Source organism: Theobroma cacao, chromosome 4 (assembly GCF_053813885.1).
Source record: "Theobroma cacao isolate CCN51 chromosome 4, ASM5381388v1, whole genome shotgun sequence".
NCBI lineage: Eukaryota > Viridiplantae > Streptophyta > Magnoliopsida > Malvales > Malvaceae > Theobroma > Theobroma cacao.
In genome coordinates this window covers 38,679,364-38,792,260 of record NC_142642.1, presented here as the reverse complement: position 1 = coordinate 38,792,260, position 112,897 = coordinate 38,679,364, and the positions used below count along the sequence as shown (strand labels likewise).

At 34.0% G+C, this 112,897-nt stretch overlaps 17 protein-coding genes across 21 annotated transcripts; 8 read left to right on the top strand and 9 right to left on the bottom strand.

The window, feature by feature from the left end:
* The first annotated feature begins 2,335 nt into the window (after positions 1 to 2,335).
* On the top strand, positions 2,336 to 6,274 carry LOC18603298 (uncharacterized). Its single transcript, XM_007035183.3, has 5 exons — positions 2,336 to 2,377; positions 3,931 to 4,716; positions 5,238 to 5,426; positions 5,536 to 5,661; positions 5,742 to 6,274. Exons 1-5 carry the CDS (start codon positions 2,336 to 2,338, stop codon positions 5,847 to 5,849), a joined length of 1,251 nt encoding a protein of 416 aa, XP_007035245.1. The 3' UTR covers positions 5,850 to 6,274.
* Positions 6,275 to 10,086: 3,812 nt separating this feature from the next.
* On the top strand, positions 10,087 to 14,129 carry LOC18603297 (cadherin EGF LAG seven-pass G-type receptor, putative (DUF3527)). The gene is made up of 3 exons (XM_018119948.2): positions 10,087 to 10,584; positions 11,603 to 13,479; positions 13,704 to 14,129. Exons 2-3 carry the CDS (start codon positions 11,749 to 11,751, stop codon positions 13,872 to 13,874), a joined length of 1,902 nt encoding a protein of 633 aa, XP_017975437.2. The 5' UTR covers positions 10,087 to 10,584; positions 11,603 to 11,748; the 3' UTR covers positions 13,875 to 14,129.
* Positions 14,130 to 17,546: 3,417 nt separating this feature from the next.
* Positions 17,547 to 19,809, top strand: LOC18603296 (Ribosomal protein L14p/L23e family protein). Its single transcript, XM_007035179.3, has 4 exons — positions 17,547 to 17,655; positions 18,020 to 18,304; positions 19,385 to 19,426; positions 19,535 to 19,809. Exons 1-4 carry the CDS (start codon positions 17,643 to 17,645, stop codon positions 19,615 to 19,617), a joined length of 423 nt encoding a protein of 140 aa, XP_007035241.1. The 5' UTR covers positions 17,547 to 17,642; the 3' UTR covers positions 19,618 to 19,809.
* A 352-nt stretch (positions 19,810 to 20,161) lies between these two features.
* On the bottom strand, positions 20,162 to 22,086 carry LOC18603294 (putative peroxygenase 3). Its single transcript, XM_018120103.2, has 7 exons — positions 21,948 to 22,086; positions 21,639 to 21,765; positions 21,267 to 21,416; positions 21,076 to 21,161; positions 20,864 to 20,958; positions 20,662 to 20,787; positions 20,162 to 20,561 (listed from the first exon to the last, which is right to left on the bottom strand). The coding sequence occupies exons 2-7, from the start codon at positions 21,730 to 21,732 to the stop codon at positions 20,399 to 20,401; spliced, it is 714 nt and encodes a 237-aa protein (XP_017975592.2). The 5' UTR covers positions 21,733 to 21,765; positions 21,948 to 22,086; the 3' UTR covers positions 20,162 to 20,398.
* A 4,742-nt stretch (positions 22,087 to 26,828) lies between these two features.
* Positions 26,829 to 31,054, top strand: LOC18603295 (uncharacterized). The gene is made up of 15 exons (XM_088805623.1): positions 26,829 to 26,918; positions 27,015 to 27,151; positions 27,353 to 27,455; positions 27,569 to 27,664; positions 27,744 to 27,799; positions 27,882 to 28,005; positions 28,316 to 28,378; positions 28,499 to 28,558; positions 28,642 to 28,803; positions 28,930 to 29,003; positions 29,087 to 29,180; positions 29,657 to 29,793; positions 29,883 to 29,963; positions 30,118 to 30,223; positions 30,556 to 31,054. Exons 2-15 carry the CDS (start codon positions 27,069 to 27,071, stop codon positions 30,631 to 30,633), a joined length of 1,317 nt encoding a protein of 438 aa, XP_088661749.1. The 5' UTR covers positions 26,829 to 26,918; positions 27,015 to 27,068; the 3' UTR covers positions 30,634 to 31,054.
* A 1,938-nt stretch (positions 31,055 to 32,992) lies between these two features.
* On the bottom strand, positions 32,993 to 35,119 carry LOC108661797 (putative peroxygenase 3). The gene is made up of 6 exons (XM_018119953.2): positions 34,887 to 35,119; positions 34,487 to 34,636; positions 34,294 to 34,379; positions 34,118 to 34,212; positions 33,908 to 34,033; positions 32,993 to 33,805 (listed from the first exon to the last, which is right to left on the bottom strand). The coding sequence occupies exons 1-6, from the start codon at positions 34,981 to 34,983 to the stop codon at positions 33,652 to 33,654; spliced, it is 708 nt and encodes a 235-aa protein (XP_017975442.2). The 5' UTR covers positions 34,984 to 35,119; the 3' UTR covers positions 32,993 to 33,651.
* Positions 35,120 to 38,776: 3,657 nt separating this feature from the next.
* On the bottom strand, positions 38,777 to 40,877 carry LOC18603291 (peroxygenase-like). The gene is made up of 6 exons (XM_007035173.3): positions 40,693 to 40,877; positions 40,332 to 40,481; positions 40,164 to 40,249; positions 39,581 to 39,675; positions 39,238 to 39,363; positions 38,777 to 39,140 (listed from the first exon to the last, which is right to left on the bottom strand). The coding sequence occupies exons 1-6, from the start codon at positions 40,799 to 40,801 to the stop codon at positions 38,987 to 38,989; spliced, it is 720 nt and encodes a 239-aa protein (XP_007035235.3). The 5' UTR covers positions 40,802 to 40,877; the 3' UTR covers positions 38,777 to 38,986.
* A 1,052-nt stretch (positions 40,878 to 41,929) lies between these two features.
* LSP1 (Eukaryotic initiation factor 4E protein) lies at positions 41,930 to 44,302 on the top strand. Its single transcript, XM_007035172.3, has 5 exons — positions 41,930 to 42,212; positions 42,733 to 42,901; positions 43,000 to 43,125; positions 43,875 to 43,940; positions 44,018 to 44,302. Exons 1-5 carry the CDS (start codon positions 42,001 to 42,003, stop codon positions 44,063 to 44,065), a joined length of 621 nt encoding a protein of 206 aa, XP_007035234.1. The 5' UTR covers positions 41,930 to 42,000; the 3' UTR covers positions 44,066 to 44,302.
* Positions 44,303 to 44,787: 485 nt separating this feature from the next.
* On the bottom strand, positions 44,788 to 45,735 carry PGR5 (proton gradient regulation 5). Its single transcript, XM_007035171.3, has 2 exons — positions 45,328 to 45,735; positions 44,788 to 45,057 (listed from the first exon to the last, which is right to left on the bottom strand). Exons 1-2 carry the CDS (start codon positions 45,604 to 45,606, stop codon positions 44,953 to 44,955), a joined length of 384 nt encoding a protein of 127 aa, XP_007035233.2. The 5' UTR covers positions 45,607 to 45,735; the 3' UTR covers positions 44,788 to 44,952.
* A 1,510-nt stretch (positions 45,736 to 47,245) lies between these two features.
* LOC18603288 (uncharacterized) lies at positions 47,246 to 48,512 on the top strand. Its single transcript, XM_088805924.1, has one exon. The coding sequence runs from the start codon at positions 47,468 to 47,470 to the stop codon at positions 48,332 to 48,334; it is 867 nt and encodes a 288-aa protein (XP_088662050.1). The 5' UTR covers positions 47,246 to 47,467; the 3' UTR covers positions 48,335 to 48,512.
* Positions 48,513 to 48,867: 355 nt separating this feature from the next.
* Positions 48,868 to 52,362, bottom strand: ARPC2B (actin-related protein C2B). Its single transcript, XM_018119890.2, has 10 exons — positions 52,210 to 52,362; positions 51,842 to 51,908; positions 51,213 to 51,420; positions 50,715 to 50,881; positions 50,457 to 50,534; positions 50,219 to 50,351; positions 49,810 to 49,901; positions 49,601 to 49,657; positions 49,332 to 49,383; positions 48,868 to 49,180 (listed from the first exon to the last, which is right to left on the bottom strand). Exons 1-10 carry the CDS (start codon positions 52,266 to 52,268, stop codon positions 48,987 to 48,989), a joined length of 1,107 nt encoding a protein of 368 aa, XP_017975379.2. The 5' UTR covers positions 52,269 to 52,362; the 3' UTR covers positions 48,868 to 48,986.
* Positions 52,363 to 53,884: 1,522 nt separating this feature from the next.
* LOC18603285 (uncharacterized) lies at positions 53,885 to 56,728 on the top strand. Its single transcript, XM_007035167.3, has 2 exons — positions 53,885 to 54,778; positions 56,254 to 56,728. The coding sequence occupies exons 1-2, from the start codon at positions 54,540 to 54,542 to the stop codon at positions 56,309 to 56,311; spliced, it is 297 nt and encodes a 98-aa protein (XP_007035229.1). The 5' UTR covers positions 53,885 to 54,539; the 3' UTR covers positions 56,312 to 56,728.
* A 709-nt stretch (positions 56,729 to 57,437) lies between these two features.
* LOC18603284 (FK506-binding nuclear-like protein) lies at positions 57,438 to 59,272 on the bottom strand. 2 transcript variants are annotated; one of them, XM_007035165.3, is made up of 3 exons: positions 59,024 to 59,272; positions 58,834 to 58,925; positions 57,438 to 58,733 (listed from the first exon to the last, which is right to left on the bottom strand). In XM_007035165.3, the coding sequence occupies exons 1-3, from the start codon at positions 59,105 to 59,107 to the stop codon at positions 57,785 to 57,787; spliced, it is 1,125 nt and encodes a 374-aa protein (XP_007035227.3). In that variant the 5' UTR covers positions 59,108 to 59,272; the 3' UTR covers positions 57,438 to 57,784. The 2 variants fall into 2 exon arrangements, with proteins under 2 accessions (XP_007035227.3, XP_007035226.3); XM_007035164.3 differs by having other exon boundaries at positions 58,834 to 58,922.
* Positions 59,273 to 63,097: 3,825 nt separating this feature from the next.
* Positions 63,098 to 66,470, top strand: LOC18603282 (RNA-binding (RRM/RBD/RNP motifs) family protein). Of its 2 annotated transcripts, XR_001927529.2 has the most exons (3): positions 63,098 to 63,555; positions 64,248 to 65,554; positions 66,010 to 66,470. XR_001927529.2 is itself a non-coding variant. In XM_007035162.3 (2 exons), the coding sequence occupies exons 1-2, from the start codon at positions 63,334 to 63,336 to the stop codon at positions 65,415 to 65,417; spliced, it is 1,392 nt and encodes a 463-aa protein (XP_007035224.3). In that variant the 5' UTR covers positions 63,098 to 63,333; the 3' UTR covers positions 65,418 to 65,772. The 2 variants fall into 2 exon arrangements, 1 of the variants encoding a protein (XP_007035224.3); XM_007035162.3 differs by lacking the exon at positions 66,010 to 66,470 and having other exon boundaries at positions 64,248 to 65,772.
* A 320-nt stretch (positions 66,471 to 66,790) lies between these two features.
* LOC18603281 (uncharacterized) lies at positions 66,791 to 74,439 on the bottom strand. The gene is made up of 24 exons (XM_007035159.3): positions 74,249 to 74,439; positions 72,604 to 72,821; positions 72,327 to 72,432; positions 72,124 to 72,225; positions 71,938 to 71,994; positions 71,773 to 71,851; positions 71,280 to 71,427; positions 70,730 to 70,853; positions 70,380 to 70,548; positions 70,174 to 70,202; positions 69,778 to 69,926; positions 69,306 to 69,408; positions 69,086 to 69,181; positions 68,949 to 69,004; positions 68,729 to 68,852; positions 68,463 to 68,525; positions 68,299 to 68,358; positions 68,050 to 68,211; positions 67,859 to 67,932; positions 67,685 to 67,778; positions 67,458 to 67,594; positions 67,295 to 67,375; positions 67,122 to 67,227; positions 66,791 to 67,048 (listed from the first exon to the last, which is right to left on the bottom strand). The coding sequence occupies exons 1-24, from the start codon at positions 74,414 to 74,416 to the stop codon at positions 66,977 to 66,979; spliced, it is 2,577 nt and encodes an 858-aa protein (XP_007035221.3). The 5' UTR covers positions 74,417 to 74,439; the 3' UTR covers positions 66,791 to 66,976.
* Positions 74,440 to 84,052: 9,613 nt separating this feature from the next.
* Positions 84,053 to 88,953, bottom strand: LOC148763385 (uncharacterized). Of its 2 annotated transcripts, XM_088805577.1 has the most exons (15): positions 88,844 to 88,953; positions 88,619 to 88,761; positions 88,302 to 88,404; positions 88,097 to 88,192; positions 87,961 to 88,016; positions 87,744 to 87,867; positions 87,370 to 87,432; positions 87,196 to 87,255; positions 86,949 to 87,110; positions 86,749 to 86,822; positions 86,572 to 86,665; positions 86,253 to 86,389; positions 86,084 to 86,164; positions 85,823 to 85,928; positions 84,053 to 84,280 (listed from the first exon to the last, which is right to left on the bottom strand). In XM_088805577.1, exons 2-15 carry the CDS (start codon positions 88,699 to 88,701, stop codon positions 84,203 to 84,205), a joined length of 1,317 nt encoding a protein of 438 aa, XP_088661703.1. In that variant the 5' UTR covers positions 88,702 to 88,761; positions 88,844 to 88,953; the 3' UTR covers positions 84,053 to 84,202. The 2 variants fall into 2 exon arrangements, with proteins under 2 accessions (XP_088661703.1, XP_088661704.1); XM_088805578.1 differs by lacking the exon at positions 88,844 to 88,953 and having other exon boundaries at positions 88,619 to 88,828.
* Positions 88,954 to 102,777: 13,824 nt separating this feature from the next.
* LOC108661752 (Cyclopropane-fatty-acyl-phospholipid synthase) lies at positions 102,778 to 109,674 on the bottom strand. Of its 2 annotated transcripts, XM_088805575.1 has the most exons (15): positions 109,592 to 109,674; positions 109,367 to 109,509; positions 109,049 to 109,151; positions 108,844 to 108,939; positions 108,713 to 108,768; positions 108,496 to 108,619; positions 108,122 to 108,184; positions 107,961 to 108,020; positions 107,714 to 107,875; positions 107,514 to 107,587; positions 107,337 to 107,430; positions 107,018 to 107,154; positions 106,847 to 106,927; positions 106,586 to 106,691; positions 102,778 to 103,054 (listed from the first exon to the last, which is right to left on the bottom strand). In XM_088805575.1, the coding sequence occupies exons 2-15, from the start codon at positions 109,447 to 109,449 to the stop codon at positions 102,977 to 102,979; spliced, it is 1,317 nt and encodes a 438-aa protein (XP_088661701.1). In that variant the 5' UTR covers positions 109,450 to 109,509; positions 109,592 to 109,674; the 3' UTR covers positions 102,778 to 102,976. The 2 variants fall into 2 exon arrangements, with proteins under 2 accessions (XP_088661701.1, XP_088661702.1); XM_088805576.1 differs by having other exon boundaries at positions 109,367 to 109,615.
* Positions 109,675 to 112,897: the final 3,223 nt, after the last annotated feature.

Sequence of the window (112,897 nt, the reverse complement as noted above, 5' to 3'; positions counted from 1 at the left end):
AAAAGCTTGAATTTCCTTTCCTTGTTTCCAACTTGAAAAAATCTCAAGAAAATGGCTGTATAATCTTCTTGTTTCATTCAACGTTGTTATTTAAATGAAAACACGAAAAGTATACAAATTTAAAACTTCATCGACGATATATAAAACAATCATCTTAAAACATATTTATCATTTGAAGTTTACCGAGACAATGAGATTCTTCCTATCAATGTCAATTTATATAAAAATGCCAACTTGTGAAGAAGGGTACCATACAAACTCCTTCATGAGCATGGATCACGGAAAGCCAGGGGGGCACATGGAGGGTTATGAAAAACCTAGTATACCTAACTCATTAAGTTGGAACCTGAATGGGGTTTGATTTTGGTCTATAAGGGTGTATATAGACAACAATTATACCTATACAAGGCTGAGAGAGATGTTTGGTTAAGCATGCATTTGAATAACATTTTCCATTGCCTTACAAACATACAAGAATTAGAAAAGTAAAAAAAAAGAAGAAGAAGATTTCATAGTTTCATTCTTAGAAGCTTTGCCTAAATTAAATCTAGTTAATTATGCTGAGTTTTCTTGCTTTCACCCATTTTTATTTTTTTTTAACTTTTACATGCGGGTATTGTATTCGATATTAATATATATATATGTATATTCATATTTAAAGAATCAAGTCCGAATCTCTAATCTCCGATAACAAAATTTTCTCTTCTTCTTACATTTTCTTTTCGTAAAAGCATTTATTTTATACATTTATGAATGTGAATGTCCCCAACTTGAGGGAAATCTTTTTTTTTTTTCAATAATTGAAAGCATTTGGCTTTATTCCCAACAAATACTCATTATTCTAATTAATACATCTTCTTACTTTTATTGTTGAAAAGCTATTCTACACGGATCTATAGTGGGGGAAAAAGTGATCCCAAAGTGCATGGAAACACAAGTTTTAGCTTATCAAGGAAACTTTGGAATTTGGCAGTCCCTTTATAAAGCATTTGGTAAACCGTTTAATACTTAAAATGAAACCCCTCCCCACCTTCATTTTGTGGCAACTTTTAATCTCTTTTCTGGGCTACATCTGCACCCTGTTTAAAACTTTGATACAACCAAGACATAAAGCTATATGCACCAATCAATTTCAACACCTATGGCTAATGAAAAGCAAATTCGTTCACTCTATAATATAAAATCGAAAAAACGAAACGAATATATTACATAAATAATTTAATTTTATCGTTATGATTTACATTGATAAAACACTTAAAATGCACATGGTAAGATTTATTTTTTTTTTTTTCAGGAGTGTTAGCCATGAAAAGACCCGAAGAACAAGAAAAGGACATTAAGCAGGTGATGGGTACATTGCTCTATACTTCTTCTTCAACACAGCCTGCCAAAATCTATTACCTGGACAAGACATTTCTATGTTAAATCATTATCATGTGGCTTTAAGGGTTGAGCTAAATTGGAATCAGGTGACATTTGCTTCATCTATATCCTTTGTTGACAAAACCCAACATCATCAAAAAAATTCCTATGCCATATTTATTCCAAGGTGCTATACATTCAGCCATTGTCGTGTAAAAGTGATAAAATCCCCGTGACCAGCACTGTTGTTTTGTAGTGACTGTGTGGAATTGTATTAACAAGCGGGTTATCGGGGGAAATTTTCAGTTAAGAAAAGAAAGTTGTTGGATTCCAAAGAAACAAACAGCCGAAAGAATGGGGTAAGGGCTTGGTCAACTTGATTTCGCCTAGACAAAAAAAAAAAAAATCGAAGAAGTCGATGCCACGTCAACCGACAGAGCCACTTGTCACATATTCCATGTGTCGCCATGGTAAAATGCCACGATGGCAGGGAGTAAACTCTTGGTCCATCGTAATTCTCGTGTTGACACAGAAGAGTAAGCCAGGGTGGCAAGCCACTTTCGGACAGCGCAAAGAAACATTTGCCTTAGAGTTTTTCCCCCTCTCTCTCTCTATATATAACTAACTTTTGACACCCCATACCTTCCATTTTCTTAGCTAACTCACAACGTTTTTCTTCTCAAACTTACACCCCAAAAACTAAAAATCTGGTTTTTTTTTTCTTCCCTCTTTCTTTCTCTCCATAAACCGAAAAAAACCAAACAAAACTTTTTCTTGTTTCGTTTCTTTCGTCTTATAATATCTTCGTTTTTCTTGTTCAAATGGGTTTGTCTCTATCCTCCACCTTAGCTTATTACATTTTAAGAATAAGGGTGTAATTCAGTAGCAAGATATATATTTGCTGGTTTTTATCATTCTTAAGGCAGCTTGATTCATCAGGTTCATTGAGAAAAAGGGAAAAAAAAAAAAAACCATGTTGCAAGACGTGATTCATCCACCGGAGCAGCTTCCCATTGTAATTCTCCGAATTCTTTGAACCATTTTTCTTCTTCATGTCATTTGCATTATATTAGAAATATCATTTGGTTTTGTTTTTCGTTTGAATATGTCTGCAAAAATTATAGTGCCAACTAATTAGGAACAAAGATTCTTTTCGTTAATGGGATTGGTTTCTTGCATCTTTACAAAGGGTTACGTGAGCTTATGTCTAATACTTTGATTGGGATGATATAATTCTAAAGCTGTATTCACTTGATTTACATTATCTTTTTGGTTCCTTGTTGCGTTCTCCCTAATGTTTTTTGCCTTTTTTCTTTTCATGTCATTTTCGGCTCCTATCATTTTCATGCCTCTTTTGTTTCCTTGTTCCACCTTTCATTATAAATATGTATTCGTTCAAAGTGAAATACAAGATAGGTGGCTCTGACCAAAATAATGGCACTGCGTCAGTTTTAGGCTTTGTTTCATTTCTTTTCATTGATTGAAAGAGTCATAGTTTGCCACGAGATTGTCTCTGGGGATATCATTTCGATCTTCTGAGAAATAACCATTTACCCTCATGTCAAAGCTGTTATTATCTTAGGAGGAGCAGCATCTCCTAATCTAATCCTGTTGTTTTCCTGATCGTTGTTTCAACTTTTCTTTTGATCACTATGGAATAAGTAACTTTTCATGCTTCTTGTTTAAGCTTTTCTAATTGTGATTCTCCCTCCTCCTCTTCTTTTTTTTTTTTTTCCTTTTAGTGAGATTGGGTGAAAGACTCTTAAGGACAGCATCTCACATGGATAACATAAATGGGTTCTTGTAGTGTTCTTTCAATTCCGATTGTTTGTTTAAAGTTGGCTCTTTTTTCTATAAACTGAACAAAAATTAACATAGCATTAACTTCCCTCTTTGTTAAATGCTTCTGATTTTTTGCAAACACTGGGGTACTTTGAGTTCATACATGTCACATGGAGCACAGATACACAAATCTTTTTCTTCTTTGTACGAAATATCCACTATCAGGTTATCCTCCTTGTGAGATTGATCTTATATGTTTCTGATCAAAAATGGAAACCAGATTGCTGCATAGCAACCACACCCATGAACTTGGTAGATGTCAATCATCGGTCCATCAAATTCCCTTCCTGCATCCAGAGAAAAAAAAAAGAGTTCTATTCTGAAACAAAAAAAGGGTAATACTAAAAAATTATTCAATGAAAAATGTAGTTAAACAATAGGCAGCTCATGGCATAGCCTAGTTGATAACCTCATCTCTACTCAGACTTGGAAGTTCCAAGTAGCTCGCCCTTGTTGACCCGAGTGCTGAAAATTCAGGTTCTTTAGAGAGCATTGAGTTTAAAGTGTAACAGTTTCTTTCTCAAACTGTGTCTGATTAGACAGATCTTGTTGATCGGTAAATTAGAATTAGATTTCAAACCCCATCTGATGAAAATATGAAGAATCACGATGGTTGTATGGCTAAAGAAAAGGTTATTGAGCTTTGCATATGTTGCAGTACTGCTGTAATAGTTAATTATGTAACTTTTTTTGATCTATCTAAACATTGTTTTCACTGTTTTACAGGATGATATACCAAGCCCGATTAGTGGTCCAATTTTCGATTTTTCTGATCCTGATCTTTTCTCAGAAGCCCTGCAAAACTCTGAGGTCACTTCGTCTAATTATTGCTATGAAGAGAACTCCTCCTATGGCAATAATCTTACCATACCACCAGACATTGAAAAACTCAATGGCTACCAAGATAACAATGGAAATACTAACTCAGCGACCCCCACTGCCACCAGCACTACCACCACCACTACAAGCACCAACACAACCGCCACAGCAGCCACTAACCATAACAATAGCAATCTGTCCATAATCTTTGATTCCCCAGATGAGATCGACAACGACATTTCTGCTTCTATTGACTTCTCTCAATCCCCTTCTTTTTCTGTGCCTCCATTTCTAACTCAACAAGACCAATTTGACCTATCTTTAGTGCAATCTCAAATCCAATTAGCTGATGTTGCAGCTGATGGGCTCTCACAGTACACTGCTGACCCTGTTGCCCCTCTTATGGGGCTTCCGTTACCATCTGTTTTCGATGAAGATTGCTTGTCTTCTGTGCCTTCTTATGTACCTTTAAACCCATCATCTCCTTCTTGCTGTTTTCTTAGTCCTGCCATGGCTACTTTCATGCCTGCTGGGGCTATGACTACTGCATTGTCTGCTGACAGTTCTGGGATTTTCGCTGGGAGCATTCTCATGGGTTCTGAACTGCAACCACAAGAGTTGGAGTATCAGGGTGATAATGGAATTTTCTGTCCAGATTCAGTGCAGCGCGTTTTTAACCCTGGAGACTTGCAGGTACTTGTTTAGTTTCAACATTTGATAATAAATCGGAGCAGTTCCTTAAGATTGCAGTTTGCAGAACTTCCTCAAGTAGTTTTTGTCCATAGTTTTTCACTCAACTAGTTTTTGTCCTCATAATGATTGACAGTTTTTCACTCAACTAGTTTTTGTCCTCATAATGATTGACTACAAGTTGAAAACCATTACTAATAGATGGTCCTTACATGGAACTGCTTGGCATGGAAGGTAACTGCCAAACATTGAATTTAAGAATCAGGGGATATTTAGGGAGGCTTCTGGTCCCCCTTCCATTTGACCAAGCTTAAATTCCTGATGAATTTTCATTCACCTGCATTCATAGGAGCATGATTTTGGACTAAACCAAAGAGAACCACGTACTTTCTTTGAGAATTCATCCCCAACATGTCATCCCAAAAAGAGGGTGGAAAAAGACCCAACCTGTTGCATTTTAGGATTAAAAAAAGCAACTACAATTCATTTAACTTTGCAATCTTTCTATGTGATTGTTCCAAAAGGCCCTCAGCAGTGAGAGTCAACAACTGGTGGGAGCGGCTGCCAGCTCTACTCCTTTAGCATCAGAGATCTCGAGTTTGGAAGATTCAACTTTCAACAAAGTAGGGAAACTTTCTGTTGAACAAAGGAAGGAGAAGATCCATAGGTACATGAAGAAAAGGAACGAGAGGAACTTCAGCAAGAAAATCAAGGTCCCTTCTCTCTACGCTCTAATTTCAACATCTATATGCATGCAATTTACTATATTAATTATTTAATATCTCTTTCTTCTCACCTAAATTTTTACAACCAAATCTGCAGTATGCCTGCCGCAAGACGCTAGCGGACAGCCGACCTCGAGTTAGAGGACGATTTGCAAAGAATGATGACTTTGGAGAGACCCCTAGGCAAGCCTGTAGCAATCATGAAGAAGATGATGATGATGAAGTAAGTTTGTTTTCCTTGAATTGCACTGCCTAATTATTCTTTCTGATACTTACTGATACTTTGCTTTCATTTCCCAACAGGTTGTTGTGAAAGAAGAGGAAGACATGGTTGATTCCTCAGATATCTTTGCTCATATTAGTGGTGTCAACTCCTTCAAATGCAATTACCCTATCCAGTCCTGGATTTGAATAGTTTTTCATTAACAACAAGTCTACTAAAATTTTGCAGGACCCCTGTTTCAGACAGGATTTCTTCATCCGGGTTTGGTTTTAAAAAAAAATCAACAAAAAGGGAAAAAAAAAAAAAAGAAATAATTGGGTCCTATGGTATACAAATAATCAAGTCAGGATACCATAGACAGTGAATAAAAAATTTGTAACTTTTTGTAGATATGTATATCAGCCCCACCTGTATCAAGTTCAATGTCTGTAATCTGCACAATTAACAATCCTAAGGCATTCTACTTGCCAGAAATCACTAGCTGAAGAGATTAATTTATGTTAGAGTGTGAGTTCAAACAAACACTTTCTATTGTTGGAATTGCTTGACTCATCTAGTACTACATTAATTTCTTCGAAGTGAAAACATTGGATGTTGCTTGTTGATGCCTTCATCTCAGTTCATGTACACATTTTTGTAGTCTAATCTACCTTTTTTTGGATTGGCAAATGGCAATGCATTTTTTTTTATTTTATTGCTTTTTTTAGGCATATTCTCAGTGTGAAAATGGCTACTTGGATTCAATCTTGCATATGACTAGTGGGCTTTATCAAGCGTAGGCCTACAACTGGTCATGCATCAACCAAACCCAAGTCTTGCTCGAGAAATGCTGAGCCCAAGCCTTACCAACAATGTTTTCTTCCTTTAGAAAATGAAAGCTGTTTTCCATTTGCATGTCTCCTATATTGTTGTGTTCATTGCTCCAAGTGAAATGAAATACATGTTACTCACTCAATTAAAGTCAAAAACAGAGACTGACCTATAAATTCAAGGGTACAAAAAGGTATTATTTGACCTTTCTTATTCTCCACTCCTCAAATCCCTTCCATCTTCAATGAATGTGAGTTTTACACCTTTGACCCAAACTAATTGCATGGTTCCCATGAAATATTTCATTAGTTACATTGATTTAATCCTATAAATTTGTGGGTATTGCCTTTTTAGATGTTGAAAAATTAATGGGAATCGCATGGTATTTGTTCTCCCTCAAGGTTTATATATGTTCTAGCTAAGTTCAAAAAGTCTAACAAAGTAACATCTACAACCCAAAGTTGAATATTAATAATGGTCTACAATGCTTTATATCTTCAAGTACAAACTTACTATGATGCCATTGCCATTGAGGACCGAATGGAGTTGGTATACATCCCATGAAACAACTGTTGTCCATCATGCTGACTATCATAGTATTTTTTTTTTGGTTTAATTATCTCTAATTAGCATAATTATTGTAATCAGATTCAATGAAAGTGTAGGCAATAGGGGTCATGATCAAACCCTGGAAATTTAAGCCCCTGAATACAATAATTGGACTCTAATGGGGTTTGACAAAAGGGAAACATAGGGGAGAGTTAGGTATACATGAGCAAGACAACAAAAAGGGGGTATTCATGTATTTGTCAAAAGAGGTTGTTGGGTAGGCGGTTCCTAAGAAGATCGAAAGGGTTTGTTCAATTTAAAACTAGATAGCTTGATTTTTGATTTAGTCAATAATTGTCTAATATATGATCTTGTTGGACCCACTTTTCTTTTTAAATTTTTATTTTGAATATTCAAATTGCCGGGAATTTGGGGGATTAGACGATTGAAAATATATGCACCACTAACCATTGTGTTTTTTTTTTTTTTTTGGCGGGCTTAAAGTACTCCCAATGTATAGTCAAAATGAAAAATCAAATCATGTAAATTTTTTTTTTTAAAAAAAAATGAAATGCCGGGAAATATTTTCAATTTATTTTTCATTGTCTTGTATTTTAATTTTCAAAATTTTTTAATATTTATTTCGATAAGTTAATGACATAGTTTGAAATGATTGGAGATTCTTTGTCTTCTTAAGTTACAACTATATATATTAGCTTTAAGTTTTAAAAAACTCTTGTATTATGGCCCTTTCTTCAATTAAGTTTTTCATTTTTTTATTATATTTAAATGAATTCTTAAATTTTGAGTTAGGTTTAAATAAGTGTTTAATCATCATCAGACCTAATGCCGATTAATTTCTTTTATTCATGTGGCATATGCTTTTTTTAGAGAAGAGGAATTCGAACTTATTTTTTTTAAGTAGGGAGATCATGCATTAATTAATAAACCAAATGCTCAAAGATATATAACTTGACGAGTTAACAAGACAAAAATAGATTTTATGTATTTAACTCTGTTATCATTACATGATCATATTAACTTGTCAAGTCATATGTTACCTAATAAAAAAAAACCAAAACCAACTGATATTGGTGTGATACCTTACGTTTCACATCAATATAAATGTGATTGTTAAGAATTATGTAATAATTTAATTCCATCGCTACTAACAACTTGAGTTTAAATTTTTGAAGATTATGTGATTTAGACTAAAAAATTGTTAGACTAGTGTTTAGGCTTGGATCGTTAATGATTATTAATTTTTCAATAAAGCTCGTTTGGATTTAAATCAAATTTTAAAGACTTGTTTAAATGAAATAAAAAATTTGAATAAAGAACCATAATACAAGAGTTTGTTTTAGATGTAATTTTCCAAGTAGGAAACAATGCCATGAAAATTCCTCATTCTCACATCACATCTAAGGCAAAATGGATTTTCCGATGAAACTTCACTTTCATATCGAATGAATTGATGTAAAAGAGAGCCATGGAAAACTTCCATGGGAGCGTATAGTCTCAGGCTACATTAGTCTAAACTACACTGAAAGGATAGAAGAATAGCTCTGAGGTTGTCTGATGTGGTAGTTAAATATCAAATCCTACATGCAATTTCTCAAGCCTTTCTTTATCACATTTGATGCAAATGAAGACCAAAAATCCCATGCATAACATGGCAGGTCGAACACTGTTGGACCTAATGAAATAATGGGGTTTTGAAATTTTGTTTTGATTTGAACAGGAGACACAATTTTGGATGCGCCAATGGGAAGGTTTTTGGTTTTCCATGTCATGGCACCATAGTTCCTAGTTAGTGGAGGAACCATTTCACATGTTCTTGACTTATTGCCCCATGATTGCCACTCAACGGAATCAGAGCACAGAGACCATCAGCCACTTTCTTATTGCATCACACTTGTAATGGACACATTCAAATTTATGAGAGGGAAAAATTAAAAAAAAAAAAAAGAAACCCATGAAATTTGATTAAAATGGGGGTTATTTGAGTCAAATTAATAGTAATATAATGAAATTTTGGATGAAATAATTTACTTATAATTTTCTAAAGTTATGTGCCCAAAAGAGTTAGAAAAGGATTTGATATTTGGAAAGTAATCAAACCAAATTTGCTTTCCTTATACTTTCAACTACATAGTTGATTTACTTTCCTTAAATTCCCCATAAAATACATTTAGAAATGTGATTTACTTTCCTTTTGCTTTCAACTACCTAATAAATGAGTTAATTTCCTTACTTGCTTCATAAAATACAATAAAGAAAGGTGATTTGCTTTCCTTATGCTTTCAACAACAGTTAAAGGAAGAGACTAAGAATGTGGAATATTCTACTACAAGCAAATTTACAATAAGGATTCATCTTTCATCATGAAGTGATATTACATTATATATTTTTTAGGGGAAAAAAATACTAATAAACAGTTTAATTTTAATGTAATAGTCCAATTATTAATGGTGCTTTATGCAATGATGAATTGGTGATGTACTGAATGTGATAAATTAGTACAAGTAGGAAAAGAGAACATGAGAACATTAAAAGACCAACATGCAGCGGGTTGTAATAAATGAAATCATAGTAAAACATGACAAGAAACAGCAGGGATCATGTTGTTGTTTCTGTTAGAAGCTTTGAACAGAAAATTGTGCTACCAACTTGACCCATTCCCCCAAGTAATCAAGACCGATCTTCCTCTCTTGTCTCTCTTTCTCTCTCCTTCACATGTCTTAGGGAAAACCCTATTGTTTTTGAATAAAAAAATTCGAATAAAAAAAAAAAGAAAAACTATGGTAAGAAACTTAACTAAGGAAAGACATTGGAACAAGGAAGTCCATTTTCAGTTGATGTGCTCCCTCCCTATTTGGCAAGTGGCCCTCTCCCTTCCCCTCTCTCTCTCTTTTGGCCTTAGTGGACTTCTGTTTCACATCCTGCGTTCCAGCTCACCTCCTCTTTTCTCCGTATATTTTTCAATGGTTTCTTTATGAAGAATTTCCCTTCCTTATCTGTGTCTTTTTCATTTTATCTCTCTGTATTTTATTGGCCTAGAGGAAAAAAGATGGAAAATTGAAAGTGGGTCCTACATGAAACTATGTGGAAGAACATGAAACCAAAATTCCACGACTAAACGTGGCTTACAACGCCATTTTCGACTTCACGCCCCCCACTACTGTTGCTTCAGTTTTTGGGTGCTTTGCTTCGTTTTGCTCTCTTATCTCTCTAAAGAAAAAAAACCTTGATTAGTGTCTAAAACAGTTAACAGATTACTAACTTTTCCTCTTAACAAAGGAAAAAAAGAAAAGAAAAGGGAAAACAGTGCTTGGAACCTAGTATAGTTTGCTTCTTCCTTTTTCTCTTTCTCACAAGCACAAAGCTGTCTTTTTATTATCTTGATTGGGTGGTTATTCTTTGCTTGGAGTTTTTAGCTCTTGGTTAATGGGTGTTTAAGTTGTTACTTTATTGGGAATCAGCTGTTGCTTCTTATCTTTGCTGGTTTTGCTTGTCTATTGGATTGGGGTGGTTGATCTTTGTTCCTTGGATCCATTTTTTGAGGTAAGAGAAAAAAGTTTCTCTTTTTACTTATTCTATTCATAAAAGGTTGCAACTTTCTTCTTTGTTTTATTTTTCTTCTAATTTTGCTTTTGACTGTCTTTGTTTATTTCTGGTTTTTTGGTACTTCATGTTTCTTTTTTTCTTTTTCTCTGGTATTACTTAATAGCAAGTAGTTCCCAGTTTTTTCCTTGTAAAGTTGGTACAGAAGAGAAAGATTGAATTTTCTGGTTTAGTGTTTCATTTTCTTTCGATTCAAAAGTTTTGTATCTAGTGGAGTTGGTTGGATTGATGTAAGCTGGTTTATTGTTCATGTAGTTCTATGTTTGACAGTGTTCAACAACCCTATCAGTTTTCTTTAAGATGTATGTAATTTGTGTGATCTTCTGTTTTTCTTCTATCATATTTGGAGTATGCTTCGTTGAGTTTGATTAAGTTGGTAAGGTATTGATTTCTCAGATATAATGTTTCTAAATGTTTTTCTGCTGCATTTTTCCATGAATGCTTCTTTATTCGTTCCTTTTCATACTTATATAATCTTGGTGTTGATGTAATCAAGCTCTTTGTTTGTTTGATAAGATTTAATCAAGCTTTTATGGTTATTAAACATTAAAAAAAGAAAGAAAAGAAAAGAAGTTTTCTTTATCTTGATGTCGATTGGTAACTAATTTACTTTTAATTTACATATGCTCGTTTTTTATCTCCTCTAGATACAATGAAAATAAATGAAAAAAGACAAGGGGAAAGTAAAAGGGTATATGATCTTGTCTTTCTTGTTCATAACTTGACATGGTTACATTTATAAAAATCAAAGCTCCATCATTGCTTGATAAAGTTATTATTCGAGTCCACACATTTTGTTTTGTTTCTTATCATTGAAAATACCCTCTCCATTAAGATTTGTCTTAAATCTTATCCTTTCTAGTTAAGGATTGGTAGTGCACCAGTCATAGCTTTCTTTCCATTTGTATTTTCTTCTTTTTTGTACAATCTTGATGTTATTCTTCATCTTATTCTTTAGCTTTCTAGTGAAGTACAAATTGGAGCGTTAGAGGCGTATATAGTGTGGTTGCTGTCTGCTGTCATACTCACATCAACCGTTTCAAGGCAGAAAATGGAAATGAGACTTGCCCGTCATTAATGCAGTATATGAATTAGAGAAAGAAGATGGACAACCGATTTGTTAATGGTCAGAAAGATGACCAAGGGAAAGAAGATTCACTACAAAACTTGGAGAATAACAGGGATATATCAGGAGACAACGGAATGTGTTATTCTGAATTAAAATTGAAAAAGCTGGCAAGAAGGGTAAATCCACAGCACGCTTTGATATTAAATGTCAAAAGATTACAAGCTGGAAAAAGTCTTATTAAGGATTCATTCCTTCGGAGTATTTTTGGCATAGGCAATAAAGTTCCGAGGCATGTGGTTACTCTAGATGAGAAATATCTACGTTGTTGCCTGGAATTGATTCATATAAGTGCAGCAAAAGCAGCCCAATGCAACATCTCTGTGAACTTGAGCTCTGCAAAGATGGGCATTTTATCTGATGGCCTGAATTCAGCTAAAATCAGAGATGAAAATACATGTGATTTGGGCACGTTTGTTTTTGAATGTCCACTGGCAGTTGGGACTGGCAGTGTAGTCATTGGTCCTGCTGGACGGTGGGTTGTAGGTTCAATAATGGGCAGCAGAAGTATGGCAAATATATTGAAGAGTCCATTGTTACGGAAAATGGGTGCATTGGATGTTGATGCAAGTTTGAAGGATGTTAAAGGATCAATAAGTTATGATGTCATGAGCTCTCCTGGTGGTTTCAGTTATTATTCTGCACATAAGCTAGGAAGTCAAACGCCCATTTCAGAAAATCCTAAATATGGATCTGAGACTGTTCATAAAAGGCTTGTTTCTGTGTCAAGTACAAACTCAACATGCTCTGATCAGTCCATTTCTTCTACTTCTACAACAATATCTCAGGGAATGCTTCAATGCACATGGAAGGGTGGGATTCCACATTTTGTTTTCTCCCTGGATAATCAGAGGGAGATCTATGTAGCCAATTTGTCAAAGGAAGGATCAGCTCGCAATAAGGGTCTAGACTATACGTACTTGTTCCATTCAAGCAAGGGTAGCCATAAGGACCATGGGATTCATGATAATGAGTCTCACCTTGTTGGTAAGATGAAGGTATCTACTTCTTTCTCAATTGGCCCCCAAGATTCTAAAATCATGGAGACTGAGTTTGTTTTGTTTAGTGGTAATGAAACTTTTAGTGGGGAGATGCAAACTCCGAGCAGTAACCACAGGAAGAATAAGGGTCTATCTAAAAAGGTGGCAGAAGTATTCAAGAGCAGTCACCCATCCAAGCAGAGAACAGTGTCTAGATTTCTTCGACCACGTTCCATAATGGAAGATTCTTCTTGGGACCCATGCCAAGATACAGTCAACAATCCTGACGCACTAGGTGGGACAAATCTTTTAGAGGAACAGCTCCCACCAAATCTTGAATTGGCTGCCATTGTTGTGAGGGACCATTTCCCCGAGAATCCTCGGCAGGAAGTTGGAGGTTGGGGCTTAAAGTTTCTCAGGAAAGCTGGGGTTAAGCAAACCATTGACACTTTGGAAGCCCCAGTTCCTTCTGCTTGTGCTCGTGATACCGGTGATTGCTCAACAAGTATGGATATTCTAGTTCCAGCTGGTATTCATGGTGGTCCAAGAACCAGAAATGGTGGCCCCTCTAGTCTTATTGAAAGATGGGGATCTGGTGGACATTGTGACTGTGGTGGCTGGGACTTGGGCTGTCCGCTGACAGTACTTAAAGCCAGATCAAGTAAAGAAGGAGATTTACCTCCAACAGATATGTCTGAGACATGCAAGTTACTTGATTTTTTTGTTAAGGTATGGCAGTCTCTCTGTTTTCCTGTCTGTTATAATCTAAGATGGTTAATACTCTTAGGATTTAGCCTCACTGGCAATGTTAGAAGCACAATGGCAGATGATATTTATGTATTCACATCTTCTCCTTACAAGAACAGATTTGCTTTTTCATAATTAGCAATCAAATAACCTTATTATAACTGAATAAGCATTGTGATGACCATTGCTCCAACTTCAATTTTCAGGGTTCAGACCACGGTTCTCCAACCTTGAGGATAGCAAATGTTCATGATGGCCTGTATTTTATTCATTTTCAATCAACACTCTCAGCTCTGCAGTCTTTCTCAATTGCAGTTGCGTACATCCATACTCAAAGTCCCACTCTCCGACCTACAAATGTACAGCAGTTGAGGTAGCGAGATCTAGAATTGAAGTTTATTTAGTTGTAACCCTCTGTACAACAGCAGTGTGTAAGTTGAAATTTAGGTACTTATACATAAATTGAGATTGTTATTTTTATGTTTTCAGGTAGCTAGTTTGATTGGTTTCTTATAGAGGTTGTCTGTTATTGATTGGAAATTTTATCCTTGATTCTCAGAACAAAAGATCTTGTAATGTGCTCCTTTTTTATTGAACGTACAAGTTTTAGATGGAGTGAATTTTATACCAAATGTATTCTATGCTCTGTAGCCCTTAATATTCAGTAAAATTTGAAGTTATGTTTGAACAAACTAGAAGTGAAATTCAAGCATAAGAAAAACCAGCATCTGGCTTCGGAATTTCAAAATAAGGGATGAGGTTGCACTTTAAGTGTGATGACTTTCTTTTTCGAGTAACAGTCTTCAAATTATTTTTCTGTTAAGATGCTTTTGCACATACAGTTTTTATTCACTACCGCACTCCTGCTTTAAGCGAATTTTGTCTAGAATTGTCAGGTTAGCTACTAGAAAGTGGTGACAATGAATATTTTTTCTGTTTAAATAAATACTGCATTCATGGACAAAATGGCTTTCGAAACTTTTTGGCTTCAAATGTGCATTTCAAGTTGGTCAATTAGGAGGTAAATGCTATATAAGAGACCTTATAATCAATGTTCCATGGTACACAGTTCAGTGCATCATAATTTGAAACCCTAAAGCTTAGTACATTCTTCTAAATGAGAAAGCTTGGATCAGTTGTTGGCTTAAAGTCACCTGAGCGCTGCAGGGTTGTTCTATTTTGGATAGAGAGAGTGGAGAGGATAGGGAGGGGAGGCTGGTACTTGTGCTTCTACTACTTTGTTTGGTGTTACCGCATTCTCTTCAAGTCACATTAATTTTTTTGACTCTTAAATGTGTTATACTAGTTCACTCTCAGTTTTTCAACTTTCTCTCATCACTTATATTCATACGACTGTCTATCATTTTCTCTCCTGCAAAAGTAAGCATTCTTTTGTGCTCTCTCTTGAAAGAAATAAAATCTTATAACAAGCTCTTGGTCATAATAAGCTGATTTTTGTCTCATTAGTTTTCTGTTTTCTCTGCTATGTGTAAAATCATACAGAGATGTTTCTTTCCATAATATCACGAATGTGCATTGTGCAAATTGATCACAGATAAGACTAAGTCATTCGTTCCTCCATTGGGAATGGTTTGAACACATCGGCTAGAAATATGCCATTCTGCAAAAATATGAAAGACTTTAACTTGCTGCCAAGGTTTGGAGCCTTTGCCTTGGATCTGTATATCATGCTTCATGACATGGAGCCAGGTATCTCTCTTCTTTGACTAAAATGTAGGAAAGTTTTCACTTGCCTTCTATGTTCATGCTGAATTGATTAAAAAGTATATAGTCTACTATGTCGTAGAACATCTAGTGATTACTTCATTGTGAGTGATCGTGACTGTCATTTTTTTACCCACAGAAGTGCACAAAACATTTGGAATCCCATGCTATCTCCTTGCTTTGCTAGGTGACTATCACTGAGTATATTTTCTTTTGACTTTATAGCACCCATTAACTTCAGCTGATGGCAGGTAGTACCCAGAAGAAAAGATTGAGGCAGGTGGTGCCTGGTTAATATGGTCTTACTAACCCTGAAAGTGATAGGAGATCCTTTTCTCCCTTACAATGCAAACAGCTCAATCAGAAGCTCACAAGATGCTTCAATGTGTTTTTTGAAGCCATTCTATCATGAAGGCGATTCATGCACATAAATGCAGATGCACTTTTCCTTTCTCCGTCTCGTCTTTACTATGGAGTATGGAAATACTCAAAACACATTAATGAACTACTTCAGGAACATACCAACAATTCAACTTTTTTGAAAGTCCTTCCACTCAAGGGGTTACCAATTAACCATACCTACTCCCAAGCAGTGGTGAACTACTGAATGAACTTAGTGAGGCTGTTAACGAATTCCTTGAAAGCTTATCTTCTATTTATGCAAGACTATTTTTTGATCTGTTTCCCTTTCAATCCTGTTCACTATGAAATCAAACAGAATTCTTGTGTTGCTGATATTGTTGATGAAACACACAAGTTACTTGAGATTATAAACTGAAGCTGTCATCGTATATTTCTGATATGTGTTTTGCCCACTTATTCTGTTACAATATGTTTACATTATTATCATTTCAAGACAAGACAGGTTCATTCACGTCTAAATTTGTTTAAGTTTGCTTTTTCCTTTTTATAAAATGTTATTGCTTGTAAACCGTCACAATTGATTAAAACATTAGAAAACTTTCTAGAACCCCCAGGAGGTCTGATTTATATTCATCTTCCAAAGCCAGCTCCATCCTGAAATGCATTTTACGATGGAATTGCTATCCAAGAAACTAATCAGAACCAGTAAGCGTATTGTTCATATAGGATTTCACAACAGTCTTAGGCAGTCAAGTACCTGAAAAAAATTGGCCGGACATGTCAAAGATTGCTGGCCTCTTGCCATTTTGGCCTCAAAACTCCATGAAACCAGTCCAAGCTGAAAAGAAACTAGTTAAAACACAAATTCTATGAACTGTAAAACTGTGATAAACAATGGACAAAACCAAAGTAAGGCAAAAAACCATTTATTTAGAAAATCTAAAACAAAACGTTCAACCACATGGGCATACATTTCATTATACATATATTACTTTACATATCTATGCTCAAAGCAGGACATATTAGACGGTTTCTTTCAAAATTTTGAATCTGCTGAGTTTCTAAATGGCATTTGAAGCTTGATGGTTGATGTTTAGACTTATTGCATAAGAACCATTCTTGCCCCTCGATCCCTTTTCATGTTCTGTTTTGGGTTTGTTTCTGTTGGGTTGCAGAATGCGTTTGATCATGTTCCATGGATAAAAGTAACATTCATTTTTGGAAGAAGTTGTATTTTATTCTCTATATTCTTCCATGGAAACTGCGGGAAAGCTTACCACTCTTTCGGTTTCTTGTTGATTACTTTATGAAGAAAGACACTGATCATAACATGCTGGATAACCTTGATAGATGTAGGTAAAACAATCATGGAGCTGAAAACTTGCTGCCATTAGCTTTCCTGACGTTTCTGTAAAGCTTTCTATTGGTTCAATCCATAACTGTGCCATCAACATGTCACATAAGGTCACTGTATAAAGCTTGTTATGTTCGGGAAAGAGAAAGAAAGGATAAAGCTTGAGTTGGATAGAAAAGTTTTTCATCGTGTCAGCCGTACAATTGCAAGAAACCAAGGCCTGCAATGCAATGAAAGGTTAAAGCTCATGGAGTGCCCATACGTAAAAGCCAAGTCAAGCTCTAAAGGAACAATTCTCGAATTGCAATGGACATTGGGATCTGACTGAAGATGGAAAAACATAAAGTTGTAATCGGTTTTCTATAGACCAAGAACCAAGAGGAGGATATGGATTGGTGCATCTTCATGTTATTAAAAAATATTACCAGTTCTTATGTAAGAATAAATTTAAGTATTTTTCGTTCCACTACTAATAATTACTTAGTATAATCAATATTAAATATACGATACTAAAATGGATTATATTAACCAAACTTTTCAATATTGGGCCAAGGCCCAATTATAAGGTAGGGGTAAGACCAAGGGCCTGAGGCCCATTAGTAGTCAGTCAACACAAAGCAAAATCCAAAAAACCCTAATTTGCCGTCTATATAACGCTCAAAAACCCTAGTTCTTGTCCTCTGTTTCTCTTTAGCCGTCGAAAATGTCGAAGCGAGGTTAGTTTCCATTCTCTCTCTCTATGGACTCATTACTTGTTCATTTTGCTTTTCCGTTTGTTTCCAGAGAAGAAAAGAGCAAAACAATTGAAAAAAAAAGATCCAGCTTTTTATATTTGCTTGCATGATTCTAACTCTATAAGCAAAACCCAGTTCAGAAATACCCAGGAATGAAATCTAGCTCTTTTGTTTTGATTTATTACGTTAAAGAAATGCAAGCTTCGATAGCTTTTGACCTATTTAAGAGGCTGAGGGTTTATAAAACATTAAAAATATGAAAAATTTATATGTGGGTTCTTGTTTATTTTTCATCGTCTATTTGATAACTGAAAAAGGTTTGATTTATTTAATTATTTTTGATTAGGACGTGGAGGGTCAGCTGGTAACAAGTTTAGGATGTCACTGGGTCTGCCAGTGGCAGCCACAGTGAACTGTGCTGATAACACTGGTGCTAAGAACCTCTACATCATCTCGGTGAAGGGAATCAAGGGCCGCCTTAACCGCTTGCCATCTGCTTGTGTTGGAGATATGGTTATGGCTACTGTCAAGAAAGGGAAGCCCGATCTCAGGAAGAAGGTCTTGCCTGCCGTCATTGTGAGGCAGCGCAAGCCCTGGCGCAGAAAGGATGGAGTTTACATGTACTTTGAAGGTAATTTTTTTTTTCACCTTTGTGGTTTTTATGTTATGTAGATTTGTTGATTATGATTGTCTGTAGTTCCATAACATGGTAAATGGACTTGAAATTAGTGATTTTGGTGGTTATTTACTCTTTCTCCAAGTTTATGGTTTGTAAAAATGGTAGATCCTATCGATATGCTGCTGATAATTGGTGTTTAGACTGTTTGCCGAAGATAGAGGTTTGCTGGTTAAGCGGTGTCCTGATGCGTTCGTTAAAATGTGCGCACTATGATTAGATGCTTCCTGAGACCAGCAAAATTATCTTAGTTGTCGAATATTTTTATCGAGTGGGATCTCTTCCATTTGGGATCTCACTTTTCGCAATTCGATACATTCTTTCTTTTGTTTTTAGAATTCTCCTTGTAAATTATTATAACATTTTTATGTTGGGTTTTTTTCTTTTTGGTGGTTTGTCTGCTGGTGATGTGGTGTGGAGAATTTTTTCGATCAGGGTTTCTCTGCACCTCCCACACCCAGCTAAATTGATATACCAACCTTACCCCAATACCAGGTGGTAACCATTGTTATCATCCCTGTCCAGGTTGGGACACTGGATCTAAAATGTTTTATGGTGGGAGAATAACTGGCTAATGAGGTTACCTGATATTTAACAGAAAATTCTGTAAGTCTCAAAAACATTGTAGTTTTGGTAATTAGTTAAAATAATGTCATGTCACCAGACTTAAGTCAGGTATCTACGTTAATGTTCAATGGTTGATACAGTTACATGTCTGGAAAAGTGACTGTGTCCATCGTTGCAGATGCAATATGTTTTTGAAGCTTGCATGTGCTCCATTTGGTCGCTACATATTATCAAATGCTCACATTGAAATTTGTTCTCCATTGCACATTTTGATCACATCACTTGATAACAGTATGATATGGGCTGTTTAGGTGTTCATAAACATGCAGAATGTCTGATGGGAGACACTGCATTTGTTAAACTTTTTAAGTTTTTTTTTTTCAGTTTATCTTGATCTGTTTCCATAGATGCTGATCTCTGACATTCAACTGTTTTAAGTTGCTAATCCCAATCCTGTTTTCTTTGCAGATAATGCTGGAGTCATTGTGAATCCAAAGGGTGAAATGAAAGGTACATCTAATTAAAAAGCATTTCAATTATTTAGGACAACATCCAATTTTACAATGCCTGGATTAAATGATATTAATTGACATTTTCTTCTTGATGTTATTGTTCTAGGTTCTGCTATAACTGGTCCAATTGGGAAGGAGTGTGCCGATCTGTGGCCAAGGATTGCAAGTGCAGCCAATGCCATCGTTTAGGAGTTCAAATTTTAGATATTTTGTTTCTCTTCGGTGGACTAATTATAGTTTGCTTGATTAAGATTTTGTTACAAGTTTTGTTTGTTCAGAATATCAGTTGGATGATTTTGGTTTTGGTTTTGAATTTGAAGATGGAATGTAGTTTATGGAGAGCTTTACCTATGGTTGTTATGGATGTGGCCATTTTTTAAATCATGTTGGTGATATATTTACTTAATGTTTATGTTCTCTGTATCTATACGTTGGGTGGCAAACACCCCCATTGTGGCTCGTGAAATGAATAAGGACAAAGTCCAACTTGTCTGTGCCTCATAACACTTGGAAAAAGGCATTTCATGTACAAATATGAACCAATAAATGTTCCATCAACCCCAATTATTTGCTTGAGAAGAGCATATCTTCTGTTGAATTCTTCTTTTATCAAAATTTTCTTGCCCCTTATCAGCTAATCAACGAGTGTCACCCTGTCTAGTTCCAAGCAGGGGACCAATCTATGAGTTGCACTGCTTAATCATTTCTTCTAAAAGAAATCACCTACGTATGGTGGACGGCAATAAAAGATTAAAAAAATTATGGAATAATACGATTTACATGAATTTGATGAGAGTGAAAACCATAACAGTTGGTGTATTTGTTCTCCAACAAGCAGGATACTACTTGCTTGGTTTATTATTATTTCAGAAAAACAAAAAACAACGAGACTTATGACATCAGAACTAGGCTAACACTTAAATTTGCTTATAGAGTGATAGTTGCTGCTGGAACAGCAGCAAACACTGCTTTAATCAGCGGCTCTTCTCTTTCTATCACCACCCTTATTCATTTTGGCACAGTACTCGAACAAACTACCATCAAAACACCGCCTTACAGCTTCTTTATGCAGAAAACCATTCTGGTCCTTGGCAAGTCTATACAGAAGCAACCATTCTCCCTTGCTTATAACCCTGCAAAACCATGACAAAGCTTAGAAACAAAGGAATCATTCTGAAACAAGCATTTATTTAGTCACCATCCAAAATTCAACACAAGGGTCCTTTAACCAACCAGCCAGCGAAGTCAAATGCCAACCGATTTGCCTCAGTCATCCGCCAAAGCTCTTCGAAACTTAACTTGTCAGGTTCCGTGCGAGCATACTTGCTAAAAATGTTCTCAAGATTCACCGGCATAAACCTGCAACTCCCATGTTTAAAGAATTTCTAAGCTTCATGCTTTAACATATCATATTTATGAGAACGGATATGCTAACCTTCCTTCAGTGTCATATGTCGCTGAATCACTCCCATGCTTAGCTTTGTGTATATTATCTATGTAGATGGGAAACAACAGATTTGGCAGCCATCCCTGTAAGAAATCGTCAATGCAATATCAGTATTTTGGTGGGGTATATATATACATATATATATATATATATATTTTTTTTTTTACTGAAGAAAATACAAGCTAGCACAAATAACTTACAGGGAGAGTACGATGACTCAATGTTAAATTGATGAGAATTGCGATAAAAAATGAGGAGAATGGATTGAAACCAATATCTCGCATACCTTGTTCACACATAGTGAAAAGAGAAATAAAAGTGAAAGTAAATTAAAGAAAAGCAAAATACTCAAAAAGAGTGGATATGGATAGCTTGGAACATGGAAATTTACCTCTGTAAGTCTCCCAGGGATAAACAATTCCATTGTTGTCTTGGTCAAAGAAGGCAACATGTTGCTGAAGAACACTCATGCCATTATTCTCATGTTCTGATGTTCCATTCGGATGTTCCACATCAGGAGCTTCCAGTGCTCTAGCCAAATCTGATTGAATCAAAGAAAGAGAAACAGACACTTTAGATTGAGGTGTCAACATGTGATTCCACAAGATAGACTTGCTTAGAGTGGAAAGGACATTTCTGGTTTTCAATTAACTAAACCAATACTTGATCACAAGATATAAACTATGGGTTTCTTTCATAAGTAATCACAATTAAAAACAAAAGAAGAAAGAGAAGAAAAAAAAAAAAGAGAGTAAAATATTACAGGGCTTTGGTAAATTTTCTTCCAGGTCATCTCGAATCTTTCTTTCACCTGTCACTGGTGCCTTGGGTGCCTGAGTTGCAACAGCTTCCTCCATTTTCTTTTTCTCTTATCCCGGTTCCTCTTCTTTCTAATGATGTGAGCGTTATTATAAACAATGAAGCTCCTTTATAAAGACAACTTTATACAGCAAATGATAAAGATGACCACTTTAAATGATGGGAAATATTGCAATAAATTTCACCTTTTAGTTTCTTACGCAATCTTGTTAGTTTATCAATCAAAAACTGTTGCGTAATTTGGAAACAATACCTGTCGTATTTACCAATTTTGAAACCAACTGTTGACTTGTTCTGTTTGAAGTTGCCTTTTGGCCTTGCTACGTCTCTGTCATATTGGTATAGACAATTGATTGATGATCGCATGCAAATTTTTCTCTTGTTTTCTTGGGTTTTTTCTTCAATGGGGACAAAGAGTTTTGCTAACTTATATGACCCTTTACAGAAATTTTTTTCTTTTGTTATCAATGTTTCAGGTTTCTGTTAGAAAAACATTCATTCACTGAAAGAGAAGTGAACAACATGGAAAGTTTATGGCCACATATTGTTCCCTTTGATTAATGGAACTGAAGAGGGGATGGATGAAATCCTGCTGTCCACGTCTTTTGCTTAAATTTCTGCCTAAATAAGAAGAGGAAGTAGTTCATAAATCAGAGAAAAAGGAACACCTCCTTTTAATGGAAAGTAATCCTCTTGGTGTTGTTCTCAATTCAGACTTGCTATATGTATATATTTTTCGTATATACAATGCCACGCTATGATCAGATGATTTGTTCAGACGGAACAAAAATCTTTAACTCCTCTTTTCGTGTCTACTTAATGTTTGTAATGTAAAATATGTTAACCCCATACTCAAATACAGAGTAAAATTAAACTTTATTAATAAAAAAAATTTAAGACTCTTCATCAAATCGCTTATGATCTTTTTATTTTTTTCTTATTCAATTACTTGTGATCTTTCTCTCGTCTTCCATTCTCCATTCAAACTTAATGTGAACCACAAAATGCATCATTGGAATGGCAAATGAAGATGAAAAAACTGTTATTTTGTGAAACGGTCATAATCATTTAGTAGTAAACAAAATGCATCAGTGAAGGTGCAATAGATGAAGAGTTTTTAATTGTTTTTTCATTGATAGTGTTTAATTTTACGCTTGGTATAGTTACGGGGCTAACATATTTTACATTACAAGCAAAGTAGACACTAACAGAAATTTATTGATAGGGCAAGAAGGGAGACAGAAAGAGAGGGCAGAAGATTGCTAGTTACTTGCTTACTAAACATGCTTATATCTCCCTTCGCTATAAGTCACCATCATGTTGTGAATATATATAGAAATGTTAAGATAATTGTATAATTTATTTAGTTAGAGTTATTATATAATATTATTATCTATTCAATGAGATGTAAAATTTTACGGAAAGAAAACGAAACCAGAAAAATCTATGAATGATAACTTTAAAAAAAAAAAAAAAAATCCATGAATAACAATAATAACAAGAATCCGGTCACATTCACTTATGATATTTAGTCTATAAGCAATAATGAGCATGGTGCATGGTTTGAATTATTTCTGGATCAAAGCATCCGTCTTAACATCAACTGCTGCAGTTGCTTCACCAAGAACAAGAATCTTTGACCTTGGTGGCAGCAATGTTCGAGCAAGACATAATATAATTTGTCTCTGCCCAATACTGAAATAAACTCTAAACACTCCAAAACCTGAAAAAAGAACAGGTGATTGTGGTATAAATAATACTATTAACCTTTCCCAAATCTGTCCGTCCAAATCTTTAGAATTGAAAGCATCAAACGAACATAAACAAAAGAAAGATTCAGTTGAAAGCAACAAATCAGCCATCATGTGTTCCTCAAAGAGGAATGCATTTCTTGAGGGGGTGAAGGAAAAGATCAGCTCTGCTGAATATTTGGCTCTGTTGAAGTACCTTGGTGAATCACTATGATTTCTTTGAAGATGTTGGTGGAAGAATTGTTTCGAAAAGACCCTGGATTCTTTGATGAGTTTTTATATCGTTTCAACATGTGATGATTCAACTCGACCAACAGAATCAGCAGGGAGCAGCAGCAAAAGGAAGAAGCCTGGAGGTTTTGATCAGGGTGTTGGGGCAACCGATGGATGCCAAAATGTGATTCCGTAAAACAAAGTGTCGATTGCTAGAAGTAGAAATTAAAAGGTTCGAGTAAAATTTTGGATTTTAATTAATTAAATTTTATAATATTAAAAAAAATTTAAATTATTTAAAAAATTTAATTTTTTTATTATGTTAAATTTTATATTTTTATTTTTAAATTAAATAAATTCTTATGATTAATGATTAACTAATTACAATTAATCAAAATGCCACCACTTATGATACCTCATCTCATATTAGATATTAATATGATTATTAAGACTTACATAATAATATAACTTAATCACTACTGACAACTTGATATTGAAATTTTGAAAGTCACATGGTTAGATTTGAAAAGTTATTAGGTTAATTAGTGTTTGGACTTGGATTAGAAATGATATTAACCCGATATATTAGTAATTTCTTTTGATATAAAATAAAAACATAAAGATTTTATTAAATATAATAAAAAATAAAATTTTATTTTAATTTTTCTTGAATAGTTTAAAATCTTTTTTAAATGGTTTATTTCTTAATTACGAGATACAGATAGAAGTACTTTCCTTAAAGCAATGAAAATTAAATAACTGTATAATTTTTTTTTTTGGCTTGAGCTGCTATTTGATTTTTCAGTAGAAAGAGCAATGATGCAAATGTACGGGGCTTTGGTAATTTATCTTGAAGGTCATCTCGAATCTTTCTTTCACTAGTCACCGGTGCATTGGGTGCCTGAGTTGCTATATCTTCCTTCTCCATTGTTCTTCGCTTTCCCTGGTTCCGTTTCTTTCTGATGATGTGAGCTTTTGATAAACAATGAAGATGATGAAGATGGTAACCTTAAAATATCCGCAATGCAGAAGGATCTCAATGCTTGGTCTGCCAAATAATCGATTGACTTTCTTCTTTCTTTCTTTTTTAAAAGTTTGTCAATGCAATCTTGATAAGTTAAGCAATCCTGCTAAGTTATCAACCAAAAACTGTATTCAATATTTGTCTATATATATTTACCAAGATTGAAGCCAACCGTATTGACTTCAAGCATTTGAAGTTGCCCCTTTACCCAGTTTGCCTTTAGCCGCCTTCCAGCAAAGTCTCCGGCATATTGGTATCAATTTTTTTTTTTTCCCTGAAGGACGAATTTTATAAGAACAGCTGAATAATGATATACAAACTACCGTCGAGTCGGCTAACATTAAATAACATAAATTACTGGCGAATCTGCTAACATAAAATATCGACTCGAATCTGCTAACATAGTCTGCTAACTCTATCTGACCAAGTCTGCTAACATAAAGTCATAGTCTACTAACATCTCCTCGAGTCTGCTAGCATAAAATATCCGATTCCAGTCTGCTAACATCCATGTAGTCTGCTAACATTACTGACTTTAACTTAATAGTAGGAAACTAGAGTCTGCTAACATTAGACTTTAATATAAAATATAGTCTGCTAACATTATAGACTTTAACATCAAATATCCTGCTAACGTAAAATTTCGACTGCTAATAGTTGTTGAGTTTGCTAACATTAAATAGAGTCTGTAGGGCTTGCTTTTATTTTTTTAATTTTTGATTATCATTGCACGCGATCTATTAGTTTTAAAATTAATAGTCTATCTTAAAAAAATATTTTCATTGGATACATAAATTTTGTTGTTAGTAAACCGTCAATTTTATTGTTAGATTGATGACGTGGTAATATTTTTAAAATAATTTTATTTTTTATTAATTTTAAAAACTATTACTATATAAACTATATTTTTCATTTTAAAATTTTTTTCTCTTTTTTCAAAAAAAACTCTCAACTTGATCACTTTGTGGTTGACAGCACTCCCTTAGGGAGTACAAGCCCGAGACTTGAGGTGCAAGGCCAGATCTTGCGCTCCCTTGGCGAGATCTGATTGGATTTAGCATTCTAAGACCAGATTCAATTGCAAGGTGATTGGTCGGTGTAAAAGAGCGTTGCAGACTGACCAGAGAGGAAGAAAAAGAGTGAAAAATGAAAAATGTTATTTTAGATATTTCACATTTAGGTATTAATGCCGTTTACAGATTGTTCATTTTGAAAATTAATAAACTTGTATATAATTATGATCAAAAGTTGAAAGTGTCAGTGTATGTTACCCTATAATTAATTACATTAAAAATATATAAAACTTAAGATAATTAATAAAATATTTACCTATTCTCTCATGCCTAATAAATATTTATTTATTTTTTATTTCCACGTCCTTATTAATTCTCAACTATTTATCTTATTTTCTATTAAAAAATATAAAATTCAAGATAATTAATAAAATGCCATATTTTCAACTTCTTTAATTATGTGCCCAATTTCAATTTTTTATCACTTTTCAATTCTTACAATTATTAATTCTCAATTATTTATCCTATTTTCAATTTAACTAACGGTTATATATGTATTTAATAATCTCTAATAATTATTTTTTTCAACTATTTCTCTTATTTCCAGTCAACTAACTCTCTTATTTCTAATCAACTAAGGATATTTTTTGTTTCAATTTATAATATTCACTTTTTAATTCTTTTTCTTCCTTTGCTCTTTCTTCTTTGAACCTCAAATTTTAATAAAATTTTTTTCTTAATATCAATAAAAAAATCTCATTTCTATAGTTAGCTTGCTTTAAAGTTATTGAGGTTTCTTTTTCTAATTAAGCATGTTTTTCTAATTATTGTGTACACATGTTAATTACGTGAAATCCACTGAACATGCACAAGAAAAGGGCCATGCCAGATTTATTACAAGAACAAGTAGTAATTGAAAAGAAGGTTACACATGCTATCCAGATCAGAAAAAAAAAAAAAAACAAATATTCCAATTTTGATGTACAAAAAAGAAAGGAATTAAGCCACTTTGCTCCTTTTTTGAAACCTCTCTTTCACTTATCTCGTAGACAAATATATATATATATATATATTATCCTACCTAGCTTTATCCTATATATACCAGGAAATCCATGGTCCAAACTGTGAGTTGTATATTATCCTACCTAGCTTTATCCTATATATAGGATGCAATTGTCTTGTGTAAGGGCCAGTTTATGAAATGTTGAAGAGTTGAAGTGAAGGTGCCTGTAATCTGATTTTTGTTAGAGTAGTATCGTTTTTTCTGCAACAATTTTAATGTTATCCATTTTCCAAACTGACCTGCACTTTTCCTGCAGGCTGGTATATATCGAGGGAAAGATTATTTGTTCAAGTCTGACCCAAGGCACATTATGGCACTCTCTTTAATGGAAACCGTGGCCCGGCATATTGTGATTAAATTCTTTGAACGTTTTATATCAACAGGCTGCGTAATGTCAGTTCTTGGAAATAATTTTTTTCATCTTTCTTATACTTCAATTTCCTTTATTTATTCCAGGATTTTATTAAGTGATTTCTGGTCAAATCAGTTTCCCAAAAGATGATGCTTCCTTCTTTTGTTACTGTATTTTGTTAATTTATCTTTTGGACATGAATTCTGAGTTTGAAAAATTGTGGTGCAATTTGGCATCAACAGTTTATTAGAGAAGGAAGGCACAGTTCTTACTTTCACTGGAAGCATGGAAAAGTGTTCTCTTAAAGTAGTTCTGAAAGTGCACAATCCCCAGTTTTACTGGAAGGTAGACAGACACCCCTTAGTGTCGTAATTCTCTGAAATTTGACAATTGACATGGCCATGAACTGTATTTCCCACCAGTGCTGCTGACAAGCTTTTATATGTGTTTTTTGTCAGATTATGACAGAAGCTGATTTAGGCCTTGCAGATGCATATATCCATGGAGATTTTTCGTTCGAAGATAAAGAAGATGGTCTTCTGAATCTGATCCTGGTAGGATATGGTTTAGCCATATATATCTCAACTTGTGTTGGTACTTGCTTCATCAGAATCTTCTTTGATTTATTTGCAGATACTCATTGCCAACAGGGAGTCTAACTCTTCCGCCTCAGGACTGATTAAGAAAAGGTTTATAACCCTCTGATAGTGGCATGATCAATTAACAACATCTACTGGTTATTGAATATTGGCATTCAATTGATCTCTGTAGGGGCTGGTGGACACCTGCACTGTTCACAGCTAGTATATCATCTGCAAAGTATTTCCTTAAGCAAGTCTTGAGACAAAATACTCTTACTCAGGCTCGTAGAAATATTTCTCGTCATTATGACCAGGTACGTGATTACGACTCCTAAATTCATGGCATTAGAACAATATATTAACCCTCTTAAATGTTGTCATTAATTTCCATTTCGGTAATCTAAACTTTGTTCCGTAACTTTTCCAATAGGATTGATTCGATGGTCTAGCACAAATTTTAACTTTTTGATTGTGCTAATGAGGTTAGATGAATTTTGCTTAGAGGCTTTAGATTTCCTTGGTCGTAGGCATTTAGATCCTTCTCGTTCATACTTCATGATGTCGGTTTGTGACAGGATTTATCAAAAGAAAGAGCTTACCCTTTTTCTCAAATTGTATTTGCAGAGTAATGAACTTTTTGAGTCATTCATGGATGAAACAATGCAATACTCCGCAGCAATTTTTAAGGTCAAGACTCCAGCTTCTATGGTTTTGCTTGTGCAATGTATGAGAAAAAGGAATCTCTTCCATAATTTCTGGGACTTTAACTTCTAACATGGTCATGGTCATGATCATTCCAATTTGTAGGCGGAAGATGATGACCTGAAGGTTGCACAGCTAAGAAAAATCACTTCTCTGATCGATAAAGTGAGAATTTATAAGTCTCATGGAATTCTTCCACTCCTTGCCATGGTTATTTGTTTCATTGTTTTCCTTTCTGACACATTTAGGCAAGAATAGAGAAGTGGCATGAAGTTATTGAATTCGGAAGTGGTTGGGGATACTTTGCTATTGAAGTTGTCAAAAGAACCGGATGCAAATACACTGGCGTCACTCTATCAGAGGAACAACTGAAATATGCAGAAGCAAAAGTGAAGGAAGCCGGACTTCAGGTACACACTAGCTTGCAAGTATCTGTAAAAATTTTCTTGTTCTTCTATAGTGATCAACTAGGTGCACTTTGTTTCTCGGGTCTTTCACTTATATACCTGTTTAAACTCAACAAATTCTGCCATCAGGACAACATCAAGTTTCTTCTTTGTGACTATCGTCAGTTACCAAAGACATGCAAATATGACAGAATCATTTCTTGGTAAGTTCTTTACCCCATAAATTTATATCAAGTACTCACTTGGTTGACAAACAAATGCCAAGATTATCAAATGCCTTCTTCAGTGAGATGTCAGAACATGTTGGCAATGAATATATTGAGGAGTTTTTTAGATGCTGTGAGTCAATACTGGCAAAGGATGGGCTTTTTGTCCTTCAGGTAATGATAAAATGGCAACAACAGAAATGTTGCCTGCTCATATATTTATATTTAATATAAGCCAATATTTCATTAATTCTTGAAATTACATCAAGATTTCATTAGTCGTGGCCCCATCCAGCAAGTCACTGGAAGCCCATACCCATAACCCATCCCCCTCTCCATATTTACTAAAAATCCCATATTCCTGTACACTTAGTATGCCCTTTTTACCTATGGATCAGATTTACAAAAGTTCCAGAGCCTCAAACTCAAAATATTATTATATCTACACAGCTGTTGACAAAAAAATGGCCTGAGTCCAACAGCAAACCTTTTACGCCACATAACCGCAAAAGAAGTCAGAACCATTCCAACCTTTTGGTGCTGCATCACCAAAATTGTACAATATTGGGCCCAACCATGTTATAAAAGTTTGACCTTTCAAGACGCTGCTAATAGTCAAGAAGCTAAGATCAGTAGTCATTTTTCCTTAGTTCACATCGGTTACGGAGGGGCTTTACCATGAGTACCTGCGAAGTCCAGGCTTTGCGAAAGAATATATCTTCCCTGGTGCATGCTTGCTTTCACTGACTAGGATATTATCAGCCATGGCTACGGCGTCCAGACTCAGGTCAACTTTCTAGCTAGCTCAGCCTTACTTTCTCTCTGTTCTACCTCTTTTATTTTTTCTATAAATTAATTGGACGACTATGAATGCAGCGTGGAGCATGTGGAAAACATAGGATCTAATTATGTCCAAACACTTAAAGGTTGGAGAAAAAATTTCCTGAAAAACAAGAGGTGCATATCAAATTCTCTTGTACAGATGCCTAGTTTGATTAGCATGACGACAATTGTATATATAAAGTATCTGTTTCGGATTCTGTCTGGTTTTCCTACTAGGTTACCAAAGTAATATATTTTGATAGGGGATTATTAATTGTTTTTGTCTCAGCAAAATTCTGGCCTTGGGGTTCGATGAAAAATTCACGAGGACATGGGAATATTTTTTTGATTATGCTGCAGCTGGTTTTAAGTCACGTACGCTTGAAACTTACCAGGTAAATATGAAAACAGTGGAAAAATGAATTGCTATTTGGCTCCATCTCACTTGACTTTATCTACTTGAAATGTATTAATGGACCTGGACCTGTAGAAAAGGGAAAGTTATGGATGCCCCATTACGTTTAAATCTATGCTCTTGCACTCCTTAATCTGTTTGAGATTCCTTGGTACTAAATATGATATGATCATAGCTAATTAACTTCTACTTACATGTTATGTTGCAGAATATCATTCATGTTTTATGAAATTGTTCTGGTTGAAAGATCTGCAGATGGTCCAAGATCTTAATTTCGAGCTCAGATTTGAGTTAATTTCTTACATATTGTAGGTTGTTTTCTCACGCCCTGGCAACTTTGCTGCACTTGGCGATCCATACCAAGGTTTCCCTTCAGCATATTCATATTGATTCAACCAGGATCAAGCTGCTTCTACCGGCTGCTAGTTATGTCTGTGTCCCCACCTTTATTTATATGTTTTATTGGGAAAAAAAAAAGGAACCAATGAAGAAAATAATCTAGTGAAGCTGGAATGTATCTATGCAACAATGGAGAATGGTGTGAAATAATCTTTTAAATAGGAAGAAGATGAAGTCACATGGACTACCACGTGACTCTATCAAAGTATCTTTTATATTCTGCAGTGTGAATAGGCTTGTCCGCGTGCTTATTTTTGTTTTATTTTAGAAGGAAAACGCCAACCAGTAGTGTTGCGGGCCGCTGGTTTGTTATTTGTAGTGCTGGCATTTTCCTTTTTGCTCTCATGTGGTCATATGCTGATAAATGTTGAAATCGTGAAATGACAAGCTAAGCCTCTGTTTTACTTATTCATCTTATTTGCTGAGAATTTTCTTTACCTTTCTCAAAAGTTCAACATAATCTGCCTGTTCTTGGTAGACTAATTAATATGATGGAATATATATGAAGAAAATAATCATCATGATGATTGTAACATTATGGATTCCCTATATACTCTAAATAAATGACAAATGCAGGCATCCCTCTATACTCTCAAATTTACAAGTATAGTGATGTTTGGATTGAATTGGAGAAAAAAGAAGGAACAGGGAAGGAAAGGGAGAGGAAGGGTTCCAATATCTTTCTTCTTTGGAAAATTTTTAAAGAGAAGGGGAGGGATGAAATCACTACGGGTTTTTTGGGAAACCTTCCCCCAAAAACTACACCCCGATAAAGCTTTTGGCTCAGGAGGCGATTAAAGGTTTACAAGGGGTCTGGTTCTTTGATTGCAAGCTAGGAGTTTACCTAGCTAAACACAACTCCCGTCAAGCTTACCGGCTGCGGAGAGACAAATCACAAAGCTCAGGTACACAAGATGCTCAGACGGGACCACTCCTTACATTCTGCTAACATCTGATCGAGTCTGCTAACATAAAATGCCGACTTTAGCTTAAAGCAGGAAACTAGAGTCTGCTAACATTATAGACTTTAACATAATATATATATATATATATATATTCTGCTAGCTAACATTATAGACTTTTACCATAAAATTATATCCTGCTAACGTAAGATGCCGACTGCTAATATTAACTAGAGTCTGCTAACATTAGCTATCTGCAGCGCATTATAGCTTTACTTCAGATCATATGGGTATCAATAATTGATCATATCCAATTTTTCTCTGGTTTTCCAGTTTTTTCTTTAATTGGGACGAAGAGTTTTGCTAATTTATATTACCCTTTACAGATTTTTTGTTCTTTTTTTTTTTTTATCAATGGTTTAGGTTTCTGCTAGAAAAATAAGTTGAATGAAAGTTTGATGCATAATTCATTCACTGAAAAGAGAAGTGAACAACATAGAAATCCATGACCAAATATAACAGTTTCCTTAGACAGCATGCCCACCCCATCCCTTGCAAGGACATATAATAACCCCCACTCCAACTTACTAGCAATCCTGCATTTCCAAGCCATGATCAAATATTAGAAGAAGTGAACAACATAGAAATTCATGGCCAAATATTTTAATTGAAAACTGAAGTGGTATGGAAAAATCCCGGCTCCCCTGCTCTCCACGTCTTTCCTTAATTTCTCTCTTTGGAAGGAGACAAAGTGCCTCATAAATCAGAGAAAAAGAAAGACCTTTTTAATGGAAAGTAATCCTCTAGGTGTTTAATTTCTATTTGCTATATTGAGTATTAAATTGGACTGGAATTTGGTTAGCATTATGATCAGATGATTTGCATGGAAAACAAAACCACATTTACCAGACCAGTTAGACAATTACATGCCAAATCCATACCTCAACAAACCTGTCTGCATCCCTTTTGGCGTAATTGTCCTGAACTTAAGCAAATAAGAGTCTGCATAGGCAGTATATACAAGATAAAGACCAGGTGAAATTGAGACTAAAGAAGGAATTTCTGGTACAGAGAGGGAATGAATATCCTCATACTCTATAAGCTTCTGTTTACTTCTTGCTTGAGCGCAAATTCTTTGTGAATCAAGAGGCCACGTAATGCAAAAACTCCTCTGATAGCTTCAATCTTTGCTTTCTATTCATTTAATTGCATAATTTAGCTTCATAATTTACTATGAATTCCTTTATTTAATGATAAATAAATGGATGATAAAGACATGATAGGTAGATGCTTTGCAGTCCATAATTGCTTACAAAAGTAATATGCCTTTCATTTTCACATTACTTTTTGAAAAATATTCATGAAAAGTATAAAGAAAGTCTTGTTGGTCAAATTTTGGTCAAGAAAGGAGGCTCATTTCAAACCAGTAAAGAAACTTGCAAGGAAAATGAAGAAGGCTGCTTTTTGCATTCACACATTAAGTCCCATATCAACTAACAATATAAAAGTAATAGGTAAAATATTAAAATAAAGAAAAGCTGCTTAACACAAGGTGCAGCCACTAAAATTGTCAGTTGTCCTTTGCTGCAATTGTGCAAAAGCAAACACGTTGCTTGACTGAAAAAGCTAAATAGCAGAAAAAATTGAAGGAAAAGCTGCTTAACACAAGGTGCAGCCACTAAAATTGTCAGCTGTCCTTTGCTGCAATTGTGCACAAGCAAACACGTTGCTTGACCGAAAAAGCTAAATAGCAGAAAAAATTGAAACAACAAAAAAGTTAAATAGCTAAGTAAGTGGCTGATAAGGCCTTCTTTTTCAATACGACTTTGATATCTTCACTCCCAGCAGAGTATTGAAGCAGAGACTAACTTTCAACACTTTTCCACTTGCTTAGCATTTTTTTTTTCCTGCTAATAACCAATAATATGATGACAAGAATTTGATACAGATATGTTTGAAGAACCATAGCAGTTAGTGTTTTGATCTGCAACATGCAGTATACTATTTGCTTGGTTTAGTATTCTTTCAAAAACACTTACTACATCAGAACTGCAATAGCAATTAAATTTGCTGATAGCTCCTGCTCGAACAGCAGCAAACACTGCTTTCAGCGGCTCTTTCTATCACCACCCTTATTCATTTTGGCTATGTACTCAAACAAACTTCCATCAAAACACCGCCTTACAGCTTCTTTAGCCAGAAAACCATTCTGGTCCTTGGCAATTATATACAGAAACAACCATTCTGACTTGCTCATAATCCTGCAAAGCCATGACCAAACTTAGAAAAAGAGAAACATTCTGAAACGAGCATTTCCTTAATAAAAAAACCCCAAAGTATAACACAATGGTCCTTCAACCAACCAGCCATTGAAGTCATATACCACCCGATTTGCCTCAGTCATCCGCCAAACCTCTCCCAAAGTTAACTTGTCAGGTTCCGTGCGAGCATACTTGCTAAAAATGTTCTCAAGATTCACCGGCATAAACCTGCAACCCCCATTGCATAAGAATGGTTAAAGGAACTTCGAAGCCTCATGTTTTAACATTTCAAATTTATGAGAATATGCTAACCTTCCTTCAGTGTCAAATGTTGCTGAATCACTTCCATGCTTAGCTTTGTGTATATTATCTATGTAGACAGGAAGCAACGGATTTGGCAGCCATCCCTGTAAAAAATCGTCAATGAAATATCAGCATTTTGGTGGGGTATATATATTTTTATTGAAGAAAATACAACATTAACTTACAGGGAGAGTAGCATAACTCAATGATAAATTGATGAGAATTGCGATGAAAAAAGAGATAATTGGATTGAAACCAAGATCCCGTATACCTGGTTTTCACATAGTGAAAGAGTAAAAAAAAAAAATGAAATTAAATTGGAGAAAGGCAAAATAATCATAACAGTTGATATGAATAGCTTGGACTATGGAAATTTACCTCTGTAAGTCTCCCAGGGATAAATAATTCCATTGTTGTCTTGATCAAAAAAGGCAACATGTTGCTGAAGAACACTCATGCCATTATTCTCACGTCCTGCTGTTCCATTAGGATGTTCCACATCAGGAGCTTCCAGTGCTCTAGCCAAATCTGGTCTCATATTTTTGGCGAGTCCAAAAAAAGAAAAGAAAAACGGATACATTAGAATGAGATGCCAACATGTGATTCCATAAGAGGAAGTGCCAGATTTGCTACATTAGAAGGTTTGAGGACATTTCTGGGTTTTAATTAACTAAATCAATACTTGAGTTGATCACAAGATACAGATATGGGTACTATCATTAAGTAATGAAATTTAAAAACAAAAGCAGAAAGAGAAAGAAAGAGAGTAAAATGTTACAGGGCTTTGGTAATTTTTCTTCCAGGTCATCTCGAATCTTTCTTTCACCAGTCACTGGTGCCCTGGGTGCCTGAGTTGGAATAGCTGCCTTCTCCATTTTTCTTGTCTTCCCCTGGTTGCTTTTCTTTCTGATGATGTGGGCTTTTGGTAAGCAAGGAAGCTCCTTATATTCACAATTCTTTCAGAGGATGACAAACGCTGGTAGCCTTAAAATATCATAAATGCAAAAGTACCTCAACAATTGGTCTGCCAAATATTCAATTGATTCTCTTTTTAGTGTTTCGTGCAATCTCATTAATTTATCAATCAAGGCGGTATAAAATATTTGTCGTATTTACCAAGATTGAAGCCCACCTTTGACTTCAAACAATTTCAGTTTGCCTTTACCCAATTAGCCTTTAGCCGCCTTCCAGCTACTTCTCTGGCATATTCGTATTTTTATAAACAGATCTACATAATTATAAAGAATGCAGATTCGGTGTACCAGGTTGCAGACTTGAGTGGTACTGCCATGAACTTTTTTTTTTTAAAATATATTCATATAATTTCATTCCAGCTGTGAGGGGAAAGAACATTTTATAATGGTACGTTTAGTGGGTAAAATAAATAAAAATAAAATAAAATAATTATTATATAAAAATAAAAAAAGATGAAAATAAAATATAATAGTTATTGTTTAATTTGGTATGACCAAAAAAATATAACAGGAATAATTATTATAATTTATTGTAATATTTGATTAGTAATAATAATTTTGAAATAAAAAAAAAATAAAAAACACCATTTATTATTTATATGATATTTTATTTTTATTAGATTTTTTAAATATTAATAATTTAGAATTTAATTAAAATATTAATAATTAATAATTTAAATGTTAATATTTTATTTAATTTAAAATATTATTATGATTAATTTTTATTTATTTTATTTTAAAATATTAATAATTGATAATTTAAATATTAATATTTTATTTAATTTAAATATTATTATGATTAATTTTTATTTATTTTATTTTAAAATATTAATAATTGATAATTTAAATATTAATATTTTATTTAATTTAAATATTATTATGATTAATTTTTATTTATTTTATTTTAAAATATTAATAATTGATAATTTATTTAAAATATTAATAATTGATAATTTCAATATTAATATTTATTTATAATTTAATTATTTATATTTTAAAATATTAATATTTTATTTAATTTAAATATTATTATGATCAATTATTTTATTTTAAAAAATTAATAATCAATTATTTATTTAAAATATTAATAATAGATAATTTAAATATTAATATTTTATTTAATTAAAATATTATTATGATTAGTTTTTTATTTTATTTTATTTTTTAAATATTAATAATTGGTAATTTATTTAAAATATTAATAATTGATGATTTAATTATTAATATTGTTTATATAATTTAAATGATATTATGTTTATTTATTTTTAATTTATTTTGCTTTTAAATATGAATAATTTATAATTTATTTTATTAATAATTGATAATTTAAATATTAATATTTTTATTTTATAATTTAATATTAATATTTTAAAATTTTAATATTTTATTAAAAATTGGAATTAAGTGAGAGAAAGAGGAGAGAGAAAAAATATTTTATACAAATGAAGTTGTAATTTTTTAAACTTGTAAGAGGTATTTTTATCTTTATCAATTTTTGAATTTATTTCTCAACCATGGAATAGTTAATACTATGGGGAAGGTAGTATTAGTTATTCCGTGGTTTTAAAGGATTTTAGAAAATAGTCATTTCTAAATGACTATTCCTTGGATTATTTTTCAACCAAACAAAAGAATCAAAATTCTTTGAGAATAAAAGGGGGATGACTTAGCCATTCCCCCAACCAAACATGTTATAAAGGTGCAAACAGTGAAGAAAGCATAGCACTAAAAGCATAAAAATTGGTTGGTAACCCTTTGATTCCTATGGCATATCTTCCCAATATTTCCTCACATCGGTCCCTGCTCAGTACCCTAAAAAGAACAAAACCTACAGCTTTAGTGCTCAAGATTACATCAAAACCTAAGGTGCAGTGTGCGATTGACTTATACACTTAATAGCGTTTGAAGAGTCACTTTTTATCACTAGTTTTTGGTCGTTCCTCCATCTTTACGACGTGAAGATTATAAAAGCTTCCCCTATTACTAATATTTCAACTAAATTTGAATCAGCTGATCCTATGGATTTGGAAAATATGACTTTGACTTCTCCTTTGTGGTTTCGTAGTATACCATCAATTCTCGCAAGTCCCAGGCATCTTCGTGCCGTCCCATTGACGTTAAATTTCATTTGATCTTGTTGCGGCAGTTCCCATTCAACTCCCGTTCTTTCTTTAACTTTCTTTTTGGTCTGATTTGACGTTGGTATCTGTTTATACGTGTTTAAAACTGATGAGAATTCTTTCGGCCTTTTTGCATTCCTCCAAGTTGCTGCTCTCAACCTTGCTGAATCACAGCATTTCTCACTATCCCCCTCCCATCCTTCGAATACCACCTCAATCTTGCACTTCCAAATTGTCCACACAGTTGCGAAATATGCCATTTTCCACAACCTTCTATCTTTCATACCTACTTGGCAATCGTTCCAAGCTTCAAAGAATGTTCTTATGTCTTTTGGTGAACTCCATAAAACCTCCCATGCCTTGCATCAGTCCGTCCAAACTTTCCATGTTTCAAAACACTCAACGAACAAGTGTTGACTTGTTTCCCTTTCACTATTATACAGCACGCATTGCATTGCATTTCCCAGAGGCACGCCTCTCTTTGTTAGTTTATCTTTCACTGCAATCTTACCATGGAGGAGCTACCATACGAATGCCTCCACTCTATATGGTGTTAGGTTTGCCTATACTTATTTCCAAATACCATCCACATTTTCATTAGTGACCAGTGCATATTTACAAAAAGACTTGACAGCATAAATTTCATTTGCTTCTTTTTTCTATTCCAGCTCATCTGTTAATTCTTTGCCAATCTAAAACTCACGAAGGGCTTCCCTTAGATTCTCCCATTGCTCAATCTCCTATCCAAACAACTGTCTTCTAAGATGTATATTCCAAATCCAATTTCTCATTCTCATCTGTCAAATTCAGCGATTTTACCATTTTTATTTTGAACTAACGCAAAAATTCTGCAAAAGCATGGACCAGTATGATTCTCTCCATCCATTCATCATGTGAAAATTTTATATTTTCTCCATTGCCCACTGCAATATCAAGATTAGAGGAAACCTGTTGGCATAAACTAATCATAAACTATTCGGTGTACCCTCGGCTGCAGTTGAAGCTGCCTGGCTGCAGACCATTGTGCAGCTTCGGCTGCAGCCTGCAGTCTTAAGTCTGCTGCCATGAACTACTTGGCTGCAGACACAGTGTACCCGGCTGCGGATGAGGCTGCGGACTTAGTCGGGTCAGATTCGGTACGACATTATAGCTTTACCTCAGCTCATATTGGTATCAATAATTGATCACATGCAATTTTTCTCTTGTTTTCCTGTTTTTCTTTGATGGGGAAGAAGAGTTTTGCTACATTATACTACCCTTTACAGATTTTTTTTCTTTTGTTATCAGTGATGCTAGAACAATAAGTTCAATGAAAGTCTGATTAATAATTCATTCACTGAAAGAAAAGTGAACAACATAGAAATAGATGGCCAAATATTTTCCTTTAGTTGAAACTGATGAGCTATGGATGAAATCCGGCTCCCCTGCCCTCCAGGTCTCTACTTAATTTCTCTGTTTGGGAGAGGAGAAAGTAGTTCATAAATCAGAGAAAAAGAAAGACCTCTTTTTAATGGAAAGTAATCCTCTTGGTGCTTAATTTCTATGACTGGAATGTTAATAGCATTATGATCAGATTATTTGCATGGAAAACAAAACCACATTTACCAGACCAGTCAGACAATTACATGCCAAATCCGTACCTCAACAAACCTGTCTGCATCTCTTTTGGCGTAATGGTCCTTAAACTTAGGCTAAGAAGAGTCTGCATTGGCAGCATATACAAGACAAAGACCAGGTGCAAATAAAACTAGAGAAGAAAATTTACAGAGGGAACTAGCATAGGATTAACCCGTCTTCTCCTTGCCACCTGTGCGCCTTTGAGCACAGTACTCGAACAAGCTACCGTCAAAGCATCGTCTTACAGCTTCCTTAGACAGCATGCCCTCCTCATCCCTTGCAAGGACATATAGTAAACCCCACTCCAACTTACTAGCAATCCTGCATTTCCAAGCCATAATCAAATGTTAGAAGAAAGTTCTCCATGAGAAGGCTACTAATTTGAAACGGAAAAGAAATGGGCACTGAGGAAACAAACCAGCCAAAGAAGTCAAATGCCTGTCGGTTCCCCTCAGTCATGTTCCAGATCTCTCTGAGTGTGAACTTGTCCGGTACTGTACGAGCATATTTGCTAAACATGTTTTCAATGTACACTGGAGTAAACCTGCAATCCCGTTGCAAAATAAGAATGGTAGAACAAAGTTCATGCTCTATGAATTCAGTGATGAAGACATCATGGCGGATTAATTGTCATTGATTTCCTTAATTTCCTTTGTTACAGAAACAAAAAAGAGTGCACATGAACTTGACAACAAGACTTTTGTCAAATGTTGTTGCGGGAAAACAAAATAGTGTCTTGCTTAGTAGACACGCTTATTTACCTCCCTTCAGTGTCGTAAGTGCCTGAGTCACTTCCATGCTTCGCTCTGTGTATGTTGTGAATATAAACAGGGAAGAAAGGTGAAGGCAGCCACCCCTGGAAAACGAACATTGAATATTTTCATTATCATACTCTATAAGCTTCTATTTACTTCTTGCTCGAGCACACATTCTTTCTGAATTTAGATGCCGTGTAATGCAAAAACTCCTCAAACAGGTTCTGACTTTGTTATCTGTTCAGTTAATTGCATAATTTAGCTTCATAATGAAGTATAAATTACTTTATATAAAGCTAAATAGATGGGTGATAAAGACATAAATATGCTAGGCATATGCTTTGTGGTGCATAATTGTGTGTAAAAGTAGTATGCCTTTCCTTTTTACATTACTTTTCCACTTGCTTTAGCTTTTTTTTCCTCCTGATAACCAAGCAACAAATTTTTCCATTCAAATCAGGTAAGGAACAATGACATTGAAACTACTCAAATTTCCAATTCAAACATTTGAGTTACAATCTGGAAACCCAACATGGTAGAGAAACAAGTTCCCTAATCATCAGAGTAATAGTCAGCGAAGCAAACTTACTGGAAGTGTGACATAGCTCAATGCAACATTGATGACAGCCGCTATGACAAGAGAGGCAAGTGGATTGAAGCCCATGGCTCGCAGTCCTGTTTTAGAAATGAAATTATCATTCTAATTGGTCAGACAATATTAGGGAAATGAAATTCGAGCGGCAGTTAGGCTGTTCACCAGTGAAAGTCTCCCAAGGGTAAACGATTCCGTTGTCATCTTGGTCGAAAAATGCCACATGCTGCTGAAGGACACTCAATTGGTTATGCCTGTGGCCTGGTGTTCCATTTGGGTGTTCTGTATCCGAAGCCACCAAAGCTCTGGGCATATCTGAGTATAAATATACATACAAAACAGAGAAATTAGCTTAATTTCTTTCAATACCATCGTAGATCTTTTATGCAGATACAAACCTAGTGCATGGTGGACAGCAAAATTAAAATCCCACAAAAATAATCGACTGGGGTAATTTACAAACGAATAGCCTTTCCTGAAATAGGGGGTAGAGCTTAGAAAAAGTAATCTGATACCAAGAACTTACAAGGTTTTGGGAGTTTGTCTTCCAAGTCATTCCTGACTCTCCTCTCATAAGTCACAGGTGCAAAAGGAGCCTCAGTTGCCAGTGCCTCATTTTCCACCCCGGAAGCCATTTCTCTTAATTCTCACTGTTTTTTTTTTCCCCTTGTGATTCTTCTTCTGTGTGAAAGGGGTAGCTTAGCATCTGTTTATAGAGTGATTTCCCTGCGTGGCAGCCATGCAAGGAAGCTCCTTGGCCCACTGGCATGTGGCATAGACTTCTGCTATCCACGACAATTCCTCTTTTCAACCCCAACATCTGGCATCTTCAGACAAATGGGTCCAATGACGCTGTCAGCCATACATTCACCAAGCAATTGAATCGGCATCCGAATTTCCTTTTATTTATTTTATTGTTACACTTTTCTTGGAAATGTTGCAAATCTTAACTGGATTTTGTGCCCCTCTGGCTTATCAAGTAAGCAAGAAAGGACCAATTCCGAAGGTAATAGCACTAGTGACCACGGAACAAAATTGAGGCACGCAATCCAAATAAATTCAACAAGTCTTATCCAAATGAAATTACAAGACTTGAATTTTGCTCTTATTTATTAATAAATTAAATACTCAAATGTTTCATTTGAAAACTTTTAATTAAAATAGAAGTTTGATTTGATATAATGGAAGCTGGAATAGGAACTTGACTACGATATATCTTGCCTCAACCTTCAAGAGAAAATATAATATATGATACCTTAATTAACCATGTATAGAAATAATGCATTAATATGGTTCGAATATAAACTTTTAAATTGAAAGAGTATATAATATATTAATATTACATCAAATATAAATATATTTGTTTAAATTTTATGAAACTACGTTTCAAATATCCACTTTTTATTTTTTTTTGGAAACCATAAGGATTCGAGAACTTTGTATGAGAAACAAAAAAAAAATTTAATAATTGATATACTATATTTTACTTGAAAGTAATAGTATATCAAATATAAATTCATATATATTTATTATAATAAAAAATATTTTTAATTGATTAGTCATCAAATTTTGACTTGAGTTCTAAATGTATCCAAGGAAAAAAAAAAAGCAAGGATGAAACCACAAATGGGCCTTAAAGCCCATTAGCGAAAGCCCATTGAAAAAAACTCAACCTTGTGATAGTAATATTTTAAGCCCAAGCTCAGAGCCCATTAACAGCCCAAATCCCAAAAGTACAAAATAGAACCCAAATCTGAAATATCTCCCTCTTTGCTTTCCAGTTCCTCTTTGAAGAGACAAAAGGAAGTGAAGAAAAACACAAGAAGAAAAACGAATGGCAAGTGAGGCGGCGATGGAAGTTAGCGCCCCAGCGGCGGCGGCAGTGGAAGCAGAGGTAGCGGCAATAGGGGCAGAGAAGCAGCCACATAAGCTTGAGAGAAAGTGGACGTTTTGGTTTGATAACCAATCGAAGCCCAAACAAGGCGCCGCTTGGGGTACCTCTCTACGCAAAGTTTACACCTTTGACACCGTTGAAGAATTTTGGTGGTATTTTTATCAAAACCCCATTTCTCCATTTTGTCTATATTATTAAGATCTGTTAATTTTTTGCTGGTTTTGATTGATTATGATTGTATTTCTTGGCTCAGTGGATCGGTTTTGTTGTCGTTTGAAGAAGTTCTTTTCTATTTGGGTTTTCACTTTTCTTTGTTGGGTTGCTTTCTTTAGTTACTAATGTGCTTCTGTTGTTTTTTAGTTTTTTTTCTCTATGATTATTGATTTATTGGAGATTTTGTTTGTTTAAAAGAGGAAAGGGAATTTTGCTTTTTGTTTTGGTTCCTAAGAAATGGATTGCCATTGGAGGTTGTTGTTTTCTGGGATATGGTCATATCTGAATTGTTAGCATGACTTGAGTTCATTAAATTTGTCCATTTTTCTTATGATTTAGTTTATTGGTATCTCCCCTCTGTAGCTTCAAGGGAACTTGAGTTTGTTCCTGTTATTTGCCTTGTTATTTTCTTTGTTTAATTTGAAATGTGAAACTCAAAATACTTTTGTCATGCTGCAGTTTGTATGATCAAATATTCAAGCCCAGCAAGTTGCCTGGAAATGCTGATTTCCACTTGTTTAAGGCTGGAATTGAGCCCAAATGGGAAGATCCTGAGTGTGCTAATGGAGGAAAGTGGTCTGTCACTATCAACAGAAAGCCTATTCTTGATAACATGTGGCTTGAAACTGTAGGCTTCTTGAGTCCTGACTGTTATGTTTACAAATTTTCTCTTATCTATAGTAGATGGGTGGTAGTTTGGCTGACTGAGCAGTTTTTGTTGGGCAGATGATGGCATTGATTGGGGAGCAATTTGATGAAGCAGATGAGATTTGTGGCGTAGTTGCTAGTGTACGCCAAAGGCAGGACAAGCTTGCATTGTGGACTAAGACAGCTACAAATGAGGCTGCCCAGGTCTAGATCTTAGTATTTATTCATACTTTGAATCAGAATCTATTTTTTTGTTGAATTAGGAATTCTGTGCTGTTTCTGAATTAGTTTTATTGCTTGAGTTCTTATGGGTCATGAGCCTTTCTGCTATAATCTATCGTCAGTGATCACTCTAAGAAATTGCTTCAAGTTTATGTACATGGAATATTTGCTCATACTGTTAATGATGATTCTACTGCTCCAATAAGTCAATACCATGTTCAGTTCTATCTGATTGGTCAGTCAGTGCAGAAATTTTCTTTTAATATTTGTAATGGTCTAAGGCTTTTGTTGCAAAGATGGATTCATGCTTTCATTTATCATGTAGAAGAAATGCAACTATATATCTAGGGGTACCCCTTTCATTTCATCCTTGATTAGTTTATGAAGAATTAGGCAAATATAGCATGATGGCAATTGATGCCTTGTTGCAGTTGGGCATAGGGTTATCTTCTGGTGGTGATGTTTCCTCTCACATGTATAATATAGTTTCTGATCTCTTTATAGCTCATATTTTTGGCAAGTAAACTATGTTCATAATTTTTGTTTCTAAAAGAAAGAGTCTAGATCACATTACCATCTTCTGTTGTTGGAATGCATAAATTGCAGAAGCACACTGAAGCTCTGGTTACTTAGTGTCATTTAGCCCATGCTTATAATGATTGGTTGTGTTCGTTTGAAATTCTGTGAATGACATACTTATTGACGATGCTAATTGGAACCCTGTGATGTAGATGGGCATTGGGAGGAAGTGGAAGGAGATCATTGATTTCAATGATAAAATTACCTATAGCTTCCACGTAAGTGTAATTTGAATTGTACTTGTGATTTTGAGTGCATATTTTTTTACTGCAACTGACTGCTTAAAACATTGCAGGATGACTCTCGGAGGGAAAGATCAGCGAAAGGTCGATACAATGTGTGAACTCTTTGCTGATTTTTTTTGTGGGGCTTGTACTCTTCTACTGCCAAATTGTGGCCAGAAGTACTGTAATTTGTTGCTTATTTTTGTGCTCTGTGCGCCGAGACGACTAGGTAGTTGAAATATGTTGCATGTGAGTTTTTTTGAATGTAATACCATCAACAATCAAGTTCTATGTTCAGATATTTTTGATATTCTAACGACATATTGAAAAGTTTACCATATCACTTAAGGGTTTAATTTCCTGTCTCATGCTTCTGTTGATCTTCCTGAAATCTTCTGTTAAAGAATTCTTGTGATGGATTCCACTTTGCTGGCGGCCTTAAGGATCTGTTATTGGAATAAAACTGTGCTTTGCAATGTTTTTTTTTTTATTGCTACTTGGACCTCCCTAAACCAGATTAGGGAATTTTATCATGCTTAAAAGTTGAAGATTTAGTCTGATATTTATCACTCTGGTAGGTGGTGGTCTCTGGTTCAGACCTAAGCATCTTTCATCTGGTACCTTGCTACCTGCCTACTTCCCTTCCTTAACGCTCCATGATTATAATTAAAAAAAGCAAGACCTGATGGTAACTACCGATATGTTCCAACAGAAATTAAAGCTTTCAATTCTGAAACGTCAGATGGTTGATTCTAATCTAAATCGTTTTAAGTTGTTATGTTCATTGATGGTGGTCGTTTCTGAGTTTTATTTCAATGGTCTGTAAATTAAATAGTACAACTAAACTGAAGATTGAAAATACATATGAAGGAAAGGTATCTGGTTTACATTCTAATTCCCAAGGAAAACCCAGATGATGAATGTATTTACATCTGGACGCCCTTGGAATGAACTATAACTTGAACATGTCTAATAGTCAAGACAAAATACACGTGTGTGGTCATCATCATGCAAGGAATCCAAGCCTCTCCCCATTCTTCTTGGCCAGACGAATCAATCCTTGCCTTTGTTTAGAATCAGCCCCTATTGATTTGCAGAATTCAGTAATTACCTGAAAAAACATTTGAGAGAAATAGAGGAATTCAATAACATTATCAGAATAGTTGGGAACCTGGTTTGTTACTAGCTCTGAAAACTGTCTGGATTAAGCAAAATTATGCATCATCAGACAACAAAAATAAAGTTCCATTTTGAAATATAAGCAGCGAACCACAGAAACTTTTCCACAAGTTCTCAAATCTCAGTATTTCTCATCTGTTATCCAGGAAAGACTTGGTAATTCAACTAAGTTAAGTAAATAGGTAGGAGTAGTAAATGGTACCTGCGAGTGCAAGGCAATTGCTTTTCCTCTGAACTGATTGAACCTCTTCTTGCCAATAATTTGGCGTGTAACAACCACAATAGGAGCAAACAGACCTTTTCCTTCATTGACGTTCTTCATCATAGGCTGTGCTCTTACAGGCTTTGCAACTCGAACATGGTTGGGAACTGACTTGGCAAGCATGGCATAGTCTTCACCAACTATTGAAGTACCCCAACTTCCATAGAAGGAAGTTCCTAAACCTCCCTTAAACCCAGTTGCCGAAATCGAAGTAGCCATTCCTCCAGCTGCTATGGAAGAATAGATTGGTTTGTCTAAGTTGCTTAGAACTTGTGATGGGTAAAGATTTGATGGGGTTTTGCTCCCTTTGTACGTGAAGAGGGGATATTTTTTTGGCGTCAATTCGAGAGCCTTGGGTTTTTTATTGGAGCCTGGTGAGTGGAGAAGTCCATGAAGCATTAGGAGCCACACATACGGATGGCTTGGATTTTAGTTTTGGGAACACGTATATGAATTGCATTCTATTTGCAACTTATGGTCCCCAAATTTCCAGGAGAGCAAAATCTGGATCTGGAAATCTACTGGCTGTTTCCTTAGAGAATGGGGTCTTTTAGATCATTCATAGGACGATCCTGACCGTCGAATTTAGAATCTCTCCGGAGTTATATTTCGCGGTGGAAATAAAATCCCAGGACTTTGCTTGGTTTTTGACCCCAGAAGGCAAGAACTAATTGGAAAGAAAGTGCTTGATTCAAGATATTCCAGCTTGCATTCCAAGTCCCAGCTTCTTGGGTGCTACCACCTGTGCATGTGGACAACATTCCTTTTGGAAGGTTAACAACCAGAATAGTCGGCGAGGAATGAGCATGTGATGAGGAAAAAGAACTTTCAAAGTCATTAGAATGTTCTGAATCATTATAGCAAAAGCCAAATGCACTTTTTCTGTTCACCATGTGTATGTTTATACTGCTATTTTGTCTTAACAAGAGAAAATTAGAAGCAAAAACGAATTCGGAATGGACCAATAGAATGCATGCCTGTTAGATTGACCTACATCTACTTCAGGGCAAAATGATCTGCGCAAGTTAAATTCACGAGTTGGTTTCTGCAAGTTTTATTTAGAAATTCGTTCATGCTAGGCAAAATGGATATCCCATAGCAGAATCATCAAATCTCGCTAATGCATGCAACAGAAGGGAGAGCTGCTCTTCAGCGGCAGAAATTGGCGTCTACTCTTCAGGGCTGGCGCCCTGAGTTTTAGCATTCCTTCCTGGTTTTTAACTTCATTGCCCCGATTGTGCCGTGGTTTTGATGAAGAGCATACTAGTATGCGTGTAAGAAAGCATGTTATTGTCCTTGATCTAGACTCAAACATAAATCTTTTGTGTTAACAACAAATTGACTTCCACTTGTTAACGCAGTGATTTATGCTGCTACCTACCTGGCTGGATTCCAAAATGGAACCATCCTACCGGCCTGGCTAAGGCTGCAAAGAATTAAATATTTATTTTTACAATGAGAGTAAATTCAAAAAAGAAAAAGGAAAAATTTGTATAACATTACAGAGCTATAAAATTTGATGTGAAAGTTCATATGGCTTCCATACAAGTCTTATGTGAAAATTTCCATGTTATGAACGGTTGAGACTTGGGATTTAAGTACTGCAAAATCATAATGAATATAATTGCAGAAAGTATTAATTCAATGTGTTTTGAGGCAAAATACCTAATGTTATATTTGCAGTTGGTTCAGGGAAAGCGATTCCAGCAGAAGATCTCTGAACAAGAAAAGAAGAAGAAAGCAGGGAAGACAACCCAGTTTATGTTGACATCTGTTTCTTACAACAAGAAAAGAAAGAGAGAAAATATATAGAAATGAAAAAAATGACATATCCAGTGACCAATAATGTCACCTATTTCAATGTTTTTATATGGTCATTGTAGTAAAAGAAATAAAGTGAGGTTTTTTTAAAGCACTGAAAGTCAGCCCTCACGATGCGGCCAAAGAAATTGAGTTTGCGCTTTGCACATTAGTTGCTTGCTTTTCCTTGCTTCCCACCCGTCGAAGACCAAAAAACAGAGACACCAACAAACAGAGAGATCAAAAGATACACCGACAGGAAGGAACCCACACCATAAAAATGGCTTCTTTAGCAACCCATTTGTCAGCATGTCTCTTCTTTGTCCCTATAGGGATCCGACGCCTCCTTTGTTCCTCCTCTCTCTACCTCAAAAACCCATCTTTATTCAAATCAAAACCATGGTACTTCTCCAATCCCAAATGGAAAAACTTGGATCTTTACATCCTCTCAATTGCTCTCCCCATCGCTTCTTTCTGTCAAATTTTCTTTTTTCTCTCCATTTCAGGCCACCCCACTTACCGTTTCTCCTTTTTCCAACATTTTGCATCCCTTTGTCTCTTCTGGGTACTTACCATTTTCTTTGTTCTTTATGAAAATCTTGATCATTTTCTTTTCAATGAGAGTTTCATCTATATCTACGCTGCCATAGCCTTTCTTGTTGAGTATTCTGTTATTGGGGTTGGGATCACGGGTCTCGGGAGTGTTGTTTATGAACTGCTGGCTCAATTGACTCTTGTTTGTGCTGGTTCTTGCTTGGTTTTGTCCGTTAAACCAACCGCCTTCTTCGCCGAGTTTTTGTTGTCCACTGGATTGGTTTTTAAAGGGACTTGGTTGTTGCAAGCTGGTTTATGTTTGTATACTGATGCATTTGTTTTAAAAGGGTGTAATAAAATGGTGCTTTTGCCTGGTGGTTCAAATGCCGATGTTCATTGTGAGCTTGAAGAGGATGGTATGAGGGCTGTGGCTTTGGTAAATCTGTTGTTTGTTGTTCATGCAATTGGGGTTGTCATTGCTGGTTTTGTAGTTTTTGGACTTTTGTCAAGTTTTAGGAATCTGAGGTTTGGGGAGGCAAGTGGTCCATTGCTGGCTGAGCTTGAATCAGAAAGTATATTGATGCGTCCAAGTCATGAACATGAGATGGAATGATGTGTATTTTCTTTTTCCTTTTCTGTCTCAATTAGTCTAGCAGCAAATTTTTTTTTTTTTTTTTTGGTTTGAGAGGGATTACTGATTACTTTTCTCTATGTAGGCATTGATTTAGTATTATCCATTTTGGTTGTATACATACATTTTCTTACCTGTCAATCTTTTATCATTTCTTTTACTTGTGGAGTGCCTTTCATTTGGTTGATTGATATTGTTATTTGCAGTTAAAATTTCTGATTAGCACTGAGCACTGTTTCTAATTAATAATGTGGAACCAAGCATGTATGTTGTAATCAGGGGCTGTGTTTATGCAAGTTTTGTAAGAAAGTTAAGAACTAGAAAATCGGAGTCTGTTTCAATTGTTGGCTGGGTCATTGCCTGATCACTATCCTTGTGATCTTGGTCAAGTTTAAAAGTGAGTGTGGGTGTCAGGTGTGCATGCTTTGGTGTGTGTTGCAGTATTATTAGATTATTGCAGTAGCTGAACTTTTGTATATGAACTGATTGTTGGGTGATTATTAACAGCAGAACTCTTCTTTATTTCACCTCTTGTATCAATGTTAGATTTGTGAAGACACAAGGTGCTTGTTACAATCAAAAGTATAATGGAAGTCTATGATGAACAGGAAAATGTATAAATACAGAAAGAAAGTTATTCTAGTTTAGTATATCCTATTGAAGAAGAGAACTTTGGCATTGTCAACCATTTTCTACGAAAGCGCCCAAATCCATGGATTTTAATCCGGAAACGGATTCTCTTGATCTTCCCTGTGAAATCACCACATCTTCGTTTGAGAATTTTAGATTTTGATGGTAATGTGACCAGTTTTTTCATGTATCGCCATCCTGCATTTGCTTGAAGGCAAACAATTATAATGAGAAAAATGTCATTTCGAAAACATTTTATTTTGTTGAGTTTCCGTATATGTTGTCCCCACATGGCATGGACTAAATTCATCAGTTATGCTTAGTTATGTGCTAATTGCTGAATTCATACCTGTAACTTTTTTAATACGTCCATCTTCTTCTAAGCTTGAATTTTGCAGGACCTGTGGTAAAGAGCATTACTGGTTATTCCATGTTGAGGTATGCAGGTGATTTAACTTGATTCTGTTTGTTTTTGAAGTAATTGAGTCATTAATTCAGTATGGCAATACATTTGATGCGAGAACGAAGAACAGAAATGTTTTTCTTCTTTTTTTGTTGTAACTAGTGATAGACTGCAGACCCTGATTATGCATTGGATGCAAGGTTTCAGCTTAGTACCTCAACCAAGCTTTCCAACCGCTTTCTCATCCTTCTTTGTATGAAACCTCTGGTGCACTGTTGAACAGTATTGCCAGAAGAGGACATCAGAGCTCCAATTCTTACAATTCCAAATATGTAAAAATGGAAAAATTTGCCAGTGGAAATAAGATAGAAAAGGGGAGATGGAGGGGGTTTTGGTAAAGCTGAAAGCAAGATAGAAATACTACCTTTACATGATGTTTCACATAGGCATAGAAATTTAATAGACTCCAGACAGTCTTGTCCAGTCTTTTACCTTCAATGTGGCGTGATGATATATCTGTAAAAAAAAAGAAAAAAATCATGTGAATATGTCTTAGGCTAGAGAATCGATCTAATATAAACTGTCATGAATCTGTTGAAGAGCATCCTCAGCCTGGATTTCATGGTTTTCATTAAGCCTTGCTGAAGGTACCAATTTTTAACTATTAGAGGTGAATATCTACATTTTGAATATATTTGTTTTGGGTATTGAAACAAAGAGTTAAATCATGCAGCTGAGTTCTTTCTGTAACAGTATTTGCTAGATGATTAAAATGTGATTTACAGTTACTCTATTCGTGGTATAATGTTTAAGATTTGGACAATATGATGTACCAAAAGAGACAAATCCTCCATTAGTGCTCAAATCTTCGAAAGGTTCCCCTCTAAGTTCTGGAGGAGGAATTGGTGACCAGCTGCAAGGAGGTACTTTAGCCCATTTTTCTGAACTTCCCACATCCATGAGTTCCTGTCCAAATAAGTAATAAGCAGAATCCCCTTTTTTGCAGCTACAACAATAAGAGTTCAATTTTATGTTAGAAATCACAGAAAGTTTGTATTCTCCACCAGAAACCTGAAAGAAGGATGTTGCGATGATCACATCTGAATATTCTTTGAAGCGCATGGGGAATACTGCTATTATTTTTTGAGACTGCCAAACATGTTATCATTCATTTAGAAAAAGCTGGAGTCAAATTGGAAAATGTCATGATTTATGAATATATGACTTTCATGCAATAACATGGACATGGGTATCTGGGATTTAAGATCGAAAGAATCAAGATATGTAACCTGTTTGGTAGATGTTAATGATTTTGCGAATGGAAATTACCTGTCTGATGACATAGAAAGGTTCTCTTGGGTGATAAACAAGTTTGATTGGTTTGTACATCCCTTGAGATGTATCCCTGGAATTCACATTCCGCAGCATTTCTTTCAACTGAGAGCTTAGTATAACGGCTTGGACAGAGGAAACTTCTGTAATTACCTTCAGAGAGTCTGGACAAAATAATATGCATCTCTAAAGCTATAGTCTTAATAAGCATAGGCTTATACTGTATCTCTTACTGAGTTTGATGCTTAATAAATAGCTAATTCCCAAGCTTTCTTTACCTTTTTTGACATTGATTCCTATGTCTCTACTTTTTGCCTTTATCAGCATTGTTATTTTGTATAATCTACATTTTGACAGGACCAAGGAAATTATGAGCGGACAACAGAAAGGAGGGGTATTGGGGTTAGTATTCTGGCCTCTGCTAGGTTCTTTGAAACGGAATACTTCATACTAGGAGATAAATGTTTCAGTAAAATGTTGGCAGGGAGCACATACCTACGTCACGTGGAATCTTAGAAAAATCAAGTCTTAGAGTAAGTTGGTATCCTTCTTTTGCAGGTTCTACGATCTCCAGAAAATCAGCAGAGATTTCCCTTACCATTTGTGTGGTATATGGTGATAGCCCATATGAAAGCAAGACTCCTTGGGTCAGTAGTGGAGTTGATATTGACAAGTAGGTAAATTGTGGATCAGATGCTGAAGACTGTGTTATCATTTAAATAGGTTCAGTATACATTGAAAATGACTTCAATTCTGTCATACGTGCATGTGCATAAAACATTGAAAGAGACCTATCCATATATGCAAAGGCAATTAGGCCTGGATATAAACTTGCAGACATCCAGGGGCACACGTTATTCCAGATTGTTACGATGTAATTATGCTTCATTATATATCTGATGCTTTGCCTACTATTTTCTAGTTCCTGCATACTGAAATTGTGCTGTATAACTCCTATTTTCTGACTTTACTTCTAAGTTTCAGTTATGCTCAACATTTCTGCATCATATAGGTTTTGGAGCAACAATTGCCTGGTGCATTTGAAGAAAGGACACCAACAATGGCTAAGCCAGTAGAAATAAATATTGAACGCATGGAAGGATCAGAGCTTGTCTGAAAGTTACCTTAATGTGGTATTCAACGGAGCCAAATTCATACAAGTGATGATCGACCTCTATAGGCTTTTCTGCACTGTCATGAAAGGAATAACATTGATTGTTAGAGTGGTTTTGGTCGGCAAGAATGCAAATTTGATAACTAACTCTAAAATGCATCTTGTTGCCCATCAAAGTTGGTTGAGAGTTGTTTAGTGAGGAAAACTACCAAGTGTTTATACTTGAGACTTGACCTAAGGATTATTATTTCTTTGCAGAGGGGTTAAGACGAAGGGTTTACCTATCGGCCGTGCATGTGTTTTTTTCTCCTTTGTCTAATAAGAAAAGGCAAATGGCCTGTAAATGATATTGTTATTCCATCCATAAACCATAATTACCTGTATATTCTGAGCAGTATCTCCTTCAAAGCTGGTGATGCTCTCTCAAAGCTTGCCATTCTGGAAAAAAGAAAGATGTCCAGTTCTTCTCCCTGGACCGTATGCTCAACACCAACACCCCAATTGTGCAAAGCCTGAACACTGGCAGCAAAACCATAGTGCAGCCATAAAATAATGTTACTGAACAGTATGATTTCGTTGAGTGAAATGCAAGTTCAATGGTTGCAATCATAATTAGCAACCTCTGAAGCAATCACCAACTCTCTCTTTCTCTTTCTCTATCTATCTTTGCTTTATCATTAACTTATTTGTGGAGTAAGCCAAATTGATTATTTGTCAACATCTTCCTTTTCTGTAAATGTCGTTTCTGAGTTTCCATCATGAAAGGCAAATGCATGCCTTCCTTCATGGTCTTCTTGCAATCATATGATATTTGCATGATGGGAGTAATTAACTTCCTAATTCCATTGATGAACTTATCAAGTGAAGGTAGAATTTCACTTCAGATCCCCATAAATTATTTGGCATTTCCATATACTAAGCTATGCCATTATTTTCAGCCAAATCTTGGTTTGATAAGAATGCCACTTTTGCCTTCTTGTTATTTTCCACCTCCCAAGTTACTTACCAATAGGCCACTTTTTCACCTATTTTTACTCCCAAAAGTTGGTAAAACTGGCAAATCATTTGTATAAAGAAGAACACTACACAAACCCCTTCTCCTTTCTACTGTTAAACCACACAATTATAGTTGCCTTGTCCTTTTACCAGATTGTAATCTTCTATAAATATGTAGTAAGTATTTTAAGATATACAAATGATTTTTATCCCATTTTTAAAAATCTAACAAATTTAATAAAACTCGATCATTTATTAAAAAAATTTGAAAATTGGGTTTTACAAAAGATGTTTTTTTATTAATTTATCTCGGATAATGAAAATCAAATCAATTAATTATATTTTTTAAAGTATTGAGAATATCCACTAATAATATATAAATTATGAAAGATTGTGGGCGCAAACCATCAAACCAACTTGAGGAAAATACTTAGATACCGCTAATCATTATAGCTTTTAACATTTTAATAAATTCAATTATTTTTATTTTATAGATTAAAATAGCTTTAACATGTAAGAAATATTAAAGTAATGCTTCTTACCTTACTTCGTATGTCACCAACCCAACAGGCATCATCCAAATCTCCAATCAAATTCATTTTCTAACTATATAAAAAAAAAAAAACGTTTCTTTTGTAGACAATCGATATATAAATAAATTAAAAATAATAATTTTTTATTTTTAATTTTTAATAAGATAAGACATCATTTTCTTGGGAAAAAAAATATAATACAACGTGTTATATGGCATATAATAAAGACAAATACTCCTGAAGTTTTGACCTTTTTTTTATTTTTTTATTTCATAAAAATAAAATAAAATACTACAAATCAATGAACATCCCAAAAGGAATCCCCAGCAGTGTGACCAAAGTTCCATCACACTGTCCTCAAACGTTGACACCTCACCCAACAAGAATGGGTTACGTAAGGTAACTCGCATGCTCCCCAAAGAAAAATAACGACATTAACGACCGTACATCAGCATCCTGATATCATGGACCCCACCCCCATAAGTTAAAATCCTAGCCGTTGATCGAATGATTAAAGCAAAAAAAAAAAATAGAACCCAGAACGCGCTTCAATGTTTGCCGAATGATATTACTCTTTTCGTTTACGGCCATTTTAAATCCCTCAAATTGTGGGGGGTTTTTGAAAACTTTAAATTGTTTCAAAAAAAAAAAAATGAAATCTTGCTTCTTTGTGTCTTACCCTGATTTGAATTCTCAAGTTCGATGGTTTTCTAGTCTTCTTCTTGAAAATTGACTTGCATTTTTTATTGGTTTTGTTCATGTTGTCAAAGATAAAGGCGTTGACTTTCTTGTTGGGATTTAGCAGATGAAGGATTCCACTTTCTAGCCATTCAGGCCCAGAGAGAAATTTTGAATTTTGGGATTGGGTTTTGTTGATTTATCAGTTTTCGCTTTCTGGGTATATGGGATTTTTTGGAAAATCGCAATAGAACAGAGAGATCATCTTATCTGTTTCAAAGGTTTTTCTAACTTCTCTATGAACTTTGAGAGGTAAAGGTCTACGAAAGTCTTGATTTTTTTCACCTAGTTAGCCTGATGGGGTCTATGATTTGTGAAAAAAAATCAACTTTTTTTATTCCACGAATCAAATCTTAAGGCTCTTTTGTTCTAAGTTTTTTGAGTTATAGATTTAAGATTTTGAGTAGAATTGTGTTGTGAGGGGAGGTGTAATTGTCGTCGATGGATACGGTCCATAATGATGCTAAGGATGTTAATGGATATAACAATAAGATTTTAGGTGCCATAGATTCTCCAAAACTTGAAGATCATGCTGATGGAGAAGAGTACAGTGAGTCAAATTCTTTGTTGCCACCTAAGAAAGGTGGGATGTCAAGAAAACCTGAAAAGACGCGGCGGAAAGTCCAGTGGAATGATAAAAATGGGAATAAACTTGTGGAGGTTCTGGAATTTGAACCAAGGTAATTGGTTTTCTGGAGTTTTATCTGCTAACTATATGCAGTACTTTTGGCTGTTTTGGCTTGGTTTGTGCGTTATGTCATTTAGCTGATTTTGTCACTAGTGAACATTTTGTCTGAATTTATTGCGGATGCTGCATTGATGAAGTTATTAGCGTAGCTACTTTATCATTTAAGTATGCAACAAATGTGTTTACACCAGAATCCATCTTTGGGTAAAAGTAGTTTTTGTCATATATGTGTTTGTATCTGTTAATTCTTGTTTTCTATTGTCTTTTGAGTTTCTCATTAAACATGTTGTAATGTCATGCATTTATGAGGTGTTATTAATTTAGCTAAATGATGATTCTAAGAATAGAACAATTGAGTACAGAAGCACAAAGTTTATGTAGCGTACAAGCTTTTCACTTGAAGGGCAATGTAATGCCATTCTGGTTTTGTGTTCTCTAGATCTATGACTGCAGAGATGAATTGACTTAAAGCAACATTTCTTTTGTATGCAAATGACTATGAGGGTTTGCTATAGGGGATATTTGCTGTATTGATCATGTCAAATTTTCTGTTGTTTCCTATTCCAACAATGATCTGAACCGACAACTCAATTGTAGTTGATCCTTGCAATTTTGACCTCACAAATATCTTAGGAAAAAATTTTCATTTATTGTGCCAATTGGCTTTTATTGCAGCATGTGCTTTAGTTACTTTCTTGAAGCATTAGGATTTCTTTGAGCATTTCTTTAAAAGATTTGTTGACACAAGCTATGGACAATATCTGAAACTATAACTTGGTGAATTCCAGGGGTATCGTGTTTTTATGTTCAATTTCTTTTAGCACCTGATTTAAGCCTTGTAATGCATTCCAAGTATGTAGTATCGTACTAGCCATTGATTAGAGAATGCATCTAAGTAATGACTAGCTTAATTTTCTGTTACTGGTGTTTTTATGTAAAATATCAGGAACTTTGCTTTAAGTACAAAGGACCATCCTCTCATAAAATGAATTGAGTGGTCTTGGTGTATGAAATTGTACTGTATATTATGTGTCCATTCCATATATATACAATTTAGTTTTTTGGTTTCTGTGATTAATAAGAATAATAGCATTTGCATCTTCTTAGAAATGAGCACTTTATTGCATGCCAAAAGAGTCACTGATATGCATGACTGAATATGAACAACCATGCATAACTCCTCAATGTACTTTGATGCCTTTTAAACACTTTTTCTTGCTTCATATGTGATATGATAATATATGTTAGAAATTAATTGATAAGAGCTTTTGGTTTAACATGCACTTGCTCAGATAGATAGCATTAAGTTTCATACATTTGCAATATTAGGTCAAATTGCAAAAGAAAAGGATTGGTCGTGAGAATCATACTTGACCTTGCAATATGATTTACTTGGACTTGAGTAGTTGTATATTTCATTGATTCACCATTGTTTGTCACATCCTGATGCCCTAACTGTGCTTGCAGTGATGTGAGCGATTCTGATGATGAGGATTCAGATTCCTGCATCTGTATCATAATGTAGATATAATACAGGACACCATCGGGAATTACTGGAATAATCATTTTGGGCTTCACCTTCAACCTTGATTTTGATAAGTTTGCTACAAGATGGCCCTCGGTTCAACTTGCTGTTGGAAGGATAGATCAAAGGTCCAGAGGCTGAGCAAGGCAGTCTCTCGTATATTTGAGTTCTTTACCATTTCTAAGGTGGTTTGCCATATGTTTCGCTATGAACAGATGAGAATTGCATGGACCTTATCTCAGAAATGAAAGCAGATAGTCATGATGCTTGTCTTTCTTCCATGATGTATATTCATCAGTCATTATGATACTTTTTTTTCTTTCTTTTTTGCTTTTTCCTGTAATATTTACCAGTTGAACAACATTTAAGAGATCATATTCCTTCAAATCACATAAAATGGAACAGCCAATACTTAAATCCCTTTTGCATTTTATTTTGCCTGTGTTACTTTCTTCTGAATGTTAAAAATCTCCATCACGGCATTCTTGGTAGCAAGTTGTCATGCTGATGCAGAAGAAAATTATGTCCACAACAACCATGCTGATAAATTATGAGTTCCATTCATGACAAGGAGCAAGGCGGTTTTGGTATGCTGAGAACAGTTTGGTCGGGTATGTTTCGTAAGTTTCATGAGAACTGCAAATGAACCCAGGATATGTTGTAATTCAGGTTTCATAAATTTGAGCACCGAAAACTTTTGAACTGATACCACCATATTCTTATGTTGTGTGAGAATCATTGAAGAATACTTCTGATTGAAGTCAATTGGGTGCTATATTTAGAACAAATACTTCCATGGACCCTATTTGTTGGGGATCTTTTGTCACGATATGCTGTATGATTGGTCCATAGGAATATACGCTGAGACCTGCTACACCACTTGCTGCCAGGTTGCCAGTGCTACTCACTGGAAGCCCAGAATTAACTAGGAGAATCTGTTTATTTTTAAAGTTAGGAACCCTAACTCCAAACTTATCTCTAGAAAGTTGTACTTCAAAGCTTGTTGAATTTTACTGGTGTATTCTGTCTTGTGCAACCTCTACCTTCCTATTCGCCTTGCAATAGAATGCGAGAACGCGAGCAGATTTCTTCCTTGTTTATGTTAGAATAATGTTTTGAGAAGCCCTGAAATTAAATGGTTCAACTTCAACACAATGGTCAATCCTTATACAAACGGTACAGCATGAACAAATAGAGCCAAAGGCTACTGACATTAACAAATCTTATCAAGCAATCAGAAATGAATCAAAGAATCATAAACCGGCATACAAACAAACAACACCTCCAACTTTTGCACACCCTTGTATTATATAACTTGGAGTATGGGAGAAGCAACTTGCTGCTGCCTTTGCTTCTTCTTCTTCTTCTTCTTCTTCTTCTTCTTATCACACTCTTTGGGAATAGGCTGAAATTGAATTCATAGCTTGTTCCGTATACTTTCATTGTAACCTTGAAAGGACTGGAGCATGTGATTTATAAGGACTCCAAGTTGGTGATCTCTAAAATCACTCTATCTTCTCTACTTCTCCTAGAGAATGATCCGTCGCATATGCTTTTCTTTGATGACACGGTATCAAATGCAACGCTGCAACTTTTGGTGCTACCCGTGGCTTTGGACGCATCGGTATGTGGTGAAGTTAGCCAGTTTGAGAGGCTAGCATCAACTGCTATGTCTTGCAGTAGAGGCCTTGACTGATTACATTTTGGTGGGAGGTTGGAACTCAGCTTTGGACTAAACGGTGTTTGGGGTTCTTCTTCTAGCGCAATATTCTCCTCCCTCCACCAGTGCGTAGGTGGTGGTGCTGCTCTTGCTTTGATTTCTTTCCATTGGGTAGTATTTTCTACTGGATTCAATACAGAACATAGATATTGGCTTCTGATTCTTGCATTTCCACACCCAATTGACTTCGATTCTCCATCTGTTGAAGCACAAAGTGTCATTTTGTTCTTGGCCTTGTCCTCGTCCAAATGAACCAAAGAAGCTCCCTTTGCTGATTCCATGTTTACAGAGTCGAATTGATCCAAGAACTCTTCTTGTCTTTGTCTTTGATCATCAACATCTTTGTCAACATTATCACTATCATCTCCATCATAATAATAATAATAATCATCATCATCATCATAACAATCATCACCTTCTAGATCACTTTCCTCAAATGCCACTTCATCCTCTTCATCATAGCTTTCTCGACAGTTTTGGTATCTGTAGTTGGTAGGATAAGAACCCATCTGCAATGAATTTGAGAGCAAGCTACCTTTTCCTGCTTCTGCTCCATTCTTTTCACTTTCTTTCTCTTCAAAACTCTGTAAAAACTGATATGTAGTGGTTTCTTCAGCTGGAATCGGCTCATAGGTCTGAACATTCAAGTTGAAGCTCACTTTCTTCTTTACTTTGATGCTCAACCTCTCCTTAGGCTTATTACTGCAGTCAACAAGGGAATATGTGAGTGTTTTAAAGGTACTTATTACAGAAACCCTTTCATAAAAAGTACAAAATGTGAGACTATGTATCAGCAACTGACCACAGCTGAGGATTTGAGGCAATGGGTTCTTCTGGGATGTCAAGGTTTATCGAAACAGAGGAATCCAAGGGTTCATAGGTAACAAGTCTCTGCTAGAAAATCAGTAAAGCAGCAAAATCCAAACTACAAATAAATGAAAGTAAACGAAGCAATCCAGCTGAAACTTTCAAGAAAACACAAAAAAGCTTACTGAATCTCCAGGGAGAATCCGGTTGGCCGGTTTTCTACGCTTCCTCTTTGTAGAAATCCCAAAACAGCCAAGGAAACACCCCATCAGCAACTCTCTGGTGAAGTTTTCCACGCACAAACGAAGGAATGATGGGTTGAGTCAGGAAGGATCCATGCTGAGAGAAAATTCCCTTTCCTCAAGATATTACAAAAAGCTCAAAGCTCAAAGCTCAAAGAAAGAGAAACGAGATGTGGTTGATTTTTAAAACCCATTTGGCTCCAACGGATTTCGAAAAAATAAGAACGTTGGGACCTTTAATGATGATAGAGGGGACCAAGCTGTTGGTGGGCACACGAGAGTTCAGTAGTAATAAGAAAAAGGACAAACATGACTTTGTTCTTCTTTAGATCTGAAGTGCTAAAAAAGAAAATGCGGCTGTCAATTGACTCACTGTTTGCCCTGCTGCCATATTATCTTATGTTAATTTAGTTGTATGTTCCATTTCAGACATGGCACAAATACTTACTCTACCAAGTTGAGATTAACCTTGTCTGCTTGGTTTTTCCCTTTGTGGAACATGGCACAAAAACTTACTCTACCAAGCTGAGATTAACCTTGACTGCTTGGTTTTTCCTGCTGTACATTCCAGACAGGGCACAGAAACTTAATCTACCAAGTTGAGATTAACCTTGTCTGGTCGGTTTTTCCAGTTGTACATTTCAAACAATGCACAAAAACTTACTCTACCAAGTTGAGATTAACCTTGTCTGGTTGATTTTTCAGGTTGTACTAGAGTGAGAGAAAGATGGGTGTCTTCAGGGATTGGATTTTTGTGCTTGTAGTCTTGGCAGCTCGGGAAATTTTTTGTTTTTAGTGGTAATATAGGCGAGACAAGAGGTTAATAATGTGGTTACCAAGAAATGAAAGCAAAGTCACTATTCAGGCGTCAACATCAGACAGGTTACCTAATGCTTAAACTTAAAGGAAGATTGGAAACTCAGACAGGTTAAGGATCACCTTGGATAAAAGAAGAAAGTTATTAAGTTGATGGTAACAATTAGTAGTAAAGGTTTATATGAAATTTTGTCTATGTTTTGTATTGTTGTGTAGTAAAATAAGAATTATTTTTTATGAAGATAGTAAAATAAAGATGTAATATTTTAAAAAATTTTAAATTATTTAACAAAATTTAAATAAGTTTTTATTTTTCAATAGTGTTCAATTAAATTTTTATATATATATTTTTGTGTCTAATAAATTTTTATAAATAATAATTAATTAATTACTATTAATTAAAGCGTCACTTGTCATTCTATATTTATGTTGCTGATATAATATTAACATGACGTTCATGTCATCATAGCATATAAGCATGTCATGTTAACACTACTTAAAATGAGGTTTAACTAACGATAGTTAATCTAACATTAATGATAAAGATCTATTTAATAAATATAAAAATTTAATTAAATATAATAAAAAATAAGAATTTATTTAAATTTGTTCTAATATTTCAACTATTATTTTAGATATTGTGTCTTAAATAAAATAGAACTTTGTAAAGGTGAATATGTTTTTTATTTGAAATTTAAGATCAGGTGTGACCAAGTAAGAACATTTAAACTAAATTAATTATTAAAAACCTTATTCAAAACCCAATTTAATTATCTATTGTAAAATAAAATATGATGAAAGTTGATTTAAACTATGAAAAAGCATTTAAAAACTTAATTTAACTAGAAAAGTAAAACCATCAGAACGATTTCAACCCTTCCCCATGTCTACCACCTTCAAACGCCATTTTGATCAATAAATAAATAAACTCACAAGTACGTTTTCAGGTTGTCTGGGTTTTAGACTTTGATTTAAGGAAGAAGGAAGGGAGTAACAACTAAAGAAAGAAAAATGGGAAAAAGAGAGATGGATTCAGATCATATGCAGAAGCTGTTCGTTAGGTAGATTACAGAGGAGACAAACGAGGATAAGCTCGAGGAGTACTCCAGCCGATATGGTGACGTTTTGCAGACTATGCTGATCAGAGACAAGTTCAGTGCCAGGAGGCACAGAGTCTTTGGTTTCATTGTTTTTTCAGACCCTTTAATTCTTGATACTGTTCTCAAAGACAATCACACCATTGATGGTAGAACGTGAGACAGAGAACAAAAGTTGAGATTAAAAGGAAAAGGAAGGCTTTAATTTGATTTACGGATCGCTGTAACATATATATATATTAATAGTTTTTTGGTTGATGTGGTGAGGGTCAGGCCTCGAATCGAGCTGGAACAGTCTGACAGAGCTGGGAAACTCAGTCCCGGTAGAAATTCTGATTGAAGTATGAGGATCAAGAAGATATGTGTTTGCAGGTTTTCCTGATACCTTAATTACCAAATTAAGATGAATTTTGCCAATACTTTGAACCTTATGGTCATGTGACTTAATCCACAGATGATCATGTATGATCCATGATCAGAATAATAGACGGCCTCAGGGGTTTGGGTTTGTTTCCTTGGACTCGGAAGGTGCAGTTGAAAGGGCACCAGACATTTCGTGATTTGAATGGCAAGCAGGTTGGAAGTCAAGCTAGCTCTTCCCACCAATGACGACTCTTCTGGTGCTAGGCATTAACTTCCCCAGCCTCATTTTTAATCCATTTTCAAGATTGTGTTAGTACATTTAGAATATTTTGGTGAAGCTTATACAATTATTAAGCATACCATAAACACCTTTCATCTTTCTAGGCCAGTGATTACAATTTCAAAACTTGAATTGCGAAAGGAACTCCAAAGATTGTAAGAATGTCATCACTTAAACCTAGAGTTCTGTTCATATATGGCTTGTCAATTGCTACCAACGAATGGGAGTAACTGCAGTCCTGAACGTCTGATAGTTTGGTGCTGGTAGAGTTTTACCAGCGCAGCAGGCTCATGGTCTGGGATCAAGCAACTCTACTGCTGCTGCAATGTTAGTCCCAAAACTCCATTTCAACCATGTCCAGGAACAATCAAATCTATGTACTTCTCTTCAATATTATTTGAGAACAAGCTGAGTTTAACACAGCCTCGTCCCCTATAACCTCATAGCTAGCATTCCTGCGCAAATTATTTATCAGGCTGGAGATGCTGCAATTGTCTGATCGTAAAATGGTATTCAACAGCTTGCAACTTAACTTTAGAAAACTGAAAGGGTACTGTTTGTTCTTGCTCTAGAGGGACTATGGTTTGATTACTTGAACCCAAATTGATGCTAATCTCCCCGTTAGAACGTTGATGACGCTACAACCATGATGGTGACAAAGAGGTGGATGACATAAATTACCCCAATCAGGTTCATGTGGGGACATTTTGAATGGGGTATAATGGGTTATTGGCTCCAATGGGATTTCGAAAAATAAGAACGTTGGTTGGACCCTTGGAAAGTTCCGTAAAGAGAAAGGCTTTCTTTGATTTTCAGGATGTGTGAACACCAAAAAAGGAAGCACAACTCAGATTCCATGGGATGCCTAATGAGTGTTTGGATTCAATGATCCAAATTCAATTCAAAGATGGAACAAATATAGAAAATAAATGGCTAGAGAGATTTTGTCCTTTTTGGATAGACAGGGGAATAATTAACAAGAGAAAATAATAACAAGTAAAAGGGAAAAATATTGAAAATATGATACTCTTTTTCCCTTTTTTTAATACTTTCTAAACAAAAATTTTATTTGGAAATTTCGCATTTGAGCAATTAATTTGTGTTTGTTAAAAATTAAAAATAATTAAGTTCGAATATTTTGTTTCTTTTTCTCTTTTAAAAAGGAATTTGGATATGAACCCTCACATCTCCATTTCCCGTTTCTATTTATTTCGACTAGTATTTAACCATGCACAAAAAAAAAAAAAAAATGAAAAATCCCATAAAAAAAGTATTTATGACGTTCAGAAAAATATCAGAAGTTTGGATCACGTGCACATCACATGAGATATCAAACAAAAACAGCCAATATTCCAAAATCAGCCTAAAGGATGTTTCACTAGGAGACGACCCAAAGTTCCCCTTAAAATCAAATCGAAACCGTCCAGTCTAACATATCCCCCAATCTCCACCGTCCAATCCGCATACTTCCCCCATCCCTCACACCCCCCTTCCCTGCTTTATTCCTCCCCCACTCTTCACCCGCAATTTCTCTCTCAAACCCCAAATTCGCCCACGAACCCTTCTCTTCTTCTTCTTCCCCAAATCCCAAACCCCAAAAACCCTACCCAAAAAAAGATTTAAGATTCATTTGTTTTTTCAGATTTTGAAGAACAGAAGAGAGGAAAGAAGAAGAAGAAGAAGAGGTAAAGGGGGGGATGGATTCAGATCAGGGAAAGTTGTTTATTGGAGGGATATCATGGGAAACAAGCGAGGACAAGTTAGGGGAATACTTTGGCCAATATGGAAACGTTTTGCAGACCGTGGTTATGAGAGATAAGGTTACCGGAAGACCCCGGGGGTTTGGATTCGTTGTCTTCTCAGATCCGTCCGTTCTCGATACTGTTCTTCAAGAAAAACACACCATCGATGGTAGAACGGTGAGATTCTTTTGGGTTTCTTTTTTTTTTTTTTATGGGTATCTTTAGGGTTACTGTTTTCTGGATTTTTTCCTTTTAATGCTAATTTTAGGTGGAAAATAAATTTAGGTTTTTTGATGGGTATAGATGGATATATGATTTTTTGATTATTGAGTATTCTGTGATTTACCGTTTGATATTTGTTTTGTTCCATGTTCGGTGGTATTTTATTGTTAATTATAAAATTTATGAACTTTATGAGCTTTATGTTTTTACTTGGATTTTTATAATGCATGCTATATTCTTGTGTTACGAATTCTGTAGTTAAGGTCTTGTTTGGTTATCGTAGCAACTGTTTTTGCTTTTAAATTGTGGCTGAGGTGCACTGGTGAATTATTTGAGAGGAAACAAAGGCTAATGAGATATTAATTTCTGCATGGAATCTCAGGCTGCTTTCTTGCAGGAATAACTGAGTCTTGTATTAGTCCATATATTGCATGGTGAATTTCTTTTAAAAGCAAGTTTTTTGGATCAATTTAATGTTATGAATGATCCCCCTTGAATATGAAAACTTTAAATTATTTACTTGATATTGGTGATTTGCATGAATGCTACTGCATCCAAGTTTGTGATTTTATCTGCGTATCTTGTTGCACGTGCCTGCTGTTTAATGTCAGTCCCCATTATAATCATACATGATAATTGTTTCCCAGGTTGAGGCAAAGAGGGCGTTATCAAGAGAGGAGCAGCAAACATCTGCTAGATCTGGAAATCTTAATCAGGGTAGAAATTCAGGAAGTGGTGGAAATATTAGGACCAAGAAGATTTTTGTTGGAGGGTTGCCTCCTACCTTAACTGAAGATGGGTTTCGCCAATACTTTGAGGCATATGGTCATGTAATTGATGTAGTAATCATGTATGACCAGAATACTCAGCGGCCTCGTGGATTTGGTTTTATCTCCTTTGATGCTGAGGATGCAGTTGATAGGGTTTTGCACAAGAGTTTTCACGATTTGAATGGCAAGCAAGTTGAAGTGAAGCGAGCCCTCCCTAAAGATGCCAATCCTGGTGGGCTTAGCCGAACTATGAGTGGTGGTGCTGGTGGTGGTGGAGGTTACCAGGGCTATGGTGCTTCTGGTGGGAACGCGAGTTCTTATGATGGTCGTATGGACTCCAATAGGTACATGCAGCCCCAGAGTACTGGAGCTGGCTTTCCACCTTATGGCTCGTCGGGATATAGTGCACCTGGTTATGGTTATGGTCCGGCTAATAATGGTGTTGGTTATGGTGGTTATGGCAATTATGGTGGTGCTGGTGCTGGTTATGGTGGCCCTGCAGGCGCAGCTTATGGGAACCCCAATGCTGGTTATGCAGGTGGCCCACCTGGTGCCCCTAGAAGCTCATGGGGTACTCAAACTCCTTCTGGTTATGGTACTATGGGTTATGGGAGTGCTGCTCCTTGGGGTGCCCCAGGTGGTGGTGCTGGTAGTGGTGGTCCAGGTTCTGCAGGTACCGGCCAATCTCCCACTGGAGCAACAGGGTACGGGAGTCAAGGTTATGGATATGGTGGGTATGGTGGAAATGATGGATCTTATGGGAATGCTGGGTATGGGGCTGTTGGAGGTCGTTCCAGTGGTACTCCAAATAGTAATGCTTCTGGTCCAGGTGGAGGAGATCTACAAGGGAGTGGTGGTGGCTACATGGGAAGTGGATATAGTGATGCAAATGGAAATTCAGGTTACGGAAATGCATCATGGAGGTCTGATTCATCACAAGGTTCTGGAAATTATGGGGGCACGCAGGCAAATGGGCCTCATGGTGGACAAGCCGGTTATGGTGGTGGGTACAGTGGTGCTCAGGGCCGACAAGCCCAACAACAGTGATTCAATCACTGGAAAGACAACTGGATCTCAACCTCTTTTGTGGATAGCGTTCTCTCTGCTCTTGTGGTTTTGATGGTTTCTTATTTTCAGCAGCAACGGGAGAGGCTCAAGTTGGATGTCAAATCACCCTGGGACCGGTTGGATTGCTTGAATCCCAGTAGTTTGCAGTATCTATTTTGCTAGTCATAATAAGTAGTTTTGAGGCATAATAGATGCCTTTATTTAGTTTTGCTATTGAGTGTAGTTTAAATTTGGCTTGCTTTATATTTGTTTACTTGCTGCTCCGGTACTTTTCTTATCTACGGTAGTGTTTAAGCTATATTAGTTTATATAACTTATATTTGTGTTGTCTGGCTGTTTTGAGTATTTTATTGTTATTTATATCATCTAGGAAATTTGATGATAGATAATTATGCTTGATTTGATATGACAAGTAGGGTACGAAGATGTACCAAGGATTTTTACTGATAGCAGTGGAGCTATGGGTCACTTGGGTTGATCAGTTCGTAATGGTAGCGATAAACGTAGTGGTAGTTGACACTTGAGGATGGCATAATCATTTTCCCCCTGTATTTGCCCTTGTGTTGTACAGGAGGAGAGATGCTCGAGAGTTCAAAGGTGGAGTGAAAGTGTCCACTCATGGCTGAACCCGAGCTTCATGGTGGGGGTTGTTCAGTGTGGGGTTTATTCAGCAGAGGATTGCTCGGTTGAAATTTTGATTAACCTGAGAGAGACCCTTCCCCATCCAGTTGCTGCCGACTCTGCAAATTCCTGGCTTTTGAAGTCAAAAAGTTCCTGATCTTCATTCGGGATTCTGTGGGGGATTTATTCAACATGGAATTGAATTTTTGAAGCAAACAGCCTGGGGTATGTTGACACAAAGCTGGTAGCCAGATCAAGATCTCATTGTTCCCTAATTATCTAGGTGTGCCTTTTGATTCTTTGGAGTAGATCTTACTGTGTGATTTCTGATTATTTGATAGAGAGCATCAGAAAAGTATGTCCTTAAAAGTTCCCTTTAGTTTTGGAATGAATTATTTGCCAAACATTTAATGCTGGGGCCCTTCATTCTTCCCTTCTACAGGCAAATAGGTTAAATTCTTCTGAATGGTATTCGGTGGTAGTATTTGATTCTTAATGTAAATAGAGGTGGTAGACTAATGGCCTGGTGACGCGGGTAGTCCCAATGAATAATGGGATTTAGTAGTTTTGAGTGTCAACTTCCTAGGCAGTTGAATTGAGTTAGCAACGTAGAATAAATCCTGCCTGGTGTGGAAGCCTTTCAGTTTTAGGATTTTAATGCTGAAAAGCATTTATTAGCAGGGAGGGGTTTGAGACTTTGGCCCCTTGACGATGATACCAGAGGGTTCAGGTGTCCTGGAAGCACTCAAATTTATCATTAGTACACCCTGGATAGCTGTAAAGTGCAAGCCTCACCTATTGTGGGTAATGACAATTTATTTCAAGCTCTCAGCAAATTATGATAATAATATTACAATGGAAATTTAAGAAGCACGTTGCGTAAGTAATTAGAGTAGATGGTTCGACGCAGCCACAGTTTAGTATGCTGAAGGAAAACCTTGGTATGGATAACCAAGTGCTTTGTAATTGCCAGGGCGTGAGAATACAACCTACAATGAGGAATCAATGGTGTCACAATTTACTTCTGATTATCACATAACAGGAAGTGGAATAAATTCCTACCTGGTAATCTCCAAGTGTATATGTCCTAAAACCAGCTGCACAGTAATCAAAATAATATTCCCACGTTCTCATGAACTTCTCGTCGAACCCCAAAGCTAGAATTTTGCTGAGGAAAAAAACACAACATATTAATTCATCTTTGCAGTTCTGATTTCGTTAAACTAGCATCATACCTCTGATTCTCCAGGAAATTCTTCCTCCAACATCGCAGTGTTAGATAGTAATTCATTCCGATGTTTTCCACATGCTCCACACTGCACTTGCATTACTTCGAATTAACATATGTAGGGCAAAACGAAAAAGTAAATCTGAGATAGAGCAATGGATTTCTTTTACCAGAGTCGGGATGCAGCAGCCATGCCAGTTACTATCCTATTCAGGGAAGGCAGGCATCCACCAGGGAAGATATATTCCTTTATGAAGTCTGAACTTCGCCTGTACTCCTCGAAGCGCTCCTCCGGTATTGATATGAACTGGGGAAATGTACGTCAGTCTTAACTGTCTTAACCATTAGCAGTGTATCAGTCTACAGTTTGGCCAACACACTGTCATTATCATTTTACCTGAAGCACAAGTAGCCCGTCCTCTGCCAATGCTGACTCGCAGCATCTGAAAAACTGTTCAACATATTCATCGCCTAGATGTTCTATCATCTCACTGAAGAAGGCAATAGACAGTCAGTCTCAATTATTTGTTGCATGGATGTTAGTAAATACGAAAGCGGCCGAAGGACTCACCAAGATATGATTCTGTCATATTTGCGAGTATCAGGTAATTGGCGGTAGTCACAAAGAAGAAATCTGATATTGTCCTGATCATGAAGCAGGTAATTAAGGACTTGAGGAGAAAAGTGTATATATTCTAAAACATCAAAGGACAAAAAGTAAAGGTGTGCTTTGCAGGCCAATGTCATTGATCATATTGATACCTGAAGACCAGCTTCCTTTACTTTTGCTTCTGCAAATTTCAGTTGTTCCTCTGAAAGAGTGATGCCCGTGTATTTGCATCCGGTTCGTCTGACAACTTCAATGGCAAATCTTCCCCAACCGCATCCGATGTCCAGAACTTCATGATGCTTCTCAATTCTTGCCTGTATGTTGTGATAAAGGAAAGCAATGAAATAGATAAGAAGAGCAAGAAAAGGAAGATGCAGAATGAAACAGTTATGAACTCTTACTTTATCAATCAGACTTGACATTTTCCTTAGCTGTGCAACCTTCAAGTCTTCATCTTCATTCTATGAAATAATCCAACATAACAAAGTCTCATTATAGTATTAAAACCATTCCTCCGTTGATGCACTACTCAAATAAAATCATAAAAAGAAATTGCTATCTTGACCTTAAATATTCCACTGGAGTATTGCATTGTTTCATCCAAGAAGAGAGCAAAAAGTTCATTACTCTGCAAACACAATTTGCGAAGAACTGTAAGCTTGCTTGATAAGCCTAAAGTCAAGTCCAACTGCATTACATATAATGTGTTCCCTGATCTTGGTAATGAAGCTAGAAGATAAAAGTGTTATACTCTAAATCATAAAAGATGCCCTTGAATGACAAATTAAACATGGAAAAGCAATGACATTACACATGCAAATAATCTCGTACCAGATCATAATGGCGAGAAATGTTCCTACGAGCTTGTGTAACACTGTTTTGCCTTAAGGCATGCTTGAAGAAATACTTTGCAGATGCTATGCTAGCTGTGAAAAATGAAGGTGTCCACCAACCTCTGAAGCCAAACTCAAAGAAAATAATCAATGAAATGATTTTATATATGAATCATGCTAGAATTTTAGTCTTAAGTTCTTTGCAGATTGCAGCAAACCTTTTTTTATTCAGTCTTGTGGCTGAAGAATTGGAATCTCCATTGGCAATGAGTATCTGCATAGCAACTAAATTTAGGTGCTGATAAAGTGTATCAGAAAAATATGATTTGCTATTGATTTGGATCTCTTATCTTACGATGAAAAGATTCAGAAGACCTTCTTCTTTATCTGTGAAAGAAAAATCTCCATTGATAAAGGCATCTGCAAGGCCTAAACCAGCCTCTGTCATAACCTGGCAAAATACTTGTAATACTTGTAAGTAGTGGTGGGAATTTTGTGGAGGAAAAATGAGATGATTTCATAAAAGAAGACAAGGTTCTTTTGTAGTGAAAACTGAAAGGTTATCAAAGATGTACCTTCCAGTAAAATTGTGGATTGTGAACTTTCAGAACAGTTTTAACAGAACACTTTCTCATGCTTCCCTTGAATGTAAAAACTGTGCCCCCTTCCTCTAATATACTGGTGATGCCACGGCACATAGCAAAGACCAGCAACATCATTTGAGGTAAAGTTATGACAAGGAGAAGAGGAAGAATAAAGAGTAAAGGTCAAAATAAACTTGACAATAACAAGGTTTTGTGACTATAGAAATGAAATCAATCTGCAATGCTGATTGGAGACACAAAATAGTGTAGCTAACCCCTCAATTCATGTACATTATCTTTGGAAACACAAACAAAGAGTTCATCATCTTTGAAAAATGCATGACCCAAATTATAACTAATAAAGAGGGGGAGGATCCTTCTAAGCAAAGAAATATGCATACATCATTACAGGCAACAACAGAAATGATATGAAAGATGCACTTTTATTGTTTTAAGAACTCACGTTATGCAGCCAGTTGATATATATTGTCCAAGGAATCTAGTAACGAAAAGACGAGCTCCTGTTTCCATGAAAGAGGGTACTATGTGTTTTGGCTGGTTAAGAGCAGAACACTGCTTTCCCAGGAGATTATTTGCAGTGACCATAGCAGCCTGAGAAGAATTATGCCTTTGCTGTAAACTGGATGCAACTATAATTCTTGAAAGAAATAATGGCAATAGCAAAAATGAATTACAGGAAACTTTCCCTCAATGTAACAGATTTGAGTAGTCAATATGAAATGTGAAATGACTATAAGTGAAGATGTAACTGCATATTGCAGCCTAAACTTAGAAGCTTTTACCTGAAGCTGGTAAAATTGATTCATTGATATTATTTGGTATGAGCAGAAATCACTACCTTTAATTTGTCTTCATGGAAGCCATATCCTGAAAAAATATTAAACATGTTATTTAGATGAGTCATTGAGCAATATCCTCAAAATTTTCACTGGCAAGAAAATCCAGGTATGTTAAGCATCTTGGTCCACAAAAAGCTGACTGAAAATGTGATCGAAAGATATTGTCTCTGTGTGTACTCCAGATGAATTAGGCGGAAAAACTCACCACAAAACCAGATTCCCCTCTTCCCTTGGATCTGATTTAGCTGAAGAGAAGCTTTTGATGCAGCAACAGATGCGATTGGATGGCCAGTTGACCACTTATGCAAGGTTTGTTTTGGTGTTTGATCGGGATTAATGGTTACAAGAAATGGTACACTTGTTTCACCAACATCCTGTTAAGCAAGGAAACAATTACAGCATTCAAAGAGCTGAAAGTTTCCTAATTTACTTCTCATCCTGATTGACAGTATACTCAATATCGTGAGATCTTAATATCGAAGCAAACTGATAGATTGAAAGATTATACATGCAATTTTCTTTTTTTCTTTTTACACAGATGAACTTGTTACATACCTGTAGCACATCGAGCAGGTATGTTAAGCAAGCCTTGTTTTCTGCGCCTTTAACAAAATTCAAAGCACTCCATGTTGATGAGTTCTTGGGCATAAATTTAACATCTCGATGAAAGAAAATATCACTGCCAACAGAGTCACCAAATTTTGCATCAGCAGTTAATTAGCTTGACATGATGAGAGGTTGATCAATCTCAGTAGCTCACTTTCCATCAAATAGGAAAAAGAGAAGGATATTAAGCACTTGACAGTGAAAGGGGATATATCTTATAATTTGACAAGGTCGTTATTAGCTTTGTCGCATGAAGTTACTAACAGGAGTACTAGCTTTAAAAGGTAGCTGTCAGTCACTATCTTTTGATACATTACTAGCATTTAGTTTGAGGTAAAACACTGCACATTTAGTTCTGAGGCTTTTTTTTTTTCTTTTGGGAAGAGTATTGACAGTCTTCAAAAGCAGTCAAAACTCAAAAGTAAAGATTAATCTTCAGGAAATGAATTCATATTATGCAATAAAAGGACAATAATTAGACTTAAGGAAATATTGATACCTGTAGACATATTGGAATGCACCAAGTAATCTCAGTTCATCAAATGTTGCTTGGTTCCCTAGTAATTTCAAGGCAGCTGGAGCATCAACAGCCATTATGCATCCGTTGTACTTTTCTTGGAAACCATCTCCAAATACAATGTTGCTACCTGCTAAGACTTCTTTCAATTAGATTTGGATCTCCCTAAAGTTTCTGCTAGGAAAATATTTCCTTTCATCCAGATAATGCCTGAAGAAATTGCAAAATGCTAATGTCCAAAACAAGAAACCCAAAAAGTTGTGCTTAAGAATACTCATGATGATGAACATTTACACTTTTTCCTTCCTCTGCTATGTGTTATGTAAGCTTTTGCTATTCAAACGTATGCATCCATGACAGTCAGTGACAGTTTTTCTTTCATAGTTTATCTACCATTGTTTTTCAGAAAAGTGTCTGGCGTAAAACTTTTTTTGTTTTTGATGAATTCGGTACCTAATGAGGTAAAGTATTTTACCATCATCATCGGTCTGAACAGAACGTATTTCACAACCAGTTCTTATTTGACATCCTCTGCTCTCCAGCATTTCTCTGACCTGATTTTATTTGAATAGAATCAAAAAACCTACAACAAACACTAAAATGGGAACTTGGAGGAGTCAAAGAAACCATAGATCAGCACCTTATTTGCAAAATATGAATGTCTGCTGACAGTCAGCAATTGAGGGCGCCCAAGTAGCTGCTATCAGAAACCAAATTAGACAAGGAAAACTCCTTTACATTGGAAATAATGAAGAAAAACTCAAGTAGCATAGGAAAGAATTTATGGATGGAAATCTTAACAATGAAAAATAATGGATATATATACCTGATGTAGATGATAGCGTCGAAAAATTGAAAGAGTATAGAAGGCTGAAAAGCTCATGACTTGTTCCACAGTGCAGCACCATATTGAACAACATATTGGGATCTATATAAAAGAAATGACATTGTCATCATCACTAGTAAATGGGGAAAAACAAATTGAATCAACTACAAAAGCTGAGGCATGCAATGCTTCAGCTTACTAACAAGATAGGCCTTCTGAAACGGTTCAGAGTAGTCCCGCAACTTAATAAACTGTCCCAAGGTTTCATAGCCATCAATATCTGGGTTGTTTTCGAGCATTTGAAGATAACTGCGATGATTCCAATGAAAGTCATGACTCAGAGAGGAGATTATAGCAAAAAATATAAAATGTGGGGTTATATATATATGTAGTCATCAGTTCATGTTGTGTTTTGCATCTAAATCTTGATATAGCCAAATATACATAGGTCTATCAGAAAAGATAGGGAGAATGATTTACCTAATCACATCATCCTTGAACTTAATAAGTTCCCTGAGCATTTTCCAAAAGTATGGATTCAACACATTCTGCTTCTGAGCAAACAAGCTCGAAAACCCATTTCGAGTGCCCCATTCATAGTCCTGGCCGTTGTCAAGGCTTACAGAGAATGACATGTTGCATGCCTCCACATCTACTCCAAGGCTATCAAACAACTCCAAAGTACTTGGATTCATTGCCTGCAGCCATTGTAATTATCCAATTACTTAACCAATCTACCTCAATATTATTATCTCATATTAAGTGCAAGAATTTTTCAATGCCAATGGGTGTTCAAAACTTTAACCAATAATTTTCCCAGCCGCAGAAAATAAATTATATATATATATATATATAAAACAAAGATGAAAAATCTCAACAAAAACATTACAAAGGTGTGAGAATATATATAAGATAAATTATTCAGATTGTGATGACATTCATTTTTACTAAGTCCTCAACTGCTTTGTCACATGGATATATGATATATGTCTGCAAAAAACACTTGGTTTTTGCCTTGGAACTGGGAATTTTGAGCTTGATCAGTCCAAATATATGATATACAAAATTTGAGTTTCTTAATTTGCTAAATAAATAAGAAAGATTAATTAAGCCTTAATTTCAATCACATGGGAAGAAATATTAAATTAGTAATTAATTAACAGAATCATAGATTGGTTTATTTTATTGATTGTTTTCAGTGTACGTATTATATTTGTACAATTATTGCTACTTATTGGTATTTTTTAAAATTTTTTTAACGGTTGCTTCATTTAAAAGCTCCCTTGCTTCTTGCTTCATATATAATTTATATTTTAGATCAATATAAAATTTCAAATAATAAATAAAAATCACAATCAAATTAAATTATTTATGGCATAATTAGAAGATCTTGTCGACTATGACATATTTCCAACCTGTAGAAGATTTTTTCTTTTGATTGCGTTGGAGATTGCTCTTTATAATAAACAAGTCGTGGTTTGTTGGGGAAGTAACATAAATTTTCAAGTCTACATATAGAAAGATTAATCAGAAAAGTATATAGCTGCCAATGTAGAAAATTATTACAATATATATATATATATATATATATATATATATATATATATATATGATTTAATATCTGCTCATTTTGTGTATACACATATAAATGCTTTGACTTTGCTCAAATGATTTTTGATAGGAATTAGGTAAAACTTTTTATTTTTTATTTTTAAATGAAAGGGATAAATCTTATGCCCTTTGCACTAAAAAGAAAAATATTTGAATAGCTGTTAATTATTTCTCCCATGGGGGACTGGGGAGGATAGCTAGGGATATTGTCCGTTAAATCATCCATATAGTGCAAAAATAGTAAGATTATTGCGTACATATTTTCATGCATGGTAACTTACTATAAATAATTTGGTACATATAGATTTTTTTTTTTGGACAAGGGGATCGAGTTGCTGATAATCTTAGACTTATTATCTGATCTCATTCAACAGAAAACAAGAAGAAAAGGTTTTTGATTTTTTATAGGCTGAAAATAGTCAGTTTGAAGAGCGAAGAATCATGAGATGAAGAAAGGGAAAATAAGGAAATAAAACAGTGAAAAGATTGGAACAAGTTAAGAGCAAAAGCTTACGGGATTGAAGGTTATGAAACCGAGGTCTAAATCAATGCCATTGAAGGTCTTGGCCTGGCCACCTACTTGCTCTTCTTTCTCATACACCACAACGTTAGCACCTGCTTTGGCAAGAACGCAAGCTGAAACCAGCCCACCAATCCCACCTCCGATCACAGCCACCTTCATTGTATCTTGAAGCTGAAGGTTTAGTCTATACAGAAATGAAAACCAGGAAACTTGGGTCTCAAATCTCTCTGTTATAGAGTGCTATATATATACAGTATGCTTCACAACCAAGTATTAAACTATTGTGTTAAGATAGAGCAAGAAAGTTTATGCTGCCAATTTAATAATGTACCAGAGCTGGCCCTTTAGCAAAAATGTTGACTTATACAGCGTTATAGAGTTTTATTAAGCTTGCCACACTTAGCTTTATGCTTTTATAGCCTATTCCCCCTTCTCATTCAAGTACTAACCATTAACTAAATAGTTCAATTCATGCTATAATTAGCATTCCCTCACAAATAATCTTTTGCATATATATATATAGGCAGCAACTTTACCAAAGAATTCTCAAGTCTTTACATGCATAATTTTCTATCCTTTACTTTTTTTAAAACATTACATTCACACAACATCAAAACTCATAACTAGTATAAGCATTCTTCCTAACCGTACCCAAGATAGTACCCAAGATGGCACAATCAATTGACATTGCATGCTTACCTTCGGAATGGCTTGGACTTTCATGCACTTCAATATTCCTCCAAAGCCCTTTTCTTTATACCTCAATTTTCACCATGTAACAACGGTTTGGTGACATGCATGCAACTGTTCTCCTTCAAACCTTGTAGAGCTTTGCTGCCACAAAAAATTTTCCACAATTACTAATTCATTTTCTTAAGAAATCTATAACCAAAATCAAAGTTCTACTTACCATAATTTGGTTGAACCTGTGGATCATCCATATTCTCTTCCTCTTGATCCAAAGTTTTTTCTTTCGTATTTCTTGACCACTATGAGAACTAACTCATATCTCTTCAAACAAGGTGGATTTCGAAGAGCAATGAAGCTTGATGATAGGAAAATGGCAAGAAATAGGCTCACGGGTACTAAGAGAAATGGAGTAGCCAAGCACAATAAGGCTTCATGCATTTTTCCACTCTTGAATACTATTTGGCCTCCTTCAAATCAATAGGATATCATGCAACAAAATTTATTCTTTCTTTTTCTTATTAAATCAAATCAAGTGTAATGATTACACCTTTGTCTTTAAATTCCATCGGCTATCTTTGCCAAACCATGGTTTCCCTTATCATTTCATTTCCATTTGCATTTAACTTGCATTCACCTTAAATTTCATCTTGCTTTTCAAAATAAAAATATATACATCAAATATTCTCTTAACTTAAAATGGTGAAATTGCACATAGGTCTCCCAATTTTTTTAATTTACGATTTGACCCTCCAAACTTTTCATAAATTACAAATTGATCTTTTCAACTTTTGATAATTACAACTTCACCCTTTAACTTTTCATTATTTGCAATTCCACCCTTCAACATCTTATTCCTTTCAATTAGATCCTCCCATCATTCTTTTAATTTCAATTCTCTTCTATCTTTCTTCTTTTGCACTTATACAAATAAAATGTCAAATTCATACTCCACCAAAGTATCACCATAATATCTAAATATATACTTACTCTTTCTCTCTTAATTTAATGAAGGTACGCGAGCCCCACTAAAGCTTTCTTTAGAATTTTTTTCTGAATTTCTCTCCCCCACTTATACAAATTGTACAAATCACACGTTCTTCATGTAATGTAACTAATTTGACATCGATATTATTTTAATATTATTTTATCTAATAATTATTATTTTATTTAAAAATTTTCCTCTGGCTTCTATACTAAGGGTATGGGGTGTTACAATCTTCCCCACTTAAAAAGAATTCGTCCCCGAATTCACATAAGTGTCGGGTTATTAATCTCACTCTATGATCTTATTTCATTTCCTTCTTCATAGGGATTTTGATTTATCCACCTTGTTTACTTTCTGTTCGAATAGAACATTTTACAAGGTTAGGATACGTAACTTATATTTATTATCATCTTTGAATCAAACAACGGTATCGTGGTCATCTAGTAAGCCACATTTTTTTTCAAAATATAATATGGATTTGATTTGGTGTTGCTCCCATCTAGGTAAAAGATGCCACCTAGTATGCGAGCCACATAGAAAGGAATTGGAGGGCAAGATGCTTGAAGGAAATGGATGCCTTGATAAAGGCCTATATATATACAAAACTATGATTGTGATTGGTAGAAAATATAACCTACCTAATAAGTTGGATTACTAGTAAAACAAAAAAAATGTGTGTGACATGAGAATATTGCATAAATCTGGTTCTGTGTGCAGCTCATGTCAATTTGGCAAATCGTCCAAGAAGCCTTTTCCAAAGGCAAGTTCTAATAGAGCAACTAACAAGTTAGATCTTGTTCATTCTGATGTTGTTGGTCTTATGAGTGAGTCTTCACTAAGTGGAAGCAGATTCTTTGCCATTTTCGTTGATGACATGTCAAGAATGACTTGAATTTATTTTATTAAGCACAAATCAGAGGTGTTTTCAATGTTCCAGAAGTTTAAAGCCAGAGTTGAGAATGAATCTAGTTGCAAGATCAACACATTGAGGACAGATAATGAAGGAGAATATACTTTTTCAGATTTCACAAGTTATCTGGAAAAAAAGGTATTCTTCACCAATTAACTGCTCCACACTACCTTGAATAGAATGGTGTCAATGAGAGAAAAAATAGAACTATTGTTGAGATGTTTAAATGTCTTCTATATGGAAAAAAGGCTTGCAAAGAGCTTCTAGGTTGAAGTAGCCAGCACTATAGTTTATTTGCAAAATATCTTGATAACTCAATCTCTCAATGACAAAACTCGCTATGAAGTTTGGTATGACAACAAGCCTTCTATTGATCAATTAAAGATTTGTAGGAGTATCTGCTGTCAACATGTGCCAGATGAACTCAGAGATAAATTATGGCCAAAGGCAAAAGTGGGCATCTTCATTGGTTATACCTTACAGTCAAAAACTTATAAAATATATCAAGTTGATTTAGGTAGAGTATCAGTGAGCAAAAATTTAACATTTGATGAGAATTCACATTGGAACCGAGAGCTGAAACAAGTTTAGACTGAGTAAACCTTTGATGGTCTCGAAAGGAATGTTGATTTTCATCCTAATATCACTAATGAGCTTGATACTGAGCAAATAGTAAATGAGCCTCTTGTGAGAGGCACTCGATCATTGTATGATATTTATGAAAGATGTAATATGGCTTTGTCTGAACCTGCACCACCTGAAGAGGCATTCAAATCTTTTGAATGGATTGAAGCCATGAAAGAAGAGCTTAATGTATAACTCTTAACGAGACATGGAGTTTAGTTGGTAAGCCTAAACATCATCATGTTCTTGGAGTAAAGTGGGTGTTCAGGAAGAAAGTCAATTCTGATGATACATTGAACACGCCTAAAGTCAGGCTTGTAGTCAAAAGCTTTGCTCAATTATGTGATGTGGATTACCATGAGACATTCACACCAATTGTTAGAATGGATACCATTCAATTACCGATAGCCATGTTAGCTATGTTCAAGTGACAAATATTTCATTTCGACATAAATTTGCTTTCTTGAATGGTGACCTACAGGAGGATATTTTTGTTAAATAGCCTTATGGCTTTGAAATTGAATCTAAAAGAGGCAAGGTATATAGGCTTCAAAAAGCCCTTTATGGCTTGAAGCAAGCACCACGTGTTGGTGCAAATGGGGTTTAGATGGAATTTAAGGAACTGACAAATTGACTTCAAGGCAAGCCTTTCAATAGACGCTATCTTTAAGACTTATTTCACCCCTATCACTTAGTATGTAAAAGGGAATAATGTGAATAACTTTAGGGATACAATGAAGCCAACATCTAACTTCATCTTGCACTTATAAGAGTAGACTGCTAGATACACCCGAGGGATTGCAAAGTTGTTTAACCTTAAAACCTACTTTCTGCAGTAAGTAAATTATAAAGAATTTGGACGCTTTTGTAGTTGATAGGAACTTAAGTGTTTATGTTACTAGAACATAACACTTTTCTTTCTCTTGATTTTTCTGCTCTTGTTTTGTTTTTGACAAAATGGTTGGCAACAAGCCCTTTATATAGGCTTGCAAGTGTCTCTTCTTCAAGGACACAACCCTTTCATTAAGACACCATTTTGTTTAAAAGACATCTTTACATTTTGCAAGACACAATCTTTGGATGAAGATATTGTTTCAATAATCATCTTATGAAAGGACAACTATAAAACTATTCATTCCATAAAACATAATCTTTGAGTTATAATTTGAAACAATAACTTTTTATATGTAAACTTTTGAGCTATGGCATTTTTTTAATTTGTCTCATAATCTTTGGATATCATTTTATCAGGAAACATAACTATTCACACGAAAACCTACCTACAATTCAATAGTCACATTATGTAACTTTATGTGACATAACCTTTAAGTTAAGATAGCTTTTCATTATGTGACATAATATTTGATTTTGAAAATACACCAACACCATGTGCCTAGTACTACAGGATTGATGAATACTTAAGAAGTCAGGGGTTTCCAAAAAGCTGCAATGAAGCAACTTTGTATGTATAGAAGACAGGTGACCAAAATCTATTAATCATCTCATTATATATTGATGACATGTTGGTTATAAGAGGAGATGCCGAAAGAATTACAAAGTTCAAATTAGAAATGCAAAACGGATTCAGAATGATAGATCTTGGATAGATAAGCTACTTCCTAGTATTACAGATTTCACAAGGTAATACTGGGATCTATGTAACTCAATCAAATTACATTATTGAAGTTTTGAACAAGTTCAAAATGAGTGGTTGCATGCCTGTTGGAACTCTTCTTGTTACTAATGAGAAGTTGTCAGTTAATAAGGGTTCCAAACTTGAAGATCCTTTAATATTTAGAAGTTTGATAGGATCATTGCTTTAAATTTATACATCAAGACTTGAACTGATGTTGATGTGAATTATCTATCAAGATTCATGCAAATTCCAATTACAGAGCACTTCTTAGCTATTAAAAGAGTCTTTAGATATTTGAGAGGAACATTTGGTGTAGGCTTTCACTTTACTTATTTTGATTCAAAATCAGATAATTTAGTTGAATTTTTTGACAATGACTGGGCTAGGTGCATTAATGACAATAAAAGTACTTCAAGCTATGTATTTTCTCTTGGGAATGGATCATTTTGCTAGAATTTAAAGAAACAAGAGACTACTTCCCAATCCTCTATAGAAGTAGAGTATATTGCTGCAGCTATAGCTGCAAATCAAGCCATTTGGGTGAGAAAAGTCTTAGTTGATCTTGGTTTTCGTCATGTGTCTCCAGCTCGATTGTATGTGGACAATAAGTTTGCCATTGCTATGGTGAAGAATCCTGTTTTTCACAATAGGACAAAACACATCATGGTCAAATACCATACCTTGAGAGAAGCTGAGAAAAACTAAGAGATATCCATTCAACACTGCAGCTCCAATAATCAAGTTGTGGGCATTTTGACCAAACCACTATTTTTGCCCAGGTTTGAAGAATTAAGAAACAAACTGAATGTTCACCAAGTTAGTGTTTAGGAAGAGTGTTGAGATAAAAACTAGCTTGAGTCATGTTTGTTTTGAATTAAGTAATGGACATTTGTCCATCTTTTTGCTTTGTTGTACTGGTTATATAAACTAGAAGGTAGTCAGCTCATGTAATGCTGGTTTGCTTATGTAGTGCATGTTGAACTTAGTATATGTTTAACATCTGTCAATTTAAGTACATGTCTTAGTCAAACATGTAAGATATAAGTGTTATATTCTCTCTTCACTTGTGCATTTACAACGCTTATTTGCTTTTTAACTTTGTTTTGTTCTTTGCAAAGCTTACTGTTCTTTAACTCTTAGGGCATGCTTGGTTGGGGGGAATGGAATAATCATTCTTTCTCTATTCTCATTTTTGAAATAAAGCTGCATTTGGTTTAATGAAATAGCTATTCTTGAGAATAACCATTATAAAAGAAGCCTGGTAATGGCTATTCCAAATTGTTGAGAATAAAAAAAAAAATTGATTAGACAGATATATTTTTTTACAATTAAAAAAATTTTCTTATAAAAAAATACTAAATCTATTTTTTCTGTCTCTTCTTCACTCCTCTCTCTAAAGCACAAAAGACGCAAAATTTTTTACTTCATATTCAAAAAAAAGGAAATAAAATTATTTAAATATTATTTAATATATTAATATTATTTATCTATAATAAATATTTTAAAGAATATTATTTAATATTATTATTTGAATATAATAAATGTAATAAATAATATTATTTAGTATTATTTAAATTTAATGAAGAATATATTTTTTCTTTTAATATTAAATATTATTTAATTATAATAAAAGGTTTAATTATCTTCTAATGCAAAATATTATTAAATTATAAAAAAAAATGAATTTGTATTTTGATGAAAATATTATTTAATTATAGTAAAAGTTATTTTGATTTTATTACTTAGAATATTTTTATCTTTTAAAAAAATAAATTTTTTAATTTTAATAAAGAGTATTTTTTTCTCATCATAGTATTTTTGTTTTTTAATTAAAAATTTATAAATTTTACTGAAGGATATTTTTATCATTTACCCATTATTCCTTAACTATTCTTAAAATTATTCCTACTAACCAAACAAGGGAATAAGTAATGATAGCTATTTCTATGTTATTCTATTCCTATAAATCGATCTATATAATATTTATTCTTTCCCTATTCTATTTCCTTGAAATAACTATTTTATTCTCATTCTATTTCTTCAAGTGAACTAAGCATGTTGTTAAGGCTTTGAACATTAACTTGATATCATAGTAGAACAAATTTAATAAGAAAGCGTATATTTTGTTTATAAAAAAATTTGATAGATTGATTAATTTATATTTATAATATATAAATATAAATAAAAAATTAAGAAATGAAGTTTAAAGTCCTAGACTCCTAGTTTATTAAAGGACAAAAGAACAATGAGTAAAATTTGTGAAGAAGTTAATCACATTGACACTTTCTAATGCAAAAGGGGGAAAAAGAAGAAACGAAGGAGAAAGTAGACTATGGTTAGGTAAGATTACTAGTGTGCAGTCCTACTATACCACCAAAGCCTAGCCCTAGCCCTCATTTGGGATCTTCATCTTTCCTTCTAGGCAATCCACTTCATTATTATGAGAGAAATTATTAATTTTTACAAGTTTTGATGGGGAGAGATATGAAAGATAATGTTCAGTGTGGATTTGGATTATATGGTTAGTATCACCAAGTACTTTGTCAGATCATTAGTGGCAGATTAAAGGCAGAAAGTTGCAGCAGAAGAGAAGTTCAACTTGAACACTAGCAATTGGTCAAATATTTAGTTGGAATTTTAACTTGTGTTCTTAGAGCTGCACATGGAAATTAATGCGTTGGCAGCTGATTATTTGCAAATGCAGGTTGGCAATTCTACAAATAGGCTTTGACTCTTTGGAAATTAAGTATCATTGATAATACATGTTATGAGAAGATATTACTATCTTTAATTTGTCTTCATGCAGGTCATTTCCTGAAACAAAATACACACGATACGACATTGTTACATTATATACTTGGAACCAATTACAATATTCTCAAAATCGTAGAAGTCAGTGATTAGATAATTAAAGGTAGAAAGTTGCAGCAGAAGCCAAGTTCATCTTGAACACTAACAAATGCACACCGAAATGGATTGGCAACTTTGCTGTTTCCTTCTCTCTTATTCTGTCTATGACCAATTCGTCAATCTAGATGTGGACATGTTAGTATAAAGATACATAACAGTACCTGATCTATCTTGAGACACTAATCCATGCTTTTATCTCAAATTGTGAAGGAAACAACATTCCAATAATTGAAACCTTGTTTTTTTTAGTTGTCTTGCTACTTTGAATGCATGCTAGTATATCGCTTTTTGTTTTTCTTTTCTCCTCTTTTTGCTATAGTTAATAAGGTATTATCACTCTATATTTGTTTCTAGAATTTGTGGGAATCGAATTAGGCAATTTCATCTAAGCTTGAGGTTAATTAATTAGGAGTAACAAAAGGGTAAAAGAAACTGCATCTAGGTAATGATAATTGGGATTTGATTTGTTTTACAAATTGTGAATATGAATGAATGCTTTTACTATATTAAATTTAGTAATTAATGGTTCAAATACTTGTCCATTTACCTAATGTTTGGGAAAAGGAATTAAGGGAGATGAAAAGTGAACCACTTCTCTCCCAATCCTTTCAACTTTTTTGGAGGGTTTAAACTTAAAGAATTGAAGGATTTTTTTTTTCTTGGTAGAGATATATGTATCCCTCCCCTTCTCTTTCAAATGTTTTTCGAATAAGAAAGAGTGGAACCCTTTCCTTCCCTTCCCTTTCCTATTCCTTCTTTTTTCTCCAATTCAATCAAAACATCAATAAGCATGTACATTTGAGAGAGTATAAAGGGATGCCTGCATTTGAAATTTATTTCATTAATGCGGAAGGTATAAAAGGAATCAATATATGTTACAATTATCATGATGATTATAACTTGAGCATGCAAAATAAAACATCTTCAGGACATTTTCATAAAGGAAAACCTTGGCATGGACCCCCAAGGACTATGACATTTTCAGGGCGTTCAAATACATCCTACAATGTATCATAAAGATCCACATTAAAATATTTCTAGGTTAAAAATAAGTTGAAATTTAATATCTCTATATATGCCATAGTGTCTGAATCTTATCCGACTTAGACATCAACTTAAATACCCTTTGCAACGGTATGGGTCCAAATGCTGGTAATTCAATAAATTTTCAAATCTAAGTCATGTGATTTTTAAAATTTTGAATATGCATATCTGATTTGGGATGAAATATCACAACTTTGAAATTTGACAATAATTATAACATCTTTCATTGCGTCTATGGGCAACTGGCTCTTACTTTATATTAAAAATTCTAATTAAAATTAAGCCCGTCATGGATACTGAAAAGGGGAAGCTCTCTTCCTATTCTTATCAATGAAATCTCCATTTACTTTTCAAAAAAAAAAATTCTGATTAAAATCAAGTATTATATCCGGTCATAGCAAAATAAAATAGATTCTTTAAGATGAAATATTACACTCTTGAAATTTAAAATAGCTATGACATTGTGTAATGATTTTTATAGATTCGTTCATTGTTTCTATCGGCAATTCAGCTCTTATTTCACATTAAAAAATTATAATTATATAAAATTATATATCCAGTTAATAGCACAATGAAACAGATTCTATAAGTTGATTTTATGCATGTTTTAATTTTTTGACATAATTGTTTGGTCTGCTTATTAATCGAGTCAATTCCAACAGATTAAGGCCAAAAAGGGAAACGGATAAACACTTGTTAGAATTCCTAAAAAAATTATTTTAAGAAATAAATTTTCATTTAATGCGTTATTTTCATCAAATTGGAGAACAAACAGTAAATTGATTAAAAAAATCATCAAATTAAGCACTTGTCTTTAAAATTTTCCAAATAAGAAATAGTGGAACCCTTTCCTTTCCTATTCCTTGTGTTTTTTCTCCAATTCAATGAAAACATCAATATACTTGTACATTAATTATAGAGAGATGCGTGCATTTGAAATTTATTTCATTTATGTAGAGAAGGTATGAAAGGAATCCATATATGTTACAATCATCATGACATAATGATTATTTTCTTCATATATATTCCATCAAATTAATTAGCCTACCCAGAACAGGCAGATTATTTTCTTCATCGGTTCATATAAATAAAGGTGGGGAGACAAACTTAATTAGCAGCAGCAGCAGCAGCTTGATCCTGGTTGAATCAATACGAATATGCTGAAGGGAAACCTTGGTATGGATCGCCAAGTGCAGCAAAATTGCCAGGGCGTGAGAAAACAACCTACAATATGTAAGAAATTAATTCAACTCTGAGCTTGAAATTAAGATCTTAGACAATTTGCAGATCTTTTCAACCAGAACAAATTCATAAAACATGAATGATATTATGCAACATAACATGTTAGTAGAAGTTAATTACCTATCATATCATATTTAGTACCAAGGAATCTCAAACAGATTAAGGAGTGTAATATCAGAGCATGGATTCAAAAGTAATGGGACAGTCAGTGACGAAGTTAGGATTTTACATTTGAAAGGGTCAAAAATCGAAAACAATGTTTATATATTAAACACTCATACTAGAAATTTTGTGATTGACAATAATATAAAACAACTTAAACAAAAAAAGTTCATATGAAAATTATACAAATAAATCGTGAAAATTATTTAAATGAACCAATTTTAATAATTTTCTTTAAAAAGTTAAATAATATAATCATAAATAATTTAATAATGACAATAATCTCAATTTCTAAATAAACTTAACAACAAATAGAAATTAACAAATATAATAACAAAAATCTCAATGAGAAGCAATCTCTTAAAAAATATCAAAAACTATCAATAAACGATTTAATGGACAAACAATTCTCTAAAATTAATCACAAAAATTAAATATAATATTAATAAACAATTCAACGAGGAAGCAATTTCCGAATAAAAAACTTAATTGTTCACAAAAAACTAAATAAAGAAAAAGAGCACAACTAATTTTTAGGAAAACAATCAAGCAATCCCTAAATAAATAAGTAATAACTAACCTTAGATGTTTAATCAAATTGCTTTCAACAAAAAATAACTAACAAGGTAAATCCTAATCAAAATTATTAGGTAAAAATTAATAAATAAAGAAAAAAATTAAAATTAAAAATATTAAAAATAAAATAAGTAAATAAACCAATCTTACCAATTATCATGATATGAAAATTGAGTTATTAACTAAAAGCTTTCTATACAAAGAATGCTAACAAGCAAAAAAGTGTAACAAAATGATTTTTTTTTTTTGTTTTTACAGTATTTGGTAAAAAGAAAAGAAAACAAGTGGTGGTTATGAGATTTTTGAGAAGTAGGGTGTGAAAATAATGTTATTGCAATTGGTTTTATTTTTTGAAAAAAAATACAAATGGCATTGTTTTAGTCCTATTAAAATTAGTTTTTGACTAATTGTTGTGCAATATTTCACTAAATAAAAAATTATTGTAGAGGTAAAATTATAAAATTTTTAAAAAATAAAAATATATTCAAAAAATTTTAAAACTTTTGTAGAGGTGAAATTATAAAATTTTTAAAAAGTAAAAACAGTTATAAAAATTTAAAAAATTATTAAAAAGGTGAAATTATAAAATTTTTAAAAAATACAAATAAATTACAAAAATTTAAAAATTGTCAGAAGGCGGGGGCCCACTAGCCCTCACTCCCCTCCGCTTCTGGGGTCAGCCGTCACGTTCCTACTTCCACAGGTCCATTAATACATTGCAGACAAATAAAGTCAACAGAGATGGTGCCAAATAGCAATTCATTTTTCCACTGTTATCATATTTACCTGGTAATCTCCTATCGTACGTGACTTAAAACCAGCTGCACAATAATCAAAATAATATTCCCATGTCCTCATGAACTTTTCATCGAACCCCAAGCCCAGAATTTTGCTGAGACCAAAACAATTAATAAGCCCTCATCAAAATATATTACTTTGATAACCCTGTAGGAAAACCAGACAGAATCTGAAACCTCCACTCATATATACAACATTGTCTCTATGCTAATCAAACTAGGCATCTGTACAACAGAATTAGATAGGTACCTCTTGTTTTCCAGGAAATTTTTTCTCCAACATCTAAGTGTTTGGACATAATTAGGTCCTATGTTTTCCACATGTTCCACACTGCATTCATAGTCGTCAAATTAATTTATAGAAAAGAAAATGATTTAGAACAAAGAGAAAGTAAGGCTGAGCTAGCTAGAAAGTTGACCTGAGTCTGGATCCCGCACCCATGGCTGATAACATTCTAGTCAGTGAAAGCAAGCATCCACCAGGGAAGATATATTCTTTCGCGAAGCCTGGGCTTCGTAGATACTCATGGAAAAGCTCCTCCGTAACCGATATGAACTAAGGAAAAATGACTACCGATCTTAGAGTCTCTACTATTAGCAATATCTTGAAAGGTAAAACTTTTATAACATGTTGGGCCTAATATTGTGCATTTTAGTCAATGCAGCACCAACAGTTAAAATCTCGAAGTTACTATAAGCTTGACACAGGCAACATTCCTGTTGCCATTTTATCATTACCTGAAGAACAAAAAGCCCATCCTTTGCCAGTATTGACTCACAGCATCTGAAAAACTCCTCAATATATTCATTGCCAACATGTTCTGTCATCTCACTGAAGAAAGCAATTGATAATCTTGACAATTGTTTGTCAACCAAGTGAGTACTTGATATAAATTTATAGGGTAAAGAATTTACCAACTAATGATCCTGTCATATTTGCATGTCTTTGGTAACTGACGATAGTCACAAAGAAGAAACTTGATGTTGTCCTGATGGCAGAATTTGTTGAGTTTAAACAGGAAGATAAGTGAAAGACCCGAGAAACAAAGTGCATATAGTTGATCACTATAGAAGAACAAGAAAATTTATGCAGATACTTGCAAGCTAGTGTGTACCTGAAGTCCGGCTTCCTTCACTTTTGCTTCTGCATATTTCAGTTGTTCCTCTGATAGAGTGACGCCAGTGTATTTGCATCCGGTTCTTTTGACAACTTCAATAGCAAAGTATCCCCAACCACTTCCGAATTCAATAACTTCATGCCCCTTCTCTATTCTTGCCTATATGTGTCAGAAAGGAAAACAATGAAATAAATAACCATGGCAAGGAACGGAAGAATTCCATGAGACTCTTATAAATTCTCACTTTATCGATCAGAGAAGAGATTTTTCTTAGCTGTGCAACCTTCAGGTCTTCGTTTTCCGCCTACAAATTAACATGATCATGACCATGTTAGAAGTTGAAGTCCCAACATATATGGAAGAGATTCCTTTTACTCATACATTGCGCAAGCAAAACCATAGAATCTGGAGTCTTGACCTTAAAAATTGCAGAGGAGTATTGCATTGTTACATCCATGAATAACTCAAAAAGTTCATTTCTCTGCAAATACAATTTGAAAAAAAGTGTAAGCTCTTTCTTTTGACAAATCCTGTCACAAACCGACATCATGAAGCATGAACAAGAAGGATCTAAAGGCCTATAACCAAGGAAATCCAAAGCCTTTAAGCAAAATTCATCTAACCTTAGTAGCAGAATCACAAAGTTAAAAATTTGTGCTAGGCCATTGAATCAATCCTTATGAAAAAGTTATTGAACAAAGTTTAGATCGCCCAATTGGAAATTAATGACAACATTTAAGAGGGTGAAAATGTTGTTCTAATACCATGAATTTAGGAGTCGTACTCACGTACCAGGTCATAATGACGAGAAACGTTTCTACGAGCCTGTATAAGAGTATTTTGTCTCAAGACATGCTTAAGGAAATACTTTGCAGATGATATACTAGCTGTGAACAGTGCAGGTGCCCACCAGCCCCTACAGAGATCAATTGAATGCCAATATTCAATAACCAGTAGATGTTATTAATTGATCATGCCACTATCAGAGTTTATTCTAAGGGTTATAAACCTTTTCTTATTCAGTCCTGAGGCGGAAGAGTCAGACTCCCTGTTGGCAATGAATATCTGCAAATAAATCAAAGAAGATTCCGATGAAAGCAAGTACCAACACAAGTTGAGATAGATTTGAATAAACCGTATCTTACCAGGAACAGATTCAGAAGACCTTCTTCTTTATCTTCGAACGAAAAATCTCCTTGGATATATGCATCTGCAAGGCCTAAATCAGCTTCTGTCATAATCTGACAAAAAACACATATAAACGCTTGTCAGCAGTGGTGGGAAATATAGTTCTTGGCCAAGCCAATAGTCAAATTTCAGAGAACTACGACACCAGTAGTGTCTGTCTACCTTCCAGTAAAACTGGGGATTGTGCACTTTCAGAACGACTTTGAGAGAACACTTTTCCATGCTTCCTGTGAAAGTGAGAACTGTGCCTTCTTCCTCTAATAAACTGTTAATGCCAAATTGCACCACAACTTTTCAAACTCAGAATTCATTTCCAAAAGATAAATTAACAAAAAAAATGCAGTAAAAAAAAGTAAGCATCATCTTTTTGGAAACTGATTTGACCAGAAATTACTTAATAAAATCCTGGAACAACATCAAGGCAATATAAAGGAAATTGAAGTATAAGAAAGATGAAAAATTTGTTTCTAAGAACTGACATTACGCAGCCTGTTGATATATATTGTTCAAAGAATTTAATCACAATATGCCGTGCCATGGTTTCCATGAAAGAGAGTGCCATAATGTGCCTTGGGTACTGCTCAGACTTGAAGAAATAATCTTTCCCTCGATATATACCAGCCTGCAGGAAAAGTGCACCTCAGTTTGGAAAATGGATAACAATTGCTGTTCATTAAAATTGTTGCAGAAAAAATGATACTAACAAAGATCAAATTGCAGGCACCTCCACTTCAAGCGTTCAACATATCATGAACTGGCTCTTACACAATAGAAGCACATCCTATTTATAGGATATAGCTAGGTAGGAAAATATATAACTCACAGTTTGGACCATGGATTTCCACTTGTGTAAATATATATATATATGACCAAAGAATAAGTTAGTGCCTAGGAGATAAATGAGAGGTGTGAAATGAAGCAAAGTTGCTTGGTTCCTTTCTTTTTTGTATATCATAATTGGGATATTTGTTTTCTTTTTTTCTGATCCGGATAGGGTGTGTAATCTTATCTCAATTATTACTTGTATTAAATTAATTTGGCATGTGTGGCACTTTTCTTGTGCATTAATCTATGTTGTATTATGACATGTTGAATGGATTCCACGTAATTAACATGTGCACACACTAATCAGAAAAACATGCTTAACTAGAAATTAATTGATTATAAGGAAGTTGCATTGTTTCTTGATGAGTAGGAAGTTGCGTGTGTTTCTTAATTGATTATAACTTGAGAAGGATGAGACTTGAAACAATTTTTTAATCCTTACATGATCCAGGAGGGGGTATTAGCCACGTGATATTGTTGAAGTATTGGCTTTTGTTTTTGGAAGGAAGGTGCTTCGTTGGTTTGGTAATGGAGATTCGTGGGAAGTTTAAATCTGTGAAGAAGAAGAAGAGCACGTGTCTTATATGTGTCTCATTTAAATGCTATGTTGTTTAGTTTATTTCTGGTGTCGTTTTATGTTTAGTTGTTTGTTCAAATTAGCAAAATTATTTTGTATTATTCTGTTATTGTTTCTCTGGTTCAGTGAGCTGTCAGAAAGGAATATTTTGTAGTCTCTAATGCAAAATATTCTTCGGTTGTTTTGGTATAACCAGGTGGTTGTTTTTGTCAGCTGTCATTTTATTCTCTCTCCTCTATGTATATAAACAAACGGCATATAATCTAATGGTGTGTAGGAGCTTGGAGCCGTTTAGTGTCTAACCATTTTCTCTCACATCTCTCTCGATTTCCTTCTTCCTCTTTCTCTATATTTTGTTCATCTATTTTTCCAGAAAACTTGAATTATTCGATAGATATCTTTGCCATTAATCAAAGTCATGCGATTACTTCAAGGTGGCCCAATAAATCCAAAGGCCTAAAGCAAAATATTAAAATGAGGTTTTTTCTATTAAAATTAAAAAAAACTATTAAAATTTTATTCTTTTAACTTTTTGAGATGCAAAATTTTCAATTAAACTTTTATAATTAAGTTCTTCTAATATTTCTTTTTCAATTGATAATATAGTCAATCCATTTAATCTTTCTTGAGATATTGTTAATTTTAAATAAGATTTTATTAATTTAAGTTTTGAAAACTTTTTTCTCCTAAAGCAACATTTACTGAAATTGTTAACATTATTCTAAAAGCAATATATGCATTTGAAAAATAACCAAGTCTTCTTATATGATTAAGTATGTCAATTGAACTGTTTTCTTCCTGTATAATTTCTTTTAAAATATTTAACTCTGAAAATAAATTTAAACCATTAATATCAGAATAGTTATTATATTTTAAGAAACATTAAGATTAAGGCAATATTTTTTCAAACTATTATCATCAAATGACTTCAACTTTTTACCGTTTTATAGAAAACAAAAAAAAAAAGTTTTATATATAAGAAAAAAATACATGTTGGAAATCATTAAATGAATTGATGGGAAATAAGAGAAATAAGTGAGAAAAATAGTTGTTGGAAATAATTAAATACATATGACCGCTAGTTAATTAGAAATAAGAGAATATAGTTAAGAATTAATAGCATTTTAAAAATAAAAAAGTAATAAAAAAATTAAGATTTATTACGCACATAATTAAAAAAGTGAAAAAATAAATAATTTTATTAATTATTTTTTATTTTTATATATTTTTAATATAATTAATTATATTATAATTATTATAAAATTAAAAATTCTTCCTAAATTTGGGACCTCCCAAATTGGGAGCCTAGAGCCCTTGCTTGGGTGGCTTCACCCGAGGGCCGGCTCTGGGTTACTTTGTATTATATTTCGGAAGGCTTATCTTGTGAGTTGCTGAAGCATTGGGTATATATTCTAATACTATTCCAACTCATACTTGAGCTGTGATTATCCCAAACTATATATTAAAATGTAGTTGGCTATGGATATCAGAGGTGAAAATACCAACTTTCCAGCTGATATTCCTTCTTCCCGCTTTAGTGGATATATGGATGGTATAAATGTACATAGCAATCAATATCATGCATGCTTTTGCCTCAATATCTGTGCATCAAGACCTGAACTGATGTTTGCTGTGAGTTATCTGTCAAGATTCATTCAAATTCCAACTACAGAGCACTTCTTAGCTGCTAAAAGAATCATTAGATATTTGAGAGCGACATCTAATGTAGGCCTTCACTTTACTTATTCTGATGCAAAATCAGTTAATTTAGTTGGATTACTAGGCTGGGTGCATTGATGACAGTAAAATTACTTCAAGCTATGTATTTTCTATTGGGAATGGATCATTTTGCGGGAATTTAAAGAAACAAGAGTCTACTGCCCAATCCGCTGTAGAAGCAAAGTATACCGCGGCAGCTACAGCTGCAAATCAAGCCATTTGGATGAGAAAAGTCTTGGTTGATCTTGGTTTTCTTCATGTGTCTCCAGCTGGACTGTATGTGGACACTAAGTCTGCCATTGCTATGGCGAAGAATCCTGTTTTTCACAACAGGACAAAACACATCAAGGTAAATGCCATGCCTTGAGAGAAGCTGAGAAAAACCAAGAGATATCCATTCAACGCTACAGCTGCAATCATCAAGTTGCAGACATTTTGACCAAACCACTGCGTTTGCCGAGGTTTGAAGAATTAAGAAACAAACTGAATGTTCACCAGGCTAGTGTTTAGGAGGGGTGTTGAGATAAAAACTATCTTGAATCATGTTTGTTTGAATTAAGTAATGGACATTTGTCCATCTTTTTGCTTCGTTGTACTGGTTATATAAACCAGAAGGTAAGTCTGCTCATGTAATGCTGGTTTGCTTATGTTGTGCACGTTGAACTTAGTATATGTTTAACACTTTTTAGTTTAAGTACATGTCTTAGTCAAACATGTAAGATGTAAATGTTGTATTCTCTCTTCACTTGATGCATAAGCTCGATATTTACAAAGCTTATCTGCTTCTTAACTTTGTTTTGTTCTTTGCAATACTGTTCTTTAACTCTTAATGCTTTGAACATTAACTTGATATCATAGCAGAACAAATTTAATAAGAAAGTGTATATTCTGTTTAAAAAAAAATTTGATAGATCGATTAATTTATATTCATAATATATAAATATATATAAAAAGATAAGAAATGAAGTTAAAGTCCTAGACTCGTAATTTATTAAAGGACAAAAGAACAATGAGTAAAATTTGTGAAGAAGTTAATCACATTGACACATGCATGCAAAGAGGGGAAAAAGACGAAAAGAAAGAGAAAGTTGAGTATGGTTAGGTAAGATTATTAGTGTGCAGTCCTACTATACCACCAAAGCCTAGCCCTAGCCCGCATCTGGGGATCTTCATCTCCCCTTTTTAGGCAATCCACTTCATTATTATGAGAGAAATTATTAATTTTTACTAGTTCTGATGGGGAGAGATAAGAAAGATAATGTTCAGTGTGGATCTGGATCAGATGGTTAGGATCACCAAGTGCTTTGTCAGATTATTAGTAGCAGATTAAAGGCCAAAAGTTGCAGCGGAAGAGAAGTTCAACTTGAACACTAGCAATTGGTCAAATATTTAGTTAGAATTTTAACTTGTGTTCATGGAGCTGCACATGGAAATTAATGCGTTGGCAGCTGATTATTTGCAAATGTAGGTTGGCAATTCTACAAATGGGCGTTTACTCTTTTTGAAATTTAAGTATCATCGATAATATTTGTTATGAGAATATATTACTATCTTTAATTTGTCTTCACGGAGGTCATTTCCTGAAACAAAATACACACAATGCGATTTTTTTTTTTGAAAGTTAATGATGCAGGAGTGTCTAGGATTGTATTTAGTTTTTGCTAATTTAGTTGATTTAGGATTTATTTTTTTTATTTTATTTAGATTAGGATTTATTTTTATTTTTATTTTAATATTTCTAAGAATTAGTATTTAATTAGGATAGTCATGTTCTATTTTGGAATAGAATACCTATTTTATTTAAATCTCTTATTAATTATTCTAATTGTATTAGACAATTAGGAGTAGAGTTTTATTAGGATTTAGATATATAATACTATAAATAGGACCCTTAGGCTTAGTTATGAGACATTCAGAGTTGAGAGTTAATAAATAATATTTTTTTAAGCAGGAGTGCTTATTTCTCTATACTTTTTTAAAAGAGTAAGAGGTTTTAGTATCTTTGGCCTAGTCAATCAAAGTGGGATTTTGGCTATTTTTCACATTAGTGGGGTTTTTCACCTTAGTGGGGTTTTTCACCTTGCCAAGATTGGTGATTCACCTTAGTGAGGTTTTCAACCTCGTCACGATTGGTGTCTTTCATAACGTCCAGGTGCCTTTACAACGCTCCGGCGTCAGTTAACTTTGATTCATAGCGAGAGAAGAACTCTATTACATACAAATGGACAATATTCAACTGAGATATAGCAGTCATAATACTGTCGATTGACTGGCTTACAAAACATCGCCGAGTCATTACCCTATGGTCTATACATCCCCTGAAGACAAAACTCTCTAATCTTGAAGGCCATGAACACAGGGGAACACACATTTACAACTAAAAAGCCAGACCAGGTGTCTAGCGTAGCATCACACCAGACGAAGAACAAGTAAGAAAAGCAAATATAACCTCCTGGGTTGTTTTCCTCTCTTACCTCTCCTTGCATTCTTCCTTGTTGCCAGTAACCACTCAGGTGAGGTCCAAACTCCCTTTGGTGCTGGAGAGCACAAACCACGTAAAATAGATTACCCCCTGAGGAAGCAGCACTAAAAAACTAGACCCTCGAAACCCAGGAAGCACTATGCCATGAAGGTGATCCCCCCATACAAACTTTCATACCCACAGTATCACTAATATACACATAACAAGTCATTGCTCTATCTACCCCCATTTTAGCATAATAATCTACCCTCTCGTTCCCTAATCTTGGAATATGCCTTACTTGCCATCCACCCACCTTTTCTTTAAGGGCTTTAATCTGTAATATCAATTATTTCAATTTCCAAGGAGATGAATCTGGCTTCTCAACCCACGTAACAGCGTTTTTCGAGTCACTCTTCAAAATAACACCGCCCATAGAAACCCACGAGCCACGATGATGCAATGAAAATCAACATTGCTTCTCGTATCGCAAGAACTTTCGCCAAGTTAGCATCTCCCCATCCGGCCTTTTGAGAGAAAACCACTTTGACAGCCCCTTTCTCATCTTTCATAATTCCCCCAGTACATAAGTGGCCCGGGCAGCTTCTAATAGCCCCATCAGTGTTGAACTTGAACTACCCAAACGGCGGACATTCCCATTTAGCCACTGATTTAGTAGGTTTCAATGGAACTGCAGCTTTTATCGATGAAGAATAATTGATCATATCCGAAATAGCGGCAATCTCATTAGGCCTTTTGGACTTAGCCTGCCATGCCACTCCAATTTGAACAATATCCAGCAACTTAAGTATGTCCCAACACTTTCCTTCAAAAACCATCTCATTCTTGTACAGCCAAAGCGACCATATTATAGCAAAGAACGACATTTGCCACACTCTTCTTTTATTCACATCAGCACAGTAGTTATTCCAAGCAATTAAAAAAGAATGGGGGTCTGTTGGCCTGCACCCATAAATTCCCCAATCTCCTAATCATGAACACCATACCTTCAACGATTCCAAACATGAGAAAAATAGATGCCCAACCGACTCAGCTTCCCTGTTACATAATGTGCACAAGCTAGCATCCCTCTGCACCAGATTTCTCTTGACGAGATCCTCCTTGACCACCACTCTACCCTTCATCACTTGCCAGACGAAGATCTCCACCTTTGGGGGAGCCAATCCAGCCCAAACATACCTCCATAGCTCCCTATTCTTGTCATTATTTTGTAAAACAGATCTGCAAAAAGAGTTAGGAGAATAGTAGCAATTTGGATTACATTTCCATATCAGTTTGTCATTCGTCTCACGATCAAGGTGAATATGAACAAGACATTCCTTAAAGTGAGCCCAATAATCTTTCTCCCAATCAAAAAGCCTTTTTCTGAGGTACATCTGCCATTGCCATCCCCAATTGTCCTAGTATCCAAACTCAAAAACTTTACCAAATTTCTTGTTGGGAAGTGAAAAGATTCTGGAAAAGGTCGAACGAAGTATAATGCCATCAATCCACTGATCATCCCAAAAATTTATTCCAGTGCCACTTCCAATCAAGTAACCTATGCCTACATGCAAAACAGAAGATAGATTCCACAAAGGGGTTAGTGGGCTAATGATATTTTTCCACATAGTGAAAGACCTACCCCTACCCAAATCAAAAGGAATGAGGCTCGAAGGATCCCCCCACTTTTAGCCATGATCACCTTGCGCCATAGGCATTCTCTCTCCTTACTAAATCTCCACACTCATTTGTTCAGCAAAGCACAATTTTTCAGTCGAAAATCAACAAAACTAAGTTTCCCACACTCTTTAAAATTGCACACAGAGTCCTAGTCGACCCAATGTATACCTCGCCTTTCTTTCGATCCACTCCATAAACTTTCTTGGTATCTTATCAAGTTCCTCTTTGACCTTTTGCGGTATCTCAAATAAGGACATAAAATAAGTAAGAAGTGTGTGGATCCAAATGTAGCTAATTCAATAAATATTTAAATCTAAATTACGTGATTTTTAAAATTTTGAATATACACATTCGATTTGGATGAAATATCACATTTTTGAAATTTGAAAATAATTATGACATCTTTTATTACGTCAGAAATAAAACCATAATTAACCCCGGTGGTATGAGTCAGAAGAAGCAATCATTTGCTACACTGAACAGATATCACAGATACCATTATTCTGTAACAGGTGGTGCGGTTGGGAGATCGATCTCTAATCACAAAATACATGTCGACATGGCCAACATTTAACCCCTATTGGCATGGTCAGAGCATAGCCATATTAGGAGACAAAATATAAATATATATTTTTAGATTACTTAAAGTTCATAAAACAGTATATCAAATTTCTCAAGCATATCTCATACACCTCAAAAGCATATTCATTTAAGACTAAATATTTATGTTTATATTCACGAAAACATATATGCAAATATTATACAAAGTCATATATAAATTTCGAAATCAGATATCATGCTTTGCATAAGCAGCATTCTAAATCTAACATACAAACTCATATACATATATATTTTGCATGCTGAACCTGATTTTAATAAATCATAGGATAAAATATTATATCTCATGTATAAATTTAAATTGATGCTAATTTTTAAGGTGTGAAAACACTGAAGGGATATCAGTCACTTACTTGATTCGCTAAACCAAACTCGAAGGATAAAGAATTAGAAACCTCTTGAAGCCTATTGATTCAAAGTATTCGGAATTAGAAACCAACAGTGCAATCTTATCAAAAGGAATCATAATTTCTGCTGGTCATTCTAGGGCATTTAAGGTGTAGCACCTCTTTCGCTGACCAAAATCAATTTAATTACTTTAATAATTTATAAATACATAAAACATTCAGAATTTATAAACTCATAGATTATAATACAAAATCAGTAACAATATGAGGTTGGGTGAATCTGCTTTAAATGCAAATCAAAATTTAATTTGAATATTTTTAATAAAATTTTTCAAGATATGTCAATTTGAAAATAATTTATCAGATAAATATTTATTATACAAAAATTCACTAAAATTAAATTGCTTAATTTTCTGAAGTTTCTAGCAAAACAGGTTGAATATAAGTCAAGAATAAATTTTAAAATAATTAAAAATGAATTTTTATAAATTCTGAAATTTCAGATTTTCATGACCATTTGGCTTACTTCGATCACTTATAACTCTTAACCCGAATTATTTTTCAGTAATAAAATCAATATCAATTTGAAGTATTCATATCATACTACAACACCAGAATTTTTTTCGATTAAAAAGGACAAAAAAATCCCAAGTTTCGAAAGCCAAAATTCTAGAAATCGTCACAAAAATACCCAGATTTCTGGGTTTTCAGTATCAATAAGCCCACTTTGAGGCTATAATTCTCTTAACACAGGAAGCCTCTAACCAAGCCATTGATGCCAAAATAAACATCTCATTTCATACTACAAAAGCCCTCAAAGAAACAACCAAAAACGTTGCTGGAATATGGAGTTCCGGTGACCCAAATTTGGGTTGTTAAAACTGTTAAAAATCATGTTTCAATTAACTTCAAAAATTCATATCTTCCTAACCACAAGGCCAAACGAAATGCTACAAAAGCCATTGAAAAGATCTTTTCAAGACCTTTCCATTGGTACCCATCATGCTGTCGAAAAGTCATCGAAAAAGTACCGGATTTAAATAAAAGGTAAAAAAAAATAACTAATTTAGAGTTTTTTGTACTCAAACTATGATAATACAACACAAACTTACCTTAATCAGCAATTCCTTCAATACTTTTCCCTTTCCTTTGTCTTCTTCTTCCCTGGTGCTAAACTCCTCTAACTGCCTATCGTTTGAGTTTGATGAAATAAACTGACATCTACTATTTTTTTTTAACGTGATTTAGTGAGTTATTGTCAGATAAAATAACTGACTTTAACCATACTAACTTAAACGTGATAAAAAAAAACTGATATTAATTAAACTTCTTTATTTACTTAAAGACCCTTATTTTATTTTTTATTTTATTAACAAACCCAAAATCATAATTACAATTATAAAAAGTTGAACTTATATTTTATTTATTTAATATAGATTATAACTTTTTATATAATTAATTAAGTAGGATATTTTTTGAGGGTATTACAGCTGCACTCTCCTTTTATTCACATCAGCATAGTAGTTATTCCAAGCAATTAAAAAAGAAGGGGGTCTGTTGGCCTGCACCCATAAATTCCCCAATCTCCTAATCATGAACACCATACCTTCCATGATTCCAAACATGAGAAAAACAGATGCCCAACCGACTCAGCTTCCCTGTTACATAATGTGCACAAGGTAGCATCCCTCTGCACCAGATTTCTCTTGACGAGATCCTCCTTGACCGCCACTCTACCCTTCATCACTTGCCAGACGAAGACCTTTACCTTTGGGGGAGCCAATCCAGCCCAAACATACCTCCATAGCTCCCTATTCTTGTCATTGTTTTGTAAAACATATCTACAAAAAGAGTTAGGAGAATAGCAGCCATTTGGATTACATTTCCATATCAGTTTGTCATTCGTCTCGCGATCAAGGTGAATATGAACAAGACATTCCTTGAAGTGAGCCCAATAATCTTTCTCCCAATCAAAAAGCCTTCTTCTGAGGTCCATCTGCCATTGCCATCCCCCATTGTCCCAGTATTCAAACTCAGAAACTTTACCAAATTTCTTGTTGGCAAGCGAAAAGATTCTGGAAAAGGTCGAACGAAGTACAATGCCATCAATCCACCTATCATCCGATAAATTTATTCTAGTGCCACTTCCAATCAAGTAACCTATGCCTACATGCAAAACAGCAGATAGATTCCACGAAGGGGTTAGTGGGCTAATGATATTTTTCCACATAGTGAAAGACCTACCCCTACCCAAATCAAAAGGACTGAGGCTCGAAGGATCCCCCCACTTTTAGCCATGATCACCTTGCGCCATGGGCATTCTTCATATATATTGCATCAAATTAATTAGTCTACCAAGAATAGGCAGATTATTTTCTTCATCGGTTCATATAAATAAAGGTGGGGAGACAAACTTAATTAGCAGCAGCAGCAGCTTGATCCTGGTTGAATCAATACGAATATGCTGAAGGGAAACCTTGGTATGGATCGCCAAGTGCAGCAAAATTGCTAGGGCGTGAGAAAACAACCTACAATACATAAGAAATTAATTCAACTCTGAGCTCGAAATTAAGATCTTAGACCATCTGCAAATCTTTTCAACCAGAACAACTTCATAAAACATGAATGATATTATGCAACATAACATGTTAGTAGAAGTTAATTAGCTATCATGTCATATTTAGTACTAAGGAATCTCAAACAGATTAAGGAGTGTAATTAAGAGCATGGATTCAAAAGTAATGGACAGTTAGTGACGAAGTCAGGATTTTACATTTGGAAGGGTGAAAAATCGAAAACAATATTAAACAGTCATACTAGAAATTCAATGTTTGATAATAATATAAAACAACTTAGACAAAAGAAAGTTCACATGAAAATTATACAAATAAATCCTGAAAATTATTCAAAGGAATCAATCTTAATAATTTACTTAAAAGAATTAATTAATATAATCATAAATAATTTAATAATAACAATAATCTCAATTTCTAGATAAACTTAACAACAAATAGAAATTAACAAATATAATAACAAAAATCTCAATAAGAAGCACTCTCTTAAAAAATATTAAAAACTATCAATAAACAATTCAATGGACAAGCAATTCTCTAAAATTAATCAGAAAAATTAAATACAATATTAATAAACAATTCAACGAATATTATTTAATTGTTCACAAGAATTTAAGCAAAAAAAAAAAGCACAACTAATTTGTAGGAAAACAAATTATAATAAAAGGTTTAATTATCTTCTAATGCAAAATATTATTAAATTATAATAAAACTGAATTTTTATTTTGATGAAAATATTATTTAATTATAGTAAAAGTTATTTTGATTTTATTACTTAGAATATTTTTATCTTTTAAAAAAATAAATTCTTTAATTTTAATAAAGAGTATTTTTTTCCCATCATAGTATTTTTGTTTTTTAATTAAAAATTTTTAAATTTTATTAAAGGATATTTTTATCATTTACCCATTATTCCTTAACTATTGTTAAAATTATTCTTGCCAACCAAACAATGGAATAAGTAGTGATAGCTATTTCTATGCTATGCTATTCTATTCCTATAAATCAATCTACATAATATTTATTATTTCCCTATTTTATTCTCTTGGAATAATTATTCTATTTTCATTCTATTTTTTCTAGTGAACCAAGTATGCTATTAAGGCTTTGAACATTAACTTGATATCATAGTAAAACAAATTTAATAAGAATGTGTTTATTCTGTTTATAAAAAAATTTGATAAATCGATTAATTTATATTTATAATATATAAATATAAATAAAAAATTAAGAAATGAAGTTTAAAGTCCTAGACTCGTAGTTTATTAAAGGACAAAAGAACAATGAGTAAAACTTGTGAAGAAGTTAATCAAATTGACACTTTCTCATGCAAAAGGGGGAAAAAGAAGAAAGACGGAGAAAGTAGACTATGGTTAGGTAAGATTACTAGTGTGCAGTCCTACTATACCACCAAATTAGCCTAGCCCTAGCCCTCATTTGGGAGTCTTCATCTTTCCTTTTTAGGCAATCCACTTCATTATTATGAGAGAAATTATTAATTTTACAAGTTCTGATGGGGAGAGATATGAAAGATAATGTTCAGTGTGGATTTGGATCATATGGTTAGTATCACCAAGTACTTTGTCAGATTATTAGTGGCAGATTAAAGGCAGAAAGTTGCAGCCGAAGAGAAGTTCAACTTGAACACTAGCAATTAGTCAAATATTTAGTTGGAATTTTAACTTGTGTTCTTAGAGCTGCACATGGAAATTAATGCGTTGGCAGCTGATTATTTGCAAATGCAGGTTGGCAATTCTACAAATAGGCTTTGACTCTTTGGAAATTAAGTATCATTGATAATACATGTTATGAGAAGATATTACTATCTTTAATTTGTCTTCATGCAGGTCATTTCCTGAAACAAAATACACACGATACGACATTGTTACATTATATACTTGGAACCAATTACAATATTCTCAAAATCATAGAAGTCAGTGATTAGATAATTAAAGGTAGAAAGTTGCAGCAGAAGCCAAGTTCATCTTGAACACTAACAAATGCACACCGAAATGGATTGGCAACTTTGCTGTTTCCTTCTCTCTTATTCTGTCTATGACCAATTCGTCAATCTAGATGTGGACATGTTAGTATAAAGATACATAACAGTACCTGATCTATCTTGAGACCCTAATCCATGCTTTTATCTCAAATTGTGAAGGAAACAACATTCCAATAATTGAAACCTTGTTTTTTTTAGTGGTCTTGCTACTTTGAATGCATGCTAGTATATTGCTTTTTGTTTTTCTTTTCTCCTCTTTTTGCTATAGTTAATAAGGTATTATCACTCTATATTTGTTTCTAGAATTTGTGGGAATCGAATTAGGCAATTTCATCTAAGCTTGAGGTTAATTAATTAGGAGTCACAAAAGGGTAAAAGAAACTGCATCTAGGCAATGATAATTGGGATTTGATTTGTTTTACAAATTGTGAATATGAGTGAATACTTTTACTATATTAAATTTAGTAATTAATGGTTCAAATACTTGTCCATTTACCTAATGTTTGGGAAAAGGAATTAAGGGAGATGAAAAGTGAACCACTTCTCTCCCAATCCTTTCAACTTTTTTGGAGGGTTTAAACTTAAAGAATTGAAGGATTTTTTTTTTCTTGGTAGAGATACATGTATCCCTCCCCTTCTCTTTCAAATGTTTTTCAAATAAGAAATAGTGGAACCCTTCCCTTTCCTATTCCTTCTTTTTTCTCCAATTCAATCAAAATATCAATAAGCATGTACATTTGAGAGAGTTTAGAGGGATGCCTGCATTTGAAATTTATTTCATTAATGTGGAAGGTATAAAAGGAATCAATATATGTTACAATTATCATGACGATTATAAGTTGAGAATGCAAAATAAAACATCTTCAGGACATTTTCATAAAGGAAAACCTTGGCATGGACCCCCAAGGACTATGACATTTTCAGGGCGTTCAAATACATCCTACAATGTATCCTAAAGATCCACATTAAAATATTTCTAGGTTAAAAATAAGTTGAAATTTAATATCTCTATATATGCCATAGTGTCTGAATCTTATCCGACTTAGACATCAACTTAAATATCCTTTGCAACGGTATGGGTCCAAATGCTGGTAATTCAATAAATTTTCAAATCTAAATCGCCTGATTTTTAAAATTTTGAATGTGCATATTCGATTTGGGATGAAATATCACAACTTTGAAATTTGAAAATAATTATAACATCTTTCATTGTGTCTATGGGCAACTGTCTCTTACTTTATATTAAAAATTTTGATTAAAATCAAGTTATATATCTGGTCATAACAAAATAAAATAGATTCTTTAAGATGAAATATTACACTCTTGAAATTTAAAATAGCTATGACATTGTGTAATGATTTTTATAGATTCGTTCATTGTGTCTATCGGCAATTCAGCTCTTATTTCACATTAAAAAATTATAATTATATAAAATTATATATACAGTTAATAGCACAATGAAACAGATTCTATAAGTCGATTTTATGTATGTTTTAATTTTTTGACATAATTGTTTGGTCTGCTTATTAATCGAGTCAGTTCCAACAGATTAAGGCCAAAAAGGGAAACGGATAAACACTTGTTAGAATTCTTAAAAAGTTTATTTTAAGAAATAAATTTTCATTTAATGCGTTATTTTCATCAAATTGGAGAACAAACAGTAAATTGATTAAAAAAATCATCAAATTAAACACTTGTTTTTAAAATTTTCCAAATAAGAAATAGTGGAACCCTTTCCTTTCCTATTCCCTGTGTTTTTTCTCCAATTGAATGAAAACATCAATATACTTGTACATTAATTATAGAGAGAGGCCTGCATTTGAAATTTATTTCATTTACGTAGAGAAGGTATGAAAGGAATCCATATATGTTACAATCATCATGACATAATGATTTTTTTCTTCATATATATTCCATCAAATTAATTAGCCTACCCAGAACAGGCAAATTATTTTCTTCATCGGTTCATATAAATAAAGGTGGGGAGACAAACTTAATTAGCAGCAGCAGCAGCAGCTTGATCCTGGTTGAATCAATACGAATATGCTGAAGGGAAACCTTGGTATGGATCGCCAAGTGCAGCAAAATTGCCAGGGCGTGAGAAAACAACCTACAATACGTAAGAAATTAATTCAACTCTGAGCTCGAAATTAAGATCTTTAGACCATCTGCAGATCTTTTCAACCAGAACAAATTCATAAAACATGAATGATATTATGCAACATAACATGTTAGTAGAAGTTAATTAGCTATCATATCATATTTAGTACCAAGGAATCTCAAACAGATTAAGGAGTGTAATTAAGAGCATGGATTTAAAAGTAATGGGACAGTTAGTGACGAAGTCAGGATTTTACATTTGAAAGGGTGAAAAATCGAAAACAATGTTTATAAATTAAACACTCATACTAGAAATTCAGTGTTTGACAATAACATAAAACAACTTAAATAAAAAAAGTTCATATGAAAATTATACAAATAAATCCTGAAAATTATTTAAAGGAATCAATTTTAATAATTTTCTTAAAAGAGTTAATTAGTATAATCATAAATAATTTAATAATGACAATAATCTCAATTTCTAAATAAACTTAACAACAAATAGAAATTAACAAATATAATAACAAAACTCTCAATGAGAACCAATCTCTTAAAAAATATTAAAAACTATCAATAAACAATTTAATGGACAAGCAATTCTCTAAAATTAATCACAAAAATTAAATATAATATTAATAAACAATTCAACGAGAAAGCAATCTCCGAATAAAAAACTTAATTGTTCACAAGAAACTAAACAAAAAAAAAAAAGAGCACAACTAATTTTTAGGAAAACAATCAAGCAATCCCTAAATAAATAAGTAATAACTAACCTTAGATGTTTAATCAAATTGCTTTCAACAAAAAATAACTAACACGGTAAATCTTGAATCAAAATTATTAGGTAAAAATTATTAAATAAAGAAAAAATTAAAAATTAAAAATATTTAAAATAAAATAAGTAAATAAACCAATCTTACCAATTATCATGATATGAAAATTGAGTTACTAACTAAAAGTTTTTTATACAAAGAATGCTAACAAGCAAAAAAGTGTAACAAAATGATTTTTTTTTTGTTTTTACAATATTTGGTAAAAAGAAAAGAAAACAACTGGTGGTTATGAGGTTTTGGAGAAGTAAGATTTTAAAATAATTTTATTGCAATTGGTTTTATTTTTTGAAAAAAAATACAATTGGCATGGTTTTGTCTTATTAAAATTAGTTGTTGACTAATTGTTGTGTATTATTTCACTAAATAAAAAATTATTGTAAAGGTAAAATTATAAAATTTCAAAAAAATAAAAATGTATTCAAAAATTTTTGAAACTTTTGTAGAGGTGAAATTATAAAATTTTTAAAAAGTCAAAACAGTTATAAAATTTTAAAAAATTATTAAAAAGGTCAAATTATAAAATTTTTAAAAAATGCAAAATAAATTATAAAATTTTTAAAATTGTCAAAGGGCGGGGGCCCACTAGCCCTCACTCCCCCTCCGCTTCTGGGGGCAGCCTCAACGTTCCTACTTCTACAGGTCCATTAATACATTTCAGCCTCAACAAAATGATTTTTTTTTATTTTTACAGTATTTAGTAAAAAAAAAAAAAATAAGTGGTGGTTATGAGGTTTTGAAGAAGTGAGGTTTGAAAATAATTCTATTGTAATTGATTTTATTTAAAAAAAATATAATTGGTATTGTTATAATCTTATTAAAATTAGTTGTTGATTAACTGTTGTATGATATTTTATTAAATAAAAAATTATTGTAGAAGTAAAATTATAAAATTTTTAAAAAATAAAAATATGTTAAAAAAATTTTAAAACTTCTGTACAGGTGAAATTATAAAATTTTTAAAAAATAAAAGCGAGTTATAACAATTTAACAAATGATTAAAAAAATGAAATTATAAAATTTTTAAAAAATACAAATAAATTATAAAAATTTAAAAATTGTCAGAGCGCTGGGGCCCACTAGCCCTCGCTCCCCTACGCTTATGGGGGGCAACCTCAACGTTCCTACTTCTACAGGTCCATTAATACATTTCAGCCTCAACAAAATGGTTTTTTTTTTTTTTTTTACAGTTTTTGATAAAAAAAAAAGAAAATAAGTGGTGGTTATGAGGTTTTGAAGAAGTGGGGTTTGAAAATAATTCTATTACAATTGATCTTATTTTTTTAAAAAAATACAATTGGTATTGTTATAATTTTATTAAAATTAGTTATTGACTAACTGTTGTATGATATTTTATTAATTAAAAAATTATTGTAGAGGTAAAATCATAAAATTTTTAAAAAATAAAAATATGTTAAAAAAATTTTAAAACTTTTGTAAAGGTGAAATTATAAAATTTCTAAAAAATAAAAACGAGTTATAACAATTTAACAAATGATTAAAAAGATGAAATTATAAAATTTTTAAAAAATACAAATAAATTATAAAATTTTAAAAATTGTCAGAGGGCGGGGGCCCACTGGCCCTCACCACCTACGCTTCTGGGGGCAGCCTCAACGTTCCTACTTCTACAGGTCCATTAATACATTTCAGCCTCAACAAAATGATTTTTTTTTTATTTTTACAGTATTTGATAAAAAAAAAAAGAAAATAAGTAGTGGTTATGAGGTTTTGAAGAAGTAGGGTTTGAAAATAATTTTATTGTAATGGATCTTATTTTTTTAAAAAAATACAATTAGTATTATTATAATTTTATTAAAATTAGTTGTTGACTAATTATTGTATGATATTTTATTAAATAAAAAATTATTATAGAAGTAAAATTATAAAATTTTTAAAAAATAAAAATATGTTAAAAAATTTTTAAAACTTTTGCAAAGGTAAAATTATAAAATTTTTAAAAAATAAAAACGAGTTATAACAATTTAACAAATGATTAAAAAGATGAAATTATAAAATTTTTAAAAAATACAAATAAATTATAAAAATTTAAAAATTGTCAAAGGGCGGGGCCGCACTAGCCCTCACTCCCCTAAGCTTCTGGGGGCAGCCTCAACGTTCCTACTTCTACAGGTCCATTAATACATTTCAGCCTCAACAAAATAATTTTTTTTATTTTTACAGTATTTAATAAAAAAAAGAAAATAAGTGGTGGTTATGAGGTTTTGAAGAAGTGTGGTTTGAAAATAATTTTATTACAATTGATTTTATTTTTTTATAAAAATTATAATTGATATTGTTATAATTTTATTAAAATTAATTGTTGATTAACTGTTATATGATATTTTATTAAATAAAAAATTATTGTAGAGATAAAATTATAAAATTTTTAAAAAATAAAAATATGTTAAAAAAATTTTAAAACTTTTGTAAAAGTGAAATTATAAAATTTCTAAAAAATAAAAGCGAGTTATAACAATTTAATAAATGATTAAAAGGATGAAATTATAAAATTTTTAAAAAATACAAATAAATTATAAAATTTTAAAAATTGTCAGAGGGCGGGGGCCCACTAGCCCTCACTCCCCTCCGCTTCTGGGGGCAGCCGTCACGTTCCTACTTCTAGAGGTCCATTAATACATTTCAGACAGATAAAGTCAACAGAGATGGTGCCAAATAGCAATTCATTTTTCCACTGTTATCATATTTACCTGGTAATCTCCTATCGTGCGTGACTTAAAACCAGCTGCACAATAATCAAAATAATATTCCCATGTCCTCATGAATTTTTCATCGAACCCCAAGGCCAGAATTTTGCTGAGACGAAAACAATTAATAATCCCTCATCAAAATATATTACTTTGATAACCCTGTAGGAAAACCAGACAGAATCTGAAACCTCTACTCATATATACAACATTGTCTCTATGCTAATCAAACTAGGCATCTGTACAACAGAATTAGATAGGTACCTCTTGTTTTCCAGGAAATTTTTTCTCCAACATCTAAGTGTTTGGACATAATTAGGTCCTATGTTTTCCACATGCTCCACACTGCATTCATAGTCGTCAAATTAATTTATAGAAAAAAAAGAAAGATGTAGACCAAAGAGACAGTAAGGCTGAGCTAGCTAGAGAGTTAACCTGAGTCTGGATCCCGCAGCCATGGCTGATAACATCCTAGTCAGGGAAAGCAAGCATCCACCAGGGAAGATATATTCTTTCACGAAGCCTGGGCTTCGTAGATACTCAGGGAATTGCTCCTCCGTCATTGATATGAACTAAGGAAAAATGACTACTGATCTTAGAATCTTGACCATTAATAATATCTTGAAAGGTAAAACTTTTATAACATGTTGGGCCTAATATTGTGCATTTTAGTCAATGCAGCACCAACAGTTAGAATCTCGAAGTTACTATAAGCTTGACACAGGCAACATTCCTGTTGCCATGTTATCATTACCTGAAGGACAAAAAGCCCATCCTTTGCCAGTATTGACTCACAGCATCTGAAAAACTCCTCAATATATTCATTGCCAACATGTTCTATCATCTCACTGAAGAAAGCAATTGATAATCTTGGTAATTGTTTGTCAACCAAGGTAGTACTTGATATAAATTTATAGGGTATAGAACTTACCAACTAATGATCCTGTCATATTTGCCTGTCTCTGGTAACTGACGATAGTCACAAAGAAGAAACTTGATGTTGTCCTGATGGCAGAATTTGTTGAGTTTAAACAGGAAGATAAGTGAAAGAGCCGAGAAACAAAGTGCATATAGTTGATCACTATAGAAGAACAAGAAAATTTATGCAGATATTTGCAAGCTAGTGTGTACCTGAAGTCCGGCTTCCTTCACTTTTGCTTCTGCATATTTCAGTTGTTCCTCTGATAGAGTGACGCCAGTGTATTTGCATCCGGTTCTTTTGACAACTTCAATAGCAAAGTATCCCCAACCGCATCCGATATCAATAACTTCATGTCCCTTCTCTATTCTTGCCTATATGTGTCAGAAAGGAAAATAATGAAACAAGTAACCATGGCAAGGAGTGGAAGGATTCCATTGGACTCTAATAAATTCTCACTTTATCGATCAGAGAAGAGATTTTTCTTAGCTGTGCAACCTTCAGGTCTTCGTTTTCCGCCTACAAATGAACATGATCAAGTTAAATTCCCAACATATATGGAAGAGATTCCTTTTTACTCATACATTGCACAAGCAAAACATAGAAGCTGGAGTCTTGACCTTAAAAATTGCAGAGGAGTATTGCATTTTTTCATCCAAGAATAACTCAAAAAGTTCATTACTCTGCAAATACAGTTCGAGAAAAAGTGTAAGCTCTTTCTTTTGACAAATCCTGTCACAAACCGACATCATGAAGTATGAACAAGAAGGATCTAAAGGCCTATAACCAAGGAAATCCAAAGCCTTTAAGCAAAATTCATCTAACCTCAGTAGCAGAATCAAAAAGTTAAAAATTTGTGCTAGACCATTGAATCAATCCTTATGAAAAAGTTATTGAACAAAGTTTAGATCGCCCGAATGGAAATTAAGGACAACATTTAAGAGGGTGAAAATATTGTTCTAATACCATGAATTTAGGAGTCGTAATCACGTACCAGGTTATAATGACGAGAAATGTTTCTACGAGCCTGTATAAGAGTATTTTGTCTCAAGACATGCTTAAGGAAATACTTTGCAGATGATATACTAGCTGTGAACAGTGCAGGTGCCCACCAGCCCCTACAGAGATCAATTGAATGCCAATATTCAATAACCAGTAGATGTTATTAACTGATCATGCCACTATCAGAGTTTATTCTAAGGGTTATAAACCTTTTCTTATTCAGTCCTGAGGCGGAAGAGTCAGACTCCCTGTTGGCAATGAATATCTGCAAATAAATCAAAGAAGATTCCGATGAAGCAAGTACCAACACAAGTTGAGAGAGAGCTAAACCGCATCTTACCAGGAACAGATTCAGAAGACCTTCTTCTTTATCTTCGAACGAAAAATCTCCTTGGATATATGCATCTGCAAGGCCTAAATCAGCTTCTGTCATAATCTGACAAAAAACACATATAAACCCTTGTCAGTAGTGGTGGGAAATATAGTTCATGGCCAAGCCAATAGTCAAATTTCAGAGAACTACGACACCAGTAGTGTCTGTCTACCTTCCAGTAAAACTGGGGATTGTGCACTTTCAGAACGACTTTGAGAGAACACTTTTCCATGCTTCCTGTGAAAGTGAGAACTGTGCCTTCTTCCTCTAATAAACTGTTAATGCCAAATTGCACCACAACTTTTCAAACTCAGAATTCATTTCCAAAAGATAAATTAACAAAAAAAAATGCAGTAAAAAAAAGTAAGCATCATCTTTTTGGAAACTGATTTGACCAGAAATTACTCAATAAAATCCTGGAACAACATCAAGGCAATATAAAGGAAATTGAAGTATAAGAAAGATGAAAAATTTGTTTCTAAGAACTGACATTACGCAGCCTGTTGATATATATTGTTCAAAGAATTTAATCACAATATGCCGTGCCATGGTTTCCATGAAAGAGAGTGCCATAATGTGCCTTGGGTACTGCTCAGACTTGCAGAAATAATCTTTCCCTCGATATATACCAGCCTGTAGGAAAAGTGCACCTCAGTTTGGAAAATGGATAACAATTACTGTTCATTAAAATTGTTGCAGACAAAATGATACTAACAAAGATCAAATTGCAGGCACCTCCACTTCAAGCGTTCAACATATCATGAACTGGCTCTTACACAATAGAAGCACATCCTATTTATAGGATATAGCTAGGTAGGAAAATATATAACTCACAGTTTGGACCATGGATTTCCACTTGTGTAAATATATATATATATATATATATATATATATATGACCAAAGAATAAGTTAGTGCGTAGGAGATAAATGAGAGGTGTGAAATGAAGCAAAGTTGCTTGGTTCCTTTCTTTTTTGTATATCATAACTGGGATATTTGTTTTCTCTTTTTCTGATCCGGATAGGGTGTGTAATCTTATTTCAATTATTACTTGTATTAAATTAATTTGGCATGTGTGGCACTTTTCTTGTGCATTAATCTATGTTGTATTATGACATGTTGAATGGATTCCACGTAATTAACATGTGCACACACTAATCAGAAAAACATGCTTAACTAGAAATTAATTGATTCTAAGGAAGTTGCATTGTTTCTTGATGAGTAGGAAGTTGCGTGTGTTTCTTAATTGATTATAACTTGAGAAGGATGAGACTTGAAACAATTTTTTAATCCTTACATGATCCATGAGGGGGTATTAGCCACGTGATATTGTTGAAGTATTGGCTTTTGTTTCTGGAAGGAAGGTGCTTCGCTGGTTTGGTAATGGAGGTTCGTGGGAAGTTTAAATCTGTGAAGAAGAAGAAGAGCACGTGTCTTATATGTGTCTCATTTAAATGCTATGTTGTTTAGTTTATTTTTGGTGTCGTTTTATATTTAGTTGTTTGTTCAAATTAGCAAAATTATTTTGTATTATTCTGTTATTGTTTCTCTAGTTCAGTGAGCTGTCAGAAAGAAATATTTTGTAATCTGTAATGCAAAATATTCTTCGGTTGTTTTGGTATAACCAGGTGGTTGTTTTTGTCAGCTGTCATTTTATTCTCTCTCCTCTATGTATATAAACAAACGGCATATGATCTAATGGTGTGTGGGAGCTTGGAGCCGTTTAGTGTCTAACCATTTTCTCTCACATCTCTCTCGATTTCCTTCTTCCTCTTTCTCTATATTTTGTTCATCTATTTTTCCAGAAAACTTGAATTATTCGATAGAAATCTTTGCCATTAATCAAAGTCATGGGATTACTTCAAGGTGGCCCAATAAATCCAAAGGCCTAAAGCAAAATATTAAAATGAGGTTTTTTCTATTAAAATTAAAAAAACTATTAAAATTTTATTCTTTTAACTTTTTGATATGCAAAATTTTCAATTAATTTTATTAATTTAAGTTTTGAAAACTTTTTTCTCCTAAAGCAACACTTACTGAAATTGTTAACATTATTCTAAAAGCAATATATGCATTTGAAAAATAACCAAGTCTTCTTATATGATTAAGTATGTCAATTGAACTGTTTTCTTCCTGTATAATTTCTTTTAAAATATTTAACTCTGAAAATAAATTTAAACCATTAATATCATAATAGTTATTATATTTTAAGAAACATTTAAGATTAAGGTAATATTTTTTCAAACTATTATCATCAAATGACTTCAACTTTTTACCGTTTTATAGAAAACAAAAAAAAAATAGTTTTATATATAAGAAAAAAATATATGTTGGAAATCATTAAATGAATTGATGGGAAATAAGAGAAATAAGTGAGAAAAATAGTTGTTGAAAATAATTAAATACATATGACCGTTAGTTAATTAGAAATAAGAGAATATAGTTAAAAATTAATAGTATTTTAAAAATAAAAAAGTGATAAAAATTTGAGATTTATTACGCACATAATTAAAAAAGTGAAAAAATAAATAATTTTATTAATTATTTTTTATTTTTATAGATTTTTTTAATTTTTATATATTTTTAATATAATTAATTATATATAATTATTATAAAATTATAAATTCTTCCTAAATTTGGGACCTCCCAAATTGGGAGCCTAGAGCCCTTGCTTGGGTGGCTTCACCCGAGGGCCGGCTCTGGGTTACTTGGTATTATATTTCGGAAGGCTTATCTCGTGAGTTGCTGAAGCATTGGGTATATATTCTAACACTATTCCAACTCATACTTGAGCTGTGATTATCCCAAACTATATATTAAAATGTAGTTGGCTATGGATATCAGAGGTGAAAATACCAACTTTCCAGCTGATATTCCTTCTTCTCGCTTTAGTGGATATATGGATGGTATAAAAGTACATAGCAATCATGCTTTTGCCTCAATATCTGTGCATCAAGACCTGAACTGATGTTTGCTGTGAGTTATCTGTCAAGATTCATTCAAATTCCAACTACAGAGCACATCTTAGCTGCTAAAAGAATCATTAGATATTTGAGAGCGACATCTAATGTAGGCCTTCACTATACTTATTCTGATGCAAAATCAGTTAATTTAGTTGGATTCTCCGATGGTGACTAGGCTGGGTGCATTGATGACAGTGAAATTACTTCAGGCTATGTATTTTCTATTGAGAATGGATCATTTTGTGGGAATTTAAAGAAACAAGAGACTACTGCCCAATCCGCTGTAGAAGCAAAGTATACCGCGGCAGCTACAGCTGCAAATCAAGCCATTTGGATAAGAAAAGTCTTGGTTGATCTTGGTTTTCTTTATGTGTCTCCAGCTGGACTGTATGTGGACACTAAGTCTGCCATTGCTATGGCGAAGAATCCTGTTTTTCACAACAGGACAAAACACATCAAGGTAAATGCCATGCCTTGAGAGAAGCTGAGAAAAACCAAGAGATATCCATTCAACACTACAGCTGCAATCATCAAGTTGCAGACATTTTGACCAAACCACTGCGTTTGCCGAGGTTTGAAGAATTAAGAAACAAACTGAATGTTCACCAGGCTAGTGTTTAGGAGGGGTGTTGAGATAAAAACTATCTTGAATCATGTTTGTTTGAATTAAGTAATGGACATTTGTCCATCTTTTTGCTTCGTTGTACTAGTTATATAAACCAGAAGGTAAGTCTGCTCATGTAATGCTGGTTTGCTTATGTTGTGCACGTTGAACTTAGTATATGTTTAACACTTTTTAGTTTAAGTACATGTCTTAGTCAAACATGTAAGATGTAAATGTTGTATTCTCTCTTCACTTGATGCATAAGCTCGATATTTACAAAGCTTATCTGCTTCTTAACTTTGTTTTGTTCTTTGCAATACTGTTCTTTAACTCTTAATGCTTTGAACATTAACTTGATATCATAGCAGAACAAATTTAATAAGAAAGTGTATATTCTGTTTAAAAAAAAATTTGATAGATCGATTAATTTATATTCATAATATATAAATATATAT

Bases quoted from the DNA above. Each gene is read 5' to 3' on its own strand.
- LOC18603298 (XM_007035183.3), top strand. From the start codon at position 2,336: ATGTTGCAAGACGTGATTCATCCACCGGAGCAGCTTCCCATT. The intron at 4,717-5,237 runs GTACTTGTTTAG...TTGTTCCAAAAG, and splicing joins TTAACCCTGGAGACTTGCAG to GCCCTCAGCAGTGAGAGTCA. The intron at 5,427-5,535 runs GTCCCTTCTCTC...CCAAATCTGCAG, and splicing joins ACTTCAGCAAGAAAATCAAG to TATGCCTGCCGCAAGACGCT.
- LOC18603297 (XM_018119948.2), top strand. From the start codon at position 11,749: ATGGACAACCGATTTGTTAATGGTCAGAAAGATGACCAAGGGAAAGAA. The intron at 13,480-13,703 runs GTATGGCAGTCT...TTCAATTTTCAG, and splicing joins TACTTGATTTTTTTGTTAAG to GGTTCAGACCACGGTTCTCC.
- LOC18603296 (XM_007035179.3), top strand. The intron at 18,305-19,384 runs GTAATTTTTTTT...TTTTCTTTGCAG, and splicing joins AGTTTACATGTACTTTGAAG to ATAATGCTGGAGTCATTGTG. The intron at 19,427-19,534 runs GTACATCTAATT...TTATTGTTCTAG, and splicing joins TCCAAAGGGTGAAATGAAAG to GTTCTGCTATAACTGGTCCA.
- LOC18603294 (XM_018120103.2), bottom strand. From the start codon at position 21,732: ATGGAGGAAGCTGTTGCAACTCAGGCACCCAAGGCACCAGTGACAGGT. The intron at 20,959-21,075 runs GTAAGTTATTTG...GATTTCTTACAG, and splicing joins TGAGTCATCGTACTCTCCCT to GGATGGCTGCCAAATCTGTT. The intron at 20,562-20,661 runs GTTGGTTAAAGG...ATGGTTTTGCAG, and splicing joins GCATTTGACTTCGCTGGCTG to GGTTATAAGCAAGGGAGAAT.
- LOC18603295 (XM_088805623.1), top strand. From the start codon at position 27,069: ATGGCACTCTCTTTAATGGAAACCGTGGCCCGGCATATTGTGATTAAA. The intron at 29,794-29,882 runs GTCAACTTTCTA...CTATGAATGCAG, and splicing joins GCTACGGCGTCCAGACTCAG to CGTGGAGCATGTGGAAAACA. The intron at 29,964-30,117 runs GTGCATATCAAA...TTTTTGTCTCAG, and splicing joins AATTTCCTGAAAAACAAGAG to CAAAATTCTGGCCTTGGGGT.
- LOC108661797 (XM_018119953.2), bottom strand. From the start codon at position 34,983: ATGGAGAAGGCAGCTATTCCAACTCAGGCACCCAGGGCACCAGTGACT. The intron at 34,380-34,486 runs GTAAATTTCCAT...TGTGAAAACCAG, and splicing joins TCCCTGGGAGACTTACAGAG to GTATACGGGATCTTGGTTTC. The intron at 34,034-34,117 runs GTTAGCATATTC...TGGGGGTTGCAG, and splicing joins ACATTTGACACTGAAGGAAG to GTTTATGCCGGTGAATCTTG.
- LOC18603291 (XM_007035173.3), bottom strand. From the start codon at position 40,801: ATGGCTTCCGGGGTGGAAAATGAGGCACTGGCAACTGAGGCTCCTTTT. The intron at 40,250-40,331 runs GTGAACAGCCTA...TTTCTAAAACAG, and splicing joins CCCTTGGGAGACTTTCACTG to GACTGCGAGCCATGGGCTTC. The intron at 39,364-39,580 runs GTAAATAAGCGT...ACGGGATTGCAG, and splicing joins ACTTACGACACTGAAGGGAG to GTTTACTCCAGTGTACATTG.
- LSP1 (XM_007035172.3), top strand. From the start codon at position 42,001: ATGGCAAGTGAGGCGGCGATGGAAGTTAGCGCCCCAGCGGCGGCGGCA. The intron at 42,213-42,732 runs GTATTTTTATCA...GTCATGCTGCAG, and splicing joins ACCGTTGAAGAATTTTGGTG to TTTGTATGATCAAATATTCA. The intron at 43,126-43,874 runs GTCTAGATCTTA...CCTGTGATGTAG, and splicing joins CTACAAATGAGGCTGCCCAG to ATGGGCATTGGGAGGAAGTG.
- PGR5 (XM_007035171.3), bottom strand. From the start codon at position 45,606: ATGGCTACTTCGATTTCGGCAACTGGGTTTAAGGGAGGTTTAGGAACT. The intron at 45,058-45,327 runs GTACCATTTACT...ATGTTTTTTCAG, and splicing joins CAATTGCCTTGCACTCGCAG to GTAATTACTGAATTCTGCAA.
- LOC18603288 (XM_088805924.1), top strand. From the start codon at position 47,468: ATGGCTTCTTTAGCAACCCATTTGTCAGCATGTCTCTTCTTTGTCCCT.
- ARPC2B (XM_018119890.2), bottom strand. From the start codon at position 52,268: ATGGCAAGCTTTGAGAGAGCATCACCAGCTTTGAAGGAGATACTGCTC. The intron at 49,384-49,600 runs GTACTAAGCTGA...TCTTTACCACAG, and splicing joins GGTTGGAAAGCTTGGTTGAG to GTCCTGCAAAATTCAAGCTT. The intron at 49,181-49,331 runs GTATGAATTCAG...AAGCAAATGCAG, and splicing joins ACGTATTAAAAAAGTTACAG to GATGGCGATACATGAAAAAA.
- LOC18603285 (XM_007035167.3), top strand. From the start codon at position 54,540: ATGGATACGGTCCATAATGATGCTAAGGATGTTAATGGATATAACAAT. The intron at 54,779-56,253 runs GTAATTGGTTTT...CTGTGCTTGCAG, and splicing joins GTTCTGGAATTTGAACCAAG to TGATGTGAGCGATTCTGATG.
- LOC18603284 (XM_007035165.3), bottom strand. From the start codon at position 59,107: ATGGGGTGTTTCCTTGGCTGTTTTGGGATTTCTACAAAGAGGAAGCGT. The intron at 58,926-59,023 runs GTAAGCTTTTTT...CTGATTTTCTAG, and splicing joins GGATTCTCCCTGGAGATTCA to CAGAGACTTGTTACCTATGA. The intron at 58,734-58,833 runs GTCAGTTGCTGA...TGTTGACTGCAG, and splicing joins GCCTCAAATCCTCAGCTGTG to TAATAAGCCTAAGGAGAGGT.
- LOC18603282 (XM_007035162.3), top strand. From the start codon at position 63,334: ATGGATTCAGATCAGGGAAAGTTGTTTATTGGAGGGATATCATGGGAA. The intron at 63,556-64,247 runs GTGAGATTCTTT...ATTGTTTCCCAG, and splicing joins ACACCATCGATGGTAGAACG to GTTGAGGCAAAGAGGGCGTT.
- LOC18603281 (XM_007035159.3), bottom strand. From the start codon at position 74,416: ATGAAGGTGGCTGTGATCGGAGGTGGGATTGGTGGGCTGGTTTCAGCT. The intron at 69,409-69,777 runs GTGAGTTCTTAA...TGGCATCACCAG, and splicing joins ATATCAACTGGCTGCATAAC to TATATTAGAGGAAGGGGGCA. The intron at 68,853-68,948 runs GTTTGCTGCAAT...GTTTGGCTTCAG, and splicing joins ACAAGACTGAATAAAAAAAG to AGGTTGGTGGACACCTTCAT.
- LOC148763385 (XM_088805577.1), bottom strand. From the start codon at position 88,701: ATGGCACTCTCTTTCATGGAAACCATGGCACGGCATATTGTGATTAAA. The intron at 88,405-88,618 runs GTCAGTTCTTAG...TGGCATTAACAG, and splicing joins ATATCAACAGGCTGCGTAAT to TTTATTAGAGGAAGAAGGCA. The intron at 86,666-86,748 runs GTAAATTCTTTA...TGCTTTCTTCAG, and splicing joins TATGACAGGATCATTAGTTG to TGAGATGACAGAACATGTTG.
- LOC108661752 (XM_088805575.1), bottom strand. From the start codon at position 109,449: ATGGCACTCTCTTTCATGGAAACCATGGCACGGCATATTGTGATTAAA. The intron at 107,588-107,713 runs GTACACACTAGC...TTCTGCCATCAG, and splicing joins TGAAGGAAGCCGGACTTCAG to GACAACATCAAGTTTCTTCT. The intron at 106,692-106,846 runs GTACCTATCTAA...TTTTCGTCTCAG, and splicing joins AATTTCCTGGAAAACAAGAG to CAAAATTCTGGCCTTGGGGT.